The sequence below is a fragment of the Danio rerio genome, chromosome 12, assembly GCF_049306965.1.
Source record: "Danio rerio strain Tuebingen ecotype United States chromosome 12, GRCz12tu, whole genome shotgun sequence".
In the NCBI taxonomy this organism is placed as follows: domain Eukaryota; kingdom Metazoa; phylum Chordata; class Actinopteri; order Cypriniformes; family Danionidae; genus Danio; species Danio rerio.
Genome location: NC_133187.1, coordinates 38,817,783 through 38,961,961, shown reverse-complemented (window position 1 = coordinate 38,961,961; position 144,179 = coordinate 38,817,783). Strand labels below are relative to the sequence as shown.

Genomic DNA, 144,179 nt, shown 5'->3' with positions numbered 1-144,179 from the left:
TTAGAAGCGTTAGGATGTGGCTAAAATGTATTGTACATTGTGGACACTGAGTGGAGCCTGCTGCAGCTGCTGGACAGTCTACGGCAAACAGAGCTCCATATTCTGCACCATCAACACATGGTTTTCTGCTCATTATTGTCTGTACTTTGCTTTCTTTCTTTATTGTTTGTGATTCTTGATTTATTTTAACAAAAGTGTCTGAAACTAAAATGTATTGGAAATCAAGCATTTTTGATATTTTTGAAAACTGTATGTTATTTCTTTACACAGCCATAATTAAAAAATAAATAAAAAATAGTAGTGCTCGTAATAGTAGCGACAGAAAAACTAGAATGGAAAAACATAACATATAATCAAAATAACCCAATGCATTGGGTTAAAATAACCCATAGTTGGGAAGGTGCTGTAATAACCTATAGTTGGGTTATATTTGGTGCAATTTTAACCCAACTATTTTAATAAAGTTATAAAGAAAGAAAACGTTTTGAAAAAAAAGGAAAAAAAAAAACTAAAACAGAATGAAAAAACAAACAGAATGGGTCTATACATCACACATTAAAGAAAAATATGATCTAATTCACAAATTTCAGTTGTTTTTAAAGCCTTTTTGTAAAATATGTAATAATAATATATGTAAAATAGTTTAAAAATAATACTGCATTTCAGTGAGCAAAGATTTGTCTGAATGTGAATTACTTTCAGATAAGGAATCTAGTCTTTCCACAATTAATAATATCCCAGCTAAAGATAAAATTATTTACTTGGGCCCCTCTGTTTGTAAAACTGAAAAAGACAGATGCTCTATTAATTTTTATCCTATTGTTGAGAAAACTCGTGCAATGCTTTTTAATGCACACACCTAACCCTCACAGTGACGTCACTAGCTCTATTGAGTGCATTGTGTGTCTGACATTGCGTCTCTGAGATATTCAATCTCTGCTTGCATCAACAAGGCTGCATCCAGATACTAATGACTATAGTCAGATTGTAGTTATACAAGTTTAAGATGATTGTAGCTTAACTGTTAACAAAAATATTCTGAAAAAAACACTGATTGGTGGTTCAACGAGTTGATTAATTATTTTTTGATATGTGAATTAAAAATAATTATAGAAGAGAATAACATTTGAAAAATCGTGTAAGGTGTGTGTCAAATATGAAAATGAGAAATTCTTTTTCACAACAAAACACTTAAAAACATTTTGTTTTAAAGTCAATAATTAATCAGCCATGCCTAATATTGTAAAAGAAAATTCAGAGCCATCCAGTTTGGTAAAATATATATTTTATTTTATTCTTCATACAAAGCAAAAGTATGAATGTTCAGTATTTAATTATCTAGAAACATCTGTTCCATTTTTTTTTCTCTTTCATGGTGTAAAATTAATTTGATACCACAAAATACTTGGTTTACATGTCTTCCTCATCATTTGTACATAGAGATCATTTCTAGTCTATTTATTTGTGTTATACTCAGAGTAAGACCAACATCTGGATATCTCTGTGAGGTTGAATAAAACTCAACCGTTAAACAGACGCACACTGCCTGACCGTGAGCAAAGCTTTGAAACTTGGCTCATACCACCTTTGACAGATCAGTATTCATATGCGATTCACATGTAATCTTTGACAAACTCTACCCAGGAAAAAAAAACAAGCTCTTCTTTGATATCCCGGGACAACTGTTTCTGAACCAAAAAACCAATTGCACTGTTTAAAAATCACAGGAGGCCCCGTGGGTGAGCATTTCGATGACAATCCGCTTGACCCCATTTCTCTTCCATCATCCAACTGATTTGCTTTTAAATCAAATGTGAATGCAAGAAACGAGCTTTGATGATTTGATTACAGTTGGAGGAGAAACTTCGCATTGTTTCTCTTTTTCCTTTTCCGAACATTTGATTGCTTGATGAATTGAATATAGTAGGAAAAATGCCCTGGGAGCTCTCGCCGCTTAATTTGGACTCAAAGGCCAACAAGAATTGTATGGCTGTGTCCGCGCAGCTGATAAATATTACAATCTCCTCTCTAAATGAAAGGAAGTTGGCTTAGCATAGCACAGGACTGGTTCGAGGCACAGAATGTTGTAAAACTAAACAAAAAGAATCAGTGAGCTGATACAGAACGCTTTCATTGAATTGTTTTCGAATGCATCCATCCAAAAACAAACAATCAGGCAAACCTCTTCCCTCTGCATTTCATTTTCCAGTATATTAAATAGGGGGTGAAAAAGGCGAAGTTTCAGTACATTCGTAATGCTATATTCAAATGCCTTACAACCTGCATGTGACCTCGCTCTTTGAAATTCTGCTTCCGACCTGACGTTAAAGCTGAGGTGTGTTTAAAAACAATTAAAAGTGGCATGTTTTACCTTTTAAACCCTACATCTTATGCCTCAATCACACAATAGCAACAACTTTGTAACTGCCTGATGCTCTAGGTGGCGACCTGCTGCGAACGCAGGTCTGTTTAGGTATACAGTGCACCTGAAAGTATTCATAGCGCTTCACTTTTTCCATATTTTTTTATGTTACAGCCTTATTCTGAAATTAAATTCATTTATTTCCTCAAAATTCTATACACAATATTTCATAATGACAATGTGATTTTAAAAAAAAATGTATCAAATTTAATTAAAAAAAAAAAAAAATGTACATAAGTTTTCACAGCCTTTGCCGTGAAGCTCTAAACTGAGCTCAGGTACATTCTGTTTCCACTGATCATTCTTGAGATGTTTCAGCAGCTTCATTGGAGTTCACCTGTGAAAACTTCAGTTGATTGGACATGATTTGAAAAGGCCATTTACCTGTCTGTATAAGAGCCCAGGGTTGACAGTGCATGTCAAAGCACAAACCAAGCATGAGGACAAAGGAATTGTCTGTAGACCTCTGAGACAGGATTGTCTCGAGGCACAAGGCTGGGGAAGGTTACAGAAACATTTCTGCTGCTCTGAAAGTTCCAATGAGCACAGCGGCCTTCATTATCCATAAGTGGAAGATGTTTGGAACCACCAGGACTCTTTCTAGAGCTGGTCGGCCATCTAAGCTGAGTGATAGGGGAGAAGGGCCTTAGTCAGGGAGATGATCAATAATCCGCTGGTCACTGTCTGAGCTCCAGCGTTCTTCTGTGGAGAGAGGAGAACCTTACAGAAGGACAACCATCTGTGAAGCAATCCACCAATCATGCCTGTATGGTAGAGACAGACGGAAGCCACTCCCTGCCTGGTATTCGCCAAAGGCATCTGAAGCACTCTCAGACCATAAGAAACAAAATTGTCTGTTCTGATGAGACTAAAATTGAACTCTTTTGAGTGAATGCTAGGCGTTACGTTTGGAGAAAACCAGGCTTCGCTCATCACCAGGCTAATACCATCCCTACAGTGAAGCATGGTGGTGGCAGCATCATGCTGTGGGGATGTTTTTCAGCAGCAGGAACTGCAAGACTAATCAGGATAGAGGGAAAGATGAATGCAGCAATGTACAGAGACATCCTGATTGAAAACCTGCTTCAGAATGCTCTTGACCTCAGACTGGGGCAATGGTTCATCTTCCCGCAGGAAAATGACCCAAAGCACACCGCCAAAAAAATCAATGGAGTGGCTTCACAACAACTCAGGGAATGACCTTGAGTGGCCCAGCCAGAACCCAGACCTAAATCCTATTGAACATCTTTGGAGAGATCTGAAAATGGCTGTACACAGTCGCTTCCCATCCTACCTGGTAGATCTTAAGAGGCACTGAAAAGAGGAATGGGCAAAAACTCCCAAAGACAGGTGTGCCAAGCTTGTGGCATCATATTCAAAAAGACTTGAGGCTGTAATTACTGCCAAACGTGCATCAACAAAAATATAGATTAGATAAAATATAGATAGTCAGATTTCATTTTTTTCATATTGTCATTTTGGGGTATTGTGTGTAGAATTTTGAGGAAATAAATTAATTGAATCTATTTTGGAATAAGGCTGTAACATAAAACAATGTGGAAAAAGTGAAGTGCTATGAATATTTTCTGGATGCACTGTATACAGCACAGATACAACCAGCCTCTGAGCAAGCTTAGAGAGGATCACGTGAACTCTACAGATTCTCATATTGGCTGTGGCTCAAGAAAGTCACCCTTCATTTGCATAAAGTTAAAGAATTCCCAACTTCGGCGTCACTCGACATGCCCACCTGGTCACCAAAGGTCGATGTCATTAGCTCTTCGTTGAAACAAACGATCGCTTGTTGCTTTGCCATTGTGAGTTGCTCATAGTTAGAATGAGGCTTTAGAGCTGATTCTAAATCAGATGCTCAAAACTGCATTAAAATAAACCCAGTCATTCATCTTGCCTTCAAGACAGCCGCCATCTCAGCGGTCACAGGATGAATTTCACAGATAAAGAGCGACCGACTTTTTCTCCTCGCTTTCAAGTAGAACGACAAACAAAAGCACATGGAGGCTCGCATGAGAAAAAGATGAGGCATCTCAATGCAAGCTTGTTCAAATTTGGCAAGACGACGAGAACTGAGATGCACTGGAAAACGTGTTTTGATGGGGTTTCATTTTCTAGAATGAGTCACATTTGGATGAAGCTTCTTCATAGAGATATAGGGGCCTACCATGTATGAGGCGTATGTCATTTGGCTCTTGCTTTTGAAACAAATCCAATGCTATCTTGACCTTTGAACCTTTCAGACGGCGAAGCAGACCATTTCTAAAGCCAATTGATCTGTTTAGATATGTTACGCGATTAGCATAATGACGACATGCTACGATTTAGCCATCGACGGATTGGTCATTCATTACAGGACCCTGCGAGTGAAAGGCCAGCGGTCGGCTTTAAACATGAGTGACACTGTAAGTAGCAATTAGGGCTATTGATCGTCATCTTATTGAGTAAAGGGACATTTCAGATCAGCTCTCCTGCTTATCAGCCAAATGTAGTGGGATTCAGGCCAACATGGAGTGTAACGAAACATGAAATCCGGTTAGAGAATTGGAAAAGATCATTCCCCCGCCTCTGTCACAAAGGTACACACCAGAACTGAAAGAGATGCACAAATGCACGGTTTGTAAATGCACGATACCCGTAACAAACTGTTTGTGTTTGCTTGTTTCGAATTTTCGAACTCGGAAGCACCATTAAATTCATTATGAATAGAAATACGCACAGCAAATCAAAAACGTGGAATGTCGGCGGTGAGACTAGAGTTGGGCCGGACGTTATGTACAACATGGTTAGGCAGCTTAGTGAATTAATTGCTTAGAAATTAAAAATAAATTATTATAAAATAGATTTCTGTACATTTTACATATATATAGCAATTATTTCAATGTCTTTTTGCCATTTCAAATACACAGAAAAAGAAAAGAAAAACAACAGGTCCTCCAATTCATCATTAATCCCAACCAAAGTTATGCCCAGTCATCTGGTAGAACTTCATGTTGAAAGGCCTGTAGAAGTCTCGAAGTCTCTGCACGACCTCCGGGTCAATGTTTGGATGGGTTCGCCCTTTGGTTTTACCCAGGCAATGGGGTTTGCTGCTGCCCTCTGCCTTTTTGAGACAAGGGAAGCCCTTGGTCTGGTTGAAGTAGAAGTGTTTGTCTGTGATGATCCTCTTCAGGCCTAAGAAGTCCTGCACGCGGCCCAGTTCTCCAGCCGGGTCGCTGATCAGCCTCTCTCCACTCACAAACAGGATCTGGCTCATGGGGAAGAACTGCAGCCAGTTGTCCAGGTGTTTGGCGTAGATGCCGATCTGAATGGCGCTCCACGACGTGTCAATCAACCCTGTAGTCCTGTTTTTGAATGTCAGGCTCTCAAAAGTAGGAATGTCAGGCTTCTTAGACAGAGTTTGCGTGTAGTCAGAGATGGCTCTTGTGACGGGGTCCCGGACAACCACTATCAGCTTGGTGTCACGGGACATGGCGTAGATCCTGGACGGAGCTTCGCGGGTGACAAAGTAGCTTGGTGTTTTCTCCATGGTGATCTGGCCCTCCAGGGTCTTCGGCATCAGGTCCCTGTGGAGAGAAAAAGAGAGGGGGTTAAGATGGAGACCTAATGAAAACAAAACTTTGCATAACGCAATCAAACAGATGGAGCATGTGGCGTTCCTCAATCAATGAGCCGATTCAAGGCCATGATTCTGGGTCAAATGTGATTAGCATTGGTTGCTAAACAAAACATGCATTCAAACATCACAAACCAACATTTTATATGACATATGACTAGGAATCTGTGAAATCCACATTTCCACAGATTTTTAGCCCATCATTGACTATTTATTTGCTTTTGTATATGTGTGTAAATTTATATTAATTCAGTTTTTAAATTCATTTCAGTAATATTATTGACTAATATGAAAATGTTCATATAATTTATTTACAATGCAGTTTGTAAAGTAATATTTTCGGTCTTTTGGTAGAGATATTATATGATAAACTTGCTTTATTAAACAAATAAGTAAATCTAACTGTATTTGCATTGTAAACATTAAATAAAAGTTAAAATTGTATTACTTTTTATTCCATTTATTAGGTTTTTTAGTTATGATACTCACAAAATCATTTCGCATAAATTCGCAGAATTTTTTATTTTTTTTTTACAAAAATTCTTAGCAGAAATAGCAAAAATTGTCCACAGATTCTGTCTGGCCCTACAGATGACTCATTCTAAATAGTGGGAGCTTGCTGATGTGTTTTCTCCATCAAACTTTTATGTTTCCACTAAATCTAACTTCATATCAAGCAGCTTTTCTGTTAAAAGAGTAACAACCAAAACTTAACATAAAGTTAACATTTAATTAGTTAATCCACTTGGTACAAAGCCAGTTGTCCTATAAAGCCCTGTTTGAATCTAGTTTTTACAGCATTCCAGTGTATGACCTAAACCTGTGGCACCTGCAGCCGTATGCACTGTGCGTACCTACCATGAGAGAGCACAAATCAATGGCACTTTATTTATTTATTGCATAATTTAAATTGATTATTAAGTAGTTTACACTACGATATATTGACAATGCAAGAACAAATAAAAATAAATAAAGGTGTTTGTTTGTTTGTTTGTTTTAAAGTGTGTATGTACTTGCATGGTGGGGGAGGGGTATTGAAATCTATTGGCTTTAGTTTTGGTTGGGTTTTTTCCACACACTAAAAACGACAATCCAAATAGCTATTGCTTAAATCAAGGTTAAAAATGAGAAAACTCTCTTTAAAATAACTAAATTTAATTGAGAAATTTGCCAAAAGGCCTAAAACTAATGAGACAAATTCTGCTTCCCCACATGAGAACGCAGTCTCATCAGCACCTAAGCCAGGGGAACTCCAGGCCCAGCCCATCTCCTCACATGAATCCACTACCATTCAAGGTGTTTTAAACAATTTTATCTGACAGACCGGCACAAATAAGCAGACATCTTCATTCTCACAACAAGTTTCTGAGTTCTGTCACCCTTCCAAAAAAAATTGAGACTGGTTTTGAAGCACTTCATGGTGGTGGTAGATTTGTGCGTACCTTTGAATAAAATCTTGCAGGCGCCCCTGACCTCAACGATAGCGTTATACTTGTGCTGACTAACCAGATCTGAACAATGATGGACACTTCAAAAGGGCAAATGACCATACACTTAGCAAAGACCTTCAAAACATATGTGCATGCCACATAGATGTTCTTCGGCTTGTTTAAAGAGAGCAAGAAGCTTTTAAGGCAGTTACAGGGTGAAATGGATAGGACCTCAATCAAGGGACTTTTTTTTTTTTAAATGAAAGTGAACATGCATGTTAGCGCCAAATAGGCTTGGGTTTCACAACCAGCCCAATCAGGAAGAGTGGATTATAGTGGAAGAGGTGATAACAGAGGACTTTGATGGACACATCTGGGTATGGATCCTATTTCACTGGCACACGCGCTCAGAAAATGTTGACATGTAAAAATGTACAGAAAATAAAACAACAACAAGTTTTAAGGAGGGCTAAAGATAACAACGTGTGAATTTCAGCCACACTCAGACATCAACAGACCCCGAATGAGCCTCCTTAGGGTATCAGTGTGCACAGATAAAGCTCTTGTTGGTCTGTTGTCTCTGGTGTATCGAGTCTTGTTGTTAGCACCATGGCTAATTTACTGCCTCACTGTGAAGTGCTCTGTCAGCATCTAGTGTAATCCTGCTTTGCGTGTTTATACCCTGCAGAAATGAGCGCCCGAGCAATTCAAGAGTCTGCAAACAATTTATTGAGGGATCTCACACACACTTCAGCAGATCACAGTTTATTCTATCTCGCCGTGCAGTGTGCAGCAAAAGCCATACTATTTTTACCACTGGTGTTCACTAGTTAGAGGTGAGAGCCCCTCAGCACCAGAGCAGAGAGAGGTGTTATGATAAACAAAACCACATTTCAGAGGGGACAACTTTCAAAGTATATGTATATGCGCCAGGTATTGCTGCGGACCTAGATGTTTTTTATTTGATGTACAGCAACTGCAAAGCACCAACTGTCTGTGATTTTTAAGATCACACAAATAAAAATATGTAAAAAAAAATAATACTATTTGCAAGAGAAAATAAAATCAGGCAGAGCTCAATTCAGAAAGCGAGAACCGCCTGAGGTTGCAGGAGGCAACATGTTGATTTATTTGATGGAAAACCGTTGGCAGATTTGTGTGGTTACATGGCTTCTCTAAAGAGCTGGCCACAGATCCAATTATGATAATATCAGTTTGATTACTGCTCTGTCAGAACACTGGAGTGAGAGTTTGAGAGAAGAAACACACACACACACAAAAAAACCTCATTAATCTCTGTGAAATGAAAACAGATTATGTTAGTGCCTTTTTATGCAATGACGAACTCTCTCTCACACACGGCTGCATGGTTTAACTGTTTATTTCTAGTCTCGAAGACAAATATTTAACCCTCAAAGTGTGTGATTTATGGAAAACAACTGTATTAAAGGTGGCACAGTAAGTAGCACTGTTGACTCGCAGCAAAAACGTCACTGGTTTGAGCCTAAGCTTGGTCAGTTGGCATTTCTATGTGAAGTTTGCATGTTCTCCCCATGTTTGCGTGGGTTTCCTCCGGGTGCTTCAGTTTACCCCACAAGTCCAAAGACATGTAGTATTGGTGAATTATGTAAGCTAATTTGTCAGTAGTGTATGTGTGTGAACGAGTGTGTATGGGTGTTTCCCAGTACTGGGTTGCAGCTGGAAGGGCATCCACTGTGTAAAACATATGCTGGATAAGTTGGCGGTTTGTTCCATTGTAGCGACCCCTGATGAATAAAGGGACTTAGCCGAAAAGTAAATAAACGAATGAATGTATTTACTAATAATTGCACAACAGAAGCAAACCAGTTGAATGTGTGCAAGTGTGGTGCTAATGAGGTGAGAGATTAATGCAAGCTTTTACTGTTAAACAAACCAGCTACTTACTGTGCCATAGCAAGAAAAAACTAAATGTCACACATATGCAAAAATTACTTCAATGAATAAACTGACTGCATGCGTTATTATAATGAAGGACATAAACATAAAATGAAATACGAGTTTAAATAAAGAGACATATAATTTAGAATAATATTTGTAGTTAATCACTTAATTTTTTAAATATTGGGAGGTAATTATAAGCTAAATCTCATTAGATTTTAAGTAGACTGTTAGGTTGGGGTTAGTGAAGGTTGACATGTACTTGCAAAGTTTCTTATAGTCAGTTAAATGTCTGTTTAGAAGCAGAATCAACAGATATTAAGCAGACAGTCTACTAATACTCAAATGGACCAGCAAAATAAAGTGTTACCTATTGGAATTTTGTATTGCTATTTTGGTACTTCATACATATACACATACAGTGGGGGAAATAAGTATTGAACACAGCACCATTTTTCTCAAAAAACATATTTCTAAAGGTGCTGCTGACTTTTCACTGGATGTTGTTAACAACCAAAGAAATCCATATATGAAAAGAAAACTTATTTAGAAATTAGAAATCTAATTAGTTTACAAATTATTTTATGTGTGATAAAATGAAATGACACAGGAAATAATGTTGATGGCAGCTTAAAGACATCTCTCATGTGGAGAAAAAAAAAATCACAAGAACTGCTCAGGTGTGAGTCTGTTTTTCGCAGATATCAACACTGTAAAACTCTTGATGGTTCTGTCGGTCTCGTCTATCAAATTGACCTTCATTTTGTATTCTACATTGGATTTGAGTCAGGTGATTGGCTAGGCCATGCTTCAGCTTGATTTTCTTTCTCTGTAAGCATTTGAGAGTTTCCTTGCATGTGTTTTGTACCATTGTTTTGCTGAAATGTCAACACTGGTTTCATTTTCAGCATCCTGCTAATGTAGATGAGACTGAAGCAGCTAATATTAATTTACACTGACGAAGGGCAGAGGGTTGCTGAAGAACTACTGAGAGATTTCAGCTGCTGTCTGGGCTTTCATTGTCTTTTTACACCTCCCTTCCTTCATGTGTTCAAAACTTTAGTCCTGTGTCATTTAATTTTATTACACATAACTTCATCTGTAGACTGTTTAGATTTGTTTTCTTTTCATATATGTATTTATTTGGTTGCTACCAATATCTGGGGAAAATTTCAAGTTAACAGCACCTTTAGAAATATATTTTCCGAGAAAAATGATGTGTTGAATACTTATTTCCCGCACTGTACAGTGCATACTTGATGTAGAGGAAAACACCAAAAAAAAATATATATATATATATATATATATATATATATTTTTTTTTTTTTTTTTTTTTTTTTTTTGGTGTTTGCAAATATCAAACCAGAATCTGCATGAAACTATATGGTTTTTGTGGACTCTAGTGCGATTTTCAATTGTTGTGAAAGCAATCCGGCCTACTAGCTGATGTGAACTACTACTGATGATGCTGCCTAATCTACAATGTTAACCAGCTGCCACTATTGGGGGCAGGGGGAGCGAGATGGAAACTTAAATGTGAACCAGGAAAAGCTGGAGAAGAAAATGTTACAAGTCACAAAAAAAAAAAAAAAAAAAAAACTTAAAAGCCTCTCATCTAGCTTCTTTTACTTTGGAGAGGGCAAAAAAAGCAGGGAGGGAGGGAGAGAGTTAAGGAAGACAAGTATGCAAGCTCTTAGAAGAACAATAGCCTTTCTTGCCCGTTTTGATTTATGAGGTGCTTCTTTTTAGACATTCCGCCAGCAAACAGGCAAAGCTTTGACACCGGGGCCCTCTATTTTACCCTCTTTTCTTTGAAAACCGAGCATTGTCCTTCAATGATCTGAAAGAGCAAGGGCCGTGGAGAGGCCAGAGAGGAAAGGGGGGAGGGTGATCATTGAAGGATGAGTGGAGAGCACTTCTCCCGCTCTCTCAGGGCCGGGTGAGAGGAGGTTGTGGAGAGCTCTTGAGCCGAACGTGTGCCTCAAGTACCTCGCCGACACATGCTGCACGCTGCCACTGGAGCAGGTAAAGATACGCCATGAATCAATTATTAAAACGGGGATTAGAAAGTGGATATGAGTGCTCGAAATGATTCTACTGATAATGGGGTCACTCCTCTCAAGTGATGAGGCAAGGTCAAAGATTGGGTTTTCTGTCGCAATTCACTCTGACAATCTGATGGTCAACACAGTAGTGAATCAACTCTCGAAAGTTCACTGACAAAGTCTTGTTTAAACTGGAGAGAGCGATAAGTAGGCTAATATGACGTTATATATCCTACAGATGAAATAAGAAGTCTGTCGTTTTATATTATGCACTGTCATTTACTTTGTGGTGTCACAATGGGGATGCAGAAACATGAATATTGTGTAACAAACAATAAACAATTATTAATTGTGGAATAAACACAGCATCTTCATGTACCCAGTGCTTAATTTGAGGCAGATCTTGCCGGATCCTGTTCCAGGAAATGTCAGATATTCCTGTTTTTCGGTAATTATTTGAACTTATCCAGCATTAACTTTTGTGTGGTTAATACCGGCATGTGTGTGTGTGTGTGTGTATGTGTGAGAGAGAGACGGTGAGTATCCTTATAAGTCTGAGTGAAAAACAGCGAGCAAAGCTGTGTGGATTGTGTGAGCATACACACATATAAAGGTAGCCACTTTGGACCAATCAGCTTTCTTACTTCTGCAATCACTGCCATTGGTTGGAGGTTATTGTTGAGCAGTGAAAATAAATAATGGCATAGTGGCCTACATAAATAAGATTTGTATTTTCAAAATGCCAGAGACAGTCAAGCATAAATTATTTTTTTAAACCACGAGTGAATATGACAATGAACCTGTTCAAAAGAGATCTCAAGAAGATGAAACTGCATGAATGGGTCAGGAAAGCATGAGACAGAAGCAAAGCAACCTTAAATCAGCCAGAAAACATGGCGAAAGAGGTAAATGTGGGCTTTTCTTAAGATTGAACTGAGTAAATTGTTTGTGAATTTCATGTTCAGGGAAAATTTTAATTGTGTGGCGGACGTCGGTCACGGTAACTTTTATTTCCTGGTTTTGTTCTGGAAATGATCCATTTACAAATTAAGCACTGCAAGTATCTATCATTGTACTTTGTACAAAATGGTTGGTTGATTTTCCCTGCACCAAAGGAGAAAAATGCATATGCTTCTATTCACCGCTAGGGCATTATTGGGTAAATTTTCTTCTTATATTTGTAACCTTTAATCATATTATACTTGTAGTTATAGTACACAATTTTTTTTAGAAATTACATTTTACTGTTCCTAGAGTATTTACAGAGTTTGGTAAAACAGCGTTTTCCTCCTTTGGCCCTACATTATAGAATGAAAAGCAGAGATATTAAGTCTTACCTGGAAGAATCATATGTACGTTTTTTAATAAATTTTAATACATGCTATTATATGTGTGTATTTATTTTGTATCTAAAACTTTTTGTGCTGTCACTTTGGCCAGGACCCCCTGGTAGAAGAGATGCATATCTCAAAGGGAAATTCCTAGTAAAATAAAGGATAAAATAAATAAATAAATAAAATAATTGTGAGAAAGTTCTTGAAGATCCAATGCTTACATTTTGCATTTTATTTAGCGATATGTTTTGTTGGACCTGTAATTATTAGTTTTTTCAAAATGTGTTTTATATTTTATATTTATACATTTTAATTAAACATTTTGCAATGAAATTATATATAAACTGAGAAATATTCATTCATTCATTTTCTTTTTGGCTTAGTCCCTTTATTAATCAGGGGTCGCCACAGCAGAATGGACAGCTAACTTATCCAGCATATGTTTTACACAGCGGATGCCCTTTCAGCTGCAACCCATCACTGGGAAACATCCATACACACTCACACACATACAGTACGGCCAATTTGGCTTACTTAATTCACCTATAGCACATGTTTTTAGAAACCGGAGCATCAGGAGGACCACGGGGAGAACATGCAAACTCCACAAAGAAATACCGACGGACCAAGCCAGGGAACAAACCAATGACCTTCTTGCTGTGAGGCGATCGTATTACCCACTGCGCCAACGTGCTGCCTCAACTGAGCAATATGAATAAGTACATTTCTGAGTATATACACAAAAAAATGACATTTGCTGCTCGTTCAAATTGCTTTAAATTGAGCTGAAACAACAAAATGCTTGAGCTTTTTCGAGGGATAACTTAATTATTTTACGTTTAATCCACTTAAATTTGTAGGAAGTAATAATTTGACTTACTTCCTTCATGTTGACCCAAAACAAATCGATTGTGTGGAACCTGAAATTTTTTGAAAATGTAAAAAAAGAAAGTCCTTTACATGGGGTTAGTAGGGCGACATGGTGGCTCAGTGGTTAGCACTGTCACCTCACAGCAAGATGGTCACTGGTTTGAGTCCTGGTTGGGTCAGTTGGCATTTGTGTGTGGAGTTTGCATGTTTTCCCCAGGTGCTCCGGTTTCCCCTATAGTCCAAAGACATGGGCTATAGGCGAATTGAATTAACTAAATTGGCCATAGTGTATGAGTGTGTATGGATGCTTCATAATACTGGCTTGCAGCTAGAAGGGCATCCGCTGTGTAAAACATATGCTGGATAAGTTGGCGGTTCATTCCGCTGTAGAGACCACTGATGAATAAAGGGACTAAGCTAAAGGAATTAATAAATGTGGTTAGTATGTATAATCTATTAACTGATTTAATTAACATAAATGTTACTATATCGTGATGTATATCGTTATCAGGATATGAGATGACTTTTATAGTGATATGAGATTATTGTAATATTGCCCAGTCCAACCAATAAGTCAGAAACTTAGATTTCTTTGACTCTAGTATAGGATCAGAATCACCCTGAGGGTCATGTTGAAAAGCTTTTTATCCAGCACAGATAAATCAACAAAGGGAGAGAAATGACAGACGAAAGCACAAGAGAGAACAAAAGGGAGACACAGAAGGGAGTTTTTTAACTATGTTTTTGTCTTCCGTCGAACTTGATTTGTCAAGAAGTGCATGTTTTGCCTAAGACAGACACAGTAGCCCTCAAAAAAGCCCCTAAGCTTGCTTTATCTATGATCTCACTGCTTTCAAGCGACGTGGATTGTAGTATACTTGTCTTTCAACTCTGGCATTGTTATGGTTATACTCGGGCTAGAGTTTTTGTTCCTGTGCTTTGTGGGGTTTTTTTCTTTGTATACGCAAACTGATATGAACTAGACGCATGTTTTAAAACTAGCGCTTTAAAGTCTTGTAGAGAGAGCCGTACCTGTGCTTTGATTTTGACGAGCAAGTCAAAACAGACACGGCTTTGGAACACCTGTGCGTGCATCTTTGATAGACGTCTTTTATGAGTAAGAAGTTGCCGCCGCCGCTGCTGCTGCTGGAGTAGCGGTGAGTTGAAGAGCTGTTTGAGTAAGCTGCAGCGCAATAAAATCTCAGCAGTCAAATAAACTTAAATTAATTGCCAATGAGTTTAACAGCTCAGCGGCTTCGGCTTGGTACACTAGAAAGATAAAGAGCAGAGCCACGGAGCAGTTACGATGATCTAAAATGGCAGGCTGTGTTCCAGAATGGTAGTGTGAGCTTGTCTGAGCAGGAGAAAAAAAGAGTGTTGATGAAAGAGTATCATAACGACTCAAAATGTAATATTCTAGTGAAATTACTGTGCTAAGTACTACATTTCAAAACAAATGAGTGTACTTTTACTCCACTAAATTTGCATAGATTGGTGGACTCTCACTGAGCCAACAAAATTTGCAAAAAAATAAGCTGCTCATAATAATTTAATAAATAAATGCAGTGCTCGCTGCTCATAGATTGCTGATTTTTAGCTCCAAAGTTATAGAATCTGGAACAGCACATGGATGGGGGAGAGAGAGAAAAAAAGGGTTTTTGCAACCAGTGTTGGGGAAAAAGTAATACATTACAATTTTAAGTAGGGCTTTGCCATTAATTGAAATTGAATCATAATCACAAGTTGAAACGTTGCGAAATACGTATTATTTAATTTCTCCCGCCCAGAGCAAATGTGTGCATGGCGTCTGTGTGTCTTATTAGCTGATTGAGTGAGCACATTTTTGTTCTGCCCAATCAAAATTGTGCAACCTAACTATGCGAAACAGCCACTAAAAAGCAACACACACAAACAAGAAAGCGCGGATGAGTGGGATGATGGTGTCTGCAGCTTCAGACGCATTAATAGACAAATTGAAATCAAAGAAAAACAGCACATCAGTAATATAGGAATATTTAATTTCAGAGTCTCGTGTGCATTCACGGCTCACGATGCATGACTTTATGAAGAGCTAAGACCTACTAACTAAAGTTTGCTTTAAGAACATGGTACCAAATTTTGTTACAAACTAGCTAGTCGTTAAGAGGCCTCTAGTATGGAATTTACCTTTCAGTTTAAAAAAGAACAGTAACACTTTATTTTGAAGTCCATTTGAGCATTAGTAGATTGTCTGCTTAATATCTGTTGATACTGCTTCTAAACAGACATTTAACTGACTATAAGAAACTTTGCAAGTACATGTCAACTAACACTAATCCTAACCTAACAGTCTACTTATAATCTAATGAGGATTAGTTGGCATGTAGATGTAATGTAACTAAATTCAACAAACGGACCATCAAAATAAAGTGTGACAAAGTACGTATTAACAACTGGTACAACTGCACTACTCTAATGCCATAATGCACTACCTTGCCAATGACACGGTGCCTTTTAATGCAGTGACCAAAGAGGTATTTAAAAAAAAAAAAAAAAAAAAAATTCAATGCAGGATAGGATATATACACTTCCGTCTCGCACCTATTTTAGCCATTTTAGAGTACCACAGCTGTATGTTTAACGTCATGGTATTTTATGTAGCATCTGTGATAATTATTTTGTTTTAGACAATATAAACTACAGAAAGACCCTTATCAGAAATATTAGTTTAGTTTGTTTATTAGTTAGAGTGTTCTGTATTTTTATAATTATTATTATTTTTTTGTTTGTATAATAAGCTACTCTATCTCCCTAATTTGAGTTCAACTTGTTTACAGAAAGGTACGGCCATTTTATTTGTGCCTACTGTTGATGAGTGCTTCATTTTTGAATATTTAAAAACAAGTTTAAATAAATGTTTAAGTAAGTTGATATCTTTTCAGTTCCTTTTTTAACTAACACTGCATTTTAGCAGCGAGAAGCTACGATACAGATTGAGCTGAAGCTTGACTACAAAATTAAATCGCAAATCAAATTGAAATCGCAATTAGATATTTCCCCAAATCGAAAAGCCCTAAACTGAAGTCAATTTTTTTTAAGTGTAACTTTTTTGTAAAAGTATGTTTTACGTTATTGTTGCAGTACGATTAAAACTGCAAAACATTTATTTTTTACCCAACACCGTCTGCAACTAGTGGTTCACACACTTCAGCCTCTGTTCCATAATCAGACTATTGATTACAGTGATCTAACCCCAGACTACCGGTGTCACGAAGATCTGAGCGTTTGACTGACATTTCACCCTACCAAAGGCTACAAGGCTGCCTTTCTGGCCCTGCCACTCTTACCCCTTGCACTTTAGACTATCAGAAGTGGAGGACGGAAAAAAACAGACATGACATTCATGGATGAACAGACTATGGCTAACACTAGAAAAAAAAAAACAGACGGCTTGTTCAGGAAAAAGACACTTCATGAATGACAGAGAATGAGCTAATAAGACTCAATTGTGTTTTTAGAGCTTCTCACAAGTTCTGAAGCACCAGTTTCAAGTATAAAGCAGCTAATTTGGACATCAAATGAAAACTGGAGCATGGTCAGCTCTATTCAGTGTCTGGAAAGTCTGTCGGGGGAAATATGGATTCTGTCTTCAATGGAGGCCGTGTGGCTACATCTGGTAAGTCCAGGCACCTCCCAGGCCGCTTCATACAGACAATATTTTCTGCTCTTTGTCGTCATAGAGACCTGAGCGAGGCTGTAGTTTTGAAATACACCCCGCGGAGCCTGGAGCCTTGACATTATATTTAACCGCAGAGCAAAACTGCTGCCGTAAATCTATGGAGCAAAGCTGGGTTTTATAGCACGAGTACCAGGAGAATGGAAATGGGGAGAAGAGAAAGAGAAAAATAGCACGAGATGGAGCCAGGATGCGCATATGTGCAGAAGCTTTGAGTTACTGCTGTATTTTGAGAGGTACGCAGCCACTTAGAGCCTCCCGACTTGGTTTCCTGAGTGAGAATTGCCAGAGATCTCCTCTTAACCTCCAACACTGAAGCAGATAGCGTGAGCGTTTTTATGAATACCCCAGAATCTAAGGTCTATTCGTCACCTTTCCCTCATCTAACCTTTCTTCTTCTTCTGTCTAGCTCTTCCTCGGGTTTCTCCTCAGCCTCTGATCTCTGCCATGTAACCCTTACGTAAACATAAAGAGGTGTAAACGGCCGTCTCCGTCAGGCCCGTCTAAGGTGTTGGTGTGTCTTAGCTTCGGTTTCTGATGGATCTCGTCATTGGATCCAGATTCGACGGATGGAGAAAGCCTCTCACATGGAGTGACTGCTCTGACGGATGAATAATGAAGGAACGGGGAGGATTGCAGACACTTCTGACCTGCCTTTCTCCGAGAATAGACATGCTCTTCTTTTAGAGTCGTCTCTAAACAGGGTTATACCTTAATGCTGATCTAGTTTCTCATTAAATTATTATGCTTCAGCTGGGCTCAGACTTTCTGAGAACTACTTTGTCAGTCCCTTTGAGGCGCAAAGTGTGTGTAAAACACTAAAGAGAAACATGGAGATGTGTATATTCTCTCTCTCTCTCTCTGAGCAGGGGGTTTTGGTTTTTTTGCTCTGCTTCAGGGTGTCAAGGGCAGAAAAAATATATTTAGGTCTCCCTGTAGTGCTGTATATATAAAGACATTGGACATAAAGTGAATATCGTGAGAGAGAGGGTATCTACTCAGCAATCATACTGAGGTCTGGGCTCCATTTGTGCCAACCACAATTTCAGGCCCATTTTCTTTCTTCTTTTCTTTCTCTCTCTCGCTTTGGAGCTCATTCGAAACCACAGCAGCCTCTGAGAAGGGCAGAACATGCATAAATCACCGAGACCTCAGGCTCTGTACGTTGCAATCTGCCCAGACTCCGCTTCAGCTTTATTTGCTGCCATTCAACACCTACCAAAATCTCTTTAAAACAAGAGTGGGGTGTGTTTTCTGCTGTCCGGGCTACACTTTGAGTTACGGCCGTGCGCTCCTGCCAGCTGAGTGGAATTACTGTGTGTTAGCGACAAGGCTGAGCAAGAAGCGACTGCCATCAGCTCTGAATAAAAGATGGAGGGATGAGACGGGGTAATAAAGTGCACTTTACCCTTTCTCACCACTCACGCATGCTTTTTACAGAGCTCTAGTGCTTATTGTTGGAATAACCATGTTGGCCACACTGTCCATGTGGTCCTGTGATATTAGAGTCATGTCAATAATTTTGTTTGATATTTGGGTTATACTGTATGTAAAAATATTAACACTGCACCTGGCTCAAATTATTCAGAATATCCCAATACTAAATTATATCTTAAGAATATCCCAATATCCCAATTATATTCTGGTGTCTGCATATGGCTGACCTTTTTATTTAGATCACTAAGAAAAGTAATCTAGCATAAAGTGCCTCTAAATGTATCATTTAGAATGCAGAAAAATAATATATATTATTAAATACTAGTATATTATTATTACCATATCAATTATTATGTGTTATTACTATTAAAGAACAAATATTATGGGTTTTTGAGAATGAGCTTTCATTCAGTGTGTAACAAAGCACTAAGTGACGGGAAACATCTAGCAGAGGGTTAAATCTGAAAGTACGCTGTATTTAAAACTATTGATTCTTTAACGAAAAAGTCAACTCGTAGTCAAATAAATGAATCATGTTGGGCTCGGATCATTTGCTTGAACATGTTGATACGATACATCACCAAATATGTAGTATCAGATCTGGTAAAACATGAAAGTGCCTTTCCGTTCAGACACTAGTGGAGCGCAGGGATCACGGGACCGATCATGATGCGAAAATGACGATCACTGACAGATGGAGATTCGGCTGCGGGGAATAAAGGCTTTGAGTGACTTCCATTTTCACAACAATGACACAGTATAGCCAACTGTGTGCAGTGTTTGTTTCTGTAATTTTTCTGATTTTTGATTCAATAACCTACGCTTTAATGCGGGATTTGTCGGTCGTTTGCTACTGAAGGAGCAGCAGAGACTATTATGTATGGGACTTCAGTTTATATGGACCAGTTTCTTCTTCCTCCGGATTATAACATGTACGTGTCATTAAAATTGTTGCCTTGTTTTGTGTACTTTGGAAAATTTGTGCTTAATTGTGTGTTGTAACTTGTAATCGCTCAGCGTGGCTTGTAATCACTTATGTATTATAGATCAGTGCTTGTACTGTATTTCTCAGGTTAAATCTGTATGGGGCTGTTTACATATTGCATCCAAAAGCATGTTAAATATGTGACGCGTGCTTCTTACTTTACCAATTTAAATGCATTTCTGAACCAGCAATTCCCTGCCGTTAGCCTTTGCTATGGCCACCATCAGCTGTTCCTCACAAGACAATGAAAGTGTTTTTTGACCTTGCATGCATATCAACAAGTTGCTGGAGACCCACAAAACCAAAATATGACCTTTTACAAAGCAAAATAAGGGCTGTTTAAGTAATCATAATGAAAATAATTTATGCTGGACCTAATTTTTATCACATTTTTAACAATTGATTTCAACAATTTCAAAACGTAGATTGATGCTGATGTCAACCAAAACATCACTTAGTGTAGTGAAAATAATAGAGTAAAACAAAACTAAATAATTTTGGCATCACAAACAACAATTTCAAGAGTTCACATTTGAATAGGTAAAAGTATATTTGGCATGCTGTCCCAGGAGAGAGCCCTGAGCTCTAAAGATCCACAAGCCGGGGGCTCCCTCTGTTTAGACAGGGGGGAGAGAGTGGAGTCTGAGCCCACGTAGGTCTCGAGAACTCCCCTGCTATTGGATTTAGGAAGGAGTGGAAGGAGTCAGGGTGGAAGGGGGTTTTGTCGAAAGTATGCGGATGACAAAGGTAAGGAAGGCGGACTATATATATGCATTTGTATATGTCTGATCGCTTGGTTAGTGATTGATTGAGACCAGCTGTGGTCAATCATACACTGTAAAAAAAAAAAAAGTATGTAATTTTACAGTTTATTTCCGACAGCTGGGGTGCGGAAAAAAATAAATAAATAACAGCCGTTAAATTACAGAAATTTAAATTTCTGTAATTTAATGCTAGTAATTTCATGGTAAATTTCTATAAGTTAACGGCCGTTATTTTACGTTTTTTCCGACACCCCAGCTGCTGGAATTAAACTGTAAAATTACGATTATTTTTTTACAGTGTAGCACGTGATCCTCTCAAAACTTAAAAAAAACTTCATCTAAACACTAGATGCATTACTATCCAAAACGTATAATGCATGAAAGTAAAAAATGATAATAAAATAAAATTCAAATTCAGAAGCCAATCTAACTCCATTACTATCTGAAACTTCTAACGCATACAATTCCGCATCCTAAATGGGCATTAGCCATTCAGTATTGAGTGATCCAAGTACGCTCGCAGTAATCCCACAAACACTAGCCTTTCCATTGAGTCTACCCTTGAGTTATTAGCAGTGATCAAGCCTGTACCCCAGTGTTTATCTTGCTCTGGCTAATCCGCAGTGATAAGCCTGTTTACTTTGGGTGTTTGTAGAGGGTGTTAACGGACTCAGTCCCACACTTCATTTACATTCCCACTGAGTGACACAACGAGTCTCAAGACTGTTAGCGCTGTTTAGTGTAACTACCAATGATGAGGCTTTAGCTTGTTTACCGAGCTATAAAGGCTATTAGTGAAGCTACAAAGCCAAAGCGTCTGCAGATTTGCCTTGCAATTGTAAACAGGGGATATGGGGTGTGTGCATTTTATTGGAACTTTCCGAATTAATGTCTTCTGTTTGGTTTTAATGAACTGGTAGAATGCTGAAGCATGCAAAGCTAAATGTTGCACAGGATTGACCTAACAGAGCACCTTATCGTACAGTAAGTCTATGTCTGTGGCAGATGTTGTAAAATGTGAGCCTTTTTTTTCACATTTCAAAGTAATCACGCTCAGACACAAGAACTCACATGCATGCACCTATTACATCCTATTTAGTTTGGCACATGATCCGCTCCAGCTGAAATGCTTTTAAACACAGGTGAGCTTTAAAGAGATGGGGATTTCCTCCAAGTCTGTCAACCCGTTACATCAGAGGCTTATAGCACAGCTGCACTACTTTGACGCTGTGTGTTAACGGTTTACAAATTCCTCCAGACTAGTATTCTTCATCGCTAACCCACAATTAGCTAAATTATGTGGTGATAGCACTAGAGCTGACAATTAAACTCTACGTTTAATACGAGAAGCCTAACAAGAGTGTACAGCTCTCTCCTAAGGCAACTCTTTTGGACGATAGCCTAGTTAGAGTATGCTTTAGTAAATCAACCGGCGCTGAAGACAATATAACTGGCGTGAAGCACAAAGAGATCACTGTCAAACGCTTCTGCTGAAAGTAATCAGCCGAGTGCGGATGTCACAGGTGTAATCTGATTTCAGGGGTTGCTATTTCAGCAGGCATGTTGATGTATTGCGAGTACGATGACAAATGTTTTTGCTTTCCTTTCTCTCTGCTGTCCGTATTCCAGAAAGCCTTACGGTCCCACAAGAAACAAGATCTGGCGTCTCGGTGCCAAGAGGACAAGCTATTCAACCACATAATGCAGATTTGAAGAGACATTTGAGAAATGGGCTATGAAACTAAGAGGAAAAAAAGTGAATGAATAACTCCGCTTGGGTTGTTTTTAAATAACAAAGTCTTCTTACTCACAATCGATATTTGACTAAAAGTAATTATGTTCACATTGGATCCAGATAAAGGAAAAAATAAAGCACTAATGCATTAATAATGCTAATTCTGTTAAACTGATAATAATAAAATATATCTGGTTCTTTTTTCTTTGCATACATCAGGGTTCATGGAGTCATGGAGTTTTGACAAGGCTTTTTCGAGGCCTGGAAAAGTTTTGGAAAAACAAATAAACATTAAATGTTTTGGAAAAGTCATGGAAATTTGTTTAACAAATATCTGTGTACTTGAATATATTTAAGATGATATTTGAGAATAAATTTTAAAAACAATAGTGCAGTTCATCTCTTTACGACACATTCTCTGTGTTGTAGTTCAAGCAACATTTTGAGAGTGGTTTTTTAGATTCTATTCATGCTAAAAGCTAATTTGTACTACTTTTTATAAGTCTTATGAAAACACAATTCAACCTTTCTAAAATATCTCCACACAGACAACAAGATACTTTCTAAAAACTATTTTACAAATACAAAAATAGACGTAAAACTACACAGATTGTCACATAATTTTTGATATGCTGTAATAAACTTGAATTTTTACAATATTTTTTTTTCCTATTTAGCACTTATCCATTGACATTGCAAGAAACATAAGGTCATAAATATTTACCTGAAAGTTTTAGAAAAGTCAAGGGAATATCCTGGAATTTTAGTAGTAAATAGGTGTATGAATGTAAAACAAAATGCATTATAAACAGGGCTTGACATTAACTTTTTTGATCTCCAGCCGCTGTGGCTATAGTTTTTCAAAGTTAGCCACTTGTCATTTTCACTAGCCAATATATTTTATATGCATAAATTTGACTTTGGCATGCTAAAAATGACTCATTTTAAAATTTTGTTAATGTCCACATGCCTCCTCCTTAATTTAACTTTTTTTTTTTTCACATCACTTTGTAAGGCTCAAAGATTTTCCAATTTCTTTCCTCTGGCCACACCAAACTGTTTATTTCCTTGACACAAATTTTAAACAATGTGTTAAAACAAGCTAAATAAGGCTTTATACAACAAAATGTTCTTAAAAAAAACAATTGACATTTTTATAAAATTATTCTCATTTATCTAAAATTATACGCAGTATTTTGTCCAGGTGTTATTAAATGATTATAACACCTTTTTTTAAATGATTAACTATAACAGCCGCAAGGATTTTGTGCGCTGCTAATGTGCTCTTGCGTTATTCACGTTTTTAACCACCTGCTGCACCTCGCGTTTTTGCCGTTGCACGACGTGAGCTCCCAGTTGAAAAAGTCAACTCTGATCAGAAAAAGCTTGTTACATCAGCCGCGTCTGTTTCATCCTCCAATCAAATGAAAGCAGAGGCGGCGTTTTCGTTGAGGTGACTGCAGTGTTTGTGTTGTTAAGACAACTACGGAGACTTGAAGATGGAGGAGAGACTAGTGGTTGCTATTTTGAGTTATCCGGAGCTGTATGACTCACAAATGTAGAATTTCACATTATTATTAAATATTAAAATTATACCAATATCAACAGCAACACTTGCAGACAATACCCAAATGATTCAGTCACTGCCTAGCAACATAAAAGGTGCACCACACTTCTTTTTTTTTCTTGTCAACAAAAAAGGCATTGTGTTGCCTCGCATTTGTGGAATGCAAAAGTTTGTTCGGTGTGATCGGCCCCTAAAGGTCCCAGATCATGAGGTAACTGTAGATAAATGGAGAGTTATCTCCTATTAAAGTTATGCTTTTGTAAAGGATAATAATTATACCATATTAACAAAAATGACTTGTTATTAGCTTTTTAAGCTAAACAAAGCAGATGAAAAACATTCTGTGTGCAATAGGGAAAGGATGATCACGTGCACATGGTTAGAGCTAGGCCCAGGAATAATCTGTTCAAAGAACGGTAAAAGCGAAAGTGGCAACCAATGCTGATTACAAAAAAATCTGGAGATCTGTTGATCTCGAACACTTATCAGTCATGCTGCGTCTTGATTTTAAGAGCACATTTGAAACGCATATTGACAAACAGTCAAACAAAAACTAATCTTTAAGGACGAGGAAGTTCTGGCAACTCAAAACCTATTTTCAACCATCCAAAGAGGCTAGTGGGGGTGTCTGTCTAACCCACCAAAGCTGAAATCTACCCGCATTTGGCGAGTGCTAATGTCAAGCCCTGATTATTATAATGTATATTGAATATGAATTATCATACTTAAAGGAAATAGCAATGGTTAATGATCCCTAGTGGAACCATATTGTGAGGTGTTACCATTCAATTCATACATTAAAACAGTTTCTAGGTTAATAATATAAAAGTAATTAGTAAGAGTAAATTAAAGTAGTAAGAATAAATGTGTTCAATACTGACAATGCCAAAAAGTCACATTTTCACTATAATAAAAGGGGCTTGTCACAGGTTTCCAACAATTCTCTAGCTAATCCCTCTCCTAGAAGAGCAGGAGAGGAAAGAAAACAATGGAAAAGGCTAAAAAGAGAAAGTGTGAGGACAAAAGTGGTGACAGTTCTTGGGCTACAGGGAGAAACTGGCTTTGTTGCCCTGGAGCTCAGCTCATGCTGTGCTCCTCTGGGCACATCAGCGGAGAGTGTGTGTGTGTGTGTTCCTTTAATTGTCTGCTTCTTTTCTCGCTGAGGTTAATGGAAACCTCAGGGGGCCTCTACTTCTGCCTGATCCTCTGCCTTTCACTTTCTGGAGACAGACACACACAAACAAACATACTGTAGTGCCTCTAAGAAAAATCCTCTGCAGTCAGCATTTGCATTAAATCACGTCGAGATCCTTTCAACACCTCCTTCAGCTAAAAATCCTTATCAGGGTGTCAAACTTTCATAAAATGAGCTTCGATGATCACAAACTTGGGAGGAGATGGACCTGCTAGAAAACATGGGCTAACAATTACCGGACCATGCTGGCAGACGTGTGCTGTAGCCCCCAGGCTCCTGTAAATGCTGTTTATTTAGCTATGAATGAGCATTTACTTGGAGGAGGAGGGCTAGCATTATTCTGACATCCGACATCCAAATTATCACCTCGTTTAAAATGGTCCAATTGAAGGCAAACTCAGAGGGAGGGTCTGTAAATAATAGGCTACTGAAATCAAAAAGGTGAAAGGAGAAATGGTTTTTACCTCGAATATTTCTCCACTTTTAGAACTACATAAGAAATTGTTTTGATTTTGCCCTATTATTCATTCGTTAAGTGTTTGTTTACATGCGCGAGAGAGAATATTTCAGTAGGGGGGTTAGAAACACAAGTGTTTGACATCGAGTTCCTGTCTGCCTTCATTTTATCCTCCAAGCGGGAGGCTCCGGTTATTTTGCGTTTCTAATGAGGAGATGGAGGTTTCTTAATGGCAGACCTCCACATTGGGCCTCTACTGTCCGCCTCTCCCCAGGCCATCCCTTTCACAATTAACCGGTGGTAATTTGGCGAATGAAAGCAATCTAATAGAACATGCTTTATAGTTAAAATGCTTTTTCAAAGAAAAGAATTAAGACAATATTCTCCAATTATTAAAAACTTGCATGTTTATCATGGAGTAACTGATTGTAAATCAGGTAAAAACAGGATCCCACCAGTTTGAAAATTGTTTTAATCATCCCTTATTATTTATTTGTAACAATGTTTACATCTATGAGAGAGAATATTTCTGTAAGAGGGTTGGAAACTCAAGTGTTTGACATCGAGTTCCCGTCTGCCTTCATTTTATCCTCCAAGCGGGACGTTCCTGTAATTTAGCTTTTTGGTGAGATGCAGGTTTCTCAGTGGCAGACCTCCACAGTGGGCCTCTACTGTCCGCCTCTCCCCAGGCCATCCATTTCACAATTAGCCGGTGGTAATTTGGCGAATAAAAGCAATCTAATAGAACGTGCCTTATAAGTAAAATGCTTTTTCAAAGAAAAGAATTAAAAGGATCTTCTCCATGTATTAAAAACTTGAATGTTATCATGGAGTGACCGATTGTAGTTCGGGTAAAAACAAGGCATCACCGGTTAGACAATTTACAGAGATTTCTTTTTCCAATTCCAGGAAATTGTTTTAATCATCCCCTACTATTCATTTGCAACACTGTTTACATCTATGAGAGAGAATATTTCAGTAGGAGGGTTAGAAACACAAGTGTTTGACATCGAGTTCCCGTCTGCCTTCATTTTATCCTCCAAGCGGGAGGCTCCTGTTATTTTGCTTTTCTAACGAGGAGATGGAGCTTTCTCAATGGCAGACCTTCACAGTGGGCCTCTACTGTCCGCCTCTCCCCAGGCCATCCCTTTCACAATTAGCCGGTGGTAATTTGGCGAATGAAAGCCCCTTTCTCCAAACTTAGACCCTCCCTGCTTGGTGTACCCCACTGGTAAAGCCATGCCAGCTCAAATAGGGGCCCTCTCATTGCTGACCAGTGTGCATGGTTGGGGGTGGCCTTATGTGGGCACTGAGGCCTACAACAGCCCCGCCTCTGATGAGAGAACCAGAGCTTGATGAGGGGCCCAACTTTAATATGGGTACAAGGAAAGAAGACACGTATGAGGATTTTGAAAATCAAAAATGACAAGAAGGTCAAGAGAAGGGATGCATGAGGTTGTTTGTTTGTTTGTTTGTGTTTAATGCCATGCCAGCTTCTATAGCTATTTTAATTGCAGGAAAATTTATACTGCAATAAGATTATATACAGTTTTTATAATTTATGTTTGCTAAAAAAAACTCTTCAAAAGAATGAACAGAATAAAATGCATCTCAGAATTGAAGCCAAAGCAACCTAATAGGACATGCTTTATAGTTCTCCAAGTACTAAAAACTTGCATGTTTCACACAGTAGCTCCTTTCACACATAAACACATACAGGTATGTATAAACAGGCCCTTTTTGAAAATACCGGGTAATTTTCTGGAAAGAGAAGTTGTAACATTGCAGGTAATTTTCCAGAGTAAACATAGAGGGAAAATTCCTGGAAAGAGCGCGTTGAGATGTCTACTCCAGCCAATCGGAATATTCAGATGCATTCACATCCGCTCTGTTTATGAAAATAAAAGTCTTTGAATATTTTTCCAGACACATTTAGCTGCTAGTTGTTAGTCAGAAAACGCTTCTATGTTCCTTCTTAATGCCAACTGTGTAACAAATGATTGATAAAATGCTTATGATAAACCACTGTTTGTTTACCTTCAAGCTGCTTCAGTTGCTTGATCCATCTGCACCTGAAGCAGCCCCTGAGCGCCAGCACACACACACACATATTATGTACCATCAACAAAAGCCCGACCTCTTCTATGTGTACAAATCGGTACAAATACAAGCGCATCGGTTTAGAGCTCATTTCTGGTTAATGGATGTGTGTGCATGGTCTTTTCCGGGAAAATTCCAGAACATCCTTGCCTGTGTAAACAGCACATATTTAAATTTACCGGTAAAGTCGTTCCGGTAATTTGCCGGGTATTTACCGGTATCAATGTGTGAAAGGTGCTAATGATACAGATTAATATCCGGGAAATTTCTGAAACGACTTTACTGGTAAAGTAAACGGTAGTAAACACAGAAGACATAGAAGAGGTCGGGCTTTATTTGATGGCTTCACTTTTATTTAAAGCTTTAGCATTCATGCAGCTTCTTTGTCTTGGAGACATTCAAAGGCAGAAGCGTGAACCGAGGCTTAATGTTTACACATTTGACTACATTACAACTTCTGTGGATGGATAAGTATTGTGAACAACTTCAATGAAAACATACGAAGGCACACTTTCACATTTCGAGATTTACATGATATATGTGTGCGTGCTGGCGCTCACCAAAGCACTTCTTCAGGTGCACAAGCGTCAAGCAACTGAAGCAGAGCTTGCAGCTAAACCAGCATCAGTTTATCATAAGCATTTTATCGATATTTTTTTGCACAGTTGGCATTCAAAGGAACATAGAAACGTTATTTGACTAACAACTAGCAGCTAAATGTGTCTGGAAAAACATTCAAAGGCTTATATTTTCATAGTCAGCATTGATTTGAATGTGTGTAAATGTTTTAATTGGTTGGAGTAAACGACTAACGCAAGCACTTTTTTCCTTCTGCGTTCACACAGCGCAGCATTCCGTCAAATTACCGGTAATGTTGCAAATTGTCTTTCCGGAAAATTGCCTGAACAAATTTACCGGTATTTTCAAAAAAAGCCTGTTCACACCTGATCCCTTTCTGGAAAATTGTCGGTAATTTTCCGGAAAGGTCTGTATGTGTGAAAGGGGCTATAGAGTGACTGATTGTATGAGTAAAAACAGGGTTCCGCCGTTTTTTTCTGCTTTTCACCGGAGATTTCTTTTTCCAATATCTGGGTTAATTTCATGAAGTTAAATTCTTGTATGCACATCCAATTCTCTTCACCATTTGTTTTTAATATATGAACATATTATTAATTTTAAGTCCAAAGGAGGTAATGGACAATCTGCATGGTGGAGATGAGTTCCACAAGAAAAGAAATGCTAAGGCCAAACACAAAAGCAGAGTAATCCTTTGGTCTAAAGGATGCTGAGCAGTTTTGCCAACACTAAAGCATCATTTGGAGGCAGTCCTTTGAATGTTCTCAGTCAGCTCTGCGCAGGCTTTCAATAGAGGATGTCAACCTGCTGACTGCTGAATGGACAAGCGGTCAAGGTTCAGATCCAGCTGAGTGGAGGAAGTCTATTCTACCATGAGACTGAACAGCTTTCATGGATGCTGCTCCTTAATTCAGGCCTAGTTTTAATTTGCAGGAACAAATATGTGCATTTGATTGGCATCAGCTTCGGGGTCTGATAACCAAGTGTCTCTGTGTGCGTGTGTGTTCAGGAAGGATGAGGGGTGGATCAAGTCTCACCTGCAGTGCAGATGGTCCTTACAGAGGCAATGTTGCTCAACTGATTCTCAGATAACCCAAGCCATACAGACCTTTAACCCTACATCACACAGTGCCCGTCACAGCGTAAACTAATCAATACATGTCGTCCCACAGGGTCTAAGCTGGCTTGAGTCATTATTTTGTGTTTATCTGAAGAATAAAGGTTCACGTTTCCTCTATAGCAGTCACCAACCATTAGCTGAACACTTTTACTACAACAAGCCACTAAAGTTCACATCACAGTCCATTACAATGAGGTAAAAATTTAATTTTCAATCAATTAATCTTGATGTTTAATGTAACAGTAGTGTGTTTGTATTGATTTTGGTATTATTAGAACAATCTTTCTCACAGTTCCTAAAACTATTGGCAGAAGCACACCATTTTTGGTGTGTTGCAATGCAAACATTGTGAATTTTACAGAGCAAAACAAAGTTGAATCTGTGTGAAATTAGAATCTTGGAGAACTGGGCCTGGCAATTTCCTATAGACCACAGGTGTCAAACTCAGTTCCAAAAGGGTCGCAGCTCTGCACAGTTTAGCTCCAACCCTAATTAAACACACCTGATCAAACTAATTGAGTGCTTCAGGCTTGTTTGAAACCTACAGGTAAGTGTGTTGGAGCAGGGTTGGAACTAAACTGTGCAGGGCTTCGGCCCTCCAGGATTTGAGTTTGACACCCCTGCTATAGACCATTTCAATGTTGTCATGCCATTGGCCCAAGAACATTTTCAGCTTCTTATCAAACTATTTCATAACTGTAACAAGAAGCAATTCAATCATAACTTAACATTAAAACAGCTATCATAACATTATTCATCAATATGTGGACATTTTTGGATTCTCGGAAGCTATAGAGATTAAAATTGCTAAACAGGAAATTACTTTGGGACAATTTTTTTTTTTTGTTGACATCCCTCAAAATGTTCTATATGACTGTCTTCTTAAAGCTACCCATAGAGAATCAAATACATGCAATGTAAGCAGGGTTATCATATTAAACCAATAAATGATTATTATGAGCAGGTTCTTTTAATGAATCATTACTTTAATACTTAGGTGCTTCCATTAAATCATAAAAATCTAATGGATTTTAAAGCTGGAGGTTCATTCCGCTGTGGCGACCCCAGATAAATCAGGGATTAATCCAAAGGAAAGTGAGTGAGTGGGTGGATTTTAAAACTGAAGTATTCCCAAATGATTAAGAACCTAATCATGCCAAGAGCATGTGAATCAAAACCTAAACAAATCTTGAACTCTGTATCAATACCTATATCAAGAGCTCACTGTTTACCAACACAGCCAAACTTTAGTTTGATCTCATTTGGCACAACTTAGACACGGCAGCCCCTGCTTTGTGCGAGCAGGAAGGAGGGGGTCACTGGCCACAGCATTCGTATGGGTCACCTACATGGTGGCGTGAACACCCCATGGAGTGGGGGTACAAAAGAAGAGGCATCCATCCAGAAATCACCATTGCATGGATGGAAGTGCTCATCTGGACAAGGTGGCAGGGGGTCGTAGCCCTCCAAGGACTTGAGAACTTTTCAAGTGACATGCTTCCGAGAGCGTTCCCTGGTTTGATAGTGGAATGGGACTCTTACAGAACAATGCTCCACTTGTCTCTTTGTTTGATAAGCATTTACAGACTATGCAGTTTAATGGGTGCTATTTATAACACACTCTTTAAAGTGTGTAAGAAATAAAACTTCACAATGTTTGTTTTGCTTTGTTATTATTTAGGTGAACAATGAATCCGGGCAAGTTAATGCACTGATAAAAAATGTTTTGGTAATCTTCAATCAAAATCTGACCATTTGCTGTTGTCAGTTTGATGGTTTCAACCTCAATATACTCAACATTAGTTGAGCATTAGTTTGCTTTGAGGGAATGATGTACAAAAAGGACCCGCCTCCAACTCAATATTCTGTTTCAGCTAAAAATACATCAACAAACTGAAATGGATGTCTCAGCAACTCAGCAACCCCCAGTTCACAAGGATTTTAATCTCAAGACGGGATTGCTGTACATTTTTAGCAATGGAAAGATCTTTAAACACAAACTGCAAAAGATGCAATGAAGAAACAGAGCAAAACTAAAAGCAAGGACGAGTCGAGTACCATAACTGCCTGAGTAAATCTGAAAATTATGCAACAAAGTCAAACACAGAGCTAGAGTAAATGTTCACTGTTCCAGCTGGGATCGTGTCTGTCTGAGTGGGTGGGATTTTTCTGAAAAGCCAACTCGACTGCTTATTAAATCATCAGAGTCTCCGCAAAAATACTGTAAAAGCAGCAAAACCAGCAGAGATTTTGCAAGGTCTCACAAATCAGAAAAGTAGTTGAAACTGAAAACTGTGAAAGGAGGACTGCCAAAGTTATTACTCAACTCAACCCACTACAACTCTAGCTATTCGCACTGTAAAACCTCTTACAAATCAACTGGCAGTTGCAAAACTACTAACCGGACGATCCTGGGATAACTTCATAACAAAAATACAGAAGAAATTATGAATTGCCTGCATATAATGTTTGAACGTCTATGAATCATACCCCACATTTACAGTATCTGAATCTGCCTGAACAGGTCTAACCAGTATTGAAGTACAAAAGCTCATCTGCCATGTCTCTTGTTCTGGCTCTCTGAAGCACAGGAAAGAATAAAAATGTCCTGATGTACACAGATTACAACCACAGCAAAATCACCTCATTAAAATGTTTCCATTCCATGGGATTACTTTAAAATGAATTAGGAACTTTTCAAATGCACAGCAAATTACTTTGCTTGTTATGGGACTCTAAAACTAAGTATCAAAGTTCAGTTCAGATTTCTGAAGAGAGAGAAAAAAAAAACCACTTTGACCATTTAAAAAGACAAGCAGGGAATGGCCATGACAGTGCAGAGTGCAGAGGGTTTATTTCCAACGCTCTGCCTCCAACACCATTTTAGATCAGACATCGAAGACAGAAAAAGAGCATAAAAGTGACAAACTAAAGTAATAAAAAAGTCTGCATTTGTTTGTGTTCTGTATCTTCAGCTCAAATAGCAGTGGCCACATATAGAATTTTGCTGCGGCATCGCATATCCAACTCAAATCAATTGCGATGGCATGCGAATTCTGAAAAGTTTTGACAGAAAACTTTCTTGAATGGGTGAAAAACAAATCATATACCCAATGTTTTTATTTTCTAGATTTTTGAATGTAATTGTAAGGTGTGCAAAAACTTCTGAAAATAACTTTAAACTGCAACTCAATGAAGGCTATGTAGTTAAACTTGAGCTTTAAATTAAACTGACATCAACTGACCAGCCAACTTTACTTTTTCCAGAATTTTTTAGGTTAATCGAAAGGGGGAAAACACTCTTTTTGGCCAAGAAAATCCTTCATTTTTAATCACTTTTAGGCCAGTTTTACTAGAAATAGTCTTAATTGCAATTAACACAATTTTTTTTTGATAGCTTAAAAAGTTAATAGCATAATTAATTTAATTCAGTAAGAGAAAATGAAGACGTGTTTAAAGAATCTGCATATTTTTGCAGTCTTTGCTGATTTTGCTGGAGCAGCTTGAATTTGCATTAGACTGAAGTGAGGCCCCGCATTTAAATAATTAATCAAATAAATCTTTTTCTCTCAACATGCTTGAATATAATTCCCTTTTCATTTAAGCTGGACTACCGAGCATTCACTACAACGCCCATTCTTTCATCCGTCCTGTTTTTTGTTAGGGGCCCTGAAATGTTGCATATATTTAAAAGCACTGGGCTTTCACCCCCTCAAACCTTTGCAAATCCGTTTATAGAGACAGGCGTGCAGTCCAGGACTGTTTTATCAACTTATTGAGTGTTTCTTTCCGCTCTGTGTCTGGGGTAAGCAGAGACAGACTTTGGGGCAATAAATCCCACTTCTCTCTTCAGTTTCATTTCATCCAAGCTATACATTTTTATTACATTTTACAGTAGAACATTAAATAAAGTTCACAAAAATGTCATCACGCTGAAATAACTATAATATATACGCAACTAAAAAAACCTAAAGCTCCTCCTAAAAGTGATTTAAAACAAACGTCTTGAGTGCTTGGTGAAATATAGCGATTGTAATGAATTTATGAGATATCATGCTGTGTTCTGGCACTTTAGTAAATAAAATGAAAAAGGCAATTAATAATGGCCAGAACAAGCAGTAATGAGTTACTTTAAATATATATTGTAGGCTACTTAAACAAGCCGAAATATTTTACGGAACAAAAAAATAAACAAAAGAAAGAAAAACACAGCTGCACTTGGATAAACGTTCATTCAAAACATTATAAACAAGTCTATAATTCACAAGATATTAATTTTATCCATCTCTTTATGTCAAATTACCCTGATTTTGATTCATTTATTTTTTACCACTTAATTAATTACACTGCGCACTGGAAACAACGGTCACTCAAACTATTGCAAATGCTTCCATCATTAAGTTATTCAACCATTTAAATCTATAATTCATAATTAATGTCAAATCTCTCAGTTTTATGGGTTTTCAAAAAAAAATGGTCAAAAGTGCAATGCAAAGCTCTTCTGCAAAACTTTTCACTATTCAATTGTACTGGTAGGTATACGGTCTAGCCTATAGCTCTAATTATATTACATCACTAATTGAGGAAATTAGAAAAATATAGTCTACTGTGCCAAAAAAAAAAAAAAAAATAGAACTAACGTGAGAACTGATGTGTGAAAAGTTACAAAAGTGAAGGGAAAAGCAAAGGTCCGTTAACCTGCAATGATCCAGTGTGTCCAACAGAGACCACTGCGTCATATGCGGTCGGACACGAGCCATCTCTCAACATAATACAAAAAAAGTATCATTGCACAAATATTGTTTATTTGAATAATATCAGTATGAATGAATGTGTATGTGAAGGATCGTGGTCTAAATTTCAGCAATCCAAGTGAAAGAGCTCGACAGTAGCAGAAGCAGCGAAACCAAAGTAAATGTTTAAACTGGTGTCTGAAAACTATACGGCTACTGCAACTCTGCGTTTACAGATGGATAAATGCAAACCATTGACAAAAATAATGATTTCTTTAAATAAATGGGGTCTTCAAAATATATACAGCGTTTTAATAATAAAAAAATTTATCATTTTGTTCAGGCCAAGAAAGATAATAATATGCTAATAATAAATGCATAACTGCCTTTGAAAAAAGATAAAGAGAACACTGGGTGTTTTTTTAAGTGACCGATGTTGCTTAATTATTATATATGACATACAGCAGCCACGCAAAATAATAAAGTTAAGATAGACCATGAACCGATAATAGGCTTATCTAAAACCGCGTACTGAATTTCTCATTTGAATATCTAGAATAGGATATGCATTAAATTATTTTAATGTATGCAGGGTGTATATATATATAAAATTATATATATATATATATATATATATATATATATATATATATATATATATATATAAAATTTATATATATATATATATATATATATATATATATATATATATATATATATATATATATATATATATATATTTATATATATAAACTTTTCATTAATTCGTTTTTAAAGGTCATAACTAATTACACTCAAAGTGAACGGCAAAAAGCAGTTATTGGTCGATAATTTGACTTAACTACAGCAATCAAACAAGATAAGTTTTATTCCGGATGAAATTTTGCGTCGTCAGGCTCGTGAGAAAATGCCAACAGGCACACACAGGGATAAAAAAAGAGTACAAAACAATGGCAAAAGATAAAATTGTCAGGCCTAAATAATGAATAAAAGCGTTAATTGTGGAAATGGAAGGTGCATCCTCAATGTATGTTTTTGTTATATTGGCTACTACTCTGAAGAAATTGTAAGTCAGCTGATGTGCACATATTAGTAGCATTCGTACCTGTACCAGTCCAGTCCGTTCTCATAATTCCGGTCGAAGAAGTGCGGCTCCGCTCCGACCGCGCGTATATCTGGATGCACGCGCAGAAACTCCAGCAGCGCGCGCGTCCCGCCCTTCTTCACGCCGATGATGATTGCCTGAGGAAGCTTCTTGCTGCCCGAGCCGTTGGAGAAAGTTGACAGCGCGGACACCCTCCGTCCGTCGTCCCACTCCTCAGCTCGGTCTGCGTCCCCTTCATCTTTAGAGAAGTCTCTGAGAGCTCGCCTGACCGCAGGCTCGTCGTAATCTGACTCTACGTCCGTCCACGAGCTCTGCGGTCTGGACAGGAGCTTGGACATCATCAGGTCCGACCGGCCACTTTCTGCCTCAGCGTATTTCCCCAGGAAATCCGTCTCCTTCGCTCGATTACTATTGTCCACAACTAAACTCGGTGGCATAGTGGCACAGTAGCCCACGCATGAGTACAGCATGTAGACCCAGAGGAGCAGCATGATGAAGAGGAGCCCGAGTTTCTTCTTCACGGGACTGACGGAGAGTGCGTAAAAGTGGTGACAGAACAGGCTATATTCCATAAGCCCTGTGCATGCAGACCATCACACTCCAACTGGACATATTGACAGGTACGTACAGTTCTGTCCAAGTCCAGAATCCTCCCCTCAGCAGTTTTTGAAAGCCATAAGTCCACAATTAAATCCTCAGAGGTGAAACAAACTGGCCCAAAGTGGACGTGGGCATCAAGGAATGCGATTTTAGTCAGCTGTTCTCGCTCATATCTGCTAAGGAAAACGAGAAAACTGAGGAGAACGACCGGTGCACTTGATTCCCAGCCGTAGGAGCTGCTCCCGGCCGCATCCTCGAGTGTGTCTGAGCGCTTTCGGGAGAGTAGACCTTATAGAGCGCTGGTGTTTTTGACTGACAGCAGGGCCAGCCTACCACCGTGTGCTCGTTTAAATAAAGGCGGGGCTGCCTAATGAAGCCTGCCAATCATAGCTCGACATAGGCGGGGACGTTAGACAAGACACTTGGTCGCAGAGCCGATTAAACGCTCTTATTGGATAGAGAAACATTAGAGCCGAATCCCTTTATTCCCGTTTTTTGGGAGTTTCCAAGTGTTACAAATTTTACGCAACTGAACGGTTTAGAAGAGAATCAGGATTTGGGAAGTTCAATGAGTTTTTCGTACACACTAGCTAAGGCTATATGTTTACTTACCAAACTTTAACTTAAAAATACAATTTGTAAAAAATAAAAAAATGACAAAAGTATAAAGGCGCACGAAAAAGTTAGCATATTAACTCATACATTAAAAAAAAAGTAATTTAGCTGACTGAAACCTGAGTTAAACACATACAAAAAAGTTATTTCTTTAATCACTTTTAAATGATAGGTTCGGTAGTCTTTTCTGGTATCTTAGAAATGACAAGCATCTAGGATAAATATTTTGACGTCTTACATAAAATTAAAATAAATAAATAAATAAATCTGCAACATTCAGTCGCATTAATTAGGTTAAAGTACTCATAAATAATTAACAAAGATAAATGTGAAGGTGAAGTCGGGTAACTCAAACATCTTTAAAGTCGTGTAAATAAAAAAACAAATCTTTGCTCTAAAGAATGTTAAAAATATTGAAAACTTTTCCGTCCTATGTAAGAGAATGCTGAATTTTATCAAATATAATGAAATAAACATATTTACTTACATTATTTGGTCATCATATTAATTGCTTAGCCTTTGTAAATAAATTTAATAAAACAAGCTTTAAACCCGCATATAATTATGAAAGTTGCTTCCACACAGTACTTGCTCTTCAATTGAGGGATGATAATTTATGACTGTCTTTGTGTCATTTTGAAATACAAAACATGCGGCGTTTCAACTCGCGATCAGTCAGGTTTTTAAACACACAGCTTGTGGTTTCGCACTCCTCAAAAGTGAACAAGTGTGTTGGCTGTTAACTTGAACGCATGCAGCGCTTTCCGCGGTCACACACTGAACAATAAATGTTAACATTTGAAGATACGACACGATATTTAGGTGATTCAATATTTCGAACATCATTACAATCAATTGTAATTCATTGCAGATCAATCATTTATCAACTTACTTTTATTATAGGCCAGCCACAACATGTGAAATGGATACAAAGTTTTCATCTAAGTTGTCCTAAAACAAAACAGTTATAGCTCTTGTCTTAAAGAACTTGAATGAACATTTTAGTCCGACTCCTAATGTTGACTATCATGAAATACAAGTATGCTTAATTATAATGTTCAGGGTTTCTGCAAGTTTCACCAAGCAAAATGTAAGACTTTTTAAGACCAATAAGAATGAAATTTTAGAGTCATACTGGGCTAAACACTGAGTTTTTTTAATGGTCCAGATGGAAAATATTTGTATTTGCCTTATCAAATAAATGAGAATTTAATAAATTTACAATACAAAAATAATTTACATTTAACAATATAAGGTCGCTGGTTCGAGCCTCGGCTGGGTCAGTTGGCATTTCTGTGCGGAGTTTGCATGTTCTCCCCATGGGTTTCCTCTGGGTGCTCTGGTTTCCACCACAAATCCAAAGACTTGTGGTGTAGGTGAATAGCGTAAGCTAAATTGTCTATAGTGTGTATGTGTGAATGAGAGTGTATGGGTGTTTCTCAGTAATGGGTTGCAGCTGGAAGGCCATCCACTGCATAAAGCATATGCTGGATAAGTTGGTGGTTGATTCTGCTGTGGCAACCCCGAATTAATAAAGACACTAGCCGAAAAGAAAATGAATTAATTAATTTAACAATACAATAATAATTTAATGATTATATTTTAGTTTTTTCTTAGCAAAATATTTTAAATATTGTGTCAAAACAAACAAACTCTAGCTGTAAACATACACTTTTTTCAACATAAACTTTCTTTTTTCATCTCATAAATTTTAAAATAAAAATAAAAAAAAATTACTAATGTTTTTAAAAACTATAATAAACTAAATAAATGCACATTCTGTCCAGCTCAGTATTCGGCGGTAAATCCATGGGGAACTTTTAAGCAAATGTTATAAGAAAAACAATTAAAACATTACTATAAATAGAGTTAAAATTTGCATTTTTAAATAAAAAGCTAAAGTTTTATTGAGATGGATTGTTGATGATTGTATGGGTTTTGGCCAAATTGGGTAGACATGAACAAAGGAAAATGAAGACCTGATTAAATAAAGATTTAATTCCTACAATACAATATCACAGTAAATTTAAGACTTTTTAAGGCCTAAAATTCTGTTTTTGAGATTTAGGACCTTTAAAGTCTTTTAAGATGCCGCATATACCCTGATGTTAGTGATGTTAGTTAATAAAAAATGTGACTTCAAGCAAATCCAAACCTATACAATTTCATCCAACATTAAAGCAAAACTGAATTTAGGGTAAATATTTTTTAGTTACATTAGGTCCTGGATAAACAATAATTAATTTGCAATAGACATGTCAAAATCTTCTTTATAAAAAAATTAATAAATAACAATAAATATAATAATAATAATAATAATAATAATAATAATAATAATAATAATAATAATAAAGAGAAAACAGGGTCAGAAAAATAATTAAAGTCTTGACTTTTTTGAAAAATGAATTATTGCCCTGTAAAAAAAGAATTTGATCAATTAGTCATAACAACATATGTTTTAGTTCATTGTAAATTATTAAACTAGTTAATCATGTTCTAACTTAATAATATAAGTCACACAAGCTGTTTTAAGTCAGAATAACATGATACAAGTCCAATGGATTCAAAGGTTAATTTATTCAGCTTAAAAATTTAAGGCAACCAGGATTGTTTTTTTTACAGTGGCAACAAGAAAGGCTAAATTCTTCATATGTTTGATTTTATGTCTCCAAAAAGTCCTGTACAGCATGGCAGCATGGAATGCATGAACCTTAAAACAATATTAGTTGTTTTCTAATTGTATTCCCTCTAGCTGATAATGAACAATGAAGCAAATATAAAGCAACATTGTCAAAATCAGCCCAGCATTTTTCTGCATCAGTATTGTCTCTGGCACAGACTTTAGACTCTCCTGTCGCCTTTCTCAACTGTAACGTATGAACTAGTGCACATTTTTGAGATTGATGTCACAGTGCGGGTTTGAGACGGAGAGACTCCCTTAAGACAAATATATCCGTGCAAGTTTAAAGAAGCTCAGGGAATATTTTGCCCAAGAAACATCCGTCCGCCCCATGACTGATTTCAAGCAAGTGGCGAGGTTAGGGTATAAATCAGTTTCAAAAGCCTTTCACTATACTGTTTTTTTCCTTGCACGCTTCGTGCCAGGAATACTTGATGCGCTGCTGCTAGAAATCTGCCAAAAAATGTTTGTCATCCTGCCTAACATGCTTAAACAACAGTTAAAGAGTAGAAAAATAGTGTTTTTAGCTGTCACTCAAGAGCTGAGAGGAAAGACACTGCAGGTGACTGGGGCAAAAAAAAAAAAAACACACCCAAAACTAATACACTGAAAAAAAAAAAAAAAAAAAAAAAAAACTTACTTAATATTAAGAACTTAAATTATGTTAAACTGACTTAAACAGCTTGTGTAACTTATAAAATTAAGTTAGAACATGATTAACTTAGTTTAATAAGTTACAATGAACTAAAAACATATTCTGCCATGACTTATTGATCATATATTTTTTTACAGTGTAGTTAATAAACATTCCCCAGCGGTTTATCATCTTTAGAATTGCAAAGGAAAATTATAACATGTTTTCAAGAAAGTTCATAATAAACAAATAAAGCAAACGGGGTATTATCTCATTATGCATATTTACTTATTTCTAGAACATAAAATCTGAATATTGCAGGTCAAATGTCTTGTTTTATTTTGGTACATAAAAGAGAAAACTTTTTACTTGGGCTGTCAAATTAATCGCATAAACTGTGTATATTTATTACATATAATTACAAACAATCAATCCATACAACCTATTATTTATATATCTATCTACATACACACTGTAATAAAAAGTCATGCAAACATATGTTTTAGTTTCAAGTTACTTTAACTTGATTTAGAAAGTTAATTGGGTTTCAACTTAAGTTAAACAAATTTAAACTTGATGTTTTAAGTCAGCTTAATTGATTAGTTAAAATGACTTGTAAAGTTAAATAAACTTTAAAATTAAAATGAGCAACGTTTTTAACAGTGCAAATTTGTATTAGATATAAATATTTTATACAATAATATAAACATTTGATCAAATATAGACATGTATGCATGAGTGTGAGCACATACATATATGTGTGTGAGTACAAACTCATATATTATGTAAATACAAACTTTTGGATGCAATTATTTAATCATTGATTAGATTTTACAGGAGAAGATTTTGGTTATATTGTTTATATTTTGGTTAGGTAATGCAAACAGCCAGAAAGAAATAATTTGTTCATATTTATATATAAAATGGCACAAAAACAGGCAATTTATGTAAAAACAAATACCTTGGTAAACTTCAGAATGTAGAAAAAAATAAAACTGCTGAAGTGAAGATCTGTGGCTCAGAGTAGAAAAAACATTGCATTATACTTGGAATCACCACAAACAAATTGACAAAGAGTCAAAATAAACACTTGAAAGTAGGCATGGGTTGGTATAAGATTCTGACAGCATTATAATCTTGGATAAAAACATCACGATATTGTGATTACTGCTCTAAAATATTTTCTTTTTAAATGTCTTGGTAAAAAACAAAAACTTTTTCCCCTTTGAACACAATATATTTTATGTTGAGAGACATTTGAAATATTGACAAAACATTGACCAACAGCCTTCTGCTATTCACATTAGTTTCAAAAACACAGATTTCTTTACAATTTAAAACGGCATCTTTGGGTATAATTCCTGCTAGAGATATTGTTGTTATTAAATATATATATATATATATATATATATATATATATATATATATATATATATATATATATATATATATATATATATATATAAAAATATATTAATTAATTGAAAATAATAATAAAACTAAATAAATATGTTTTTTTATATACCATAGGAACGGTATAACAGAAAACTTTGGTGGTTTTAAAACCTTGACTTTTCCAAACCGCGTTATAACATGCCTCCTTAAAAGTATACATTTTACTTTCCGTACTTTATGTAAAGCCAAAAAGCTAAAAAAAAAAAAAAAAAAAAACTGAGAAGTGCATGAAAGCAGTATTTTAACCGGTGGTGTCTTGCCTTCTTGAGAAAAAAAACAACAAAAAATCAAATCCTCCCGCATTTCAGTGTTGAATTTCAAAGCATTTTGTTGCCTGTAAATGAAAAAAGAGGAGAAATCCACCTGTTGCTATTGTAACAAATGAAGGTCCGGGAGGCTGTTAAAAACTGTAATGAGAATCCAAGCTGGATGAGAAAAACCACAGAGAGCCAAAGATCATTAAGGGAAATGTGCTCACCTCCTCAGGGTTCACAGCGCTCATAATGAATGAACGCGCTGTGAGAAACTCACTCGGACTCAAACAATATTTTTCCCCGAGAAGAAGATTACTCCGCTGATGATGCATTCGTCAAGCCTCGCCTGATAGAGGAGGAGAAAAGCATTTCAACAGGTACAGTCAATAATACAATGTTTAGATTCGCATGCAATTTACAGTACAAGAGAAATACAATTTAGTACCCTCAAAAAATGACATGTACTGTTAGATGAAGTCAAAATTATTAGCACTTCTGTGAATTTTAGTTTTCGTTTTTAAATATTTCCCAAATGATGTTAGTTTGATATGTATAAGTTGTTTGGAATTTTTTTTTTGACGGTATATAGAATGAAGCTCACTTCGCAAGGAAACAATTTTTTTTGAGAGTGGATTTACAATTGGCTAAATTTCATCTCTGATTGTGTGTGGATTTCAATCAATTTTGCCTAATTCTGTTTATCTGTCTCCTCTTATTACTGATTTCATTGTTTCCCAAAGTATTGAACCTGATACATCTTCTTTGTCATTATTTTCTAGGAATGCTACAAATTTGTCGGATGAATATTCCAAAAATTTGACATCCTTTAATAACATTATCAAATTTCCAAATACTAAATCCTCTAGACCGATTTATTTTTGAATTGAGTAAAGCTGGGGGATGGTGGTCTGATCTGAGTCTAGTATATTACATTATTGATATAACATATTGTAACAGTCTTGAATCTATTATGAAAAGATCTATTCTTCGATATATTTTGTGAACTTAAGATTAGAATAAAAAAGCTTTGTCTGTAGGATGGATAGCTCTCCAGTTGTCCACCAAATGTAACTTTTGTATAGAACTATTTAATAAGAGCGAGGATTTGTGTGTTGTAGTTCGACAGGGTTGCGTACTGTATCTAACCTAGCATTTATCAGACAATTATAGTCACCAGCCATAATGACTTGAGTATTAATAAATGATATTTAACAGAGCAAGGAATTTTTCACAGAATTTCCAATATTGTTTTCTTTCAGAGAAAATAATATTGTTTTTTTTTTCTGCGAGAATAAAAGCAGTTTTTATTTATTTAAAAAAAAATAAACATTTTGAAATGGGCAACTTCACATTTTTTCGTATTTGTAGACAATTTTGCTGGAGAAATATTATTTGTTTTTTCCTTACTCCAAAACAGAAAATGTCATTTCATGCACAAAAAAAAAAAAAAATGATATGATCAATTAGTCATGATAGTGTATGTTTTTAGTTCATTGTAACTTAAGTAAAATTAAGTTAAAGCATGGTTAACTTAATTAAATAAGTTACACAAGCTGTTTTAAGTCAGTTTAACATAATATTAGTTCAATGGACCCATAACTTAAATTCAGCTTAAAATTTTAAGGCAACCAGATTTTTTTAGTGTGGAAACTCAAGTTGGAGGCATTGTGGATCACAGGATGCTAACCATTATCACATATTTTGGTGATGCCTCAATATTACAAGTTTTTGGAATGGGGTTCAAAGCATTTTAGAAAATATCTTAAACACTTCAATTGATTTCAGTTTTGAGGTACTTTATTTGGGTATGCTGTCAATGGATTTCTTGGAAAAAAGAACACAAATATGTATATTCATCCTTGCTTTAAGTAAAAAAGCCATTTATTATTTATTAAGCCATAATTATTATGGGGAAAATGACATACTGTATGCATAACAAAAACGATCTGCTGACGTTTGGTTTAAATGGACTGAGTACATTACTCCCATTCAAGCTAATATCATTTCACTATAAAATTTTAAGATTTATTTATACTGTTAATATTGCTTCCCCCTTTTTCTCCTGTAAAAATCTGATAGGGATGATGTAAGATAATGCAAAGGGATATGTTGTTCTGTTGCTGGCATGAAGAAATTTGTGTTTCGTCTTTGATCCCTCATTAGGGAATTTAAACTAGAAAAGCTGTAAAAGTGACAATCGTTCGATGGTCAATATTATTAACCACCTTAAGCAATATAGTTAAAGTTTACCAAATAACCTTGTTAAGCCTTTGAATTGCACTTTACGTTGAATACTTTAGTTTCATAAAAAATATTGAGTAAAATATGATGGACTAATATTGAATTGGGGAAAAACATAGAGGGGGGCTTATAATTCTGACTTCAACTGTTTATAAAACAAGCTGAAAACATTATTTTAAGGTTTTTTTTTCCACTTTGAGGGGGCAACTTAATTGTTTTAAGTTCAATCAAGTTAAAATCAAGTTAGCTTAATTTCTTTATGTTGTCCCAACACAAATTGCTTGTATGGAACCCAGATTTCCTTAAGTGTTCACTCAACACACTGTGAAAAGTGAAAACTTAAAACACATTACCTCAGCTTGCTACAACTACACAAATTAATTAGTTTCCACTTGATTTACCACAGTTTTCAGTAGAAAACTAGTTAGAAAAAAATTACTCCCAGCAAGCATTTTTTTTTAAGATGTCTAATATAGTTATCTTGGCTACTTCTAAGAATAGAAAAAAAACAGACTAGTCAACAGAAATAAATGACTACATATAAAGTCTAGTTTTGGGCTACTCTTAGATGTCTATCCGATTTTCACTGACAGCCCAAGTTTAGCCTTGTTTTAGCCAAGCGGTCGACAATTAGATGTCTATTAGACGTCTGTTAAACACAAAATTGTTTGCTGGGTTCTTTTAGGTGTAGGAAGTTGAAGTAATTTATTTAAGTTGATCCAGTGAGGCTTTTTAGTCAATACAGGTTTTATACAATCCCCTAATCTCATCTAAATGCATATCGATTAAGTTAACTTAATGGTTTTTACAATTTTAGGTTGATTGAACATAAAACACTTAAGTTTTCCTTGGCAAAGTAAAGAAATGTGTTGTTTAAACTGATTTTAAATAAGTAGTTTAAACAAGCGGCACACTTTTTTTTTTTTTTTTTTTTTTTTGAGTACAGTGTCTATCAAATCCCCGTGTACTGAACATTTTTTGTCCCACACAGGGTGTCCACCCTGAAAAGCCGATAGAGCGGAAGCTGTAAAAATCATGGTGGGAGAGTCGGCGGACCCCAGGAGGGCTAGAACTGCTATTCAATCTATTGACATGTTGGGAACAGCTGTTTCTCCCCCTCCATCCCGTCACTGCCTCTCTGATGTTAAGGCACTGGCTGCATCTTTACGAGGAGAGGAATGTCCAAATCTCAGCATACAGTATATGTGGGCATCTAATGGAGGTGCTGAGAGAAGTGGAACTGCGAGGGAAGTATCAAGTGTTGCAGCCGGACAGGTGCAGAGGTCGATACTTAGGAGATTATACAGGCTGATATCTTAGCCAAATGTGTCCAGAGAGAACAGAGGTTGTTTCCAGGGCCCCGTCTGGAGATGCCGTGCATGGGAGAATTCGCTAATGCGAAAACTGATAACGCACATTTATTTACAAATATTACTGATATTGCAAACATCTTGCATGGGTCAAAGATCATCAAGACAAGTCATTTTTCTTTCCGCAACATGTGGACATACAGTGGAGCAAAAACGTTGTCTCGCAGGACCACATAAATAAACAATCATAAATATGAACACAACGCTAGACGCAAGAGCTATTTTAAACCTATACATAGCTAACATATTGGAACAGTAATCTAATTATACAAACTACTAACTATACACAATCTAACAGAGAATATACAAGTAATTTTACATCAGGCAGAACAATATTGTGCAAAATAATGTGCAAAAGAGACAGTTTAAGGTTGAAGAAAACTAATGCAACATGATTTGTGACACATTCATGAGTAAACATTGCTTTCCTTATTGAGTGCTTGAAAGATGGAGTTTAAAAAAATTGTCTGGTGCATTTGGAAAGAAGAGTGTTTCTACAGGTGGTTTGTCAAGCCACTCACCTGTGTGAGGCACTCTTAGAAATGCAGTTTTTTTTTCTTGAGATATGGAGCGATGTCTCATCATGGATGAGCGTTAAATGAAATGTACAAAAGTGTCTTTATATAAATATTAAGCATATATTAAATGCGAGTGTTTCATAGAACTGAAAATAAAAAGTGTCAAAATATGAGTGGAAAAATATTCTGGTTTTATTTGTTTTACTCAATGATAATGTTAACAAGCATGAAATTGGATTTTAATAATGCATTAGTTGCACTATGATTTGTAGCTGCAGTATTATAAAAGTATTCCAGTATTAATCATTATTATAACCAATGAAACCTTACTGTGAAGTGTAAGCAAAATTAAAAAAAATACTATAATAATAAACTTATTCTGACCAGTTTTAATCGGAAATTTAAAAAAATGATCATTTTAAATGTAATTATAATTGAAATAAATAAAACATTTAGCTGTCAAAAGTAAAACATAGCGTTTTAAAGCAGATTGCAAAAGTATAAAGATGATTCCTTAAGACCTTAAATAGAGCTTTTGCTTTGTTTGCTTGTTTTTGGTACAAACTACTGTTACACAGCATTTTGGTCTCTAAATCAGAACAAAAATGCATGGGGAATTTGTCAGAAAAACATTTAAAGGACACATACACATTGTTTTGATGCTTGACACCGCGTTTTATTTTACTAAAACTAATATAACTATGAAATATATGAATATCTTTTAACCAATGTATATTTTTTATATCAATTTATTCAATTGATTTGATTTTGGCAAAGATACAAACGCCAATGATGAATGTGTAGTTTGTAGTACGTTTAGGTGAAAGAATTGCAGACAATGAGTATGTTTACATGGACACCAATAATCGGATTTTAATATGATTAAGACAACACTTGATCAAGCGTCTAACATGTAAACAGGGATTTTTGATTAGTTTAATATGACAAAGGTCATAATATAACTAAACAGAAATGTGGAGTATACCGATTTTAGTCACATTATTGTGCAGTACAGGCATGTAAACACAGCAATCAAACTATTACCGTCATGTAGGATTTGCTGAATTTTGCGACAGAATGTTCCATACACACACGGCTGTTTGACACTATTCTCTGCACCTACTGAGTGAGTGAAAGACTACAGACACCTGCATCGCGAAAAGCACAGTTTTTCCCATACGGTGTGAAGTATCAAATTCCATTAAAACAACACTGTTTTTGCAGTTTATACTCGCATCCAATATCTTGTTTGTCACCGGGGGCATGAAATGTTCCTGAATGAAAGTGAAAGTGACAAACTTAAGTTAAAGTCGACAAATTAAAAATGAAACACACAAAGTTATGTACATGAAACTGTGGTGAACTGGTGAAGCAATGACATTAATCGAGTTATCAGCTATAGCATGTGACATGTGACTCATGTAAACATCTTAATCAGATTACTGTCTAATTCAGATTAAGGGAAATAATTCCTAAAATTAATTACTAATGTCCATGTCAACGTAGTCAATGTCCATTTAAAAGTAAAACAATAATAAAAATTCAGCTTTAAGAATAAATGAATAAGAAATACAACTGTTCAAATGTTGCACATAAGTAATCACCAGAAAAAGAAAACACAAGTGCTTTAACTGCCAGCATGCTTTCAAATCAAAACTCAAACACAAGCTTGATCGTAACATATTTTATTAACATGAACTTTCTTTTATTGTGTCTTACACAAGTCATTGGAACAGTGAGGTCAGATCTGTGTAAAACCCCCATTTGGAGCAAGCCAACGAAGTAACAAATACTCAGCAATCTTATTCAATTAATTAACATCATTAATTCAGTTCTGGGGAATTCAAATGGGTTTATTTGACTCATTTTCAAATAATCTCAATGAATCTGACATCCGAAAGCTCTCCAAAATATCAGCCTTTAAACATCTCAACTCAAACTCAGAGGGACGGAGTTTCATACAATGATAAAGCCTTCTGGGCTGACAGATTTGTTACAAAGCCATTTATTTCTGCAATGAAATATTAGAAAGTGAAAACGTCACTTAGCAAGTAATTAAAAGAGGACAAACTTTGAAATGCATTAGCACAAACCGTTTTCTGCACTTAACCAAAACATCAACAGTAACGGCGATTTGAATGCAAAATGCGCTCTTGTAGACCTTCAATTTCTGTTATGCTTTTTACATAGACACAGGAGTCTACAAGCTCATAGTCAAACAGGATGGGGCTGCGTTAAATAAATATATCATGTATTTACACAGACGTTGATTTGTGTACACATTACCTGAGTGAATTCAGGGACTTTTAGCACTTTTTTTTTTCCCTGATGGAAACTTTTATAATGGAAAGAGGTTGATTTCTTTCTAACTTTTGGTGTGTTTTTTGTGCCAAAATAATTATTTAGTGGCCAACGGCAGCAATTATCTAGCCAGTATGGAAGGATGTTGCTCTACAGAGCCAAAGAAGCTGAGCTGGAAGTGACAGCGGCCTCGTCCTGCGCCACGCGGCTCTTTTTACAGGTGAGAGCCAGCAGCAAAAGCATGGGCAGATGCCAAAGACTACAGAAAAACAGCTTGCGTGAGTTCTGCCGGTCGCCGTGCCTGTAAAACCTAAACGCCAGGTAGCTGATGTAAAGGTTAATGGGCAAGGAGACTAAAGGGAACGTCCAGGTGGTGACGTCCAGCACGGGGCCCAAAGCTGAGAGGAAAATCAGACCCACGCTGTGGCGCAGGGCCACGCGCTTACAAAGGCCAGGATGGGTGACGGACATCATTCGGTACCCGCCGCGCGAATAGTCCTCTCTCAGATTCCAGCTCAAGGCATTAAAGTGAGGAAACTGCCAGGAGAACAGGAAGGCTCCCAGTAAAAGTGCTCCTGGAGAAGAGACAGAGAGAGGAAGAGGAGGAGTGAATCAACAAAACAAGCTCTTCCGCATCATGGGTGGAGGAAGGAGGAAGGTCAGAGTGCCCTGCAGAAGACAGTCGATCATTGAAAATACGCACTAGTTCTGCACATCCGGTTGTGGAGGAAGCAAACAGCACTGGCCTGTGTTCAAAAAAGGTGACACCACACAAACAGTGGAGTTTGTGTTTGTGTGTGTGAGTGAGTAGGCCTGTCATGATAAGAAATTTTTGTTGTGATATATTGTTACAGAAAATGTTGTCATAAGCGATATTTTTATAATTTTAAGATAATTTTATGCCACTGATTATATGATTATTTAACAGCATAATAATGCAAATAGCCATAAACACTTTAAAATGCTGATAATTCTTAAGTTATTTAGATTCTATAATTTGATGTTATGAAGGTAAATGTTTATTATTAATACTATTAAATTTTTCACACCAGTGAGCAGGGCTTGACATTAACTTTTGATCGCCAGCCACTAAGGCTAGTAGTTTTCCACCGTTACTAGCTACTCGCCATTTTTTACTAGCTACAATTTTGTTGTTGGGAAAATATATTTAACTATATTTTATTTGCATAAACCTTTGCCAAAAAGATTTTGTCATGGGTTGCGGCATGCTAAAATTACTTCATTTACATTTTGTGTTTTTTCCACTTGCCACCTCGTTCATACTCAATGAGCATGAGCAAATGGGTTATGCTTTCATAAAAGTGTTGAATTGCATTTATTTTTCTTTCACAGGACTTTTCAGGGCTCAACACAATAAGGATTTTTTTTATTCTCTGGCCACACCAAACTAATTATTTCCTTGCCACAAATTTTAACCAATGTGTCAAAACAAGCAAAATACTGCTGCATACATGCACTTTTTATAAAAAAAAAGCTGACATTTAATATATATATATATATATATATATATATATATATATATATATATATATATATATATATATATATATATATATATATATATATATATATATATATATATATATTCTCACGCATCAAAAACTATGCACAGTGGTCTGTTCTGACTCAATATCCCAGATCACCAGTTAACTATACATACAACAACATAATAAAGCAATATTTTTTTTAAAATGATGTTTATTAAACTATATTAACAAAAATAACAGCAGGCAAAAGAAAGCGTGTAAAAAAACAATGAAAGGATGATGTCGCGTACACGGTTAGGCCAATTAATAATCTGTTCAAAGAATGGTTAAAGCGAAAGCGACAACAACTGCTGCTGCTGCTTACAAAGCCCTTGAAGGACTGTGGGTGGCAAGCATTGCACTAGTTTCGATTCCAAGCATGGTTGCATCGGGTGAGGAAAAGGCACAGAAGCTTTTAAACACTCACGCACATCAAATTATCTGTGCACAAGACACTAAAGCCCTCGTCAGTGAGTGAGGAAAGCTTGTCTCACCGTGCGCGTGATCCTCTCATTTGTTATTCACCTGGTTACCTTTGCTCGTGTGAAAAGCTGTTTTTGTCAGTCGTGCTGCTTCTCGATTCTAAGATCACATTTGTACGCATATAGACAAACGATCATAAACTAGCAGTCTAATCTGTAGTGACGATGAGCCAGCACTGGCAATTTAAAAATATGTTTCAGCCAGCCAAAGTGGCTAGTGGGAGTGGCTGTCTAACCCGCCACAACCAAAATCTACCCGCATGAATTTGTAGATATATAATGCATCTGCAAAATTATTGAGGTCATCTCCAAGTGTTGCACGATAAGTCGACATATTAATTATTGTCACAGGCCTATGTGTGAGTGTGTGTTCTTAGAAAACACTCTTGTAGTGAAATCCTTTGGGAAACGCTGAGAGGAGGGCAGTGGGAGTGACCTCTCACACACGGGGCATCTTTTTATGGGTTGTTTGTTTTTGAATGGTTCTCAAAAATTGTGATTTGCAGGAAGGAACTGATGGAGATAAACTGACAGAGTGCTTTGAGGAAAGTAGTGAATTACAAATGTGACATCTGTATATGACCGAGGGGTATTATTTAGCAGTGTACATTTTTAGAATTAATATAACTTATTCAGTTTGATGTTGCTAAATAATAACTGTTAATAAAGGTAAAAGATGGGTGAAAAGTTGGATGTACATAGCAGTGTGTGTGTATACTTGGGACTAAGCTGACACGGAATCAGTTTGTGCAGAAATCCATAGAATTTTAGCCCATCATTGAGTATTTATTAACTCATGTAAATGTGTGTAAATCAATTTTAGTAATATTACCGAGTAATATGCAAATGTTTATATTGTTTATTTCTAATACAGTTTAAGTATTATTTTCTGTCTTTCAGAAGAAACATTATATGAGACTTGCTTTGTTTATGAAACAAATGGATTTAATCGGATTTGCATAGTAAACCTTAAAAGTTAAAAAGTTATGGCATTTTTATTTCATGTCTTAAGTTTATTATTATTATTATTATTATTATTATTATTATTATTATCACTAAATTCTATGCAGAAATAGCAAAAAATACTTTTTATACATTTTTTTAAAACTACCATAAAGCATGGAAAAAAAAAAATATTTTTTTAATCTTCAAAAGATTATAACAATGGTTTGAGTTTGCATTAATTGCTTTTCCGCTACTTTTTAATTGATATATGTATAAAAATTTTAATTTTATTTTTTATTAATGAATTAAACAATTAAAAATGAATCCATAAAAAATAGAAACCACAGAACTTGATTCTAGAAAAAAAAAAAAGGGCCACGACATAATGGCTGAAGTGTTTCTTATTTGATTAAGATCAGCTTTACCTTAACAATTTTGAATTTAATTATTAGCAGGGTTTCTGCAGGTTTCACCGAGTTCAATTTAAGACTTAAGACATTTTTAAGACCATTATGAATGGAATTTTAGACCCGTAAAGGAATTTTTCAAATGGCCCAGATGGAAAAGATTTTTGTTTGCCCTTTTAAAACAAAAAAAAAATATTATAATTAAAAACATTTAATAATACAATAATCATTTAATATAAAAAATTAAACATTTAAATTGACTTTTTAGCTAAATATTTAAAATATTCAAGCTCTATTTGTATGATCCATACACTTTTTTGCAACATAAAATTTCTTTAAAATAAAAGAGAAATAAACAAATGTTTTAAAAGTTTTAAAAACTGTAATAAACAAAATTTATGCACAACAATCTGTCCAGGTCGGTGTCCTCAGCAGTAAATGCGGGGAGAACATTTAAACAAATATTATTGTAAGGCAATTAATTAAACCATTATGATAAATAAAGTAAAAAATATATATTTTTAAATAAAAAGTTTAAAGTTTTATTGAGATGATTGTTGGTGATTGTATAGGTTTTGGCCAGATTTGGTAGCAATACATGAACAAAGGAAAATTTAAGACCTGTTTAAAAAAAGATTTAAGACCTACAACACAATATTACAGAAAATTTAAGACATTTTAAGGGCTAAAATTTGGATTTTGAGATTTAAGACATTTTAGACCTTGCAGAAACCCTGATTAGGAAGTTGTACGCAAAAATTATATCAAGTAAACAAAAATATGGGGAAAAAATTAAATATGTTCTCATCTAATTTCATCCTCAGCCTAAAAAAGGTCATAATAACATTCAGGTTTGCACATCTGAATAAAACCACGCTTGCAAAGGGCACTGAAACCCTCCTTACTTCAAGAGGCACATGCGGTTCTCTGAGCTTGGAGGAAAAACACGTAAATACACACACAAGCAAACACTTCAGCTGTTCGCTTCTGAGAAAACAGAGCTCATGGTTGCCACAACAGCACACTTTAATAGTTTAGTAGACCCCCTGCTGTCTTCCACAAACACTTGATTCAAGCATGAGAGATCTTCAGGAAAAAAACACCGGATGTACTGAGTGTATACGCAACTGCAACACTCATAAGTGGACAGAGACCTCGGGACTGGAAGAAGAGTCAGTAAAAGTCAGAAGAGACATATGGATCATGTACATCACTTCTCTGGAAGGACTGCACAATACAGAACTCTGGGAAAAACTGATAATGTTGAAACAAGAAGGATTTTACAATTGCACGTCTTAATGTGAGCCCAATTGGAGATTCCCATTGAAATACTAACATTTAGCTTTCTTGTGTATTTCTTCAAAGCTTAAATCATAACACTGCAAATGTCAGCAATGTCCACAGTGTTTTAATAATGTGTTGCTATAAGGAGATCACTAAGGCTTTAGATTTCCAAAATGTCTGAGAATCAATGAGTGTAGATTTTATAGGAATATCCAATGCTATCTTGGTAACTTTTTGATTTAGTGGCTAATCATATGAATTTGTACGATCTCATTCATACAATTCAGTACGATTTGCTTATCGCACTATGACAGTTGGGTTTTGGTGGTGGGGTTCGGTGCCACACCTCATTCTCAAAATCTTAAATTTTTGTATGACTGAACTCGTATGAATTTGTAGGAAATAGCCACTAAACCAACAAAACGTAAAATAGTTATGCTTCCTCATGAGATCAGGCTGGAATCTCAGTCAGTAAAGATCATTATATAATCTCTTGGTGTTGTTTTCGCTCTGATATTGCCTCAGACCTTCATAAATTTTACTTCTTGGAATCATGAGATGCTCAGAAGAAATTCATAGAATAGCCCATTTCACTTGTATTCTGTTATTTTGTACAGTTCTGTTATTTTGAATTACCTATGCGATCAAAAATGTAAAAGTCAAGAAATATAATAAAAGCAACTTTAACATACAAAGAACACAAAATCAGCATAGAAAATAGTAATAATACCTTATAACTGATGAAGCTTTGGAGAGAATAAGAAACATATTTAAAAATAATAGATAGTAGGATAGTAAAAAAATAAACTTGAGTAAAAGGTGGCAGTGGTTTTTAACTTTCTATGATTACAAATCTATCAAATAACTTCAAAATACTTTAAATAAAGAATCATAATGGCCAGAATCATTTAACAGTGCATTTTAATCCTTTTTTGAGCTCCCACTAGTTATATATGTATATACAGTTACAATAGCCAAAATTATTAGCCCCCTTTATTTATTTATTTATTTATTTATTTATTTATTTATTTATATTTCCTAAATGTTGTTTAATAGATTCAGGAAATGTACACAGTATGTCTGATAATATTTTTCCTCTGGAAAAAGTCTTATTTGTTTTTTGTTTTTTTTTGGCTAGAGTTATTATTTTTTTACAATTCTTTTTAAGAACAAAATTATTAGCCCCTTTAAGCTATATTTTTTTCGATAATCTACAGAACAAACTATCATTAGAAAATAACTTGCCTAATTACCCTGACCTGCCTAGTTAACCTAATTAACCTAGTTAAGCCTTTAAATGTAACTTTAAGCTGTATAGAAGTGTCTAGAAAAATATCATGTACTGTTACCATGGCAAAGAGAAAATAAATCAATTAGAAATGAGTTATTAAAACTATTATGTTTAGAATTGCGTTTAAAATATCTCTCCCTTAAACAGAAATTGGGGAAAAAATAAACAGGGGGCTGATAATTCTGACTGTATGTACTAAAACAGCAGCATGAACATTCTTATAAACATCTCGTTTCTTGTTCTACGAGAGAACAAAAATGATTCTAGCTTAGAACAACGTGACAATGAGAAAATTCTGATATTTGGTGTGAACTGTTCTGTTTAGATCACTATTTGTAGCAGTAATTGATTTTGATGGCCCTCTTTAAACGTTGTGTTTACTATAAGTAACGTTTCAGCTACATCAATTTAATTTGTTGACCCTAAAATTCCAACATGTAGAAGCAAAATTACTTTGTGTACTCACACTAGGCTATCCGAACTACGCCCAGGCACGCTTGACCCCCATTTCCCGCTTCGTTTGACAAGTGTGAGTGCTCTGAATTGGGGCCATGGCGTGGTTTAGTTGGCTGGCCCTGGCCCGGTTGGAAGAGGTGTGCCAGAGTGTCAGTTGGGCTTTGGCGCAGAACGCTTGTAGAGTGAGTGCAAAGCATGCCTGAGCCCGAAACTGAATTTGCGACAACACTTTTAAGGGACTGTTTCATATGGATTTATTAATCATTCTTACTTTACAATGAACACAAACTGTCATAGATTATTAAAAATACAAACCGCTAGTTGAACAACAACTGCCACCTTCAGCAAACCCCCTAATACATGCAGCATGATGACTTTCATAAACATTTATGAGTGTCAAAAGTGGAGAATCTGTTCAGCAAAGTCTTGACTGTGTGTCACTGCATATCAAACAACTTAAAATAATACAAACAATATAACTTGTGCTTCTCTTCAGTTAAACTGAACAGTCGTCCTATAGATGACATAAGCGTGCTCAGGCTCAGAAGGATCATTGTGAGTGTGGGCCGAGGGGGAGAGGGGACAATTGCGCCTGGGCACAGTTCAAGACAATCATAGTGTGAGTACACCCTTAAGCGGATCTCTAATAGGAAATATTTAAAATGTGTTATCTGTGTCACTGACACGATGTATATGTACCTGGATCGAGAGAGCCGGTGGCTGCTGTCCAGCCCATCACAGGTGGGATAGCACCCACCACTGCACCCACCCAGGTGTTGGCGATGCTGAGGCGCTTCAGAGGAGTGTAGCAGCACGTGTACAGGAAGATGTTCAGGGCGCCCAGGAAGCCAGTCAGAGGATTTACACCCAGGGTCAACAGGGTCACACCTGGGATCCCACAGGCCAGAGCGAAAGACACGGCATGCAGAGGGCTGAGGAGAGATGGAGGACAACTTCAGATTGATGAAATCATGATGTTTAGATGAGGTTATATTTTTATTTTCCTTAATGTCCACTAGGGGTGTGTAAATGTTATTATCTAAGATAGAATCATAATATTAGTTTTAATGGTAACTTAAACTTAATTATGGAGTGTCATATTATGCAAAAAAATATATAATCATCTTGAGAGTTTGACAGCAGTCACTGCATGATGAAGTCTATATTTAGAATGCTAACAGGATGATCGTAAAATTTAAGATACATGATAAAATACATAAGATTTGTTTTGCATACTATGGTATATAGCAAATCCACATGAGCGCAGTTTTCCTGAAGTTAATATTGAGTGACTTGCTGTATATTTATCAGGGCTCAACCATAAGGACTGCCCAATGGCCCGGGGCCAGCGTGAAATATGTTTGGGACAGTAGAGAGAATTGTTACTGGCCCGATAAGGCCAGTGCTGCCTTGTCACAAAATTTTTATTTGCCTGTGACTACTTGTCAATTGCGTGCAAATACAGTCCTAGAATCAAGAAATAATTTGTGCTTTTAAGTCTTTGAATGCTACCTTTTCTGTAAAGTCGTAAACACCATATTGCTTTTTGGTTCGTTTTATCTGATTGGATGTTGTGAGCATGTTATTTCTTCCACAACCTGGTAAAAACCAGTACAGTGAAGAGACGGCAACATGACAGCAACATCAAATTATGAGGCTAAAAGGAAACGTCTGTTTCTAACGTTGTGGAAACAGATATTTACATGGGTACAACACTACGAAAAAAATGAAGCGATGTTTTGCATAGTTTTTTAAGTCTACCACTTTTTGTTTTGCAATAAAATACCAGCACATTTTCAATACTGCTATATTTTACTGCTGAATATTTTAACATTTTAAAAATATTTAAATGCTAGATTCACACACATTATTTTTGACACATTATTTAAATGTGACTACTTTATTTATTTTGGTGGAATCAGTAAAATTTTGGCAGGGCAAGTAAAAATCTGAACCGCTGGTCCAGTCAGGCCAGTAGAAAATGTTCTTAGCATTGAACCCTGTTTATGTTAATATTTTTTTAAATTAATCATGCTTTTGTTCTTTCTTGTGATCAAAAACAGTTTCAAGAAAGCTGCTGCAGACAGACAGACAGACAGACAGACAGACAGACAGACAGACAGACAGACAGACAGACAGACAGACAGACAGATAGATAGATAGATAGATAGATAGATAGATAGATGAAGAGACAGACAGACAGACAGACAGACAGACAGACAGACAGACAGACAGACAGACAGACAGACAGACAGACAGACAGACAGACAGACAGATAGATAGATAGATAGATAGATAGATAGATAGATAGATAGATAGATAGATAGATAGATAGATGAAGAGACAGACAGACAGACAGACAAAACAAAAGATTGAATGATATATAATGATAGAACGATAGATTTATCTCAAATTCAATCTGTTCTGAACATCCTGTTTCACTCAGAAATGTCAGACTGCAAACCAAAAATGGTTGTGAACAGCAAATAATATCAATGGTATGAGCTGGAATCCCTGTGCTAATGTTTCCTGTGTTAAGTTAAACTGAATTAAGGTTTTCATAACATGATGAACTCTTATATGAAAAGATCAAGCAATGATTTGATCCCTTGTGTATTTCAACATATACATTTACAAACCAATAACCACCACCAAGAGAAACTAAATGACTTCGATTCTGTTTGTGACCAGAGCGGACAGAGAAGGAAGCGTGCATAAAGCGAATATATATATATATATATATATATATATATATATATATATATATATATATATATATATATATATAACAGGAGTATCTGAGATAAGCTTTAGTGTGGTTCTGCGAGTTCCATTAAAGCAAAAGCTTGTGGGTTTCTGCTACAGATTAAACCTCTCCTGGCCACATTTCTCTGTGCTCCATTGGACGACCACTTCCTCTAAGGTTTATTAAAAGCAGTCAGATCCAATCCAGCAGAGGCGTCTGGTTCAAATTCACAGCTAACTGCTCCATAAATTAGAGGGGTATTGAGACAGAGACCAAAGCGTAGAGAGGAAAAGAGGGCAAATTTTCCGCCCAACAGCAGGAGATTCCATTTTAATGTTATTATCATTGTTATGGCTGTTTTATGTGGTGGAGGGGTCTATATGAGCCCCATAAGTTAACGGGGTGAGATCAGTTGTTTGAGGGATAAGGCTGACTAACGCTAGGAGTAAAGCCACTGGCATTTCCTGCACTACATGAAGGAAATTACTATTTTCACACACCGTAATAAACTAGATATTTTAACTTTGTGCACTATTGAATTCATCTAGTGTTACAACGTATTTGTTCATCCAATGGGCCACTTGTAAAAGCACTTTTGAGTTATTGAATAATCTAATTTATAAAATAATAAAAACAATAAAAGACAGTTACTTTAAAATGTTATTTCATTTAAATAAAAAATGTAAATATGTTTTATTTAAAATTAATTTAATTTAAACTTTTACTGTTTTAAAAAAATGCACATTATATGTATTAAAAAGCCAGTAAATTCGCTAAAACTCTAAATTGTAAGATAATAAAAATAATAAAAACAGTAAAAAAATATTTAAAAAATTTAAATTGACATTAGATTTATTTAAAAGCCATTAAAGTCACTAAAACTCTAAATTAGAAGACAAAAAAATTGCTTTAAAATATTTTTAAAAATATATAACTAAAGAAATTGACATTAAATAAATTAAAAATGCATGAAAATTCACCAAAAATCCTAATTATAAGAAATTAAAAATAATAAAAAGCTACTTTAAAATATTGAAAATAAATTAATAATAATGCAAAAAAGAAATTGACATAAAATGTATTAAATATGCCAGTAAATTAAATAAAACTCTAAATTATAAGATAATAAAAATAATAAAAACAATTACCTAAAAAAGAACATTAAATTTATTCAAAAGCCAGTTAAGTCATTAAAACTCTAAATTATTAAGATGACAATTAAGATAACAAAAACACAAAAAGCAGTTACTTAAAAATATTTTTTTAAATGCAAAACTAAAAAAGAAATTGACATTAATTGTATTAAAACGCAAGTAAATACAATAAAACTAAGTTATAAGATAATAAAATTTATAAAAAAAGCATTACTTCAAAATGCACAATATTTGTTTCAAATCAATTAGGTTAACTTAAATTTAGGTTGTTTGAAAATAAAGCAATTGAGCTGTCCCAAAACATTTTAAATAAGTAGTTCAAAGGAGGAGCAAAATACTTGTTTGAGTGCACAAAACAACAGTGAAACAGAACTTTTTCATATTAAAAAATGTGTAAAAAAAACAGCAACAGAAATACTCCCCAAATGAAACAGCTGAGATTCAGCTTTGCTCCATCTCATGCACATCTCTGCCTTCAGGCTTACATCATAAGAATGTAACAGACATCAAAGAGCGCCGTATCATCTCAAGTCTGCGTAATAACACACTGACACCCGTACGAGTGCGTGTGCAGGCGTAAACAGGTTGCGCTAGGACACATCTAATGCATGTAATGACACGTTCTGCTAGGTGACTCCACTGTTAGCGTGCTGTGCATTTGTGTTGGGCTCTCGAGTGTCTGCGGGGTGTCGGGTGAAGACGCACAACAGAAGAATTCCGCAAGTTATTGACAGTCAGTCTGACAAAGATGACGTATTTGTAAACAATCAAGGAAGCAATTTTCTAGTTGGGGTGACAGAAACAGGGTGTGTAACGGCTGTCAGAACACATCGGTGTGCTTTCATGTACACGTTGCTCTTGAAATGCTGTATGCTGTGTAAATGATGTAGGCTATGTTTACACTAGTGCTTTTTCATTTTAATACAGCGTTTTAGAATACTGGTGTTTTACTGCGTTTCATCCACACTATACAGCCTAAAACACATGATTTAGACCATTATGGCTCATTTCCACTGAGTGGTACAGTACAGTACAGTACGGGTCACCTTTATCCGTCATTCCACTGCCAAAAGGGTACCAATAGGCTTGGTGTCAACAGTTTCAATCAACAGCATTCTCACTCCACGAAATGTCAAAGTAAAACTGTAAGGGTCGTTCGCATATCATATGAGAAGCACTTCACACAAAACAGATACTTTATATACAAAAATACTTGTGTAAAAATGTCCATTACTAACCTTTCTATGAACAGGATTTGTTACCAATTACAGTAAAACTACATACAGCATACATTTAGTCATTATTTGGGTTTAAAAACAACACAAAATATAGCCCAGTCAGCACATGTAACCTCTTGTTAGAAAGTACTTCCATCATTCCGAGTTTATAATAGACAAAGTGTGATGATAATAGTTAAACATGGCAGTTCAGGTTTTAGGTTGCTGAAAGAATCATTTGCTTCTTTGTTTTTCCGGCTTTTCCTTTGTTTTTTCGCACTTACCTCTCGCGCTTGTCTGTTTCTGACAGGATCTGATGTCAGAAGAACTTTAATAATCACGTGCACATTATTATCATCAGCTCAAGTTCTTTATTTCAAATATAGATGCGTGGCGAGCTCTGTGGAGTAAGTTAAACTGCGTGCACTTTTAGACGGGCTCGTAAAACAACAAGACATAGCAAATTTTGTTCTTTCTGGCTTAGTGGCTGTTTTTCAAGACGACGACAAGGTTTGTTTGAGCTTGGGAAGACCATGGCTTGTTATTAAATGTATATATTATTACGGTGTAATGTTTTGGCTGTATTTTTAAAAATGGTGGTTCCTTTGTTTTCATTCTCCTGCTTGTTGATGAGCGAATATGTATCTCTCTACACCAAAAGCATTCAACTGTGTGTCTAGCTCTGCCTTTTGGTACAATTTTTTCATAATAGGTCTCTTTTGCAAAGGGTACTCAAAAAGTGGTACGCTACGGTTCACTTTTTGGTATCCTTTGAATGTGAAAAGGGCCATAAAATTGTACCAAACCGAACCGTCCCGTACAACTCAGTGGAAACGGGCCATTAGGGCAGGGCAATTCATTAAAAAATAAATAAATAAATAAAAAAAATTTAACAACTACACCGAAATGCATAACCTATAAACAATGTTGTTTCCACACGTCGGTTAGTTAATTTATATGTTTTCAATATTGTTAATACATGCTCTTTAATAAGAAATTACAACGTGTGGAAAAACTGAAAGCTTATGAGTTGCTTGCATTGTTCTTATGCATGGCAACCTGATGAAAAAAAGAGAAGCAGAGTCTCTCATACATCAGGTAAACCATATTTTTATTTTTTTAAATTTTATTCCCAGGGAAAAGCACAATGTTCAATGCTTCTTTTCTCCACTTTAAGTAAAAACTTTACTTTTGATTTGAGGGGGAGTTTGATCCACCTGTACAGTCCTCCTGCAGCACGGCTGAATTAGTGCTGTGCTACTGCGAGGGTAAATCTCACAGTAATTAAGCTGCTCTGGGGGACGTTTCCAGAAGTTTGAAATAGAGTACCATTTATCTGCACACCTCTTCTTTATCTTCTGCTGCTTTAGAAAGCGAGCTGGGACTTAAGCTGAGAGGAATGTGGTGTGTTTGAAAGGGAGTGAAATTGTACAGCTATATGTTTTCCAAATGAAGATAAGGCATGACATAACAATGGCCTGCAAACCCTGATCACACAAGAACAGCTAAAAAAAAAGGGAAAAAAGCACAGAATGTGGAAACTGGCATGCAGCACATCACCTCTTCACTATTTATACTTACAACATTATCATAATAAATAATAATAACTGTGTCCAAAAACTAATGTGACCTTTTTATTATTTATTCTTATGATTCCTGATTAAATAGTTTGACTATGTGGTTTATTGGTGCATGTTAAAATTATTACCCCTCCTTTGAAATATTTGATCTTTTAAATATTTTACAAGTGTTGATTTTGGAGAGATAATAAACACATTTTAATACATTATAACATCAATAAGTAAATTTATTTTGTCTTTGACAGAAACAGAGGGTGTGTAACGGCTGTCAAATCACATCAGTGTGCTCTTGAAATGCTGTGTAAATGGTGTAAGCTGTGTTTACACTAGTGTTTTTTCAGTGTTTACAGTGTTTTAGAATATTGGAGTTGTTAATGCTTTCGTCTACACTATACAGTCTAAAACACATGATGTAGCCTATTTAAGGCTGGGCAATTAACTGAAAAGCATAACCTATAACTGACATCATTTACACATGTTGCTTATTTAGTTATTTGTTTTTCAATCCTGTTAACCTATATACCTAATAACCTATTATCACTGAAAGCATTGTTCTTATGAATGGCAACCTGATGGGAAAAAAAAGAGAACCCGAGTCTCTCATACATCAGGTAAACCATATTCTTTGTTGCTGGTTTATTTGGTAATGGGTGGGAACAGTGCAATTCAATGATTTGAATCATGTTTAATCAGCAATTTCACTTCAGCAAGTCAGATAATTAATATTCAGAAGCCTGACAGATTATTGTTTGCAATAGTTCTTTTCATTTTTTAACTGAGCTGTCAAATGTCTCACTCACTTTCCTTCAGTTTATTCCCCCTTCATTATAAAGTGTTGCATTAGCCGAATGAAGTTCTATCATATAATTATATTATATGAAAACAAATATGAAAGCATACAATTATATTATATGAACACATACAATTATGTTACAAGAAACGTATATAATATAATTATAGGTATGTATAGATTATCTTTTTTAATCTAGATTAACCTAGATTAATCTAGATTAAAATGGTTCATTTGAATTCTGCCGAAGGCATTTAGAATGTGTGCTATCCAAATAATAAGTCTTTAAGAACGGGTTTCTCATGCCAGGAGGCACATTAGACCAGGGGCTCATCTCCTGTTTCCAAAATGCATCTCAAACTTCTTGAGAAACTGTTCTACTATGATAATTGGTGATGAAAATAAATTATGTTCAATAAGATGTACTTGTGTTTATTAACTGTTAATTCAGTTAAACATAAATTTAAGTTTTGTAGGCCTACATAAGCTCAAAACAGCTAAACTAAAGTCATAACTGAATTAAACAGAAATGGACTTACGATGTGGAGTATGCTTATATTAGTGGAATTATGGTGGAAAGTATATTTTAATCTTTGTTGCTATATTTTCCGACAAGATCCACACACGCAGCGGTCAGTAAAGGACCGCACATGTGCACACGCACGCACACACACACACACACACACACACACACACACGAAATTTGCACGTTTTTTGCTTTCCATTTGGCTTGTGTTACTCCCTCACCAGTTCTTACTCCTTAATCGCGTCTAATACCTCAGTTTGTCACGGGAGCATGAATAAAATGTTCATGGGTGAAAGCAAAACTGCCAAACTGCAGTTAAAGTCAGGCATCCTGCTGATTTAATTCAGAAGGGCACTTTTTTGTCAGACAGCTCACCAGTCAAGTATACATCTGCGCTAAAATATCAAGGTGAAAGTCATCATAGCTTGCGTAGAATAGACCCAGCTCCCAACCCAACTTTGAGAATAGATTAACGCCAGTATTTTTATCGCACAATAAGAGTCTATAACGGCCCACCACTAAATTAAATATAATATAATATAATATAATATAATATAATATAATATAATATAATATAATATAATATAATATAATATAATATAATATAATATGATGTAATGTAATGTAATGTAATGTAATATAATATAATAAAACATATGGTGACAGTCTGTAATATATTGTTTTACTTATTTACAAAGAGACTAGTATTCAGTTTAAACTGCAATTTGAAGACTTAACTAGGATATGTTAACTAGGCAAGTTAGAATAATTAGGCAAGTTATTGGATAACAGTGGTTTATTTTTTAGACAATCAAAAACATCCTACAATATTGAACATACAATTGCTTTTAAAACATAAAAAAATGCTTTTAATTAAAATAAATAAGACTTTCTCCAGAAGAAAAAAATGTTTTAGCAAATACTGTGAAAAAGTCTTTGGTCAATAAACAGCATTTGGGAAATACATAAAAATGAATATATAAATATTTTACAGGAGAGCTAATAATTTAACTTCAACTGTATGCACATATGCTTGATATTTATGTGTATATCATTTTAATTTTCACTTTAAAATAAAAGTACACTACATTGTGGAATGGGCCAGTGAAGTTGACGCAGATAGTGAAGTTATAAACCATGTCCTCTTATTTCCTCTGAAGCAGAACTGAGTGTGCTCTTGTCTTTGATTGTGAGTGTGTGTTTGAGATGCAGGATAAGCCGGGGTGTTTGGTTTGGGCTGTTTAGATTACGGTGACTGCTCGAGTCATTCCTTATACCCTCACGTCAACAGATCTGCCCCTTCTGTTGTTGCAAAGTGACCCTCGAGGGAGTGAAAGAGGGCAGGGGTCCTGTTTGGTTCAATTCCACTAACACACCCAATTAGTGAGAAGTAATGGCTGTCAAATGTGTGATACTGCGCTCGAAAACATGTGTAAAAATGACACAGTATATGTCCTTACTGGCTATTGTTGTAAAAGCAGTAGGGCTGCACGATATTGGAAAAATCTGACATTGAGACATTTTGTTTTTCTATGACCCTTACAAAATCACTCCAGTCGATCTAAATTAATGATTTATTTTCAAACAGACATATTCAAGCCATCTGGTGAAATTGTATTCATATCACAATATATATATATTAACACTATTCATTTGTTAGGACTGTCATGATAAACAAAATACACAGAAACTTTTAGTAAGCTTATTTATAACAAAAATAGAAGAAATCCAGTTGAAAATAATTGGAGGGTTATGATAACCAAACAGAACTCCTCTGAATTAATTTAGTAAGCTTTCTTTTTTACAATTACATAATCTATCGGCTTAAAGATATGAGCTTGATTTTGTTTGGGCCAATAACTATAACACAGCTTGATCTCATGAGAAAACTAAAGTATTTTACGTTTTGCCAGTTTAGTGGCTAATTTGTAGGAATTCGTACAAGTTCAGTCGTACGAAATTGTATGATTTTAAAAAGGAGGCGTGGCACCTAACCCCACCCCTAAGCCCAACCGTCATTGGGGAATGAGCAAACTGTACGAATTCATACGAATCAGCCACTAAATCGAAAGGTTACAAATTGCCGTGACATTGTGTTGGATAACATTAAAAATAGCATTTATCGGCCGATAATGATATGGCCGCCGATATATTGTGCATCCCTAGTGACTGGCTGTTGTTTCACCCTGGAATGCTCAATTTAGGCATGATAGTGGAAACGTGGTTAATGGTTACAGGTTTTCAGCTTTCTTTAAAATATCTTCTGTGTTCAACAGATTAACGAAACTCAGATTTGGAACCACTTGAGGGTGAGAAAATAGTAAATGTTCATTTTTGCATGAACTTTCCCTATAAGGCTTCAAATTCATTAACACTATTCATTTGTTAGGACTGTCATGATAAACAAAATACTCAGAAACTTTAAGTAAGCTTATTTATATGGGTGTCAAAATTAATTGTTTCTTCGGTGCACCGCGATGCAGATGCGGACAATTCTGTATCGGTTCAGTAATAATCATAACCGTTATTATGTACTGACGTCATTTATCTCCTATTCGCTCTGTCGCGAGGGAGGTGAGTGCGAGTATTTACAACACTCAGGCAACTCAGGGCCGGCCCGTGGCATAGGCACCATAGGCATATGCTAAGGGCGCTGTAGATTCAGGGGGGCGCCAGAAATGAGCGCGGTTCAGTTGGTTTTGTTTTCGATTTTCCTTAGACACATTCAGTTATAGACGGCAATAACTCAAAAACTTCTTACCCTAAAAAGATCTAAAGTGTGTTTCCTACAAAAAGACAAAGCTGGTTATGTTTCACAGCTGTCTTTCTTTTTTTCGCTTGACATTACGAGCACTGCTCCGTTTAAGCCCTCGCAATATGTGTTTAGCTCGCGCTGAGAGAAGCTCTCAGTAAGGGACCGTCAGAAAAGTGCTTCTTTTTTTTTTTTAGTTCTTTTTCGTTTTTCTGCTCCACTCAGCGCGAGCTCTCCCTGTTGCGAGGGCTTGTGTGTGTGTGTGTGTTTGTTTGGTGCTGTCTATGTTTGTGTATGTGTTTGAATGAGAGACAGTGTGGTGCTGTGTGTCTGTGTGTTTATACAGACAGCTTGTTAGCCTCCCCCCTAAATAACACTGTATATAGAAAGCATCGTCAATGCACCGTGATGCACCGAGATATCGAATTGAACCGAAGGCATGATAATCGTAACCGAACCAAACCGTGAGACCAGTATAGGTTCACACCTCTACTTATTTATAACAAAAATAGAAGAAATCCAGTTGAAAATAATTGGAGCTATTTTTATATAATTGGAGAATTTATGATAACCAAACAGAACTGCTCTGAATTAATTTAGTAAGCTTGTCTAACAGCATGTAGAAATTACACCTGCATCCCGCATTAAGCCCACAACACTACAACCAAAATAAACAAGTCAACCTCACTAATTGAGTAGTGTACTGTCGTGACCCACGGTTTGTCAGCAGTGGAGTGAGACGGGACGAACAGAGAAAGGCACACCTACACAAAACTGGATCAGGTTACACAGGACAGGTGCGCAAGCGGCAGACCAGCGCTACAGATATCAAACAATGGCATATAGTTTCTGATGCCAGCAGGCTCAGCTACACACAAACACTTGTCTACCTGAGAACCATGTACAGAGTAAATGATGAGCATAATGAGAGCAAGGAAGACATTTTTACTTCTTACAAATATTTGCTTTAAGTTAAGACAAAGCAAGAATGTTTGAAACCCAAATAGAAAGCCTATGTAGGATGCTTGTTAGATTTTAAAACACACCCCAAGAGTGAGAGAGAGGTTGTGAAGGAGCTTACCTGATCTGTCCTCTGACCAGGGGTCTGTTTTTGGTACGATTCATGTTGGAGTCAAAGGGAACCTCAAAGTACTGTTGAGGAATGAAAAAAAGCACATTAATATATAAAGTATTAACAATACAAAATCTGTACAACACACATGCATTCAGAAATTTGCACATCTCTGGTTTAATGTGTCAAATTAAACACTTATTAATAACAGATATCTCCTTAGTAAGAAACACCAACTATACGATATTAGAATTATCTGATATTGCGATGTTATTTTTTTGCGATATATATTGCAATATGAATATTTTCACCAGTTTATTTATTTATTTTGGTTTGAATAGCTCTACTTCACTTTTTTCACTTCATTAACAGTATTCAGGTATATTGAAAAATCTAACTGCAAAAAATGCTTTTCTAATTTACAGATTTTGTCTCATTTCTAGACCAAATATCTGAAATATATAAATAAACTGAGTAAAAATATTGTTTTGCTTTCATCTTCAAAAGAAAAAAAGTCAAAATTAAGTGAGTTTTTCCTTAAAATAAATAAACTAATATGACAATGATGGGAAGGTTCGTCATTTCTACTCCGTTTTCGGCATTCCTGCCCTGTTTTTGGTTTGGAATTTTGATAATTAGATTAGAAACAAGACAAGTTCTAAAAAAGAACAGGTTTTTTAGAGTGTAATTTTGGCAAATTCTTGTGCCCAAATGTTTTAAACTCTCTTGAAATGCTCAATCACAGGCCTCAAACAGATAAATAAATATAAACTTTCACTCTATTATATTTAAACTCTACAAATCACATGTATTCTTTGTCTCCTGGGCACCTATCATTCAGACTCAACATTGCAGATCTAGCGATGTGATTATTGCAGGTGTGCACATTGCAATAACACAGCTAAAATATATATATATTGCCCTAATTCTTTAGTCTTTGTCAACTAGGGTTGGGTCAACAGACGATGCCATTGATGGCCGATAGACATCACGATGCTGAGCCGGCATCGCAATCCTCCGCCTTGCCCCCTTTGCAGCAGCAGCCGCTCGCGAAAAACACACAATTAGGCCATGTTTACACTAATACATCTTAGTTTTAAAATGACATTTTAGAATGAAAACGAATCACATCCACACTGGCGTTTTATCTAGCATTTCTGAAAAGATCTCCAACCACACTATTCTGCTGAAAACGCACATCATGTGACCACACACACATGCACAAACATACTCTGTCATGCGCTGCAGCGTCTGAGGAGCAGCAGTCAGACAGTTTATCAAGGATGTACCACTGCATCGCCCCTCACTATAGTTGTTAAACGTGATATTTAATTAATCTTGACTGTATCTAATGACTCTTTGGCCTTTTTAATCTATCAGGCAGCATGTCACAGTGTCAATACACTGCTTCAATCTTTCGCTTTTACACTTGTACTATATGTTAACAAAAAACCTCAGATACTGTTGGTTGTGCACCTTTTTTACCAACAAAGTTTGTCGATGCTGTTATAATGACACAGATAACTCTGCCTATTCATGCCAGAGTCCTGTGGAAAAAGTGACTGGCAGGTGGTAATTTGTATGTAACTTATCTTTACTCAATTATGATTTAGTGATGGGTAAAACAAAGACCATGCGGGTCAGGTAGTTGCAACGGTAGGCTACAAATAACTAATTTGTTATGAATCAATTAATTATTCAAAAATGATTCATTCATCACTGCCTATGTCGACATCGGTATGGTACATCGTGATGTTTCACATTAGACATCATACAATGCCAAATTAGTCAACATCGCTCAACCAGTCAATACTAATGTTACAATACTAACCTCTAGGGAAGTTAAGAAAATTGCATTTGGTTTAATAATTGGACATCACCAATACCCCCCTCATTCCAAAACTGGATTTCTAATATGATGTCTGTTATTCAGATGGAGAGACTGAGATTTTTACAGACAAGCTCCACGAGAAAATTTTTGGGCTACTTGGGGTCAATTTCTTGATTTATTTGACAAATCAACATCTCAAGAGCATTCCACTGACCCCTCTGAGGTTTAAGCTATACACCCTCTCTAGTTTTGACTGTATGTTTTGTGACTAGTATGTGTGTGTTTTTTGTTTATTTTTTGTTCTTTTGTCTCGATTCTTTGTTGTTTTCTTTTATAGTGTCTTTTGTTTGTCTAAAGTACGAGCCAATGTTTGTTCTCATGTGTTTTTTTTTGTTCTGTCTGTGTGTGTGTGTGTGTGTGTGTGTGTGTGTGTGTGTGTGTGTGTGTGTGTGTGTGTGTGTGTGTGTGTGTGTGTGTGTGCGTGTGTGCGTGTGTGTGTGTATGTATGTATGTATGTATGTATGTATGTATGTATTTATATATATATATATATATATATATGTGTGTGTGTGTGTGTATATATATATATGTATGTATATATATATATATATATATATATATATATATATATATATATATATATATGTGTGTGTGTGTGTGTGTGTGTGTGTGTGTGTGTGTGTGTATATATATATATGGTTAATATAAAGTAATAAAAAAAGGAAAATTGCATTTGGTGGAATATTTGTGATCTTCAAAATCAAAATAAAAACCTCTAAAAGACAATAAAAAAAAATGTAAATTTGAAACCTCAGATCTTTGTATGATAGAGAAATATCAGATCTTTGTGTAATAAAACAAATACTACCAACACAGCTAACAATTGTTAGCACCTTTTTCTTTGTGACTTATGAAAAAAAAACTTAAAGAGAAGCACGTTTCTCATATATTCTCTGAAACATCTGCTCAAGATTTCCAACAAACGCATGAAATTCAAACCCATAAATGGATGGATATGAACGCATGTGTTCGAGACGGAACGACAGAGGTTGCTTAGGTGCAACAGAGACGATTAAGGTAAAAAAAAGTTTTTCTGTTTTATGGCTTTCTGCTGGGGAGTCTGCACAAAACCCACCTCGGGGAATCTACAATGTGAGACTAAAACACAAACACATGGGGCGTTTAAAGCCAGAAAGTGGTTATTCAGTCTGTGAGAGACAGCACATGCACCTAATGAAGAAAACAGATAGCTCACTTTTCAACCCCAAGAATTTCAGGATCCATTTCTCCTAAAATATGGCCCCCATAAAATAACTAATAAACAGATAATCCATTCCTCTTTTCCTCTCTTAATTTACTGTCCGTTTGACATCGGAAAAGAGTCCACGCTTAAAAACGCTCTTGTGGTAGGTAATACATTTCACGCAGACTACATTTATATTTTGTTAGATGCCTCAGAGAATGGGACCCGACCACTTGTGGAGGACAACAGGGGGAGATGCATATTATCTGACGGTGCGTGTCTGTTTGGAATTTCCAAGCATCCCCTGGAGTTTAAAGAGGATCCCTGCTAGTGCTATTTGCAACAAATGATAACATCTATTAACTGCATGATATTTCCCATCATGCATTTCAACACAAAAAAAATAAAATGACCAAAATACAATTCCTCAATGTTTAGACTAATGCATGAGGAGCGGGCAGGTCAATAAAACATCTCAAGGAGGTAAAACAACAAACTCGGTGACAAACGTGTCATGGGAGATTGATTGTTTTTCATTTGGTTTCAGCTATTTTTGGCTGCGCTTTTAAACTTGGACCAATGTCATCCAAAGTGATAAAGTAGCCTGATACAGTGCAGAGGAAGTTGAAGCCCGAAGTGTGTTGTATAAAATTGGAGCGAAGGGTCTGCTGAGTCTCAAATTTATTCTCCCGGCCGTCAGTGTTATTGCACTGGAGATCCCGGACAGGGCAGGGCACAGATGTGGCCGTTTCTGAGGCCCCTGCAGTTTTAGGGCCGAGGTGTTAATTCTATTTCCTGGGTCAGGAAGCGCGTCAGAGGGTCGACCGGAGCGAATTTCTGCTGCTCGCAAAGTCTCTCAAGTATTAGCCGGATGCTAACATGACTGTTACGGAGTGTATCTTGGCTACAACTGCAACATTTAAGACCAGAGAGATTTCAAATGCCTTGTTAACCTACAAAAAGGACAAGAGTTTACTTTAAAAGGCTCCCAATAGTGAGTAAAAGTGAGATCTGGGACAGAACACTGGCTTAAGTATTAGTAAGCGAACCCAAAAAAAAAAAGTATATTGGAAAACTTATTGAGAAACAAATACAAGTTTTGAGTGTTTTTGAAGCTTAATTCGCATGCATTGTCTTGTTTCACAGATTTTGTCTCTCAGGCTGGTTCATCATCTGGTTCACATCATCACCCCCAGACCCCCTGACACTTCTGCTTCAGTACGTCTATTGCCGAAGAAGATCACACTTTTAAAAAAGACACTGTAGAAGTGTAAATGAATATGAATAGAGCATGTGAGAATACAGGCTGTCAACTCCATATTTAAGGCCCTGAATAATCAGAAATCTGTCTTATTTCTTCAGTACATCAGCACTTGTTAGAATGTGTCAACATCGTTTCTTCAACAATAAAAAACAGAAGTCTATATTAGGGCTGGGCCAAAAAATTATATTATATAGAATCGCAATAAAATTGATATCAATAACAATGATAAACTCTGGACTTTTTTACTCTATACTTATCTAAGAGCCAATCACACAGCAGAAATGTGCAACAATGAGAATCTAAAAGTGTGCTGATATTAAAGATGTACCGATTTTTTGGCCACCGAAAAATTATCAACCGAAAATATGTTCTGCTATTTAATGGACCCTCTAATTTTTCTAGTGTTTTTTGCTTTGGTCATTGTTGGGGTACTCTTCTAAATCAATAAGCATTAACAACTTGTATTAAAGTAATTATCGCTATCATACAATATGGACAATAATTACTGAGACTGCATTTTTGCCATATCGCTCAGCCCTAATCTATATTGTGATTATGTTTGAAGACACTGCAAGATTACATCAATTTTTTTTTTCTTTCAGAAACGCACAATGTATATGCTATTTATCAAATTCTGGGTTTGATAAAAAATGCTTTTTCAAAAGCCCTTTATGCTCATCAAGACTGCATTTATTTGATAAACCCTATATTTTGCGAAATATTACTTATGAATCAATGGCACTGGTCACTCACATGTTATGTCCGTGTTTTGATTTTACAAATATATGACACATGAAAAATATTACAAAGAGCTTGAATCTTTGCAACTCACTCAAAAAAAAAAAAAAAAAAAAAAGATTTGAGCTGCTTGTTAAAACTAATTTAAAATGAGTTGAAACAACACAATTTTTAAATAGTTTTTGGGACAACCTAAGTGATTTATGTTGAATCCAAATGCATTTGTAAAAACTATTACGTTAACTAAATCGATTCGTGTTGGGACAACATAAAGGAATTGTGTGGAACTCAGCATTTTTTTCAGTGCTGTTGGATCCTCGATTTATCAGTAAAAGCCCATTATTCTTTTCTACCTACATTATGAAACAAGTTCCACTGACAACTGGGGACCGGTGTGATGTCATGTGTGACGTAGGTTAGTAATTCCTCTATAGAATGTACTTTTCTTACGGTCGATTAGTAAATTAAAATTTAAATGCTGTACTTTCTAAGTAGTAGGCAATTTCAGACACAGACAATATATTTATTTTGAGAAACATTTAAAATATTTTGCAGAAGTAAACATTTCAAGCTAAATCATATAAATGAATCATTGACTTCTGCTGTCTTCATTAGTTTCCAAAACACAGATTTCTTTACAAATTAAGATACCATCTTTGGATTTAGTGCTGGAGATACTGTTGTCCTAAAAAACAAAAAATAACTCTTACACATACCGTAAGAAAAGTATAACATCTATGTTTTAAAACCTTGACTTTCTCGTTATATGTGAAGCACCATCATGTCAGAATGAATTGCCCCAAGAGGATTAATAAAGCTTTAAACTAATATAAATTTAACATAGTTTTTACTGCAAATGTCACATCCATAACACTGCAATTGCTCGGGTGTGCAAATTTTTACACAGACCAAATAATGAGACGTTATTGCAAAGCAATGTAGTACAGCAAAGTTCCAGTGCACTTTGTGTGCGTATCAAGAAGCCTTAATCCTCATTCCACTCTTATCGAGACCACAGAGTCTGAGTATATTTAGAAAACGGCTACATCAGCACAAGAGTGATACTGCAGAGTTCACTGTACTCAGGGCTCTGGGTTCACTCACAGGGAAAAGCGCTGTGACTGCAGCAGCGTGACGGGACAAAGTGACAGCCACAGCAAACAAACGCTGCCTGGACTATGAGACTGTACTAACTAATGCTGATGAGAAACTTACTGTAACACTGACAACTGTTTACTGACGGGAAGTGCATCCGAGGGCAAACGCACTTACATAAACATGCAAACAAACTGAAAACTCAGGCCAAATATTCTCATGTAGAGAAGTGCACGTGTACGGAGACATTTACAGACGCAGCTGCTGTATATGAGAAAGACATTGGCGATGATCATAGGTAAAAGTAAACACCACCTGCTCAAACACCTACTCAGCAACTAGTTTATCCCTCTCCACCTTTGCAAACAAAAACTACAATCCAAATTCTCAATCAACACCGTGGACATTGTAAGCACATGCGTTAAATGATGATTCCTCATGCTGTCAAAAGTCCAGGTGCAGAAACAGTTCAGAAGTTGAGTTAATAGTCCACTGATTTAACAAAATTACCTGCCAGATCAAAACAACAGGCTGCAAATCATCTCGAGCACTTCTTTATCGACAGTGGGTCAAGTTCAACCTGAGCTACGTGATTTCTGTCGGGTTCCTGGAGAAACTGTTGGCCAGACCACTGCACTCACCATGCAGTAATTATATAGAGCGTCTGCTGCGCTAAGATTGCACTTTAAAGGTGAATGAATGGATCACGGTCTGCTGAATTACAATTACAAACTCTACCATTTCCCCTTTTGTGAAATTCAAGGATGGAGAACGAAAGTTGGTAGGAAAAAAAAGGCAAGATCTCTGAAAGAAAGGACCTCTAAAGTCTTCGGTTATGATTTAATTATTTGACAATCAGCTGCACGGACTTCCTTCCTGGCACATCTGGAGAACCAATGTTATTGAATGAATCCTACAGGCGGGGATGTTAATGATGCTTTAGTGTCCTATAAATTTCAGCAGTATATAGTTGAAGTCAACACAATTCCTGCGTCCAAATATGCCTATTTCCATAATATATACTGGAAAAAAGAAAAAAAAAGTATGTGAGGCTTTTTTTTTTACACTTAACGGTTATTAAAAAACAGTAGATGCGCTTTCCGAATGCTCGCGCTCAATCTGTTGGTGGAATGAAGTCCCTAACTGCATCAGAACGGCAGTCACTTGCTGTGTTCAAACAGTGACTAAAAACTCAACTATTTAGTCTCCACTTTCCTTACTAAGATGAGACTCCCTCTCTGACTCCTCCAATAACTACAAAAAAAAAAAAAAAAAAAAATATATATATATATATATATATATATATATATATATATATATATATATATATATATATATATATATATTACCAATGCTTTCCTTCTTAGACTTTACACACCTGAAACTTGCCTACAGCACTTATTCATTGTTGCTCTTATAGTTGTGTAAATTGCTTCCTTGTCCTCATTTGTAAGTTGCTTTGGATAAAAGCGTCTGCTAAATGACTAAATGTAAATGTATACATTGTAAATGAATATAACGGTAAATATATAGTTAAAATTGGATAATTCATAATTGGTTTTAAAAAAAGATATGGCGTTGGCTTTTGCACATTACAAATGGTCTTTTTTAAACGTCAGTCTAAACTGAAAAGTAGCTGGATGCGTTTATACACTACCTGACAAAAGATGTCACCTATCACCTTTAGAACCAACAAATAATAACTTGACTTCTAGTTGATCATTTGGTATCAGAAGTGGCTTATATTAAAGGCAAAGGCCTATAGATTATGCTTATTTTACCAAAATAAAATATTATAATTATTATTTAATTAGGACAGTATGGCCTGACTTTACTTAGACAAAAACCTTGTCACTAAACAGAGATAATGTACAGTATAGAATATAAAGTCATGGTGCAGTGGAAAAAGAATTACTATTGAGTATGACTTCCATGAGCTTGGAGGACTGCATCCATGCATCTCTTCAATGACTCAATTTATTAATAAAGTCATCTGGAATGGCAAAGAAAGCGTTCTTGCAGGACTCCCAGAGTTCATCAAGATTCTTTGGATTCATCTTCAATGCCTCCTCCATCTTACCCCAGAAATGCTCAATAATGGGCTGACCAATCCTGGAGCACACTGACCTCCTGTACTTTCAGGAACTTTGATGTGGAAGTATGAGGAGTGTACCATGCTGAAGAGCTTGCCCTTTTCTGTGGTTTGTAATGCAATGGGCAGCACAAATGTCTTAATACCTCAGACTGTTGATGTTGCCATCCACATCGCAGATCTCCTGCACGCCTCATATTGAATGTGACCCCAAATCATGATTTTTCCTTGACCAAACTAGACTGCATTCTGTGAGAATCTTGGATCCATTGAGGTTCCAGTTGGTCTTCTGTAGTATTTATGATGATTGGATGCAGTTCAGCAGATGATTCATTGAGGAAAAATCTACCTTCTGCCACTTTTCCAAATGATCAACTAAAAGTCAAGTATTTATTGATGTATGACAAGACTTTTGTCAGGTAGATGCTTATATATTATGTCCATATGAATTTGATTTAGATTTACATATCACATGAGAAATCTTTCACTGTGTCACTTCAGAACAGCTACCACTATACACATTGAAAAAAACACATTCACCACAATTTATTTATTTTTTTATCTAAAACAAAATAAGACAAATATATTATGACTCATTTTAAACAGGGTAAGATTATAAAACAAAAGGGTGAAATAATTCAATACTTTGCAATAAATGTCATTTTCACTTGCTTACATTTTGAAAGGCTGATTAAATGGTTTACATTTGATTAATTAATTTCATTAGACACCATTTTGAAATCTAATCAATCCTATAGTAATGAAAAAAATACAATGAAAGACCTTATTTGAGGGGGTGAAATCTAATTACATTGAATTATGAAAAAATAAGCTTCATTTACATTAATACCTAGTCAAATATTTTAAATCCATTTTCCTCCCTATAATTGTCAAATAAATATTGTAAACAATCTCAAAATCAATTGAGAAAATACAGAATTATTTCGCTGAATCACTCAGCTATGTCTACAAATTCTACTTTTTAAAAATAACTTAAAGTCTGAACTGAAAAGTAGCTTGGTGCTTATTTATTGCTTATATAGATGAGTATATATTAGGACCATAAAAAGTTGACAATCATCTAGATTTACAAATTAGATGAGAACATTTCATTGCTTCACTTCAGAACAGCTTCCACTATACACACCAAAACAAAGATATTCAATACAAACTTTTTATTTTTAATTTGAACTAAAACAATATAAGACAAATATATTATGACTCATTATTAACATAAAAATATTAACATAAAAATCATGTCAAATAAATCATATAATAACAGAAAAAAATTACAATGAAAGATATAATTCGGGAGTCAAATTACATTTACTTGTAAAAAAAATACGTTTAATTTGTATTAATTCCCAAATTCAAACATTTTAAATCAATTTCCCTCCCTACTATTGTTAAATAAATATTGTAAACAATATCAAAATTTGAGAGAAATTACAGGATTACTTTGCCTAAATCAATTGTTTACATTTTGAAAATGTATTAAATGGTTTAAATTTGAAAATTTCATTCCATTACACACCATTTTGATAAAAAAAATAAATAAATAAATCAATCATTTAACAGAAAAAAAATCTAATGAAAGACACAATTTGAGGGGAAAAGCATTATTGGCCTAAATGTAATTGTGAACAAACAAGCATTGTTTACATTAATTTCCCATGTCTACATTACAGACATTCTGAAAGTGTTTCCCCTCCCTATTATCTAATAAATAAATAAATAATAAATAAATATGGATACCAATATCAAACAGAAAAATTACATAATTTTTTGGGCTAAAACTCTTTAGAAATTACTCATATCTAGTAATGCCACTTTAGAATTCATTTGTTCTAGGTTCACTCTGGGAACTATTTAACATCCGTACTCCCTGCTATCTCCACACAAGAGTCAGGATGCAAGTCCTTCTATCCAGCCTGGTATCTGAGCTGTGATCATTTGGCCTCTCCAGCTTGGAGCACTGCGAGGAACCTGGCAGCAACTCAGCTGGCACAGCGACAAGCTTGATTAATGGCCCGCGCAAAGCAGAGTTGAGTGCTAAACTGTCCACATGCTAATCAGCCAATTACGAATGTTCTGCTCTACACTAGCGCTGCCTCAGTGCAAATCAATGTATTAAGTTCCTTTTGCCAGCGGGCACTGGAGAAGATAGGGGGACTGGGAATGCTTAGGGATGTTGTACTAAAGAAGAATGGACAAACATGAATACGGAAATCTGTGCATCATCAGTCTAACTCAACTAAAGACTTACATTTTTGTCTTGTTAGCCACATACACTAAATAAAAAGGCACCATTACTTCACTGTAGCCCTTTTCTACTTTTTTTTTTTTTTTGGTTTGGTTCCAGCACTTGCTGATTTATTTGCAATGTTTGTTCCAGTTATTACGACAACATTAAAAGGTATTTCATGGTAATGACATAAGATGGATGAGTGCTGTCTAGTTCGGTTGGGTGTTGGAGACGGAGGCTAAGCCGGTGGTTCAAGAGGCCTGAATACCTCCTGTGGGAAAGACAAGCTAGTTCATCATCTTTGGCCTGGTGTCACTTCACATAACCCAGCTCATCATTAAGGTGAGCCTTTATTTCGCAGTTGTGATCCCGCCAACACAGCGCATCCTACTGCGACGAGGCCTCAAGTTACTAAGAAAGAGCCAGAATGGCTAACGATTCTGGTTGCGGTGAGGTAAGACAACTGTGATGGATTGAACATTAAACAGTCTCATTAATGGTCACGTATTTTGTGTTACAACAAAAACAACAAGGACCGCCTAAAAAAAAACTTAGGGCGATTATAAGTTAATCAAGCCACTTAAAACCTAGCCAAAATAAGCGGTTCTTCAACAAATCTGGCGTATACCGCACAATCAACATAACAATGGGCCTGAAATTTTAGGCACTCTTTTTAAATTCGGTGATTTGAGAGTTTCATGTTCTTCACTAGATGTTTAATGAAGAAACTTCCCTCTAGTATACGCCTTGCATAGGCATGTTTATGAACAGAGCTTTCGACTAAAAGCCCTCATTAATCATGACCCTGATAATCAAAGCTCAATTTAAGTCTCTGGCAAACTAAACAAAGACACATTTGAGTCATACGATTATTTTTACAGAGAACGCAAAGATATTCAAGGCCACATTAAGCTTTGATACGATGGGCTAATCATAGGTTTGATTTACCTCTGATGTATCAGTTAAGATTAAATGTTGACATTCCCAGATTACCATTAAGACCATGAACTGTTTGTGCAACTGAGTCGTTTAATATCAGCATCTGTGAGGATGTCAAGCAAGCATGTGTTTATCCAAGAACGCATGAGTATGTGTTTAGATTATATCTGGTGCCTGCGGCTGTGTGTGACAGCAAAAGTCTCATGAGAAAATAAGTCTTGCAAATGCATGACCCTAAAATGCTTGCTTACAGTGTGTTTACATACAGGCATAGAGCTTATGTCTCTATAGAGGTGGAACTCAATTCCCTGCCATTGTTAAAATTGTTGCATTAAACAACATGTGGCGAAAAAGCATTTCTTTCAAACATTCTTGCCAACGGATGTTGAAGTTTACTTCCCAAGAGGCTGGATCATTTCAGCCGGCCACGGTGTGATTGCACTTTTAACATTTCACCTCAACAAAGATGTGACATAAGACTAAACATTCTTCATTAAGCCATCTCCCCAATGGACATTTGAAAGAAGTGGTTTTCTTATCAAGACATTCACGTCAGCACCCTCTCCATCTTCTTGATCCATGAGGCAGAGATGTCAGATTTTCAGCCGAAGAGACACATATTCAGGCATAACACGCAAAGTACACACACATTCCTAGTGGTATTTCACCTATAGAAACCCTTTTCAATGTCTAATCTGCCTGTTTTATTCTTGTTTCTTTATCAGCAGTTTGCGGTAAGCGCTTAGACATGTCTGGACACGGGTCACAAGATCTGTTTTCTCTGCTGCAACTGCATCTATCTTACTGCAAAACCACAGGCTGCCGTTAACTCCAAGACCCCAAACAGTGTTTGCATTCCATAATTAGGACTCCTTTTCACATCCCTACACATTTATCTGCCTGCACACTTTAGTCAGGACACCAGGAAAGGTAGATAAAGGTTTAAGTTGACTCCAGGCAAGAACATCTATTGATTGTAGTTGAACTAACGTTGAACTTGTGAAGCAATCGAAGGGAGAAACTGAAATATTACATCTCTTCTCTAAACCTATAAGTGGCCAGTTATAAAAATATATCCTATACTATATTTATACTAAAAAATATTTTGAGAATGTTTAATGTGAGGGTTGCATTTATAAGGTTGAGGTAAGGGAATAGAATATACAGTTTGTAACCCAACTAAACAAAGTCCTCATAAAGATAGATATACAAGTGCAGGCCCGGATTGGCTAATCGGGAAGACAGGGAGTATTCCCAGTGGGCCGGTCCATTTTTTGTCAGCGAGGGCCAATTTCCCTATCCATGATTGACTCCTGTACTACAAGGCGAGCTTTAATCGCCATATATAGATTGACGATTGACTCCTGTACTAGAAGGTATGCAGTCTTTATTAGCCATAATTCTATAGTATTTGATTTGATTACCTAACTTATTGGAGAAGCAGCAGCAGGTTAATCTCCTATACACAAGCCTTTCATGCAGAAAAATCTCCGCAGGTCTTTGGATAATTACGCATTCAGACGCTAATGCCTTAACACATATTTATAGAAGTCTAGCATTGTTGTTGCCGATGAAAAATAACACAGACAATGATTGTTGTATATTTATATATAGATTTTAGAATATTTAGATTTAAATATTTTCCAGTGGGCTAGATATTAATTAACAGTCATACAAACATTTTGCACAAGCCTCTCTACTTTTGACGACGATTGGTCTCGCGTGTCCATCAGGTTTATAGTATATTTGCACATTTCACCCTCATATGTAGTTCTAACCGAATACACGTGCAATGTCCAATGTGCAATGTACTGTGGCCAATAAATGCAGTTAGAGTATGGACGGTTCTACACTTAAAAATTTGTAATAGAAATTTGTAAACCAGAAATAGAAATGTAATAGAAATTTGTAAACCAGAAATAGAAATGTAATAGAAATTTGTAAACCAGAAATAGTCAACCATCCTGGAACCTTTGGCATACTCTGTTAAACATACTACGATTTGGGACACACTAATTCTATTTTCAAATACTATTTAGGACGGATAGTATGCGAATTGGGAAGCAGCTTGTGACTCCTAGTATCTGAGATATCCAGCTCACTGAATTTACTGGATACACTATAATTTGCTGGGACAGTTTGACAAGGCTGCCATTCCAATCTCCTCAAGGCTGTCATTCTAAACTGATTTAATTCATGTAGACAACGCAAGAAGACAAGATCATGTTGAAGGCCAAATAATGAGAGAAGAACATATGTATTTTGTCAAAACCGGTCTGCGCTGAGTAAATATCCAAGAAACTGGAGGTCTAGACATGGAAGATTGTCTGAATGGCTCAAGCTCCAAGAGGCTTGGATTTGATCGCCATCCTCTCCAGCATTAAAGTTGGTAATTACAAAGCAGACACTAATTGTGGTTTTTCAAACCCATATGACAGGGTGCCGAGCAGCAGCATCCATGGAAACCAACCCTGTTATTAGCCTGAAGGCCTCTGACAGATGGGGTATGGATTGAGTTAAAGATGCAAGTCTTGTTTTAATGGGGGCCTCAGATTAACCTCCGTTTAAAGAAAAATACCAAAAAGAAAAAAAGTGCTCATCATTTCAGACCAATTCTGCAACCATCAAGGCACCACTGGAGAAGCGTTTGAATTATTCATGACTCAAGAACGGTGCCATCCATGCTAACAGATGGAAGCAAGATGGTTTTGAAGAGCTTGACTACGTGCAAAGAGTTTCTGTCAACCTCAGTCCGCTCTCGCTTCATGCGTTTGGCCCTCGAGACCCTTTCTACTCTTCTTCTTGTCCCTTAGTCAGGCTTGTCGAAAGCAATGTCAGACTGCTAGCTCTGCTGTCAAGCCCTTTGAGTAAGTTGTCAACCATCTGTCGCCATTAAACGAAGCAAAATGGTTTCTGTCAAAGTGAAAGCAGATTAGCTGGGATGACAGAATGATGCTTCACTATAAAACGGTAAGAGGAAACGTACAAGCTGTGGAGAGTAAGATTAAAAAAAAATAACGGTAATGGTCAGTATGGTGTATAAAAATAAAAACAGCTGCTTGGATGATTGGTTGCATTGTGCATCAAGGTTAATATTTTTAACAAAAACAATCTAAAAACGAAAACTAGAATTTAAAAACATTTTTGTTAACTGAAATAAAAATAAAAACGAGTTTTTCAAAAAACTAGAACTACAGAACTAAAACTATATTGTGAATATACAAATCTAACTGAAACAAAATTAATAGCAAAAACATCATTTGTTTTCATCTTTGTGAATTTTTTTAATAAATACTGTATGCCTTTTAGAAGCAAATCTATTTACTTCGCACTGCCAGATGTTTGACCCATACAGCACCTCAAAGTCTGTAATCCTAATGCCATTGGCCAGACCAAGCCGGTCCTCCTCCAGTCATCCTTGCTGTTTCTCCCGTGAACAACAACAATGGCTGAACATGACAGCAGCATGCTGACAACATTAAATATGACCCTAGCAGAGACTTAAGAGTATTAATTTAACACATTTGAACCCAATAATGTGTTTTATTTATTAGTAATCATGATCGGGAATAAAATCGCTTTTATTAACCAGATCTTCTAAGTGAACCGGTTGAACTAATTCACTAAATCGAACTGAATCAATTGAAAAGATTTGTGTCTCCAGTAAGCACTTTTTTCTTCAAACTACTTACTTTTATAATTTCTGATTGCCCCCTAACTCGAAATAAACCAATATATACTGTATTATTCAGTTATTAGAACAATACACTGAGATCAGATTTAGGAAGCGGTGAACCAATAATACTCTGAATGCGTGATTCAGCAGGTGAATCAAACACAAACAGTACATGACAGCCTGCTGAGACTGAACTAAGCTTGTAACAACTGCAGCTTGTAACAACTCAACAGCATGTTGGGTCCAACATGGTAAGATTGTCACAAAAGATCCGGTTCCTGTTAAAGATCCAAACTTCCCATCACTACTGTGTATCTAACCTTAGAAGCAGCCTTGCACACATATTGTAGGGCTGCTATGATGTGGGCTGTTGTATTTGAATTTGAGGATGGGTAGATGGTAATGGTCATGTGTCCTCTGAATACATCTTTCAAAAAATGTTTCATCTTAGGGTGAGTTTTTATCATACAATATTTATTCTGATGATTTTAAATCTTGCACCTAACAAATATCCTTATTTAGAAAAAGAAAAACTAAAACTAACACTGAAACTAATACAGGGTGTATGTTGAAATATTAGGGGAATTTAAATACCTTGAGACTTTTTAAAGGCCTTCTCAGAATATTTTAAGACCTCATTGCCACTTCAAGTTCTAATCAGTATCAAATCTTTAACTTAATAAACCTCTGTTAATAAACAGTTGTAGTTAAATAAATCAATGTAGCACAACTATGCAACAGAACTCAGATAATCTCAGAAAAAAAAAACTAAACTTGAAATAATAAATTAAGCTGTTGTTTTCAGTGACAGGCTTAAATATATATAATATATTTATGCTTTTATGCATTCAAACACTTTGGCATGATTTCCGCTACATTCATTCTTCCATGGCGGGGCGCCACGCCAAAATTCATCCTGCCACGGCTACATTACAGCTTCTTATTCAAAACATCAAAACATTTCATTTTTAATAGCGGGTAATAATCGCACCAAAATGTATTAAAAGGGAAATAAATTATAACAGTGCGATTTTTTCTGTAACCGTAGTAGTGTTGTGCGTCATTTGTTTAACCCTTTAAGGTTACGTGCTGACTGACTGGCTGACTGACAGGTGCGTGAGGCCAGCAAACACGACGCATAGCCGTTTCACTTTACTACAGGTCGCATTAATATTGCTCTGTAGGTTTATTAGGGAGACATTCATAAATATCTCTAGCAAATCTAATAAATGCTGGAGATATACTCGTTACATAAACGCACTAAATCACACTTCAGCAGCATTTAATCGTTAATCGTGAGCGCATAAGATCTGCGCACTCTTGAAGCAACTAATATTTGAGGGGGTGTGCAAGAAGTATTGTGCACGAGCAGAGGAAATCGGCGCGCAAGCAAAGAGATCCGCATGCTGTAGGCTATTACATAAATGCGATCTCGACTTCTAATAATGTGCTCATGACATTTGTCATTGAAATAACGCCACAGGTAGATCTGTGTAAAAAAAAAAAAAAAAGGCCTGCCTCCACAGCTGGAAAGAATCCTAGAGGAAACACTGTTTGGACAATGCTTAAACAAAATTTTGGACCTCATAAAAATACGATTAAGACTTTTTAGAGACCTTTTAAGGGCCTCACATTTCTCATAATTGATTTGTTAAATTTTAAGACGTTTTAAGACTCCGCGGACACCCTGTAATAAAAACTAAACTAAAACCAAGCAATTTCAAAATAAAAAAACTAATAAAAATTTGTAAATCTACCTCTTAAAAACTAATTAAAACTAACTGAATCTGAAAACAAAGTCAAAACTAAATAAAAAACTAAAACTAATGAAAAATTTAAAACTATTATAACCTAGTTGTGCATCGCCCACGTATTTCACAAGTTTTGAGGTTAGCCACCTTTGAGGCTTACTTCGAGACTCAATTAAATGACAGGAATTCATGCTCCATAAACCTCACATGCTCGACCACATACAGGATATGGCTAATCAGCAAATTATAATCTCAAAGACGCACACTTTGACTTTGACATACATGCCTCTTTTGGTGGTGAGCCAATTAATGCAAACCACAAACCTGAACTTTGATTCCAGCCTTGTATTTCCTCTAATCCGACTTTTATCAAACAGGCTTTTTTCTATATATACCACTATCATGAAATCAATGAGGAACGTGTTGAAGAAATGCCAGTGGGAAGATTGCAGAGATGTGAGGAAAAGTGCAGCATGGCCAATCCCCTCGATGGATGGAGAAACAGAAAATTTGCTTTCATCACCTGCCTATAATGAGCGCAGCGTCCTGAAACCAACGACAGCTGGCTGTTTAGTGCTTTTGTGTTCCCTGGATTAAGCGAAACAACAGATAAAAGACAGAAAACCCTTCAAAACGAGCAAATAAAACGATATGGCTCTACACTATAAAGGCTTTCGAGTTTGGAAGGAAGAAAGCGGTGGAAGAATTTCAAAGAGTTATACTTAAAGAAAAAGTTGCCAAAATAATTTTTAAACATAAAACATGACTAAAGAAAATATGGTAGAAGGCGTTAGGTTCTTAGGTGTCATTTGTGAATAAGAAAGAGAATGAATACAAGAACACTGCCTGAACTTCAAACAAAAATGTAACAGCCAATGCATCACACTAAAGAGGGCAACATCTGCATTTGACATGTAGCTGGAAGAAACGACTGCTAAACACTGTAAGATGAAGTCGATCCTGCTCACTGTCATGTTTTAATCCCAAAGAAGCTCTGTGGAGTCACATCTGCAAAGGAATTAGTACTTGCGCAAGTTAGCTAAAAGCTGAAAATAGGGAGTGAGAGATGAGTAAATGTTTCTGAGAGAGATGTTCTGTCAAATCTTGAGATAAGACAACAGTATGAAAGTACAAAAAAAAGTCTTAAAAAAAGTTTTAATTTGCTAATAAGAATATATTAAATTGGTATATTGTAGGGTTACACGATATACCGGTACTAAAAACGTATCGCGATACCCTGGCTCTCTCATGATACCGCATTTTTTTAGTACAAGTACTTTTGAGTGACAGCCATAAATCATGTCACAACAAATGTGATATATGTTGAGATATACTGTCATACTACTACCCACATATTAATATGTAAATATGTAGTTAAATATGAATATGACAAGATCACCATGTCATGACAAAATCACATGACTTTTTTTAATGTGCATACTGGAATTTGTTCATCTTTTCTTATTGAATAAAAAGTTTATTCTAATCACAATGTATGCACATCTTGGAATTTCCATCAACCATTTTTTATATGCATAACCAAAATGAGCATAAAAATAGATGGATGGAAACGTAGCTTTTGAGGATCAGGCAACATCTTGTATTGCTTTTTTAAACAAAGCTGCAACAACTTTATGTAAAATTTGTTTTTATTTCTATATTTTCAGCTAACAGTAAACATTCTGTGTTTATTAATAAATAATATATTCTTTTTAAATGATGTAGTATCCGTATCGTGGCATTTAATTTAGGTATTGTATCGAGCCCAATTTTTAGCAATTATGACAACACTAGTATGTTTAAAAAAATGCATACGCATTATGCTTTGGCTGAACCAGTCAGAAAAAGATATATGCAATTTATAATATGATTGACATTTTGAATACTTGAAAACATACTCAAGATTCAAGTTTTTAAAATTCTTGAGTAACTTTTTCTTTTTAATGACTGCATATTTTAGGATGATCAAGCTGAGAATGCTGAGTAGAATGAGTGAAGAATCCAGATGTAATAACCTTGTGCCATCTGAAAATCTCTTTAAAAATTACAATTTTTCTGAGACGTCTTTTATTTATGTTCACTTATTTCACATTAAAGGCAACGAAAATAATATATTAATTGACATAAAAGAGAAATTACTCAACTTCCTCAAATACATCAGAGCTTGAGGAAAATGCTAATTTTAGGATAAAAATTCAGATGGTACTTAAGAGTTTTTTTTTGCATCTGAGCTCTTCATATACACTTATTGAATGGGACGCATTTCCTAGTTTCTGTTTTTTAAAAAATGCTTTAGTTCAGAGTGGCATGTGAGAAACAGACATTGACTCAGAGCTTGTCTAGAGTCACAAAGTATCACCGCAAAGACAGGCCTGCAGGTGAGTCATACACTAAACACAGTCTACCAATGGCTTCTTCCGCTGAAAATCCCTACCACACCTTTTAAGCCACTTACATGGACAGGAATCAACAATTATACCACTCTAGTCAGTCAAGAGTGACATGGTTTCGTGACAAAACATCAGATGTCAACAAATTGCCTGCTCAAAGAACCAAAGTGAGCGGATGTTAAGCTGATGAGGGAGACGAAAATCACAGACAGGTGGCTTTTGATCAATGCAGACGCAAAGATGCATTAGCAAACTTTTAAAATAGATAGAACGGATACACCACTTTTAAAATAATTGAAGTGCTGTTCGAAGCAAGATAATTTAGTGGTTTGACACCAAAAACAGGTTAAGAATGGCTACTCCTTTACCTCGAGAGCTATTATTAGTCAAAAAGTATGCATTTGTAAAGAAATTTGCAAAACAACAAACCAGAAACTATAACTAAAAGTATGCAATTATGACTAGCTAAATGTAAGGTGACTGCCACTTCAGACTTCAAGAGTAGAATCACTTAAACCAGCTCTTCAAGTTCTTAAAAAAAGTGCAACTGAGATAAGCAGGACAAATACTGCAGAAGTTCAATTTACCTTTGGCTGTTTTATTGGGCCTGTTGAAGATCAATAACATTTGTAACTCCAATTTACCTCAAAACTGCAGTTTGTAATTCAATTTAACTGAATTACTGCTAATAGAACAAGATGCAATCTCAACGCTCCACTCCTGGAGATGTCTAGAGGTCAATCATGTGGCATTGGAGGTGCTCTGCATGCAACCAACTCTCGCAAGTTAAAATTAGCATTCAACACAAGCCTGTGAGCACGGTGCTAACAGGGCTGCTTTTGATAATTAGTTACGCATCTCAGAATTAAACAAAGTGTTCCTATTGGTGTTGGCTGCTACCTTCATCAGGGCAAGTGGTGCTCGCTGCAGAGCCATTTGAGGAGAGCTGAGCTCCAGCGAGGGGGAGCTTAAGCTTGAGCTCCACCTTTTTTGTACTTCTTCTACGAGTGATGTCACTGGGGGTAGGGTTAGGGGTGGGGTTGGTGTACGCATTAAAACAGCTTACAGGAGGAGGAGCGACAGCTCATGCTCCCCCTTGCTGGAGCTCAGCTCTCCTCAAATGGCTCTGCAGCGAGCACCCTCTCCATCAGGGTGCAAACAAAAGTAGACTTGGTAAACATCTAGCTTTAACCAGCTAACACGGGAGATCTTCTTTTGAAATGGGCAGACATTAGTGAAGATCACTAGTTTAGGCAGACGATACCACCACCAATGATGTAGCAACAAAACTTTAAACAAACAAATCCATGTTGAGACTGCTGTATTTGCATAAAAGTTAAATAATCATGGATTTGATTCACACTAAAAAGTGCCTCACTGAGACTCTAGTGAGTCTATCTATGAGAATCTAATGTCTATAAGAAAAAAACAGGTTACAATTTTATTGATGACCCTCTCACACCAACAAAGCAAGCATACTCAAATAAACACTCCTGTGAAGTAAACAAGAAAATGGCTGCCAAGATTACACATTATTCCTCAAATGACAAACGTCACTACCCTTCATTTCCGCCAATCTTTCCACTGCCCACTATTACATTCAATTACAGTGTTGTTTAGGTGCTTGGATCCGCATTCAATGAAACACCTAATTTTAAAAATCATTTTGTTCTAAGAAAGAACATTGACTGCAAATGGAAATCACAAAAATAGCTGCTGCTAATTTGGACGTCAAATATCTGCTCCGCTTCTAGTCCTAGTAGAAGATGTAGTTCATACAGGCACAGCTAGATCTTAGAGATAGTTTCAACTTTCAAAACTTGTCAACCAGGCATACTAAGACTTTAGATGCAGAGGAGTTTGATGATTGTATGAGTTGTTGTGTAAATAAATAAATAAAGTTTGATCAAAAATGATTAAAATTGACAGTTTTGATTAACCTCAAAACTGCACAATACAATACAATACAATATTTTGGTTGATCAAAAATAATCAGAGCTCTCCTTAGAATCCAGAAGTCCATGTTTCTTAAGGAAAAAAATGTTGTCTAAGGAACAAGATCTTCCTCCAAATTGTGGTATTCCTAGTAGGGCTGGAATTATTCGCAGAAAGATTGCGATCTCAGTTCGACCCTACACACGATCTTAATTCTGCTTTTCTATGATCTAGCAAATTATATTTTCAAGGTCAGGAGAGGAGCGTAAAGGCGGTCACACAAGTCTTTACAGGAACATGGACACATCCAAATTGTATTAAAAGTGTCACATACTGTTTTTCTACGGTCTAATTCACCCAAAAATGTCATTTCTGTCTTAATTTAATGATATATTCGTGGCCGCGAAACCACAGGTGAGCTGACCGTGAGCTGTGTGTTTACTACCGACAGGACGTTCGCCCACCAATGATGCCTACTTTAGTGAACAGAAACTGCATGGGCTGTGAATAACAGCCAATAAAGTTGTAAATAATGTTCAGTTTGTTGCACAGGGCAATCGTTTGAGAGACGTGCAGGAAGTATGATTTGCATGTGTGTATTTATTCTCACAGTGATAGCAGCCATAAGCCACACACGGAGGTAAAAGTGAAACCAGCGTGCACATCTTTTCAATCAGGGGTGTCCAAACCCGTTCCTGAAGGGCCAGTATCCTGCATATTTTAGTTAAAATTGTAATTAAACACTTCTGAACCAGCTAATCAAGCTCTTTCAAGGTATACTAGAAACTTCCAGGGAGGTGTGTTGAAGGAAGTTGGAGCTAAACTATGCAGGACACTGGCCCTCTAGGACCGAGTTTGGACACCCTTGATTTAAATGATTAAATCGCATTTTAGAGTTATAATTACAACAAGTACTTGATGAGTTTTTACTTTCATGGTGAACACAAAGTGTTGTGCATGAAATAAATGTTTACTGGGTCAGTATAACTACTCTAGCCTACACTGCCAAACCCAAAAAGTTAAGGTAACTCAAACCGTTTGAGGAAACCAATTGTAACAAACCATTCAAGTTCAAAAACTAATCCTAATGAGTACTGTGAACAATGTGTTTGAGTAAATGAAGCAATTTGGGCACAGTAAAACCCGATGAACAAAGAGAACTTAAAACAACTGAGTACTGTAAAACCCAATAACTTAAGTTAACTCAAACCGTTTGAGGAAACCGATTGCAACAACCCATTTGAGTTAAAAATCTAATCTATATGAGTACTGTGAACTTACTTCATTCAGGTTGACGTAATGAGGTATTTAATTAACTCATTACCTTCAACACTGGGTTTAAAACTCTTTACAAATGAGTAGAATTAACTTTCAGTCAATTTTGAGTTAACTACAATCATTTCATTTCATAAAGTTGACTGTTGGGTTTTACAGCGTATATGACATTGCATACGATTCATGAGGCAATCTGATGTCACATTTTACCAGTGAAATAAATAGTATATAATGTTGTCAATGACAAATCACAAGCATATGAGTTAACACCAAGCATATTGGTGTTGGCTGCTACCTTCATCAGGGTGCAAACAAAAGTAGACTTGGTAAACATCTAGCTTTAACCAGCTAACACGGGAGATCTTCTTTTGAAATGGGCAGACATTAGTGAAGATCACTAGTTTAGGCAGACGATACCACCACCAATGATGTAGCAACAAAACTTTAAACAAACAAATCCATGTTGAGACTGCTGTATTTGCATAAAAGTTAAATAATCATGGATTTGATTCACACTAAAAAGTGCCTCACTGAGACTCTAGTAAGTCTATCTATGAGAATCTAATGTCTATAAGAAAAAAAAAAGGTTACAATTTTACTGATGACCCTCTCACACCAACAAAGCAAGCATACTCAAATAAACACTCCTGTGAAGTAAACAAGAAGTAAACAATAAAGTTGACTGTTGGGTTTTACAATGTATATGACATTGAATACAATTCATGAGGCAATCTGATGTCACATTTTACCAGTGAAATAAATAGTATATAATGTTGTCAATGACAAATCACGAGCATATGCCTCAAACATAATAACTCGACAACTATTTATTATTCTAAAGTTATCACTTTACTGTGAATTAACAACGAGGACAAATTTAAAAGTCTGGTTAAGTCCACCATTCAAAGTCAATACAAAATTGATAATTTTAACCAACAGTAGACCTAGAGATTTGCCTAATATTATTATTATTATTGTATTATCATATGCTTGAGAAATAATAATAATAATAATAATAATAGGCTACTCATATTAAGCTTTATTTTACATCTACTGAATTGTGAGAAAATCGTGATCTTGATTTTAACCAAAAAAATTGTGATTCTCATTTTAGCCAGAACCGTGCATCCCTTATTCCTAGTCATCAGAGGCTGCCTTGTGTGGGAGTTTCCCATAAATTTACTGTGATCCACTGAATGCTGATTAATTGGTCAACAAAGAGCATGCAATAGCAGCACCATGTCTAGACCTGTAACCTCTGCTGATACGAACATGAACCACCTGCCAAGGCAGTTCTCTGTGTTGATGTGTACTCCACGTAGTGGATTGTGGTAAATAAAAGGATGATAAAGTGATGAGCGCAGGGTAAGACACCTCGCGTGCGAGGATGCCGGCACTGTGTGAAAACCCCTTTGATCAAACGCACCGACGATGCACAGCTCCACCTGAAGAAGCCAATCCCTAAGGGAAGGTTTGTTGTCTTTCTTTTGTCAAGATCCTGTCTGGCTTTGACTCTACCTGTGTGGCTGGTGACACGTGAAGTCTATGAAGCCTCAGACATGCAAACAAGTCTCGCAAGGGTGAATGCCTAAACCACAAACACAAGGACCATGAGAAAACACACAAACCACAAGAGCAACAGCGAACCCACAAAGTCTGAATAAATACAAGGTAGCCTAAGGCTGGCCAAAAGCACCACAAATTGTCCATTGCTCAAGACAAAAACCCACTATGACTAGCAGTTCATCATAATGCGAAACTAACCCTGTATAAATGTAGCATGCCTGAAGGTTAAAGGCAACAGTATTGCACAATACAAGCCAAAGGAGAAAACAAAAACTTGGCTTAACCTCGACTTTACACTTCAAATAATGTCAAGTGATATCAAAACTGACATTGGTCAGAATTATCCTTTCCAAAACAAAAACTGTGATTTGAAAGACTTCAGCAATTATTTATGTCCATGCCAAGACTTCTATTTGGCATCTGTAAGACCTTTGAGCAACCCCTAACCCATAAAGCACATTGAACAAGCCACAATAAACAGGCCGCACTATGCATGACATGTACGCATGTCAATATTGCCAAAGTGTAATCTGTAACATGACATGATGATATTTTATTCATGTGCTTTTTGGTGAGAGAAAAGTTATTCTTGGAAGGAAACACGAGCTTCTGAAAGTTTTCCATGGCTTATTCAGTGCCTGATAGTAAAGCGTACTAATGCATAATCAGGACTGAAAATGAATGGTGGCTTTTGGCAAAAAAAGGGTCACTTAAATAAACAAAACTCCCTCAGAAATCGAAGATTAAGGGCAAAACTCCACCTCATAACATAACTAAATCTATTATGGTTGTCATGAATACATTTTTTAAGTGTTCATTTGAGGCTTTGCATTAAAATTGGCACATGTTTTATCATTTTACAAATTTTTACACAACCAAATTTTGACCAAGAAAGCAACCAAGGTGCCAAAGTAAAAAGAAATGCATACATGCAAAATAATAAACATATATGTGCAAAGTCTTCCATTTCATAACAAATTGCCTTAGACTTTTGCATGAACAGTCACTAACAGTAAAAAAAAAACAACAAAAAAAAAAACAATGGAATATCCTTCATATGCTTCTCTAATTTCAATATGCAACAGAAAATGAAACCCAACCTATCTGGCAACCAAATTATGGTATCAATTTCCTGTGACAACGCCATGTTTTGTGGCTGACATTTACTTAGAACAATGCCACAGCGCAAGCACTTGTGTCCATATGGAGCCTGCGGCATAATATCCCATGGCGTACAGTTTGACATAGATTGACACCCTGTGGATGGTAGAGACTGGGGAAATTAACTATTAAACGGCTGCCTCTGTTTAAATATTCATTCTTATCCTGAACACCGTGAAATAGGCCATTGAACAGCCTGTGTGCCACCGTGCCATCTGATCAGAGATCGCCCACTGATTAAGAATCTGTCTTTTCACAGCATCCTCCTCAATGGATTCAAAGCTTACGGCAAAAATGAAAGCGGAGGTGACTCATCCCTATTGTTAAAGAAGAAGTGTTAAACAGGCTCTCGATTTAGGCATCCATTTAAATGGAGAGATCACCTTGGTGTTAATTCCTTCCTCAGACACGTTTTCACCTCCAGAAAAAGGTGGTCTCGCTTCGAGCGTTGATGGCGAGAAAGCATTTTCAAGGAGCTGGTCACATTGTACAGTGGAACTAATGTGATTACAGACGGGAATAAAAGATTCATAAATAATTGATAGAGTACAGCATGAACCCCTAGGAGATCACCAATGGCAATTTTTGGACAATCGTAACTCAAACGGATTTGTCATTAATCCAGTTCAATTTATCTGTATTTCTTTAGGACTTTTACAGTGTAGATTGTGTCAAAGCAGTAGGGTTGCACGGTTTATCGGTACTTTGGCAGCACTGCAATACTATGGCATCAAAATACTGGCGGTGCCTCTGAAGTTTGTAAAAGGTAGTATCGTTATTAAAAGTTCTAAAATAGTTAATGATGCTTGTGGAAAAGTCACTAAAATGCTCACACGAGAGCATGGGGGGGTGGGGGTGGGGGGTTGGTGCGTATTGGCCACAGTCTCCACAATCAAGTCATTAAAACAGTAATTTCTCATCACTCAAATGGGCTAAAAGCTTAGGCTAACAACCATAGTGCTACATTTTATTTTTAAACTTTGTCAATGCCGTCAAAAAAACAGCCCCAAGGCAATAAATCTTCCCAGTCACAGCCAGAGGCGACTGACAAAATGGCGATGAGCGACCAAACGGCGGGCCTCGGGCTTGAAGGAAAAGATATGTCGATATTAATGGAAAAGATATTGGATAAGATTATCACCACCTAGGATGAGAGATTTGACAAACTTGAAGCAACTCTTCGAACCATACAACCATACAAACCCCTTTAACCAACTTTTAATAGTCTGAATTAAGGCTGCAAAATTGTAGATTTCGTACCTCGTTTTTTAATGCTTCAAACACACATCTGAATCAGTTCATTTTTGTTCCTGTGAACATGATTTAGCTACAACGACAGTGACAATCTCTTAAAAAGAACAACTCACTAAAGTTAAATTTGGAATTACGTTGGATTCTTACCTGATAAGAGAACAGATGAGGAAAAAACTAAAAAAGCAACAGGAAACACTAAAGCAAAAATTTTTCACTTCAAATTTTTCTGAAAAAAATCTCTTCTTGTAACGAATTTCATTTGGTATAATTTGTATCATAATTTTAATGTATTTTTTGTTAAACAGTTATCTACAAAATAAACAAAAAAATAATAATATTTGAGATGAAGTGATGAGCATCAAAAGCCGCTATTGTTCCATAGCCCAAATAAAAAACTGTCAAACAAAAGTGAAATATTCCTAATTATAAGTATTATAGTATTTCAGTCAATTTGCTTTGAGTTATTAATTAATGCAATATTGTGATACTACTTGGATACTTCAGCTGGTTTAGTATTGTATTGTGGCATAAATATTGTGATAATCTCACAAAGCAGCTTAACATAGAAGTTCTAGTAAATTGGAGTTTAGTTTAGTTCAGTGCGTTTTAAATGGCACTGCTGAAAGTCCAAACACTGAAGAGCAAATCCATTGATGTGCAGCTTCACAAATCCTAAACCAAGCAGGCCAGTGGCGACAGTAGCAAGAGACAAACTTCATCAACTGACTAAAGTGAAGGAAAAAAACAAGAGAGAATCCAAGCTTCGTTGGAAACAACCATTTCTCCTCTAGCCAAACTTCTTGTGTAGAGCTGCACTCTGAGCGCCAGAGGCTGGACAATACTGGACGTCCATCATAGAGAAACGTAGGTTTTGATCAAAAATTTTTTTGCACATTATGAAACATTGCATAAAAATTATGAATAAAAGCACGGCAACACGTGTAACAATTCAGCAACCTTTTTATTTAATAAGAAAATATATGCATAAACTACAATGCAAACCCAATTTACGGAATAAATTCCAGCATGCGCATCTATAAAGTCATGTGATTTTGTTTTGACAGATGATGTGATGATAAAAATGGACAGAATGAGACCTCATTAATCGAAAACCAGGGACCGACCACATTGCCAAAATCTGATATGTTGATATGCTGACATGTTTTGGTCATTCTAAAATCCCTCAGCCAAAGTCAGTCATCAAAGTGGTTTATTATCGCTATTATTATCTCCCAGAAGTGTCTTGAGCATCTGCTCTCCCAAAGAATGTCTCATGTCTCTAAAAGCCACTGCATGTTCATAGCATTTCATCCTCGTCTTCTGAGCCGCAAGTAATTTATTATATAAGAAAATAGGCCCCCAGTGGCTTCTCTTAACCAGCAAATTCCATTTTCCTTTTTAATATTTGGTACCACTTTATTAGGATGTGACAATTTTGTTCTCTTTGACTCGATTGGATGGAAACAATGGCAAATGTTTTATGCAACATTGCAATGTTGCACACAAGTTTAAGTCTCATCTTTGGATGGAAACATGGATATTGACATTTTGGAGTGTTCCATCTGCAAAAAATAAGCTGGAATGAAAACTGGACATCTTTAAAAAGCTTCTCCAATGCCGGTTAGGCTTGCTTTAAAGATGCAGCGGCTGTAAAACTACAGTCCACAATGTCATCATACTGGAGGAATTTGCAACCGTTTGAAAATGTATCATCTGTCACTGCATCTCATGGGACAACAGATAAAACTGCAGGATGGGGTGCTTCAAAACAAGACGGACTAGTGTGATGTCTTAGGGGGCATCTGGTTACAACTTATGGTTCCTTCAGAGGTTCTGGAAAACAGCGTGAGATCTCCAATGTGAAGAACAATGGTAACACTGGGTCCCGAGGGACAGAAAGAGCTGACAGGAATGCCAGAGCTTTAACAGATGGGTCCAGAGAGGCAGGGATTACACTCACAGATAGACCAAAACTTCAGACATGTGGCCCATATTAAGATTTGAATGGTGCTGTCAGCTAACATGAGATGCACTTTAGCTAGAGATGAAATAGTAAAAAGTAAAAATATACTTCAGTTTTAATGCGTGCATGTGGTTCCTCTTATAGTGCATATTTTGACATCAGCAGAGTGGTGCACCAGCCGAGTTTAACGATACATGCATTTTTAATTGATTTAGATTTTTTTGTTCAGTTTAATTAGAAAGTTTAAGTTCTTTAATACAGTTTTAAACTTTATTACAATTTATTAAACATGTTTATCCTCTGCTACACTCATTCAAACTACAAGTTTTTATACATTTGCTTGGATTTGAATTTTACTCAAATGCTTTTCTTACTATGATTTTCTGTTTTGTTTTTAGTCCAAATATCAAAAAAAAATGTTAAATTAAGCATTTCCTAGAAAAGCAAAACATAAGCTGGGTCCCAAATCGCATACTTATGCACTATTCTACGCCATTTTGTAGTATAAATAGTGCAAGTAGTGTGTTCACATTGAAAACTCTAAAAATAATAAGTGCACTTTAATTACCTGGATGATGCACTCATTCAGCCGCTAAAATGAAGTGTGGAATGATGGACACTTCACGCACTCAACGACCGCAGGTTTGCTTACGTACCTGAAGGGGCGGAGCGATCAGACGCACATGTTGAATAACTTTATTTATTTTGGATGGTGAAAGCAAAATTCTCCTACAAGAGTGATTATAGCGCCTCCCATTGGTAAATGCGGGAATACTTATTATTAGCAGGTATTATTTGATAATTTGGTCGTTTATTTCACTGATTTGACAACCCTCAAACGTCATCAGAGAAACGATTTGAATTTCCGCTTAGTAAAAAAAACTTTAGTGTGCCATTTGGGACAACACTGCATACATATACTATCCTGTTGAGTGTGTAAGTGCATAAGTACATAGTGCATGAGTGCATAGTGTATAGTGTGCCATTTGGGACGCAGCAATACTCACTGGCCACTTTTTTAGTTACACCTGTCCAACTGCTCATTAACAGAAATTTTTAATCAGCCAATCACATGGCAGCAACTCAATGCATTTAGGCATGTAGACATGGTCAAGACGATCTGCTGCAGATCAAACTGAGCCTCAGAACGAGGAAGAAAGGTGATTTAAGTGACTTTGAACATGGCATGGTTGTTGGTGCCAGACGGGCTGGTCTGGGTATTTCGGAAACTGCTGATCTATTGGCATTTTCAGGCACAACCATCTGTACTGTTTACAGAAAATGGTCTGAAAAAATTGAAAATATCCAGTGAGTGGCGCTTGTGTAGGTGCAAATGCATTGTTGATGCAAGAGGTCAGAGGAGAATGGCCAGACTGGTTCGAGCTGATAAAAAGGCAACAGTAACTCCTGTCACTCCTGTCAGCTAAGAATGGGAAACTGAGGCTGCAATTCGCACAGGCTTCCCAAAATTGGACAATAGAAGATTGGAATAATGTTCCCTGGTCTAATGAGTTTTAAATTCTGTGGTGACATTCGGATGATAGGGTCAGAATTTGTCGTCAGCAACATAAAACCATGGGTCCATCCTGCCTTGTATTAGCAGTTCAGGCTACTGGTGGTGTATTGGTGTGGGGGATATTTTCTTGGCACACTTTGGGCCCAGTAGTACCAATTGAGCATCGTGTCAACGCCACAGCCTCCCTGAGTATTGTTGCTGACCATGTCCATCCCTTTATGAGCACAGTGTACCCATCTTCTGATGGCTACTTCCAGCAAGATAACGTGCCATGTCATAAAGCGCAAATCATCTCAGGCTGGTTTCTTGAACATGACAATGAGTTCACTGTACTCAAATGGCCTCCACAGTCACCACATCTCAATCCAATAGAGCCCCTTTAAGATGTGGTGGAGATTCGCATCATTAATGTGCAGCTGACAAATCTGCAGCAACTGCGTGATGCTATCACGTCAATATGGACCAAAATCTCTGAGGAATATTTACCGTACCTTGTTGAATCTATGCCATGAAGGATTAAGGCAGTTCTGAAGACAAAAAAGGTTCCAACCGTAAAGTGCCGGTGAGTGTACAGTCTTGTTTTAAAAATAAATATCAAAATGATGTGTGTTTTTCCTTAAAACAAGCTAAAAAAATCTGCCCACTTGAAACTTACTGAATTTTGGCATATTATTTCTAAAACAAGCCAATATATTTTATTGTCTATAAATATTTATTGATTTAACAATTCTTTAGATATTTAGTTTAAAAACAAGACAAAAAATCTAAGAAAAGAATTCTTATTCAGGAAATGTTTCAACATGTCAAACAATTGACACAAAGTCAATGTAAAGTTTTAATAATGATCATCAAAACAAAGCTGCTTGATTCTATTAGAGTTTTATGTTTCAATATTTCCATTCAATTCTCTCTCTATTTCTCAGTCACAGCGCACTCCTTCTGAAGCAGCCGCACTACGCATGCAAATATGGATTTTAAAAATGCATGAAAACTACAAGCAGGCGACAATCACTCTACTGTCTGTGTCGCTCAAGATTAAGAGTGAGACGCCTGCAGTCAAAACGCAAAGCCTCGTGGGATAGCGCAGGTCTTCACAGTCTCCGTATCTACAGGAACCCCTATGCAGGAAAGCATTGTGCGCCCACAGATATGGAGATGTGATTACTTGCTTTCTTTGTGACAACTCCTGTTCTTGTTGTTCCAATGACATGAGGTCGTCCCCAATCCAGGATACTTTTCTTTATAGATCGAGCATTAAAATTTCATAGCAGGCATCATTAGAGAACACTGAATCCAGTCTGAACGGGTGCAAAAACAACACAATGACAAGCTAATGTAAATCAGTTTTTTGGTTTCTTTTCAAAATCAACTATCAGGCGAGAATGATTACAATTAACGTTGTTAAGGGAAGCAGAAACAAGTGTGCCGAGCACTTCTACAACCCTGATCAAACGCAGAGCACAACTGAAATTAATGTTTTACAAAGCCTTAAATGACTTCAAAGTGTGATTTGATATGCTGCTTCCTAGAGTCGCGCTTCTACATTTGCATCTGAATATATCTGGAGATTCCTCGAAACAAGTAGGTGTAGAAGCTCCTGAAGGTTTAGATCTTTTTAATATATATCAGTAGGAAATTTCCGAGATCATAGTTCTGGGGTTTCAAGTTGTAATGAAGTATGAATGCATGTTAAGATATTTTAAGGTGATTAACGTGTCAAAATGTGAGATGCTGAGATGGGGTGTAGTTATTAAAAAGATTAAAGAATCAAGTATATTTTGGCAACGTTTACACTAATACATTTTAGATTTAAAACACCACACTGGCATTTCACACAGTTTTTCTAAACAACTCTCCGTTTACACCACACCACTGAAAACGCACATCATGTGACCATACACACACACTCTGGCATGCGCTGCAACATATCTACCCAGATGAGAGCTGTGCTCGTCGGACTGTTCTGGATCCAATCAGTCATGATATTTATGAATTAAATGATATTTAATTCATCTTGTTGTCTATATCTAACGACATATTCACAGACTTTGGTCTTTTGAATCTATTACTTGTTCTCAGGTAACGTGTTTTGGCTGAGCGCAAAGATAAGTTAACCAGGTACATACTGTATAGTGACTAATTGCTTTTATTTCCTACAATGTATAAACTTATTGTACGTTATACTTTTATAATGGCCATTGTTGATCATTAAAACTGATAATCAGCAAAAGAGAGGGTATGTTTCGTATTTTCAATGAAAATGAAAGGAGGCAGTAATGTTATAGGTTCTGTTTTGTTATTAATATGCATACAGTGAAGATAACGATCACATTATGCAGCTACACGACGCCTCAACATTTCTGCTGTCTGTTAAGTTGCTAATATCAAAATAAAAACCCTCTATCATGTTTTCATTTTTTTGCAAAGAAAGTGAAACAGCGTAGCCAGGATGATGTGAATAAGGTTATAAAGTACACTGTTTCCTTTGAAGATTTACCTGACATGTCCTCGGGAGTTTGTTTTCCATATCAAACTTGCAAAGTCTGAACTTACAAGGAGAGGATGCAGGACTGAACTGTGTGTACTCTACTTAATATTGAGGGAAAAGTCCTAATCAGAGAGGTGAATGTCTGCCGCCACGCCTCTGTTTTTCAGATTTCTCAGTTTTCCTCAGCAGCGTTTCAGAATGAAAATGGCCTCTCTAACGTTTTCAAAACGCACCATTTTCGGTGCTCGAAAACTGTGTAAACGGGGCCTTAGACTCGAGTATATTTTCACTTTTCAATGCTGTCATTAAGGACAATGTCATTTAATGTTCAGTGTCAGTTTCATTCTTGACCATCCTGACACGTTTCGTTAGTCTGTACGTGCTACGCTACTTTTAGGTATACCCTACTGACCTTATTCTTCAATGTAGAAGTGTGCTGAAGCATCCCTGAAAGCTTCTATTATCCAGGCATAGTTTCTGGAGGAGTTAATGAATTCACAGAGCTGGGTGCACCTCTGAACAGATCGAGTGGACTCAGACACAGCGCCAAACTAATCTACATTGTTTTTCAGCCTTCATAAAGAACAGAGCACAGCTAGTCTCTCTCGATAAAATCTATGTTAGCCATTTAGCAATGAAGTTAGAGTCAGCGGACAGACAGAAGCCCGGGCCATGACTCAAATCTGCAAAGTGAATTTGAAGCACGAATGAAGCAAGTCAATTCTAAATGTTCGTCTGGTGTGAATACAGCATTAGAACTTCCGATTCAGTTGCCTATAGGAAAAATGACTAGGGATATAAAGGGCCAAAAACGATCAAACTACTTGCTCTACAAATAAGTGTGTTCATGACAACACATAAAAAATATTATACAGAAAAATATTATAATAAGAAAATATCTGTTTATAACATCAAGCAGAACAACAAGCTGTTTTTAATGTCCAAAAATCAATGGAAGTAAATGAAACCGGAAGTCTCGTGCCAAAAAGATTCAAATGGGTGAAGAATAAGGTCAATAAGTAGAATTTATGACACACAGAACACAGAGAATGTTTTCACTGATTTTTTAGCCAATCATTTAGTCTTTTTATTTACTTGCGTAAATGTGTGTGAATCAATATATTTATTACATTTTTATATTTATTTCAGTTATATTATCAACTAACATTCAAATGTTTTATGATGTCTTTAAGTAGAGATAATATTAGAGAGACTTGCTTTGTTTACCAAACAAGTGGATCTAATTGGATTTGCATTGTAAACCTTAAAGTTAAAAAGTTATTATATTTTATTTTGTGTTTTCAGTTTTTATTTTAAAAAAAAAATTAACAGAAAGGGCAAAAAAATGTCAGCAGATTCTGTCTGACCCTTCCTGTAGTTGCCAAACGGAACATGTTAAAATTAAGCTAGAAAAACATGCACTTTTTATTAAGAGTTATTGTAAAAGTTATCAAAATCTATATTAAATACATAGAAACTGTATAATAATGCACTGATATTGAAGATTTGATCATATAATCCTAAATATTACAATAACATTTATTATTCATATTATTAGTAGCAATTATTATATTATATTATTATATTATAATTTCTCTATTGTTATCATTTATTGTTACTAGTAGTAGTACTTTTTTCTTATTATACAAATACTATTTTTTTATAAACACTACATTTATAAATTCATATGTGGACCTAACCCTAAATCTGCACAATTACATAGAGTTTTAAACAAGTCATTCAGCTAAGAAAAAAGTTTTGCACATCCCTATAAGAGACAGGCAACAAAAAGTGAGGTGAGCCATAGAGAAAAGGTCAGGGAAACTCAGTGTGTTTTGCTTCGGCTTGTCAGACGCTGTTCATACTCTTGTGTGCCTGCCATCCTCCGCCGACCCACCGCACACTCACAGCCGTCTATCTCAACAGAAGACATGACACGAAGCCACCCCGAAATACCAGGACAGGATTTACAAAAACAACATGGAGTTGACACCTCGCAAAAGAGGCGGTGGGAAAAATGCGACTGTGTCCTTGTTGGCAAGAGGACGCACAAGAAGTATTTTCTTTGCTGTGGCCTCTTCACCCGACTATGAATTTTTAGCATTTAGCTTGAAAAAAAAAAGGCTCTTTTGAGTCAATTATCAAATTAAGTGGAATTCAGGGTAACATTTTCATAGCAATCAACCTAATGGCCATAAAGGTTTAACTCAAGTTGAACCCAAAGCTACATCATCACAACAGCAGATATATAGCTGAGCATATACCTACAATCTCAGCAAAACTTTTTAGCATCCAGGTAAGCAAAAGTACAATTTTAATAAATAATATAATATGCAACTTCGAAAAATAAACCGACCAGAAAGGATCCAAACCCCCAAAACATGCAACCGTAAATGACATATAGATTTAAACTGCACATTTTGTCCCCTTCGCGGAATTCAGCATCAACTCTGGCTGGCCATTGTTAAGGGATTCTGGATTTCTAACAGCATTCCTGACAGTTTCCAAACAAGGTTACACCGAAATAAGATACCACAAAATTGCAATGTGACTTCAGGAAATACTCCCAAGAAACCAAAGGCTAAAAGCGACAGCCACCGATTCCCAGGCCTGTCCTTCTCGCCTCAAAGTAAATCTCCTCACGGACACAAGTAAACACAAAGCGGATGGGCTTTTGAGATCCCCCCAAAATCAGCTGCTTGGTGTTTGATGTTCAATCTGCAGACAGCAAAGCTTAACAGGATCCACCTTAACTTTGATTTGTTTGTTGTACGTTTAGTGGACTCTACAAGCTTGAAAGGATCATCTTTGATCACAGCAAACCGCACGGGGGTGGCAGGGATGTTTTATAATGGGGTGAAGGAGAAAAAAAAAAAAAAAAAAAACTGGCACCACATCTAAGCATGTCATTCTTCTTTTATTTCCCTCTCTGGAGTTATAAAAACCATAAGGATGAGTTAAGAGCAGGGATCAGTTACCGCCAGGTATGGGTGTGCCTAAGACCTGTCACATTACACAAGATGAGTCAGGACTAGGAAAAAGAGATCAGAGAACTACTACAATGACCACATGGCACCTGATTCATGGCAGTGTTATACCAGTTTCTCGGTTTTACTATGAAAAACACACAAAAAAGGCTGATCTTCACAAAGCCGGCGAGAAAGAACAGCATTCATCAGGTGTTCGGCACACCAAATAAATGCAACACAATCAGAAAGGCTTTCGTTGGCTATGTGTAATGCAAAACTGTGTCAGCAGGGTTAAGATCCAGGCATCTTTGTACACGCTGCTAGAAGATATGATGACAATCACGTCACAGTTTCTGCATTCACACAGAGCTCCAAGACTTCAGATAGTGCTGGAGGCTTCGGGAACAAAAGAGACAGACTGTATACAGTTTCTCTTACACAGTGTATTTGTACAGTGTAAACAAACCTGCCATCAAGTACTTCAAGTGTGATCTTGCAATCTAACCCACAATAATAAAAAACAAAAACTCATTCATTTACTTGTTTTATGTTTATTTGTAGCAGTAGATTTTTCTTAATATTTTACCAGTTTCTTTTTTTTTTCGATAAGGTTCAAACCTTGTTTATGCATTTGAATTTTGGTCAGTATGTGCTCGTATAATCGTGTCAGCTAATTTTGGAATTTTTTTATTTAGTTTATTAGGTATTAATATGTCTTTATGAGGGTGTTGGTTAACTGGCAATATGTTTGCACAATTATAAGTAGGCTGCTTTCAAGGAACTCATTCGTTCATTTTCTTTTCAGCTTAGTCCCTTTATTAATCATGGGTCGCCACAGTGGAATGAACCACCAACTTACCTATCACATGTTTTACGCAGCGGATGCCCTTCCAGCTGCAACCCAACACTGGGAAACACCTATACACTCTTGCATTAACACACATACACAATGGACATTTTAGCTTATTAAATTCAACTGTACCGCATGTCTTTGGACTGTGAGGGGAAACCAGAGCACCCAGAGGAAACCCACACCGACATGGTGAGAACATGCAAACTCCACACAGAAATCCCAACTGACTCAGCTGGGGCTCAAACCAGCGACCTTCTTGCTGTGAGATGATTGTTCTACCCACTGCGCCACCATGGCGCCCCTTTTAAGGAACTATATGAACCAATTTTCAATCCTAACATTTTTATAATCTTTATAATATTTAATGATTAGGGGTGTAACGAGACACTCCACGAGACCAGACACAAGATTGGGTTCACAAAAACGAGACGAGATTTTTATACTAATTTTAAGAAATATTTTTAGTGATGAAATAAATAGAAAATATTCTATTCAACCGAAAAAAAGAAAAGTCACAAAATGCAAAACTATTTAGGTGCTTTTTAAAATCAACATGTAATGAAAGTTATTTTACATTTATTAAAACAAATTATTTCACAAATAAATACTTCAGCCATGTTGTCATACTTCCTCCAGCGTGCAAAAGTAACTCCAAATTTGATTCAGGATTTTAAAAAGTTTTGATTCAGCATTTGATTTTACTGCAACTGTGATTGCCTTGTGGGCACATGAAGGCGTGCACATGAAAAATGGCAGATGTGCATGAACAGAGATGTGAAGTTGTACAAATCTACATTTGTTGACAGAGAGTTTGGGCTACTTACCAGAGTTATGGGAAATGTCCGCCCCCAATATTTAATTGAATAAACATGTTTTATTGTCTTATGCCTTACCCAGAATATAAAAAAATACATAAATTAATTTAGGTCATTTACTTTAGTCTTTACTAGTAGAATGTGAAGAGACTTTCAGCCAGCACATCAAAAAATGTTTCTAAAGACAATCACCCACTGCACCTTCAATGCCTTCATGTTGTCCCAACACAAATCAATTGTGTGGAACCCAGAATTTACACCTGCACCTTTAATTTCAAGGTCTTAAGGATCTCTTACATTTTTGACACATTAATTATTATACTGTAATTCAATCTAAATACCATTCAAATTCAAAAACAACAATAAAATATAAATATGCAAAGCAAAAGTTTCATTGTTTTATTAAAGTACTGAAACTTTTATTAAAGCATGGCATCCATCTGAGTCAGAATTTTTAAAGATCTTTGCTGACTCTTTTGTATAAAACTGGTTTGTGTTATATAATAAAACCTAATATAATTTAGCGTCCAAGTAAAGCTAATTAAATAATTTTACTTTCTTTAATAATGCAAAACGGACATATGTCTACACAATTCCAACAATGTTTTGAATTCTCAGCAAAAATATCATCAACTAGATAAATATACAATTTTAGTCACACTGTGATATTTATTTTGGTTGTACCACCCACCCTTACTGGCTACTGTGACGCACTACATTTCAAATTTCTGTGTGTGTACACATCCGCGGACACAAAACCAATGACGGCTTTGAGTAGGAGGCGAGACAGAGGGGCCAGACACCGTCTCTTTCCATACTGTAACGTGTAGAGTGAAGACTCAGTGAAAATGCCAACCGCTTGCCACAAAAAAGCTAGCTCCACAGTGTATAGATTAAATGTCTTCTGAAGCCAAAGAAAGCCTATTAGCCTCAGACGGAACCTTCAGAAACACTTGAAGTCACAAGGCCATCCAACCCGAGGTAAGCAACAGAAATACCAGGGTTTCACTTAAATAATAAAACTAACATCTGATGCCTGTGTTCCAACAGGCTTTTTTGGCATATAAAAGCACACGTGATTGATGAACCTGTTCTAAGCACTCCATCCCTCCTCACTGTTCCAGCTCAATTAGAACTTCAAAGACGGCACATCAAACGCAACAAATTTACAGAGCGCCCATCTGTCCGCCTTCACTCGCGCCATATTCGGCCATTACCTCAACCTCTTCAGCCTCTAAGACCTTGTATTAATTTTATTATCAAACACACTTGAAGACCAAGTGAGCTCTGATTTTGAATTCAGCAAAGACGTCAATTATAGCTAATCAACTTTTTCACCATCTTTAGGACTTCCAAAATGACTTTACGATTTATTTAAACCTTTCATGCTTATCCAAGTTTTTCTCCCATGTTACTGATTTAGCATAAATTGTATTATGGACAATCTGTTGTTCAGCATGCTAATCAAAAGGGTACCTGAGTCTGTTTATTCACTGAAATAATGTTTCAAATAAATAGACTTTCTAATGAAAATGTATGCGTTTCTGTACTCTGTTGAAAACAAAAGATGTTCTAAAGAAATCTAACCATCTTTAGCCACAGTTGTCCATTAATGCTGCACGATATTAAAAAAAATCTGACATTGCTATATTTTGTCTTTCTGCGATATACATTGCATATATAACTAATAAATTACATTATTTTTAATTATCATAGAAAAGATAAAAGTGAGCTATAGTTTTCCAAAGAGTCTAACAGTATTTGTGTACACATATTGAATAATTAACACCGCATAGCCTTTATTGTATATAATGTAATCTTTAATAAAGTTATAGACATTGTCATTTATTGTGGTCAGATGTTAAGCTGTTTACACAAGCCGCTTTTCCACTATCGTGCTGAATCGTTCTTTAAACAGAACTGTTCCATTCCGTGCCAAACCGGGCCAGACAGCACGGATACGGTTTCATTTTAACTATTTATTTTTTTCATAAAAGCAAAAGCAACCATGTGACTAAACACTGTTATGCCGCTCTATCATATAGGGGTGCTAAATATAGGTACATGTGCACCCTTATTTATTCATATGTTGCGCAGCTCTGGCTAAATTTTATTTGGAGGGAAAATTACCAAAATGTAACGTGATGATTGAAAATAATTGGAGGGGAAATAAATAATATTTAAAATCTCTGAACATAACAGAAAAATAAACAATGATAAGACAACAATAATAATGCATTTGCATTATAGTGGCAGAAATATAATTTTGGACAGGCCTTGTCAAAGGTGAGCGGGCACTTTCACTAATAAAAACACAGCACTTAAATTATTTCATTTTAAACAATTATTTAAATTACACTGCGTTTTTATATAAAAAGTTGATAATGATATAAAATATACTACATTTTGATGGTAAAATGAAACCAATTAAGCGATGGCTGTTATTTGTTTTACTATTCAAACATTAAATAACGAATGCAGCAAGTGAAAAAAAAAACGAATATGAAAATATATCGCAGGATTTAAAGCATATAAAGCACTATTATATTTAGCAAAATGATGCTCTATTATCTTTTTATTTTGATCATTTTATTTTTATTATTATAATTATTTTTGTGTTCATAATTAACTAACAAGTTGTAGGCGAATTATTGCTAGACGTTTTAGAAAATATTTGCGTAGCTATATTAAAGATCACCACAAAAAAAAAACACAGAAACATGTTACATGCCTCATAAATGTCATATAACTTATGTATAATTGAATCATATAATTGCCTATAGCTGAAATAATAAAAATTGCTCATTTTATTTTTATAAAACATTTGTGAAAACGTATTGATATTTTTTTAAGTAAAAGCAATACTGACATTTAAGAATCCATATTTATTTAATTATTTCATTCTTTTGACTTGTTTATTAGTGCACATGCTATAATATAAATCATACAACAGTACCTTGGACAGTTACAGTGCCGCTCCGTAAAGCTTTCAAGCAAAGTCTTTTGGACGGCCGACATTACAACACGAACATGCCGTCCTTCAGGTGGTCTCGCCGGTATTAACAAGCTGTCCTGGCTTTGAATTAAAAAGTGCAATTATTTCCTCGTTGTTAAAAGAGTCTGCAAGTTCGTGTTCCATGGATATAGTGATGTTGTTGTGGAATTTAGACATCGACGATGCAAAGCGTGACTTTATTCGCTTTATTCGATGCGCAGCAGGAAAAAAAGTCAGCAGCGCAAGTCGCTTGCATGTCTCTCCCGGATCAGAGCGAGTTTTGTGCTGTGGAATACAGCGCTGCGTGCAATAAACTCACATTCAGGCAAGCGATGTAGGTCTGTATTCAAGTCAATAAAATAATAACTTTAATGAATAAAATATCTTCGTAAGAATGTGATGAGTTATTCACTTCTCTTCCAGAGATTGCTCTATGGTTTTAAAATCCTTTTCAAATATCGTTTAGACCTGGATCATTATTTTATATTAAATGTACTGTAGTTTATTGAGGATGTCTGATGACTAGCGCGCTTCTGCTGAGCCAGCTGTGGTAGCTTAGCAACCGAGTCGCGACGTCAACACACAGAATCTGTCAGCACAGTTCAGCACGGTTGTCTAACCGTGCCGAAAATTCCGGGCCAAGAACGGTTTGTAATCGTGCCGCGCCGTTCCAGGCTCAGTGGAGAAACAACCGTAACCGTACCGAAGTGTTCTTAGAACGGTTTGGCACGATAGTGGAAAAGCAGCTTCAGTCACAGGCCCAAAGGGATAGTTCGCCCAAAAATGAAAATGTACTCACTCTTCACTTGTTTTAAATATTCACGAGTTATTAAAATATATTTTTGTGTTAAACATGAAAAAGTTTAAACATTTGAAACTAATCAAGGGTGAAATGAAAATAGTGAGTAAAGTTTCATTTTTAAATGCAATCACTTAAAAAACGCATGCAGATGATGAACTTTTACTTCATTATGGTTAAACTCTGCATTGATTATAATCAACTATTATCCTAACTCAACATTGCAAATCTTGCGATGTGACTATTGTAGATGCACACATTGTGATATTGATGATGAAATTATATATTATGTGGCCCTAACATCCATGGTAGGACAAACGAATACTATGAAAGTCAATAGTTACAGGAATCTTCACAGGATCATGTTTTTGCAATTGATTTAGAAATTCTGATTCAGTCGCTTATGAGAGAAATTACTAGGAATAATAAATGGCAGAAAACAACTTGCTCTACAAACACGTGTGTTCATGACAATACATGAAAAGTAGAATAATATAATAAGAAAACAACAGTTTGTAACATCAAGAAGCTTAACATGCTGTTTAATGTCTAAAAAGGAATGGACGTGAATGAGGCAGAAAGTCTCGAAGATTCAAAAGGCAGGCACACTCGAATGTGAAGATAATAGTAAATTATTTTGATGTTTCGTGACCCTTTAAATGTGCCGTTTTTAGAATTTTTTTTTTTTTCACATTTACACAAGAGATCATTTTGAATGCATTTTAATACAAGTGAAAATAGTAATGCAAGGAGCAAAATCATGAGTAGGCCAACACAGAATTTAAACATGCAAACATCTGCAGATTTTTACAGTATGTAAATTTGTGTAAATATACATTTATTCTGTTTTTATATTAATTTCAGTAATAGTATTAATATTTTATGTATTATAATAGAGACAATATATAAAAGACTTGCTTTGTCTATCAAACAAGTGGATCTAATTGGACTTGCATTGTAACATTAAAAAAATATATATTTTTTTATTTCATGTTTTCATTTTTTTGTTACTTTGTTAACAAAATCATTCTGCATATATTAGGGTTGGGTGATTAATCGAAAAGTAATTAAAATTGATTAAAAAATCAAAACCACATTCAGTACCTAAAATCGATCACATTTTTCCAGGTCGATTTTTTAAAATTATTTTCCCTACCGCGTATGGAGTCGTGTGACCCCGCTCCTCTGGTTTATTCTTCTGCTTCGAGTGCATATGGTCCAGTGCATCCTTTGCATAGTTGCAAACCTTCGCCGTGGCTGATGCACACCTCTCAAAACATTTAACTATGGCAGTCACTCGACACAGTAGTATAAAATCTTCTACGGCCACTTTGCCACATCTGATCTCTGGTCAAGTAGGACGATGGACCCATTCTTAAGCATTACTTTGCACAACAATAATGATGATTGGAAGCTGTGCCAGAGATGCCTTGAGATGGCATATTTTCCATTACATTAAAATTATTATTCACATCAAAATATTTGTTTACAGAAAATGCAAAACGTTTCTAACAGTGCAAGTTATTCATTTTCACTTTTTTTTATATAAAAAGATATATTGATGTTCAATAAATAATCATAGATAGCTGATATAGCTGATGTGTGTTTCCTTCACTTATGTTAAAATCAAGTAATGCATCCTTCATTCAAACATCTCTCACTTGTAATATGCAAGCATATTTACTCTATGAAAGTCAGTGAACTATGAGGGCAAATACATAAAATAATTAAATAAAATAATCGTTTAATATCGGTAATAGAGTTAAAATCTTCATTTAATCAAGATTTAGATTTTAAGCCAAATCGCCAGCCCTAGTATAAATCCACCTATTTTATATGAACATTATGTGCAGAAATAGCAAAACATACCCACAGACACTGTCTGGCCCGATTTATGAGTAAATATAAAGTCAGACACCATAAAGAGAGTGAACAAAAAGATGAAATAAACCACCATCAAGGCTCAACCCAACGGTGTGAACATGACCTTCACCAAATTACATAGCCACACCTGGGTTTCGGTCAAAGAGCTCCATGCATTAAAAGTAGCAGGTGATGAAACAGTCTTCATTTAGCTAATACTTTAAAGTCACGAAAAGCCTTACTGCATAAAACGTGCTCCGCTTCCAGCAGAAAGCTGATTACGGATGGAGCAAAGCACGGCATATACAACATGCGTCTCCCGTTCTGTTTCTTTTCATTCTTGCTCGCCGAATGCTTTCATCTGAAAAACATCAGAGCGGCACTGCTAATCTGGCCTAATGTATTTTTTTAGACACACAGCAGGAGAGGAATGCAAAAGACTCTACAATTGGCTCACTTAAGTGCTGATTTCTTTTCTCCCTCTCTCTAAACGAATGACAAAGTGCGCTGTGAGAGCCCATATCGAGTGCTTGTGTCCCGTGTTTGTGTAACACACAATGAAACTCTGCTGGGCATTGCGGGACTCACTGAAGTCAAGCCAAAACTGCAATGAGACTTCATCCATCTAGCTGTACACAAGCAAAACAATAGAAAAATCAACAGACCGCCAAGTAGGCAATTACTCTGGCTGGAATGCTCGCGCAGAGTCGAGGTTAAGTACCAAAACTAGCGGGTAATACATTTCTAACCATCTACAACTGGATTTGTGTGGTCTGCCAAGGGCCTGAATCATTACATCTAGCCAAACTAAGGTCATCCAAAATTGAGATGTCAGAGCTACTTATAGATTCATGGAGATTTAATTCTGAAAGTTTGCAAATGAGTGAAGTGATTTTTATGAAATCTTTATCTCAAGAACAGTCTAAGTCATTGGTTCTCAAAGTGAGGTTCGAGATCCCCCAGGGGGTCACGGGACAATTTCTCGCTTGATTTCCAAAAATCTCATTCATTTTATTAAACTATTAGAATGACCATATTTTATCCTTAACCCACAGAAGAACAAAACAGTAGTTAATAGTAACATTATTAACATGTTACTATTAACTAATAAGAATAAAAGCCATGAGACAACCGATTTTTTGTGAGCCCTGGGATGATTATGTTAAATTAAAGACAGCAATAGCATCAGAGGTAACACATTGATTTTATGGCACCAGTTAAAATCAGTTTACAGCATTTTAACAGGACATTAAAAAATAAATACAGGACTAAACATGGAGGATGATCTTCAAGTCGCGTTCTCTAAAATTCAATAAATGAATAGACTTAGGCCTATTGGTATGTGTGCGCAGTTGTGTGCAAGGTTATATATTTATAACCACCTCCAAGAAAACTGGAGGTCGCGAGTCACTGGCATTGTTATTTTAGGGGTCGCGGGCTGAAAAATTTGGGAATCCTTGGTCTAAGCCTCAATATTAAAAATAATTATTTAGTTTTACTAATTTTACTAATTATAGTCACTCTATAAGGACCTAATTCATTTGACTGAACTGAATTATTATTTTTGGCCCAATTTTGTGCATTTTACCTAAAAATTCCCTCAATACTTTAGGACAATTCAATTCTATATTGTTGTATAGATGTATGTAGGGCTGCTCAATTCTGGATAAAATCAGAATCACGATTTTTTTTTGCTAAGAATAACGGTTATGATTTTCTCCCAATTCAGTAGATGTAAAATAAGTTATTACGAGCAAACTATTATTGAAAAAAAAAAAATCTGCGGATGTTTTTTGATAGTTTATCGTAACAAAAAAAATTTATATGAAATAAAATATAATACCTTTACAACACAAATCCAATTAGACGCATTTATTTGGCAAACACACAAAATAATATATCTACTAACTAAAAGACAGAAAATATTACAATACAAAATGTAATGTAAATAAATAAAATTTACATCTTCATATTAGTCAGTAATATTACTGAAATGAATTTAAAAACTGGATAAATATAAATTTACACACGTAAATAAATGGACTCAATGATGGGATAAAAGATTCTGTGTGGGCCTAATAAATACAGCTTGCTGGCTGTTTTAACACCATTTGGAGTCTGACAATGTCTTTGTGGCTGAGCAACGTATATAAAAAAAAAAAGTGAAGACTCATGTGACACCTTTATGCTTGCCACCTGATCTTGAAAACATTATCGGCTGAATCGTAGAAATCCTGGATAAAGATTGTGTAAGGGGGGTCAAATCGAGATTGCGATCTTTAAACAATTAATTTAAGCAGCCCTAGATCTATTGCAGCAAAAATGCTTGATTAAAACCAAATAAGAATTGAAAACAGCACACATAACTGAAGATGATGGAGAGGGATATGTTGTTCTGTTACTGTCGTAAAGACGTGGATAAAAGAGATGCGTTTCCTCTTTTATCCATGATTAGGGAATTGAAAAACTGTAAAGGTAACTGTCTATTGATGTTGAGAATTGTATTTCTTTGCAATAAAAACATAAATATAAAAGAAACTATGAATATAAATATACACTAAATTAAGCTTGTATGTTTACAATTTAAATAACGAGAATAAAGTTAGACAAATTGTGCAGGGCCAGTGCAAAATTAATCTGTAGGTTTTATTTAGGTAAATTTGAATTCTTGAATCTGAATATCTAATTCTTTAACCAGAACACACCTGAGACTATTTCTTTTCTAAGAGGTAATTTGTCGTTATTTAGACAGCTGGAGAGAATATAAAGCAAAGTGGAGATGAAAGGTGTAAAGGAAGAGATGAGACCATGAGCCATGACTTAAACATAGGAAGCCCAGAGCAGAACGATGCATAGTGTGCGGTGATTAATTTGCTTGCATACACATACACTGTGTTCTAACACTTGCTAGCTTGTTCCAGCTGAATGTCGGGTCACTTAGCCTCAGATGATGTGTTTGGTCAAGTCACGTTCTGCTGAGTATGCGGTTATTTCATGAATGTGTATGGGGTGACTGACCTGATTGATGGAGTTGGCCGTACAGGACGAAAGACCTGTTCCCAAAGAAGCCATCAAAAACCCGACAGGGTCAAAGGGCACTGGAGCCATGGCGAAGCCGGCAGCTGCTGTAGTAACCACAAGGGCTAATGACAAAAAAGAGTGAGGTAACAAAGGGTTGGTTGGTTCAGCTGAAATGGTTAACTGAGTTTCTATTAAATAATGACAAAAATACCTACAATTAACAATCTAAAAGTAGGCTAACTAAAACCTGGATAGTAAATTCCTGAAATAACTGTACATATTAATGTGTATCACTAGGTTGCATCTATTCGCAAAATATAAAATATGTAAAATGTAAATATGAACAAAACAGCAATCATTTACTTTTATAAATACTTTTTTAAAGGTATACTGCACTTTCAGGCTAATTTTACATGAATCCCCGTCTTCCCATCTCTGGGAAACATCCACACACACATTCACACACACACACACTCATACACTACGGACAATTTAGCCTACCCAATTCACCTGTACCGCATGTCTTTGGACTGTGGGGGAAACCAGAGCACCCGGAGGAAACCCACGCAAAGGCGGGAGAACATGCAAACTCTACACAGAAACGACAACTGAGCCGAGGTTCGAACCAGCGACCCAGCAACCTTCTTGCTGCGAAGCGACAGCACTACCTACTGCGCCACTGCTTCGCTGATTAAACATTTTATTTGAAACAATTTACTTGCATTAAATATGCTTGTGTATAATAAACAAATAAAAAATCCTCTAGCAATTTTAAATCAATGCAGATACCAAAACTGGATGTCTAGTATTTGACCCACATGCAAAAAGAAGATCTAAATACCTGTTAATTTCAGTTTGGAGAGCCGTGCGTAAATCCCTGGTAAATCACTGTATTGAACCCTCATCTCTTTCCACTGGCGGGCCTCCAGGCGAGCTACTCTATCTGCCTCTGGTTCGACCTGGTTGCTTTCCGTGGCACATGTCGACACCTCAGTACCAGGCTCAGGCTTTAAGGCTGGGATTTGCTGAACCTGTCGTACCATCGAATCATCTCTATCATCCAGCACAGCAGAAACAGGCTCCTGCCTGGGTCTTGCTCTCTGGCACAGACCGCTGCTGCTCTTCACATACTGATGGAAAAGAGAAAAAACATACAAATTATTTATTTTTTGTTTTTGCATGATGTTTGTTGTATTTTAACAGGAAAAGATACTTGATACAAGATACATCAAAAAGTCTCATGTATACTTGACTGCACAATTAATTAAAATAAGACTAAGTTTCAACAAAAGTTGCAGATGCACATCTTTTAGAGAAAGCAGGGCTCTGTGATCAATAGAAAATCTCCTTTAAAGACCAGAGGACAATCATACATGGACACTGCAAATACACCATAAAATAGAAAAACTGGAAATCAAATCAGTGCAGATGACTTCACTGCTTTTCATTCTCAACATGAACAATAAGAACACAACTACGATGTCATCTCACATAATGTTTTATCTCTCGACTCGACTGAAGTTACGAAGTTTAGAGTAAAAATATGTTATTAAACGTGGAATTTTTGCATGCTTTCAAATTTAAGACTTTTTAAAGACCTTTTCAGGACCATGAAGAATACTTCTAAACGCTGAGGATTTTTTTTTATTGACCCAGAAGAAAAAAGAAAGTACTTGCCCCATCAAAAACTAATTCTAATTAATTCTTAGCAACATATTTTAAATATGTCAAATATGTGTCAAAACAAGCAGACCCTAGTTGCATACATACATGTTTTTCAAGATAACATGAAACGAAACTCTATAAAAATTAAATGTATGCACAAGAGACTTTTCTAAAAGTTTTATTGAGATGTTTTGTTGGGGATTAGATGTGTGTTGAATCAATTGGGTAATGTAAATTAGCTTTAAATAAACAAGGGAAAATTAAGACCCGTTTAAGGACATTGAAGACAATATTTCAGTGAATTTAAGTCTTTTTAAGGCCTAAAATTAATTATTAAGATTTAAATGTTTAAGACATTTTAAGACCCCGCAGACACCTTGGATCATCAGCAACACAGCCATAGTTTAATTTTGAAGTGATGCAAACAGCTGTCAAATCGCAAAACCATTCTCCTAAAACCTTAATAAATCAAATTAATGAACTTTAATTTAAATAAAATCATTTTTGTTTAGTTTGTCAGTAAACTATGAATCTGTGTCGTAAATGCTGCTCCATCCGAAAGCAGGTGCTGGAGATTTACTGCTGTTTACAGAGCTGGCTTTACTGACAAGATACACGATTATCACCTCAGTTTATTTGTGCACACCTAATGTATACCCAGAATGTGTCAGTGAATTTTAGCTCAACAATAGCTCCTCACACAGGTCTTTTATTTCAGCATGCTGTTATTCTGTGTCTTTAAATTCAAATGAGCTGCTGCTACCGAGCCCCCTTCCAGCAGAGTCTGGCATTTTAAAGCAATGTCAGTTAGTTAGACAACAAACACATACACTTGTTGTCATATAAAGCGATGCGAGGCCAATCAACTTATCATTCCTTAATGTTATATCCACACAAAAGTATCAAGACAAAAGTAAAATAAGTAGGTTCCCATAATATTGCAGGGCTCGAAATTGCAACCGTTTTGGTCGCATATGCACCCGAATTTGATCTATGTGACCTCAAAATATATTTGGAAGCATTTGTGCGATTGCATAAACTTTTTGCCATGCGACAGGTTTTTACAGCAAAATTTTCACTGTATGCGCATATTTAAGAGAAATTCATCTTTGCATTAAAAAACAGCAAAAGCATAGCTCAGGAATAGTTTAAAACAGTAGTGTGTTAGTTTTGATTAGTGTTGCTTTCAAATACGATAAATCAGTTAATATAAAACTTGTAGTAACGGTGCTCATGATTTTTGGTGGGTGCCGCATATTTTGGTTGGTGTGCCTACATTTTTTAAATTAGGAGCACCGGTGCTACCAAGAAAAAAAGGTTCATTTCAAGACCTCTATTGAACAGGTCTATAGAACATTTGGGGAAGAAATTGCAAGTATATTAGTATAATAGATCTGTAAAACAGTGGCTCTGCAGCACCTTGACTAGGCCTCATTCCATAAGACATCTGACTAGATACGATACCTGTCTCTTCAGAAAGCAGAGATGCTGAAACGTGATCCATTCAGCCTGATTTTTCTTGCAGAGCTGAATCAGACTTCTGGCACTCATATGACTCCTCGAAGCATTTGCAAACAGCTTCTGTTGCACACTGGAACCAACCAAGCCTTCAAAAAAGAACAACAGTTATTAGCTGATATTAAACTTTTTATTATTTTTATTATTAATTCTATATAAATTTCATATTTGAAAAATTTAGTAGCTTCTGGTAACTTGTATTTCACTGACATTATTGTTATTAATGCTATGAGAATTAGTGCCATATGAAAATTTTAACAGTGGTCATTTGTGATTCACTAATTTTTCCGTTTATTTACACATTCAAACTGCATAAAGAGGCACTGGTCTCTCTGATCTGTCAACCTTTGCTAGTTTAATTTGATTATCTCAATCAATACACTGTATGTATCATGTCAACACGAGACACTTTGTTAAACTTTTTAACATCAAAGATGAATCGTAACATTTTGATATAAATTTAGTGTAAAACCATTCCATTCAAATTAAAAAAGGTTATGACTTTTTCAAATTTCACAAACTTGATCTACAGCTACATGACAACATTCCAGTGATAGAGGTAAAGTTGGTTTTATATTCACAAATTTGCTCATTTAGAAGTCACTATATTTTTTACCATGTCACTTTGAATATTAGATCGGAATTAGCATGCAAGTGTGGCTTGAAAACAACATTAACGCTGTTTATTTGACTGTGAACAATGTTGTACTTTAATAGTCATTTGCTGCTAATATGATTTCGCTATTTTGAGTTCGCAAATAATGCTTTTCTAAAATGATACTAAGGGAAAGTCCGAATGTGCGAATATAAAACCAACTTTACCACCATTTTCCAGTGACAAACACCCCTCTCTATCTATCTATCTATCTATCTATCTATCTATCTATCTATCTATCTATCTATCTATCTATCTATCTATCTATCTATCCAATTCTTTCTCTAAGATCAGTAAAATACACAAATACAGATGTGACTTCATGTAAATACTGTAATGACTCCTTATCAACATGTCCATGTCATGTAACGTTAACACTGTTGTTATTTTAAGGTCATGCAGCTGCAGCAGCGCTAGGCTAATCGGCTAGCGTTTCTTCAAGATATCACAACAGAGTGAACTAAAGATCACATATGCTTCGTCGACATAATATAGCCATTAATACCATCAAGCTGAAGGCATTTCCAGGCTCCCGTCAGTTTACTACATGACGTTCTGTACATGTTCTTCCAGAAAGTGACCGGCAGCCGCTGAGTCCCCTTCACACGCAGCAGCGCGCCATCTTGACTGTGTGTTTCCTGTGACGTATGTCCGCAGGAGAAGTGCACGAGCCACGCGCACGAAAAACAAGTGTCCCATAACAAGTTAGTCAGTAAACCATAAATGAATGTTTAAATAGTACATGTATTTGTTTTTGCCTCGTGAACACCAGCAATGTGGTTAAGTAAGCTAAATTATATAAGTAATAAGTAATTACCATGAGTTATTATTTGACTTCACCTTGATAGATAGATAGATAGATAGATAGATAGATAGATAGATAGATAGATAGATAGATAGATAGATAGATAGATAGATAGATAGATAGATAGATAGATAGATAGATAGATAGATAGATAGATAGATAGATAGATAGATAGATAGATAGATAGGAAATTAATTAGATTTTAGTAAACCCATAAATAGATTACTAAAATATGTGTTTGTTAAATGCTATAGTATGATTAAAAAGTTATATCAGCTTGAGAATAATACATTCATAAACACATTCATTTGGTGCTCACCATATATTAGTACACCCTCTACAAATCTCTGCTTCCTAAATGATGCTTTAATATTATAGTAATTGTTCACATTAGATTAGTCAATACTGAAGTCAAATCTGAAGCTAATCTAAGAATGCTTACTTTAAAAAAAATAACACCCAAATTTTATTCAATCATTTTCTTTTCGGCTTAATTCCTCATGTGGTCACCACAGCAGAATGAGCCACCAACTTGTCCAGCATGTTTTACGCAACAGATCTCTTTCCAGCTGCAACCAATCACTGGGAAACACCCATTCACACACATACACTATGGACAATTTTAACATACCCAACTCACCTGTACCGTGTGTCTTTGGACTTGTGGGAGGCCAGTGCATCCTGAGGAAACGCACGCGAATACAGGGAGAACATGCAAACTCCACACAGAAACGCCAACTGACCCAGCCGAGGCTCGAACCAGCGACCTTTTTGCTGTGAGGTGACAGCACTACCTACTGCGCTACTGCGTCATCCTTACACCCAAATTTATATATCAGAAAAAAAATTGTAAATAAAAATGTTTAAAAGAGGAAAAATTAAGATGAACAAAAAATATATAAAATAATAAAAAAAATATTTTAATAAATAAATCTGTGTACAAAATCGGTTTTATTCAAATGCACCAAAAAATACACTCACCGGGAAATATATTAGGTACACCTGTCCAACTGCTCGTTAAACACAAATTTCTAATCAGCCAATCACATGGCAGCAACTCAATGCATTTAGGCATTTAGACATGGGCTGTTTCTCAGTATGCGCTCTTCAGCGGTCTTGCGTCCTCGTGGTCTCGTGCAATGTCATCATCAGCTGTCTAAGTTTAGTTCCAATACTCAAGAACGCAAGTACGGAGTACGCATGAAGCTTCCCGGATGTGATCTTGATATCGAGGATGCACCGATGCCGACTTGAGCACCGAACTCGCTCTGGAAGTCCCAGAAGTCATTGCGACAGGAGGTGGGAAGAGCAGCATTTTATTTAGATTTATTATTAAAGTTCAGAGATATCACTTATTTATCCTCAGCGGTTTCCCTGAAACGGTGAAAATAAACATCAACATGAACATCTTAATAAAGGAATAAACACATTAAGGGTGTTTATTTCTCAAAGGGCAGGTTCTCTGCCCTCGCGGTCTCCTGAGTTTGTTCTCCCGATGACACCTGGCAAGACCGGTCTCCACAAGAACACAAGTCCGTTCTCTGCGTTCTTGGAATTGAGAAACAGCCATGGCCAAGACAATCTGCTGCAGTTCAAACTGAGCATCAGAAAGGGGAAGAAAGATGATTTAAGTTACTTTGATCGTGGCATGGTTGTTAGTGCAAGATGGGCTGGTCTGAGTATTTCAGAAATTGCTGATCTACTGGGATTTTCATGCACAATCATCTCTAGGGTTTACAGAGAATGGTCTGAAAAAGAGAAAATATACAGTGAGCGGCAGTTCTGTGGGCACAAATGCCTTGTTGATGCCAGAGGTCAGAGAAGTATGGCCAGACTGGGTCCAGGTTTCTGCTGCGACATTCAGACAGAGTCAGAATTTGAGGTCAACAACAAGAAAACATGGATCCATCCAGCCTTGTATCAACAGTTCAGGCTGGTTGTGATGGTGTAATAGTGTGAGGGATGTTTTCTTGGCACACTTTTGGGCCCTTTAGTAACATCATGTCAACTCCACACCCTACCTGAGTATTGTTGCTGACCATGTCCATCCCTTTATGACCACAGTGTACCTATCTTCTGATGGCTACATCCAAGCAGGATAACGCACCATGTCATAAAGCCTGCATCATCTCAGACAGGTTTCTTGAACACGACAATGAGTTCACTGTACTCAAATGGCCTCCACAGTCACCAGAACTCAATCCAATAGAGCACTTTTAAAATGTGGTGCAAGCTCAAAATTATGCAACAGCTGTGCGAGGCTATCATGTCAATATGGAGCAAAATCTCTGAGAAGTATTTCCAGTACCTGTTGAATCTATGCCACAAATGATTAAGGCAGTTCTGAAGGCAAAGGGAGGTCCAACCTGGTACTAGTAAGGTGTACCTAATAATGTGGCCGGCGAGTGTATAAAGTTTATTATAATATACTTAGTATATTAGTTTTTTTTTTTTTAATCTCATGCACTCAGAAAACAAGTCCTCTTCAAATGATGTGCATAACTATAAATTTTACTGTAATTCAAGGTTTGTCTCCCTCTCCTTCCCTGTCCTCTGCGCAGCCTCTCCATCTGCTCAATTATTTACATTTGTGATCACAGTCATGGCTGAATATGCGATGGGCTTCTATCTTAATGCACATCTCCAGTGTGCAACATCATTTCCCAATACTGATACAGCAGTTTGCATTATCTGAGATGATTCAGCCTCCTTTCTAAAGGAAATAGAGACACTCTTCATTCAACATCTACTAAGCAGATCGATTTCACTTTTATCAGTAAACACACTCAGACAATTCTCGATGATCTTGCATTTCTTCCCCCCCCCCCCCCCCCCCCAAGAATTAAAGTCCTGATGGCTAAAACCCTGCATATAAACCAAGCCATTTCCCTGATTCATCTTGTTCATTACAGCCTGAGATAATCTGACCTGAGCTCCGGCTAGATGAACGAGAGTGATAGTTTAACAGCCACAGATCATGAGCTTTATTCAGTTCACACACACACACACACACACAGGTCTACAGATTTGACCCTGCACACTTTGTGTGTATGTGTGTGTGTGTGTGTGTGTGTGTCAGCTGGTTTTGATTTCAGATCTGTAAGACTAAATGAGCTTGCATTACTATACAGTCTGATGTGCTTTTATTGTTTAGCACTGTAATCTAATCGTGTAACTTTTTTTTTTTTGTGATTTAGATCTAGTGCATGTGTGTGCATGCACATCCTGACCTAATGATCATGTCAGCGAGTTGTAAGGTAAGGGAAAAAAAACACTTCCATTCAGAGCAGAATTGTTTTTTAATAGTGAAAAAAAAAAAAAAATGTATCCAGCTTATCCAGCAAGTTTTTATGCAGCGGATGCCCTTCCAGCCGCAACCCATCTCTGGGAAACATCCACACACACATTCGCACACACACTCATACACTACAGACAATTGCTGTGAGGCGACAGCATTACCTACTGAGCCACTGCTTCGCCCATTCATGAAACTGTTATTTTAAATTGTAACAATATTAACTTAAATTGTAATAATAAAAATTTACAATTAACATTTAATTAACAATTGACAAATAGAAAACATTTCATTTTCTTACTCAATAATTAATGACATATTTGTAGTGTCACTATTACTATTTAGAAATACTTTAAAGTAGAATGAATTTGTTTTTATAAATCCTTAATTTTAATTAAAACTATTGCATTTTAGCACTTTGTTTGTGTGTGTCTTTGTCTGTGTGCGTGTGTGTGTGTGTGTGTGTGTGTGTGTGTGTGTGTCTGTGTCTGTGTGTGTGTGTAGTATTTACTGTATATATTTTTTCTATTTTTAAAAAACATGTTTCATCTTAAGTTTAATTATACTATTTTATTTTTAGTATTATTTTGTAAATTTTTATCATATTGCGGTTTGTTTTAAAAGTCTGGTCTGCTCACTTGAGTCTCTACAAAATATCTGTGAAATATTTACAATCTATTATTTTAAATCAGAGAAATTTACTTTATTAAACAATTATTTTAAAATGTAATAATATTTCAAATCCTTCACAGACTGTCTATATTCTTAAATAAAATGATTACGAAGTATAAAATAAGTAAATAAAAATATAAGATAAAATAAAACAGCCTTCTTATAAAAACATTAAAAATCTTACTGATCCCAAACAAATATATACAGTACAGTTGAGAACAGAAATATTAACCCTTCTTGTCAATTTTAATTCTTTTATATTTTACTCTAATTTTTGTTTTACAGTGAGAAGATTTTTTAAAACACATTTCTAAACAAAACATTTTCTTCAGCTTAGTCCAGGGGTCACCACAGCGGAATGAACTAGCATACGTTTTACACAACAAATGCCCTTCCAGCTGCAACCCAATACTGGGAAACACAATAGTTTCAATTTCTAATAAATGCTTTCTCTTATCTTTTCTTATGATGACAGTACATTATATTTTACTAGATATTTTTCAAGATACTAGCATTCAGCTTAAAGTGCAATTCAACAGCTTAACTAGGTTAACTAGGAAATTAATTAGGCAAGCCAAACATGGTTTGTTCTGTAGACAATCAAAAAAATTATATATTAAGAGGGCAAATAATATTGACCTTAAAATGTTTTTTTATTTTTTTTTATGAAAACTGCTTTTATTCTAGCCAAAATAAAAAAAAATCTCCTTTAGAAGAAAAATATTGTAGAAAATACTGTGAAAAATTCTTTGCTCTGTTAAACATCATTTGGGAAATATTTGAAAAAGAAAAAGCAGGAAAAAAATCACAGGAGAGTTAATAATTTTGACTTCAACTGTAGCTCACTATCAGTATGGCAACCATATGTTGATGTATCTCAAGTGTCATTTGTAGCCTAGGATGCGAATGAAGAATGCTCACGCTTAAAGAGCTGCCCTCATCCTAAAGTGACCATTGTTCCATAGAGGTGTGTGTGATAATGCAATGAGACGCTCCATAGGCTAAAGACTGAAGCTTCAGAGAGCTCGTAAAACTGAACATACCTCCAACATCCTGACCTGAGAAGCAGATGGTCAGAAGAGCTTCAACAATGCAGGCCGACTGGATGGATCTGCTTAACACACGGCACAGGTCTCGCTTATTATCACAACACAATGCAGCATCTTGAGGTGGACTGTAAGCATTCATTCAGTGCTGAGAGAAAGAAAAGATGAACAAAAACACCATGACTGAAGGGTTTCTTTAAGGTCAAGCTTTGGTGGAAGAGATATATGATATGATGTGCTCAGGAGTGGGTTTAGAAGTTCTTTGTGTTGAAGTAAACATAAATATGGCTGCTTACTGTATTAAAAGGGATTAGTTGACTTCACTTAAAAATGCCTTTAAAATATTAAGTAAATGAACTGTGTGGATTATTATAAAAAATAAAATAAAAATAAAAAAACTTAACAGTGCAAAGATACAATGGCTTTGTACATTGTTCTTAAGTAAAGTAACTTTTTACATTGTACTGCACTGGAATACACTGTAAAAAACTTAATTAGTTGACTTTAAATGAGTAAACCTGTTGCATTTAATTAGTTGAGTTTAATTAATAAAAGGTTGATCTGCTGCCTTATCATTTTTGAGTAATAAACTGTGCATTATTGTAAATATTACCTTAAATCAACTTAACAGTTCCGAGTTATAACAGGTTTATACAGTTTACTTAAGAAACTGTTTACATTGTACTGTACTGGAATACACTGTAAAAAAAAAAAAACATGATTAGTTGACTTTACTTAAAATAAGCGAGTAAACCTGTTGCTTTTAAAATGATTAGTTGAGTTAACTCTAAAAAGGTGAGTACATCTTCTGCCTTCTAATGTTTAATTGAACTATATGTGCATTATTATAGATATTAAGGTAAATCAACTAAACAGTTTCAGGTTATAACAGGTTTACACAGTCTATACTGTATGGAGAAATGTAAATCTACACACAAACTACATGAAACATTCATTCATTCATTCATTCAGTCAGTCAGTCAGTCAGTCAGTCAGTCAGTCAGTCATTCATTCATTCATTCATTCATTTTCTTTTTGGCTTAGTCTCTTTATTAATCTGGGGCATATATACAGTTAAAGTCAGAATTATTAACCCCCCTGAATTATTAGCCCCCCTGTTTATTTTTGTCCCCAATTTCTGTTTAACGGAGAGATTTTTTCAACACATCTGATTTATTTTATCTTTGCCATGATGTAAATAATATTTGACTAGATATTTTTCAAGACACTTCTATACAGGTTAGGTATTTCTAGACACTTTCTAGGCAGGTTAGGGTAATTAGGCAAGTTATTGTATAACGATGGTTGGTTCTGTAGACTATCAAAAATATGTAGCTTAAAGGGGCTAATAATTTTGACCTTTAATTGTTTAAAAAAGAAACTGCTTTTATTCTAGCCAAAATAAAACATATAAAACTTTCTCCAGAAGAAAAAATATCAGACATACTGTGATAAAACTCTAATACTTCTGACATCAACTGTGTGTGTGTGTGTGTGTGTGTGTGTGTGTGTGTGTGTGTGTGTGTGTGTGTGTGTGTGTGTGTGTGTGTGTATTACATTTTATTTAAGTTTCTTACATTTGTATTCTAAAATAAAATTAAATGATATTATAAGCAACACTGCATAAATTAAACACACTGCAGTCTAGAGCTTGTTTATTAATTAGTCAATTTACAGCTTAATATTGATTTTGTTGTTAATGTTAGTGCTTCATAAATTATTTTAGTTTATTTTAGTAAAAAACAAAAAAAGAACCCTTCATAAACTAAATACTCTGTACACTGAAAGTAGTACACTAAAGTCATCACAGCAGGTTCCAAAACCTCAAAGCACCATTTTAAATGAACGTTTTTTGTTTTGTTTTTTGTCCTTTTTGTCATAATTCCTAAAACAACTGAAGGCCATTTGAAATTTTCATCTAAAATGAACCTTTTTCTCAGGATCTGTATGTGTGGGTTCTGTTTCTGTAATTTCTCTTTTATGCCAAAGAATAAATTCTTTCCATTGCATTAAAAGTGAAATAACTAAACAATAACATAGAAGGATGAGAAATAAATAAATAAATAAAGTTTTTTTTTTCATCTTCAATTAAACTTCAACAGTTTCAGGATTAAATCTCTGCATTACTCATGTATCTTGCAACCAAACTAGCACCACAGGACTTTGCATTTGTTGCTGCAGTGAAAGGATGACATGCTGAAACAATTGAGAGTCTCCACGGGCCACGGGTTGTGTAACCCGAATCCTGAAGGGCCATCAGACGACCTTAAAAACAGAGAGAACCCATAACTCGTCCACGCAAACTTGTCTGCAGCCCTCTTTAAGCAGTCAAAGTCATTCTTTATGATTGTTTACTTGTTGGGAACAGCAGGCCGGGCAGTGAAAAAAACACCCGACTGCGCCCATAAACTGCTCATCCCAATAAGCAGCGGGTGCCATGAGCTGTCATCACCCATCGATGATTTACAAACTGGGTCTCCATGGCCTGAAAAAACTCGCTGTAATCCTTCTGCGATGCCCGTTTGAACCGAATGGAAGAGAAAGAAGGATAAACCCGAAATCCAAGCCCGACAGCTCCACAAAACAGCCGAGCAGAAACAGATGCAGAGAAGCTCCTGTGTTTATAATTGATTTTCAAGGGCAGCCTCTTGTTGTCAGAGTTTGTCTAACAACCTTTTTTTTTTTTTTTTTTGCATGGCGCCCTGGTGCTCGTCAAAACCGCCGGCTCCTCCTGTCTTCATTCGGGATGGCAAAGTCCACAAATACCAGGATCAGGCTGTGGAATGAGATTATTTTTGGAGATAGTCTTCAAGTCGCTTCTGGAGATAAAACAGAGAGAGAGAGTGTTAGAGTTCACACACACAAACACACACAAAAATCAGATTTCTGGCAGGATTTAGTCACCTCAAACTAATTTGGGGATTTTTATTTGTGCTACAACATAAAATTTGATATTTTAGAAATAATAGGAGATATATTATTTGTGTTATGGATGCCAATGGGGTGGCATGGTGGCTCAGTGGTTAGCACTGTCGCCTCACAGCAAGAAAGTCGTTGGTATAAGTCCCGGCTGGGTAAGTTGGCATTTCACATGGGTTTCCTTCAGGTGCTTTGGTTTCCCCCCAGTCCAAAAGACGTGCTGTAAGTGAATTGGATGGACTAAATTGGCCGTAGTGTATAAGTGTGTGAGAATGAGTGTGTATGGGTGTTTCCCAGTAATGGGTTGCAGCTGGAAGGGCATCCGCTGCATAAAACATATGCCAGAATAGTTGATGGTTCATTCTACTGTGGCGACTCCTGATAAATAAGGGACTTAGCCGAAGGAGAATGAATGAATGATATGCCGATGGACATAAATAATTGGCATACACCATTTTAAAGAAGTAAAAAGTTGGTGGGACTTTTAAGTCTCAAATGATCATCAAGACTGCATTTATTTGATTAAAACACAGGAATGTTTGTACAAAAATATAATTTAAAACTGAAATATAGTAAAATAGTTTAAGAAGTTGTTTTTGGATTAAATGTAATATTTTTCTCTGATAGAAAACTCGAAGATGAGCATTTATTTAACCCTAACAATACATTAAAATGATGTAAAATGTCCAGTGGATTCAAGAAAATCTCTAAAAAAAGCTCTTTAAAATAATGTTTTTGATCGCCAACTAGGTGGCATGGTGGTTCAGTGGTTACCACTGTCGCCTCACAGCAAGAGGGTCACTGGTTGGAGTCCCAGGTGGGTCAATTGGCATTTCTGTGTGGAGTTTGCATGTTCTACCGTGTTCGTGTGAGTTTCCTCCAAATGCTCCGGTTTCCCCCAAAGACCAAAGACATGCGCTATAGGTGAATTGAATAAGCTAAATTGGCTGTAGTGTTTGAGTGTGTGTGTGTAAATGAGTGTGTATAGATGTTTCCCAGAACTGGGTTGTGGCTGGAAGGGCATCCGCTGCATAAAATTTGTATCCTGGAATAGTTGGCAGTTCATTCCGCTGTGGTGACCCCTGATAAATAAGGGACTAAGCCGAAAGAAAATGAATGAATGAATGAATGAAAGATCTCTAACTTAAATAAGTTACTCTATAAAAATATGTTTTTATAATTCGCAGTGTTCTGAATTTTGTGATTCATGGGTGTTTTTTTATTTATCTGCATGTTTGAATTGCATTATGGGTATTAAATCTGTTTCTTTTTTAAATTTAAAGTTTTTAAACTGTAAAAATAATATTAAAAAAAATATATATATGATTTAAAAGTGACTTTTATTTTATTTTTTTGTAGTTTTAAAATAAAAAAATATATTATATTATATTATATTATATTATATTATATTATATTAATTATGTTATTTCTTATAACAAAACACCACTGAATATGAGCAACTGTTAATTAACATTTTTTAACTTAAAGCAAATTTGCAAATAAGCAAAAAAATAAGAAAATTTGACCGTTATAATTAAAAACTAAAATAATTACTAATAATATAATTACTAAAAACTAAAAAAACTAAAATAATTATAATTATACTAAAATAAATATATTTTATATATTTTATTTATATATATATATATAAAAACCCCCCCCAAAAAAAAAAAAAAAAAAAAAATATATATATATATATATATATATATATATATATATATATATATATATATATATATATATATTTTTTTTTTTTTTTTTTTTTTTGGGAAGTTTTGTATGCTTATGATGAAGAATATTTGGATTTTTCTGAGAGTGCTGATACTCCAGACAGCTTTTTAGTGAATGGTCTTACATATGGTGGAGCCACAGGTATTCCCAGCCCCTCCGTCTTTGTCCCGTGTGTTTACGTCCGAGCTCCTGCTTTCTTTGTGAGCCTCGGAGACTAAGCCAGTAATTGGCCATGCATCATCAATCTTACAAAGCTTCCCAAAAGCTTTTCACCCAAAAACTTGTGAGAAGACGAATGAAAGTGCGTCGCCTCCCAGTTGCCAGAGAGCAGAGGCCTGGGTGGAGCGAATGAGCAAAGCCTGCGGTCTCAAAAAAAAAAAACACAATGTCGGATCCTACTGAAGAGTCCATCTGGTTTATGTCACATAACTCGTTCTTTGTGGCAAACGTATATATGAGACACTTCATGTCTTTTTGAGGACAGACGGACAGGCAGGCACATTGTTTTGTGTGATCATCAAAACAGTCTCCCTTCTTATATTGCACAAATATCTTTTGTAGGGTTATTCTCTGCCTGAAATCGAAATATTTGTTGATTAACAGGTTCTGTATTTCAAGATTGACATTTTTTTCATCTACATTTGTTTTTTTTTATTGACATTTCTTTTTTATTTATGGTTGTGAATTGTATTAAGGGATGTTGATATCTGTTTTGTTGACTATTAACGATGACATTTTAGTAGTTTGAAATAATAAGAAGAAATAATATAGAGAGAAACAAGTCTGTAAAATGCAACACAGGCTCATTCTGAAAATGTAGCCCCGTACACATTTCTGGGGAGCGCAAATTATGTAGCCAGAGCTGTGTACTATATGGCTACATTTCGTCTTTAAAACTAACGTTACAGGGCGGTATGACGCCGGTGACGGCTTCTGTTCCTTTTTGGGCAAGCAGCTGACTGCTTATATCCGTGTGGACGGCTTTCTGCTATTACTAGTTTGTCCAGTGGCTTGACGCGCATGTCAGCGGACTTGAAGCGCAAAGAGGATTTGACCGCTATAACAGGGTTTGAGTTTGGCGAAAAACGGTTCCAGAAAGCAGGTAAAACAAAAATAAAAGGCCAAAAATAAATTAAGCAAGTAAATAACATGGTGAGAATGTGTTAAAAACATGGTAAAAAGCAGGCTAAGGCTTTTCTTTTTCTGGATTGCTTTTGTCGGTTGGTTTAGAGAAGTGGGTGATCGGGACAATCGGTGCTTTTGAAAACACTGTTGGTTGGGTTTAGGGAAGGGGTTGGGTGAGTCTGTCCGTCAGTCAACAGCAGCCTCTGGTGGATGTACGTGAGAACAGCAGGCGCCAATGGCACTCGCGAAAGAAATTTGAGATCTGAAAAAGCGTACACAGCAGCCTCTGATGAATTTGCGAAAAACAAAACCTGCAAAAAATGTAGCTCCTGGGATGTATTTAGCGATCTCCAGAAATGTATATAGGGGTACGTTTAAATAATGAGCCTGAGTTGGTAAATTAACAGAAAAAGCATAAATAAATAATAATAAAAAACATGACAAAAAAAGCATCACACAAAAAAAAACGAAAAATTGTTAATTTACAGATTTTTTTTTAGTGTCAGAAATGAAATGATAACAATATCTAATTTTTCTGTCGTGAAAGGATAGCATGTTTCATAAATGTTTATGCTTCAAAGCAGAACTAAAAAGCACTTCAAATCATCAGAGAATAGAAATATACAGCTGACATGAAAAGTGTAAGTTAGTTTAGCAGGTTTTTACTGGGTTTGTGTAACGCAGCGTTTATACAAAAGTGATGCAAATTAAGAGGAAAGTGTGTTTCCTATAGGTGGTTTGTCAAGCCCACTCACAATGCACCTTGGAATGCATGTAAACTTAGAGCGCAGTGAATGGGAGAGTAAAACGAATAGTTTTATTTTTCCAATCCTATTTGCTGAAATAGTAAAAGAAAAACTCAATGATGGTGTTATCAAGACCAAGAAATCGTGTGACACAGAACGGCAGCCAGAAGAGAGAACAACATCACATTTACTGTCCTGCCCATAGACGCTGCATTTTTCTATTGGGATTTTATGCAAAGATTCATTCATTCATTCTTTTTCTTTCGGCTTAGTCGCTTTATTATCAGGGGCAGCCACAGCGGAATGAACTGCCAACGTATCCAGCATATGTTTTACACAGAGGATTACCAGTTTAGTTTTTTTTTTTATTCACCTATAGTGCAAGTGTTTTTACTGTGGGGGAAACCGAAGCACCCAAAGGAAACCCACATGTACACTTGGAGAACATACAAACTCCACATAGAAATGCCAGCTGAGCCAGCCGGGACTTAACCAGCAGCCTTTTTGCTGTTAGGCAACATTGTTAACCATTGAGCACCGGGCTGCCACAATAATACACAACATATTTTATCATGATCATTTTTTGGCTATTTCGCTCAGCCTATATCAATCCAATCTGATTTGACTGTTTCTTTCTAATTTATTGACTGATTTAGAGTATGAGCATTGTCTTTTATTTAGCATTTTTCTTCCTTAATGGATTTCAGACTCTTGTTATTGCTTCGACATTTCATTTGGAAACGTCGGAAGCCATAAAATACAAGGCAATCAAGCCATTTAGTCCTCTAGTCCTTAGCATTTTCTTTCTGACTGTATTGGGTTTGGCTGAACTCTGGATGTCCACGGTTTGGCCTCGTCTGAAACGCACAGTAAGACTCACAAATTTGTCAAAACGAGTGCGATGGAGTCGAGCAGCTCCTACAGCAAGTGTGGTTTCTGGGGTCACGACAATGTCTCTGCATTTCTCGTCGACAGAGATGAGTTTCCCATCAGTCTGCGTGAGTTATTTATCGACTTGCACTCGTCCAAGTTAGCCTGCGTGCATCCATAACACACGGGGACAGAGACCCAAATTCAATCCCAGCAGGGACGGCTCAAGTCCAGGTCTTAAAGATGGAGAAGGGGCGAAAAACAAATGTGTCCATTTCTCCTCGGTGTCCGAATGTAATCAGTGGTGTCATTGCACCCGTAAATCTCAGTGGCTGGAGTCCCAAATGTGTCATAAATCCAGAAGCATCCTTGCAGATTCAGACTTTAGCTTCTCAAAGTGGAGGAAAAACTGCAGATCTGTGGCCTTCGGAGTCGATTTGCAAAGTACGATGCATCTACGTTGTTGAAGTTAAACTTATTTGCCCTCTTGTAAATTGTTTAAATATTTCCCAAATGATGTTTAATAGAGCGAGGAATTTTTCACAGTATTTCCTATATTTTTTTTCTTCTGGAGAGACTTATTTGTTGCAGTTTTATGTTATTTTTTAAGGCCATTCTAAAGTCAATATTATTAGCCCCTTTAAGCAATATTTATTTTCGCTTGTCTACACAACAAACCATCATTATATAATGTTTTGCCTAACTATCCTAACTTGCTTAATTAACCTTGTTAAGCCTTTAAATTACACTTTAAACTAAATACTAGTATCTTGAAAAATAAGGTAACACTTTAGAATTACTATCCGTTACCTAGGTAATAGTCCATTACTAAACTGTTACTTAACAAGTTATAAATAACTTTTTAAGTAAAAGTTAAAAGTTTATATTTTTTGAGAAAATTCTTTGAATTAAAAAAAAAAAAAAGCTCAACAATACACAAATGTACTACACTTTTGTTATGTTCGGGATGAAAACATAAACTGTATTAAACTGCTGTAAAAATGCATCAGATTAATATTTTTTTCTTTTTTATACATAGAATCTGTTAATCAACCTCAGTCCTGATCAAAACTACTAAATTGCTTAAAACATTACAGGATTTTAACTCTTTAACTGCCAAATTCATAAATGATGTCACTGATTTGGTGAAAAAAAAAACATACAAAATGATTTATTTTCAACCTAAAAACCAATTGTGAACTGGATTTTTAAATCTTTTATCAAAGTCTTGGACATGTGAAACAACATTGCATTTGATGCATTGTTTTCTTTATTATTATTATTAATTTTCGCTTTTTCCCCTTAATTTATTGTTTAGGGCTGTTTTTGCCCCACTGACTTCCATTATAACCTCATTTTTAGATTGCAAACCATGACACCATATAATTTTTGATTGTTGGTGAGTTTCCCTATTGGGAAGAGGTAAAATTTGTAATTTTTACTGTTGATCATCAATTGGCACCATTAACATTTTAGATAGGCCTGTGCAACAACAAAAAAGCTTAGTTTCTGAATATTATATGAAGCATAGCAGCAATTTAAAGTGTGTGAGAGTGCCCTTTACACACTTACCTTGATGTGTCTGAGAAAATCAAAATATGCATCTCAGCTTTCAGAACTACATGGAGTAAACAAAAACAAAGACTGTGTATTTATGCACCATCAAATGTGGTTGTAATGGTCGTCAATGGGGCAAAAACAACCACCAACAGTAAATTAGGGAGAAAAAAAAATGAAAGTCTAAAATATGCATCAAAGCCAATGTTGTTACTAATCATTCACAAGTCCACGACTGTGATAAAAGGTTAAACAAAATCAGTCTACAATTACTTTTTATATTGAAAATACGTCATTTTGTGTGGTTTTGTGTTACCAAATCAGTGACATCATTTGTGAACTTGGCAATTTAACAGTTAAAATCCTGTAAAAAAAAAAAAAAAAAAAAAAATTTAGTAGTTTTATTCAGGACTGGTCAACAGATTTATGTAATAATAATAATAATAATAATAAATAAATAAAACAAAAAATAGAAAATAGAAAAATGTATCTGATGCATTTTTAAAGCAGTTTAATTCAGTGGATGTTTTCATCTGTAACATAACTAAAAGGTAGTAGATTTGAACAGTGCACAGGGATTAAAACTATTATGTTTAGAAAATTGTTTTAAAAATCTTTCTGTTAAACAGAAATTTGGGAGATATATGGGGGGGGGGGGCCTTGAGCATTGAGATCACTTATAATTTGATAAAGGTTTTAATTTGAAATAATCCTGTTTATGTTCTGTCAGATTTCTCTAGTGCCTCGTCTTGGGAAGAGAACTTGAGTAACATTGAATGACAGACGTTGAACGGCCAACCGAATAAATGTTGCTAGTCATGAATGAAGTTATAGGGATGGTAAGCACTTTGAGAAACATTCAAAACTACTCTGACGTTTATTGCTGTTTTAAAAACATCAAGAAATTTTCAAATTTCCCATCAATAAAAATGGACAAGAAACAAATTCCTATCTCAGCCTAGCTGACGGACACATCTGTTTCTATCTGGGTAACTGTAGATCTGCCTTGGTCGAGCATCTGAAGCACTTTATGCTGATTTGGGATGTGAAACTCTACTCGATTGTGTAGACGCTGCACAGGTTTTTTCACTTAAGAATTTCAATATCAAAAAGCAAGCAGATGTTTCAGGTCTGTGTGCCAGATTAAAAACAGCACAAGTCCTGTGGTGAATAATGCGTTCCTCTTTCTAAAGTCACTAACATGGCATATAAAACAATCACTTCAAGGGCATTAAAATAAGGCTGTTCTGTAATGAGCGAATACATTTTCATTGCCATTAAAGTGGAATTACTAAAACTAAACATGATAAAAATGCCTGATAAAAGATAAAATGGCAAATAAAATGGATCTGGAGTCCAAATGATGACTCCATTTTCATTTGGGGGTAAATTGTCCCTATAATTCAAACACAAACACTCAAACCTTCAAACACTCAAACACTCAAACACACGCACGCACACACGCACGCACGCACGCACGCACACACACACACACACACACACACACACACACACACAATATGTAGCCTTAAATTTATTAGGTAAATAAACTATGCACATAATTAAAAAAGTAAACTTAACAATTCCAACAGGTTTACTCACTTTTACAGTTGAAATCAGAATTATTAAACCCCCTTTGACTTTTTTCTTTTTTAAATATTTCCCAAATGATGTTTAACAGAGCAAGGACATTTTCACAGTATGTCTGATAATATTTTTTTTCTTCTGGAGAAAGTCTTATTTGTTTTATTTCGGCTTAGAAAGCAGTTTTTAATAAAAAAAAAATAAAAAAAACATTAAGATCACAATTATTAGCCCCTTTAAGATATATTTTTTCCTTAGTCTGCAGAAAACCATCCAAGCCTCACCCAAACCTGCCTAGATGACCTTATTAACCTAGTTAAGCATTTAAAAGTCATAAAGCTGTAAAAAAATAAGGGGGGGGCCTGTAAAATATCTAGTAAAATATTATTTTCTGTCATCATGGCAAAGATAAAATAAATCAGTTAATAGAAATGAGTTATTAAAACCAATATGTTTAGAAATGTGTTGAAATTTTTTTTCTCTCCGTTAAACAGAAACTGGAGAGAAAAAAAAAATAAACAGGGGGGCTAATAATTCTGACTTCAACTGTAAGATAAAAAATGTAATAAAGTCGATGCCTTTTACAGTGATAACTATTTTAAATGCAGCATGTTTGAGTTAAAATTGTGGCAATCAATTTTCAAAATGGCAACAAGCACCAAAAAAGGTATCATAAATGTGGTTCAGATGATTTGGTCTCTTTATTGAAAGTCATGACATATGAAATCAAAGTTGCTTTGACCTTTCGACACATAAAATCCTGCAAATTTCAACAGTTTTAAATGTCCACATTGTTACAAAATTGGTCCCACTTTGTATTAAGTTGCCTTAACAACACTGTAAAAAAATTACATGATCTATTAATTATGGCAGCCTATGCTTTTAGTTCATTGTAACTTGTTAAACTAAGTAAATCATGTTCTAACTTAATTGTATAAGTTATGCATGCTGTTTTAAGTCAGTTTAACATAATATAAGTTCAGTGGACTTAAAAGGTTAATTTGGTTCAGCTTAAAAATTTAAGGCAACAAGGATTTTTTACATTGTATGTTCTTGCATAAGAAATAAATACAATGTACTTACTGTGTTCAAGGTGTGTTTCAGAACATTTCTGGTTCTGTTTCGGTGGGATACAGGTAGGGTAAAGGACAGGTTTGGTGTTATGGGTAGTTTTAAGTGTGGATTAAGGTGTAAGGGATGTTGAACAGTTTATTTACACAATAATTTAATCAATCATAAGTACAATATAAAAACATGTATTTACACAATAGGTACATTGTAACAAAGGATTAAATGATTAGTTAAGGCCACAATATAAAGTGGGACCATAAAATTTAATCAAACTGTAAAAACCCTTTGTTTGCCAACAAGTTGACATGTGACATCACAGATGTACATAGTCCCCCTCCTCCAAATATCTGACTCTGTCTACACTGCATGCCAGCACTGTTGCATTCAACATAAAGAGGATTTCACATTAGAATTTTAGTAAAAAATTTCTAATAACTAATTTTTATTTATTTATTTATTTTTTGCTTTGCCATGATGAGAGTACTCAACTAGTTAATTTGGTTGATACTAGTATTTATTCGGCTTAATTAACAGTAAGTCATTGGAACACAATTTTATATATATATATATATATATATATATATATATATATATATATATATATATATATATATATATATATATATATATATATATATTTTTTTTTTTTTTATGTAGACAATAAAAAAAAATACAATTTAATTCTTAAACAATAACATCACATGTGAACTTCAAGGAACATATTACAGGGTTCCCACACATCTTGAAAGTACTTGAATTTTATGGATTCAAGGCCGAGGAATACTTCAAAATAAAAAGTCCTTGAAAGTGGTTGTATTAAATTTGAAAAGAAACTTGTTGGTGTTGTTTCAACAATTGTTCTGAGTTGTCATTGTAAGGTTTGAAGCTTACGCTGCTATTCTGAACCAATAGTCGGAAACAGAAAGCAGTTGAAGGATGGCATGATTAAATCCATTATTTATCGGACTCCATTGTAATTAATCTAACTCCATTAAAGTTGTTATCATCATTGATCAAGAGAAAGAATATCAACACTTTAAAGCAGGCAAAGTTGTTTATTAAGTTGCGTTTAAATAAGCAAATGGCAGAGATGTGAATTGTATTTGTGATGAACTCTGCCACACCAGGAGGACCCATCCCATTCTGCGAATGTCTCAGTAGTCCTTCATTAGCATAGAAGGAATAGTATATAATACTTTCTCAGCTTCCATCAAAAAAAATAAAAAATAAAATAAAAAATAAAATAATAATAATTCTTAATTTAAAAACAAATTGAAATCTTGCACAATAACTATGACAAATGATGCATGTTTCAGAAACCAGTTTAAATATGATCAGTATTGAATTCAACTAATTTTAATAAAGTTCTTTGAACATGACTGTTTAAAACACTCAAAATTGTTGAAAATGATAGCTTCAAAGCATCATCATACTCTGAGATTTTAATGTCAATATTAAGTGTAAATGAAATGTTACCGTGTAAGTACAGTAAGGACTTTCATGGCGCTACATGTGCTGTGGGTGTGAATTACAAAGGTGCTTGATTTAAAATGAATGTTGCTTTAAAGGTTCAAGAAACCCTCAAGTACTTTTTTGAGATTTTAACAGATTTGTGTGTGTTGAGCATCAGTTAAGACAATGTTAGCACCTGTTAACTTTAATTGTGGGGAAAACTGGATAATTTTGAGCTTTTGTAAGGTAATTTTATCTTCCAGGCTTAAAATGATTTTTTGGGAGATGATTTCAAAATCGGCGACGTAACGCAGAACTGCAAGTGCAAAGATGACGTGCTGGTTTCTCATTATTATTCATAGCTGAGTTTTCTTATCCAATGAGAAGAGCCTGCTTCTTAATTATCCATGATTGCGTATGCTTTCCGAAGGCAAGGCAGACCTGCCAGTTTCAAGCTGTGAGACCCTACATTGATGACTGGAAAAAAACGCGTCCACGGACCTAGGCAGCATACAGTATTTAGCTGTTCATGAAGGGTCGTATGTGTTTGTTTCCATGATCCACTGGTTTGTTGCATGTTTTTCCCTGCGATGCCATCAGGGCCGATATAGCAAAGCTGTTTGTGTGCAGCAAGCATTTTTGTCGGGAGAGCAGTACGAGAATTGGAGAATGGTGGACTTTGTCTTTTATCAGAAGGAGTTTGTTCACGTTTAAACACATCTCCGTGCTGCTGTGTTTGTCTAAATCCTCCAGATTACCACCAGGGCTAATAGTTGAATTAGGCAGGGCAAGAGACCTGCTGCACTGAATCTGCATTCAGACCCGGGGATTGAGGGAAAAGTCCTCATTTAGTGTTTATATAAACACGATTATCTTCACAATTGTATAAATTGTGGTTGTGTGTATATGAAATTACAAATAACAAATGTAGCAGTGCATTAAATTACTGTTTATTTCTTTGCATTTTAACTTTGTGAGCCCACTGACAACAGTTGTTCGCTCCACTCCTTCTCCGCAGCTCTGCTGGGCACGCCTACTCCTGCGTCTGATCGCAGAGCTCCACGCCCATTATGATGCATTTTTTTTAAATTCTGAGGTACCCCTGAACCGAAAGTGGGGGGTTTCATGGCCAAAAAGTCATTGAAAATCCTTAAAAAGATTGGGAACCCTGATATTAAAATCATTTAGAAAATTCAACATCATCACCTCTGGAGATTTACTCTGTAACCCCTCTCCTTTTGTGTTTCAGAACAGGTTTGGAGTGTCATGAGGGTTTAGTAAATAATACCTTATTTTTGTGGAAATTACATAAAACATTTGCTCATGTCAGGGTGGTCTCTGGTGCTTCTGGCAGCGGGACACAGTGGACGGGACGCCCCGGCAGGACTCTGCACACACAGAATGAGAGCACTAATGAGACATCAAGGTCAGAGTGTGTGAAGAGTGAGCACTGATTCCCAGCAGCTGTGAGACATTAAAGAGCTGCTGTCTTTACACTGACGCTTCACAGGCATATTAAACACAGCCTTCTGCCTAACATCTCCTCTGCTGGCCTATATGTTTAACAGCAACCTTTTATAATGACACTAGCTTGAAATAACATGATTTAACTATGCAGTACGTGTTCAGGGTAGAATAACAGATCTATTAATTAGATTTCAGGGCTTGGGGGGTTTTCCGGATCCTATGCTGGATAGGGTTGTTCAAGGAGCGACTAAAGGAACATGTTTTGCTTAAATAAGATTGAAGTTTATACTCGTATAGAAAATCTAAATTTTGCATAATGTCAAAATATCACAACCAATCAGAAGATGTTGCCACATAAGCTCATTCTGAAAATGTAGCTCTTTACACATTTTTGGAGATCGCAAATTATGTAGCCAGAAGTTTGTGTGGCTGCATTTCATCAAAATAAACGATATGGGGTGGTATGATGCAGTTCCTTTTTCGTGCTTAACAGCTGACCGCTTACCTCTATATGGACGGCTTTCTGGCTGTTACCAGTTTGTGCAGTTAGTTCCCCATGTTTGTCTGCAGACTTGAGATGCAGAAAGGAGATGACCATGACGACGGGGCTTGAGTCCGGTGAAGAGCGGTTCCAGAAAACAGGTAAGACAAAATCAGAAGACAAAAAATTCAATAAACAAGTAAATAACAGGGTGAGAATGTGGTAAAATCTGAAAATGTGGTAAAAATCAGACAAGGGCTTTTTCTGAATTACTTTTGAAAACTGTCAATAGATGCTTTTTAAAATACTATTGGTTGGGTTTAGGGAAGGAGGAGGGTAGAATAACAGGTCTATTGATAAGATTTCAGAGATTGGGGGCGTTTTTTTTTATTTTATTGCTAGTTAGGGTTGTGGACCACAACCAGTCAGAAGATCAGAGATATTTTATGTACAATGGAGGGAGATTTGTGACCAATGGGGTCTTAAAAGGAATAAAGCTGCAAAGATAGAAGTGAACAAACTAATCTCCACTAAAATTAAGTAAAATGTTTATTTATATAGTTTATTATATACTTTACATAGTTATTTCATCTATTGATAAAATGATAAAATGATCGAATGAAATAATCAAACCAAATATATAGACATATTTGAAGAATGTCTTACAAAAAAAAAAAAAAAACTGTTTAAAACTGAACCGTTTGTTATTGTAACCAAAAAATAAAAAAATAAAATAAATAAAAATAAATCATTTTTTTTTAGTTCATCTGGTTGTTGGAGAAATATTTATCTTCTTCAGTTAGTTTTACTTAATGCACTAAAATAAATTAACAAACAAATAAATAAATAAATAAATGTAAACACAAAATTTGCAATACTATTAACAAATGTAATAATAATACAAATAGTAATTATTTTTATTATTATTAAATTATAAAATTAAATTATATTAAAGCTTTAAATAAAAATTCCCATTATAAAACAAAACAAAATATATAATCTAACAAATTAGGGAATCAATATTTGTAATATTTGTTCTAATATCAAAAACAATTATGTAATAAATATATTAAAACCATTCTGTTGATCAAGGTGGCATTTATTAAATATATAAAAAAATGTAATTGTTAAATATGTATTAAAGTTTTGAATAACTGCTTTCTTATTGTATGTGGTTTCAAATAAAAAAAATACTCCAGTTATTATTGCTTTTATTACCATTACATTAATAAAAAAATAATAATAATAATAATTAATAATGAGTGATTTTTCAAAGATCATGTGACTCTGAAGACTGGAGTAATGAAGCTGAAAATTCATCTTTAAAATGACTGAAATAAATTATTAAATTAAAATATAAACTATTTTTGAACAGTTATTTTATAGTGCAATACCATTTCACAATTTGACAATTTGTAGTGTATTTTTGATTAAATAAATGGAGCCTTGGTGAGCTGGATAAGCTTATTTTAAAATATTTAAAAATCATACTGATGCCAAACTTTTGACCAGTAGTAAATGTATATATTATTATTAAAAAAAAAAGGGGGAACCAATATGTGAAATATTTTTACTAATATCAATCTACAAAACAGTTATGTAACATGTATTGTATCATATATATTTCTTCTAAAATTAAAAAAGTTGCCTGAAATGATAATTACAGACAGGAATCTACCAGAAGAACAACGATTCACATTCATCACGAAACCCAGCAGAGACAGTTATTTACGCTCCTCTATTTTATTGGACCTGTGCTCATTTTTCCAGTCTCTTTCTTCAACCTCCTTCCTTTCTCAAATATGCCAAAATGACAGAGTATAATAAAGGAGCACAGTGGCACACAACGCACCAATCCCATCAGTGCATGACTTTAATTACCAGACCAGCGCTTCGCCATAATGGGGAAAAGGTGGATATGCAAAAGACTTTCATAATTCATCCAACTTTTTCTCATTTAAACTTCTACACATTCTTCTCCCCTTCGTTTTGTTCTTCATCTCATTTCTCCCAAGCATGGCCAATCATTTCCTTTTAACAAAAAAAACATTTGCAAAATTATCAGTGCAGAGCATATCGTGCAGAAAGAATGAGCCCAAAGCACAGGTGGAGGAAAGCAGACTCTATTCCTAACCATTGCCTTCTCTACTCTATGGCAAGCCGCTCTGACGTTTATCCATGCAATGTATATCAGTAATTACATTTTCACTACTTGAGTTAAACTGTTAACTCTTAATATTGAGGATTTCCTTTACAGAGAGCCCCATATGAGAAACAATTGCCATTCAAATAGGACTCTGATATCAATCATGACGTCATTACTTGCAGAAATGAAATTATTATTATTTTTTTAAGAAGCAAAATGTTTATAATTTCTAATATCAAGAATACAGCAAGCTAGTTTACACCATTAGCTATGTTTCCATCCAAAGATGTAAATTAAATTTATGCACATAACTAGAATATTACATATTATTCCTTTCCATCCAAGTAGCCAAAGAGAACAAGATCATTGTTTCCTGATTAACTGGCGCCAAATATCAAAAGTAAAAACAGAATTTGCTGCAGTAGGAGAAGCTGCGTGAATCGTTTCTTTATTCAATGAATTACTTGCACCACAGAATACAAATGCCGACATGTGTCCTGGCGTTTGAAGGCGTGAAACGCGAAGCAGACGCTCTTGAAAAGTCTAAAGTTAATTAATTATATAATAACACTAATACTCAGCCTGCCTGTGTCACGATCACCAGGGATCCAGCCTGTGCAGATCACTGGTAAACTGCATACAACTACAAATCCACCATTAAATGGACTACATGATCCAGCCATGCACCTCTCACACACCTATCCTAGATCTCCATGATTGGCCTAGGCCAGGTGTGTGTGCCATTTTATGACTGGACCTTGTAGTCCATTTAATGGCAGATACTAATAGAGAAGATTCCAAATCCAGATCTGAGCTTTGAAGATTGAAAAATGCTTTGGGACAGATTTCATTTATCTAGAAAACACTCTGGAGCACTATGCCTCTGTAAAGGCTTGGCTACAGCTACCAGTTATATTAAGCTGGAATGTGATGCAGGCCTGTCGCTCATATGTTTGCATGACACGGTGGACACGTTGGCTACAAGATTTTTATTATTAAATATGATGTTTTAAACACACACAGGAAATGATCTGAATCGATCAAGTGTCACAATAAAGGGGACCCTTTATGCAAAAATCACTTTTTATAAGGAGTTCAAACACATTGATGTGGCAACAGTCTGTGAATAATATATACTAGCTTCTAGTGGTAAAACAATTATTACTGTTATTTTTTAGAATCACACTTAAAAACAGTTTGCAGAAACTTGATTGACACTCTCCCTTTGTATGTGTCATCAGAAGGAGAAAACGCCCATTCCCCTTTAGTGATGATCTCTCCTTTTTAGCATTGAAGTCAGTCTTGTTTTTGCCACTATGCTGACACACAGGCATTTGTAGCTCTACCCTCTTTTGAAAAGAGCACGATCTAATATGAATTTAACGCTAGTCACCAAAATGACTCAGTTAGGATAAAAACCTAAAAGAGGCAGCTCACCCTGTTTAAATAAACCCAACCAATAGTGTTTTCAAAAGCACCGATTGACCAGCGCCCACCCACTTCCCTAAAGCGTTGGTTGAGTTCAGGAAAGTGGGTCAATCGGTTTTAAAAAGCAATCTAGAAAGAAAAAAGCCCTCGACTATTTTTTTCTACGCTTTTTAGATTTTACCACATTCTCACCCTGTTATTTTTTGTTTTGCCTTTTGTTTTTGTTTTACCCGCTTTCTGGAACCATTCTTCACAGGACTCAAACCCCGTTGTTGTGGTCAACTCATCCCTGTGTCTCAAGTCTGTCAACGTACATGGCAAGCTACTGGACAAACTGGTAACAGAGGGAAAACCATCCATACAAATGTAAGCAGTCAGCTGGTAAAAGTGAAAAGGAATTCGTTTTAAAGACGAAAAACAGCCATATGTACTTTTGGCTACATAATTTGTGATCTCCAGAAACTTATATATGGCTAGGTATTCAGAATGAGCTGATGTTGGCTAATCTACAAGTAAACTGTGAAAGAACATTGTCATCTTACCTTCACTGCGAGACTTAAGAACAACAGTTTGAAGTGCCAGCAGGTCTTGTCAATCATCTCTCTTAAACGCTCCACTCACTCCAGAGGACCTTATTTATAGATAATAAAAACCTTCATTAGACCGAATTCCAACACTTGTTATAATAAACACGAGTCGTAAGAAAAGGAGCCATTCAGAGGTGTCAAACAGCCCATATGTGGCCACACGTTTACATGGCTCCGTCTACTTGTACTTTAAGAGAGCGAGAGGTCAAAGGTGAGCATCTGAAACTCGACCTTCCGTCTGTTTGTTCGGAATTAGGCACTTCTTTCTCAAGCCAAGTGAAAAGCTTCCTTATGTCAAGTGTTTATCTACAACTTAAGAATATTAAACAAGCCTGAAGAAAATGCGCACACACAAAAAAACTCTGTCTATTTGAATGAATAGATTCTACTTATAAGACGCGTGGAAGCACATTTTCACCACATCAGGCACAAGTTGTGGAAATAATGACACGTGTAAGTCATAATTGTGACCTAAAAATTCACAATACACACTGTAAAAGATGCTGAGTTCCACACAATTCCTTCATTTTGTCCTAACACAAATAAATTAAGTTGACTTAATCATTTTACAAATTTAAATGGATTTAAAAAAACAACAACAATTGAGTAGTTCAAAAGAACCGTAAGAGTTGTTCTTTCAGCTCATTGTAAATAAGCAGTTTGAAAATGCAGCAAAAGCTGTTTTTATGTAAGTGCTATAATAAATCCATCCCAGGCTCATTCTGAAAACGTAGTCCTGTGGATGTTTTTGGAAACCAAGAAATACGTCCCGGGAGGTATGTATTTTGCAGTTTTTGTTTTTGCAAATCTGCTAAAGGCCACTGTGCGCGCTTTTTCACATCTCAAATGTCTCTCGCGAGTGCTGTTCATGCCCGTGCTGTTTTCGTGTGAACCCACAAGAGGCCGCAGTTGACTGACTGAATGACTGAATGATTAACTGGATGACCAGCAAATCGACCGGCTCAATCTCCTCCTTCCCTAAACCCAACCAATTTTACAGATTGACCTGCCAACCCACTTACTTCCCCTAAACCCAACCAACGGTTTACAAAAGCCACGTTTTTTTTTTTTTTTTTTTACCACGTTTTTAGATTTTACCACATTCTCACCCCACTGTCTTACCTAATTTCTAGAACCGCTCTTCGCCGCACTCGAACCCGGTCATCGTCGTCATGGTCAACTCCTCTCTGCGTCTCAAGTCCGCTGACGTACACGATGAGCTAACCGGACAAACTGGTTGCTGCGGCCAGCCGGTAAGCACCAAAAGGAAAGGCGTCACGCCGTCCCGCAGTATTCGCTTAAAAAAATGAAATGCAGCCATACATACCCCCGGCTACGTAATTCACAGTCTCCAGAAACATCCGCGGGACTACGTTTTCAGAATGAGCCTGTGTTGAATAAATCACTTATTAAAATTAGTCAAAATTACAACTTTGAAGGTCATACGAAATTGTGACAGGTCAAAATAACAAGATAAAAAGTCGAGATTATGACTTATGAACTTGAAATTATGACTAAAAATGTCACAATTATATGTAATTCTATTATATTATATGATTATATTATATATTAAATATGTCAAACCAAAATTAAGATTAAATGTAAGTCATAATGAAAGGTCATAACACAGTAATAAATGACTAAATACAATAATGAGTTGAAATTATAACTTTAAAAGACATAAGAAATTGTGACAGGTCAAAATATAAAGTAAATATTATGACATACTTATGACTCCCCTGAATTCTAATTAGACTCACCTGCACCTATAATCACAATCCCCCATAAAGCCTCCTCGATTCCAGTCATTCAGTGGCTGGAGTCAATGTCACATGGTTCAGCTCACCTTCTCCCTGGCACGCCTTCTTTCATGGATGTTTCTCTTCTCCTATAGACGTTTCCATACCTATAAGTCTAAATTATGAGATACAGTCAAAACTGACATGCTTCAGTCAAAATTATAAGATATGTCATAATTTTGACATAAATAAATATTAGAATTATGATTAAAAAACTAAAATTATGACATACTAAATTTAAATTGACAAATTATGAGATTAAAAAGGGTCAAAATTATGATGATTTCATTTACAAATTGCACTGAAAAGATACTAAAGCTACATGCAAAATAAATATAAATGTTTTTTTGTATTTAATTTATAAAAATCATCATCGGACTTCAGCGTTTTCACTCATTCATACACATTTTACAATCATTGTTACTATGGATGAAGATTGAATTCATATTCGAGAGCTAAACTAGCTCGAGATGCCATGAATAACCATCATCCCTTCTTCAGAGAGAACTATTGGGTGACCTATCCCTTTAAATGTTTAAACTATGTGAAAGCACTTTAAAGTCGAATAAAACAGTACGATATAAAGAGTCCAAATATTGTTTCACATCCTTAAAAGCCATTTGCCATGGAGGCAGCTTTGCTACACTGGCCCAGATGTTTCTGGCAGACTTTGATCAGTAGTAAAATCGCTCATCCACAAAAACCATCGCATTCCTAGACTGCGCTTGAATAACAACGATGACACGGAAAGATAGACGCTGAGCGAGAGGAATAATTGTTGGAGAAAGCACTTCTACACGAGTCTTTGAAGTGATACAGCGTTGTTCTGGCATCGGTAGAAGTCTTGAGGATTTAGATCAACATTAGCATCTTTCATTCTTCCTTTGTCTCTCTTAATCTGCGCGCCATCTACAATCATACTTCTCATTTTCCCTTCTTAAAACCTCCCAGTGGACTATTTTTCAGTGCTCTGGAGACAAAACAGACTTCCAGTTACATCTCATTTTAGTATAAACTCCATCTCAGATGCTTCTGTTAAAATTCCTACAAACAGAAATGAATCTGAAAGATGTTTGCATAGAGTAATAGTAGAGTGCTATTATCATGATATGGCATCTGAAGAATCTAGCAAGAAAAGTTTGTGCGAGTTCTAAGATTTTGACGTTTTAGCTTTTTAAATTGCAGCAAAATCTCGAATTCACTTCACTTTTGTACATAATTGACATATTGAAGAGATTTTGTGCTCTTCTGTTTTGTTCTCTACGGATCTAGCAGCTTGTTCTGCTATAAATAGCTGCAGGGTTAATTTGATTTAAACAGAAATGGAAACATGCTGTGACCTTTAAATTATAAACGGCTGGCAGAGAGTCCTGGTGGACACCTGTGGACATCGGTGCACAGAAATGGCTGATTCCTGTACTTTAATTGCCTACATATTGTAAAGTGTGGCATTTACTGTAAAGCAGTGGCTTTTACTGGAACATCAACTAGCCACTCCACCTTATTTTGTTTTCTTAAAAATTAAATATCAATTATTAGATTAAGTATTTTTTCAGCAAGCATACATGTAGTTGTTCAAACGAGGCATTACATTTACTGCATTATACAAGTTTAGCTAAATAATTTTTTTTTAAATCCTATTGTTCTAATGTATTTAATGTAAGCAACATAGATCAAGAATTATCAAATAAAATTGACAAAAGTTTCTACATTCATTTTTCAAATATTTTTGATCAAAATTTAACAGGAATGAGCTAAAATCATGTTC

At 35.9% G+C, this 144,179-nt stretch overlaps 2 protein-coding genes across 2 annotated transcripts; both read right to left on the bottom strand.

Annotated features, from left to right (window-relative positions):
* Positions 1-5,381: 5,381 nt before the first annotated feature.
* Positions 5,382-35,710, bottom strand: hs3st3b1b (heparan sulfate (glucosamine) 3-O-sulfotransferase 3B1b). Its single transcript, NM_001080568.1, is given in 2 exon segments — positions 5,382-6,000; positions 35,139-35,710. Coding segments are annotated over 2 exon segments (1,191 nt in total).
* Positions 35,711-47,174: 11,464 nt separating this feature from the next.
* Positions 47,175-116,307, bottom strand: cox10 (cytochrome c oxidase assembly factor heme A:farnesyltransferase COX10). The gene is made up of 7 exons (NM_001166259.1): positions 116,136-116,307; positions 114,922-115,064; positions 112,634-112,922; positions 111,790-111,914; positions 66,065-66,135; positions 54,918-55,150; positions 47,175-48,381 (listed from the first exon to the last, which is right to left on the bottom strand). Exons 1-7 carry the CDS (start codon positions 116,191-116,193, stop codon positions 47,957-47,959), a joined length of 1,344 nt encoding a protein of 447 aa, NP_001159731.1. The 5' UTR covers positions 116,194-116,307; the 3' UTR covers positions 47,175-47,956.
* Between the last annotated feature and the right edge of the window lie 27,872 nt (positions 116,308-144,179).

What these genes read in the sequence shown, in the direction of transcription:
- cox10 (NM_001166259.1), bottom strand. Translation starts at nt 116,193, where the DNA reads ATGTACAGAACGTCATGTAGTAAACTGACGGGAGCCTGGAAATGCCTT. An exon ending in TCTGCTTTCTGAAGAGACAG is followed by an intron (nt 112,923 to 114,921) that starts GTATCGTATCTA and finishes CTTTTCCATCAG; the next exon opens with TATGTGAAGAGCAGCAGCGG. An exon ending in CACCGGCTCTCTCGATCCAG is followed by an intron (nt 48,382 to 54,917) that starts GTACATATACAT and finishes TCTCTTCTCCAG; the next exon opens with GAGCACTTTTACTGGGAGCC.